The following is a 144,179-nucleotide window of genomic DNA, read 5'->3' as shown; positions in this document are numbered from 1 at the left end:
AATAAATGTATATTTAAAAATGTAATATTGTCCTAAGTCTCTTAAGATTTTATTTATTTTAAAGAGAGAGAGAACACAAGCAGGGACAGGCAGAGGGAGAGGGAGAAGTAGACTCCCCGCTGAACAAGGAGCCCAATGCAGGCCCAATGGGGGACTCGATCCCAGGACCCCAGGCTGATAACCTGAGCCAAAGGCAGACACTTAACCGACTGAGCCACCCAGGCACCCCTGTCTTAAGTCTCTTAAACCAAAGTCTTTGTGTAGACCAGTTCCACAAAGAGGACAAAGATGGAAAAGAGGGGCATCAATTATAACCAGGGCCTATGTCCATACAAATTCATACACTTACACCCTTTTCTCAGGTAAATTAAGGAAGGACACTGACAAATTCATTTACGACTTACTCTAGGCCTCTGCCCTTACTCTAGTAACTCCCCTTACTCTAGGCCAAATGGTTTTTGAAGTTATCACCCAGGCTGGAAAAATATGGACTTTTGACTGACCAAATGCCAAATGGACATTTCACAAAACAGAAATTTAATCTACACACACACACACCTGAAATTTAGAGACTTAGTGCCAGGAAGTTATATGCTGAAAAAATACTGGGATATAGAAATAGGAGTAGGCTGGCAGGAAGCGTAAACATGATGGAAACACTCCCCTCCCTACAAAGACCTTGGTGAGAAGAATCAGGAAGGAGCTTATGACTTTTCTCCTCTGGTACTCACACATTCAAACACACTTTTCGGAGTCCCTTATGATATGTTTTCAGGAGAAAAAGACCTAAGTAGTGCTGGAAACTGTCCTTTAGGACACACTGTCAGGTGTTCGCTCAGCTCACCCCTTCACTGTGTTCCCACCCACAAGGACACTCCCCTGGCTGCCATGTTTTCACTCTGTGCCCCCACCTAGTGGCCACAGCCACACAGACAAGGGTACCATGGCAAGACCTTTAAGAAAAGCCTGACCCACACTTGGAGGCCCTGAGATGACAGTTCACTTGGTCTGGTTTCTTGCAGCAGGGTGCGGACTTGCTTGCTGAGGAGAGGCACTCTGTAGTTGCCATGTGAGTGACAGCCATGCCTGCCCGCCCAGCTATGTGGTAGCAGTCTGGCAGGAATCAAGAACAGAAATGCAGAGTAAGTAAACATTTAGGAACCCTCAGAGCATTTTGACAGAGTAACTTTATGACTATGGAATCTAATAATAAACATGAGGACTCCTTTTTTTCATTTTGGTGGAATTCACTTTTTTTTTCTGTGTTTCAGCACATACAATTTGAGAAACACTGCATTTCAATGAGACAGAAGCAGATCAGCAAAGGTACATGCCAGGGTCCTTGGTTCCAGTCCACTCCTGAGGCCTGATAATATCCATGCCCTTAGGGTCCCAAAACCACTCCTGAATCCTTATAATGAGCGTGTTGGTTTTTTTCTTTAACCGAAGCTTGCTCAGGCAATTTTATGGGCCTTGAAAATAGTCCTAATGAATACATTCACATGAGTTTCTGAAGAGGCAAAAACCCCTACTGGTCTTCGTCTTCGTTTCCTCAGAAGTTCTCCTAACCCAAGATGTCATCAGAATAATCCAAAGCAAGTGTCACCTTTTTGCTCTCATCCTTGGCCGGACCCTTCACTCTGAAATAAAATCATTCTTTATGTGGGGCTCACGGAGAAGAGACAGAAGGGAAGTGACTGAAATGGGTGAGAGTGAGTCAGTTAGTATGCATGGAGAGCCTGCAGTCTGCACTCACTGAGCTCACCCATACGAGCGAGTACACCAGGGATTGCACATACAGATCCCCACCAGATGCAGCTTGCACCACAGTGGGAAGAGAGAGACACCCAACAATTCAACAAATCAATCAACAAACAAGGTAGTTTTAGAGAGCAAAAGGCAAGGAGGGAAATTGTACGCAACAAAGGAAACATACCAGCCACTCCAAACTACAGGCTAAGGCAAGGAAAAAGGTGAGCCAGAGAAAAGAGACAGATTCTTATAATAAATATCACTTACTAAATGCTAACTCTGTGTCAGACCTGCAAAATATTTTAAGTATCCTCATAACATCCCTAGGAGATGCCATCGTTATCCCTATTTTACAGATGGGAAAGAAAATTCAAAGGTGTTCCCTCGGTTGCCCAAGATAACAGCTGGTAAGACAAGAAGACATGAATCTTAAAAATCCTACCTCAAAACCCATACTCTTAACCACCCATGGAGAACAAAAAAGTGAGCCTCAACGCCACGCGTATTTTCTTGGTTACTCACAACAGTCCGGCTCAGCCATTCTCACTTCTCGGCAAAAAGAACCATGAAATCCCTTCAAATACACATTCCCTTCTGAAAATCAAATGCCAGGGCCTCCTGCTCAGTGAGGCTGGTCTGCATTGGTTAGGGGAAACCAACAGTAGCCAAGGGCTTTGGGTCACATAAAAGCTATTTTTTGCAGGAAGCACCTCACCAAATGGAACACAAAGAAGATTGGATCTTATGACATTATTTCCTCGAGCAATGACAGGGAATGGCTTTAAAATGTCTCATAAAATCCTGTCAAAAGTACAAATGGCACTGACCTTCAACAAGTCGAACAACACTGAGTGAGTCACTGAGTATCTGCGCTGGCTTGCCAACAGCCAGAGGAGCCTGGGGCTCAGATCCTTGTTTACAGGTACTAACCAATCCATCACAACCCTCTATTTGAGCCGGGCCCTCCTTCTCTCTAGGGCAAACCTTTCTCTCCCTCCCTCTCCTTCTCTTGATAAGTTAGTGCCCCTGTTTTCTAATAACGGTCTCAGATGACTGAAATCATCCATCTTTCTGGACCTTCCAGGTAGGCAGATTCTGAATTTAGGCCTCCATAACCAGCTCTAGGCTGTTTGCTTCACATCCAAGCAATGAACAAAGACGAATGCAAGAGTACTGGGTACCAGGAGATATCAGATACATTTATAGACTGGTGGCTCTCATGCAATTTAAAAAAATAAAACTTCCATCCCAACCCCACTATTGTAGAATTCACAGCAGTCTAAGATGATTTTTATTAACTTTACCTACATGCTACCTATAAAATCAAAGTACACTAAAGCAATTAATATTGTCAAGTACTTTAGTAGCTTTCAGCAAACATACCATGTGTTGTTCATCTAAGAGCTAGAGTTGACCAGATATAACTGATAAAAATATTGAGTGCTCAATAAACCTCAGTTATGTATCAGATCCCATCAGACTAAGGATCACCACAACTCTATCGTAAAGGTAGTATTATCCCCACATTAAAAGGATAAAATAAAATTGAGGCTTCAAAGTTAAGTATGTTTTCCAAGGGTTAAAAAAAAAAGAAGAGGAAGCATGATTCAAATTTGAACCCAGCACCTTCAAACTCAATCCTTCTGCTAGTGTGTCCAGGTACCTATTTTGTGAAACTATTAGCAACAGCTACTTGGAAGAAATCAAATATTTTCAAAACCACTTCAAAATCCACAGCAGACTTGTCTTCTCCTAGCCTGGAACAGAAGGAAAGTTTCCCTGTGGTTAATAGGCTTTGCCAGCCATGAATGTTCCAAGCCATATCTCACAATTCCCTCACAGAGCTCTGAAGTTCCTCTTAACAGTAACCACATCCTTTGTCTGTTATTCATTCTGATCAGCATCTCCATAGAGAGGATGGGATATCAGAAATTGATGGCCTAATAGGCCTAAGTCCCACCATAGCCACCAGCTGAGGAAGAACCTCCTTGTAATTCCCAAGGGTCATTTCTTCCCTCAGTGGTCCTGGGCCAGATGAGGCCCACCCTCAATGCAATCTTTGTACCAGGTTGGCCCCAGGGTCCCTGGGGCTATAGAGTTCACTGGCACCTCAGCCTCTGAGCCTTTCTGCTTTCTCCACAAACATCCCTTTCCCTGGGATGCACAGGCCATGCCATGGCCCCACATTTTAAAGATAATTCTTCAAGTACGGTGTTCCAGCCCCTGTAGGAAACAAACTCCAGGTTTTACTGATTAGGAGATACAGGGCCTCTGGTCAGGTTAAGTAAAGTCAAATTTTGGTATCTCAGGAAAAATGACACTGACCAAAGGATCTGTTCATCTCATGGATTCACTAGTGGACCAAAAACTGGAAGCTGAACAAACTCCTGAAAATAAAGCCTATGCAAATCTCCTTTACACACTCCTTTACATACTCAATCACACTCCTTTACTCTCTGTCACATACTCCCTCTTCCTCCCATTGGTCATGTTATCAAGCACAGGCCAGAGACAACTATAAATCTGTCAAACCACCAAGCAGATCCCAGGAGAATGGATCACCAGGCAGGGGTGCGGCAGAGAGGGTCCTAAGTAAGGTGGAGCCTTAAATGACATGATCTCTAAGGTCCCTTATATTATATAAGTTCTCAGTATTTGTTAGATGTTTTGCTAAAAACCCTTTGATATGCTCTCAATACTTCCAAACACATAAACACATGAGCAAGTCCCCAGGCACACACACAGCAAGCCATATCACCTACTGTCTTAGAGCTTTGAGCCTGGAGTTGGATAATCCCCACTTCTGCCACTTTACAGGTTGTGTGACCTTGAGCAAATCACTTAACCTTTCTGAGACTGCCCTCATCTGTCAAGTGGAAATATAATGGAACCTGAATCCTGGAGTTGTTGGGAGACTGAGGAAGAATAGTATACATTATGAACTTCAACACAGGAAGAATCTAATACACCATAATTACTGATAAGGCTGGTCTCCTTGTAGTCCCCAGACCTGCCATATTCCTTTCTAAATCTAAGTCTTTACCCAAATTATTCTCTTCTGAAAATTACATTGACATCCCTCATTATTTTCCCATACTACAAAGCCCAGTGCAAACAGGGATCATGTAGACCTAGGGAAAGAAATCTAACTCTAGTATATTCCTTGATTTTATCAAAACCTAGAATCTACATTCGCTTTGACCCATAAATTTTACTTTCATGAACATACCTGGATACATGAAGACATATGATTGAGGATATTAAAAACAGTACTGTTTTTAGTAGCTAAGGACTAGAAACAACCTAAGTGTTCATCAAAAGGGAACTGGAAGGTAAATTATGATACTTGCATACAATGCATATTCTCTGAATTTTAAATAGGTGGAGCAACTTTACCTGTGTGGATAGATAACCAGCAGTCAGACAAGAAGTGGTGGGAAAAATGAGTAATAATAAATGTACTATAGTAATGCTTAGGTTTTAAAAAGAGAAGAAGAAATCCTACATATATATGCTTTTATATGTTTATAATACCTCTGAGGCTAGCTACCTCTAGGAGAAAAAAACTGGGATACTGGGGTCCAAGAGAAGACGTTAATTAATTTTTTTACTGAATACCTATTTGTAGTATTTAAATTTTTACCATGTATTAGTTTTTCAGGTTTAAGGTTATTAGAAATAATTCTTTAGTTCAAGCATCTCCTTCTCAATGCAACAGTCCCAGTATACCCTCAGACCCTGGTGGTCTCTCCTTCTCTAAGCCTCTAGAGCCTTGCATGTGCCCTGATCTGCTCTCCTGAGGCCTTGACCAACCACCTGTGGATCACAGTCATGCCAACTGGATGACTGCTTGTTACAAGCCTAACACAAAATTACAATGTCATAGGGAAAATACTACAACATAAGTCCATGAATTTTTAAGTGTGCTTTCTGGAAAACTGGAAAGCTGAAAAGCCTTTGGATTAATCTAAGGTCCTTATATTTAAATTTTGTGTGCTCAAGCTCAAATACTTGACAGTCTCTCTAAGACTTTATGAAGCAAAAGTAAATGGTGCTTCTAAAGCTATCAGTTCCCTCTACCTTCCTTAATGGAACACTAGCTTCAAGGGCATTGGGATGAGCCCCTCTCACCTGCTCTCATTACTGACTCACAATATATCCGTGCACTGAGAAGAGAGTCACTAAATCTTAACACAGTAAGATGCATAGGAGTTCAAGCCTGAAATCTGAAAAAGGAAGTATTTCCCCCACACCAAGACCTCTCTTGGTGGTAAAGTAATGAGAAAGAACAAGGAGCCTTTCCTGGGATATCCGCCTCTTTCGCACTGCCACCCTGTGAAACAGAAACTCCAAGGGAAGTTATCGGAGAGCACAAGTAAGTAACACCCAATCTGCTAGATCATTATTACCAAACAGGTTTTTTTGTTTGTTTCTCAAATTACTCCATGAGTTTTGTTTTTAAAAAAGGAAATTCCATTTTTTTATCCTATTTCCAGAGGTTTTGTCTTAGTTGTCAGCTCCATCCAAACTTCCCCTTACCTCCCAACCACACACTGATTTAGAGGACAAAGTTCTCCAGGACCAGGGCAAGGAGAGGACAGGAAGGCTGCAGGATGAAGCTCAATTCATTTAGATCTGAAGTTCACCAATCAACCTTGTCAACCTTAAAAATAAAACAGCCAGTAATTTTATTAGCAAAATGAGTTTATTTGGCAGCAGAGGAATTGCAGTTTGAGACGTGGAAGCTATGGTGAAACCACAGGCAAGTCTGAAGAGACAAAGAGAGGTCAGATTTTGTTCGGTTTTAGGAGGATATTGGGGAGTGATGTCTTTAACAAAAGTGTTTGGAGATGAACAAGAGTTGGAGGTGGTGGTGGTTTCTCATTGGCTGCAAGCAGTGGTTAGTGTATAGTTACTGGGGCAGGGAGGGATCTGCCTTCTTTTTTCTTAAAAGCCAGAGATGAAATTCCTAAGTGAAAAATGTTCTTCCTTGTCAACTTAGGAATTACCTTCCCTCCTCCTGCTAGTTATGGAGACTACAAGGAGTGGTAAGTACATCAGAGCTCCCCATTCAGGGCTTGCTGGCTCCATTTTAAACAAGGTTTCTGGTATTTTCACAACCTACATGGGCAGATGGTGCTTCCTCATTTGTAAAAATTTCTGGATTCCCAATGGATTCCTTTTCCTAAAAGTCCCTGCTGTTCAGAGCTTGATGAGAGATATCATGTCCCTGGTAAGTACAGGCTTGAAGTCAGAGGGAACCCAGGTGCTGCTGAGGAAGGGGAGTAAAGATCCTCCAACACTAACTGCCTCTCTGCTCCAGCCTTTGGTCGGGAGAGGTTGCTGACATGTCTCCTTCTAGAAAATGTCTCAGGAAACCAAACCTGTTTCAAATATGGCTTCCTTTAGCTAAACTAGTGTCTCTAAGAATGTTCCAGGGAACGCATATTCTACAGGGTGGAATGGCCATGGACTAAAGATTCTTTAGTCAAAGCCATGAGAAATGCTGTAATAAACAAGGACTGGCAGATTTCTTTATTGTAAGACTCAAAGCCTTTATTATACAGTTTATGAATCTACAAGAAGGGAATCTCATATGCAGTATGTCTTGCTTACTGGACCAGAAAGTCTCTGAGCAGATCTTAGCATGGCTCCCATCACTCAAAACACCCTTTGAGAAGTATTCAGCCTCAAGAAATAGAAGGGACTTTTCAAATGTCTCTGTCTAGCTACATCAAGGGACTGGGGAAAATGTTCTCTAAAGTCCTTGTCATTTCTGATTCTATGGCCAGCTGAGCGTGGCAAAATATCAGAACCCACCATTTGATGTTTCATTTTAATGGGTCCAAGACTTTTTTATTTAAGTCAATAAAAACAGTAAGAACAACAGAGCAGTAACAAGCTAATTTACTTGTTATTGAGCATGAATCTGCCAGGTCCTATACAAGGTCTTCTAAAATCTTCCTCTGTGCCCCAGGAAGGAGATTTCCTGTTTTACAGATAGGGAAAGTGAACTTTCAAGATATGAAGATACAACCAAATGGTGGCAGAGCAAAGACAGCCTAGAGCACCTAACCACATGTGTTATACAGAACCAGGACTGTGTTAAAGGAAACACAGTCCCTTGAAAAAGTCCTGGGGGCAAAGAGGAGGGGGTGCTCTTCCAAGGAGCTATAGTACCATGGACACTAGCATAATAATGGCTTTGAAAACTCCTTCCACATTCCTATAGGGAAAAGCACAGATTTGGACACTTAGTACACAATGGATAAAAAGCTCTACATAATGTCACCTTTGTTTGAAAATATTCAGCCCTCAGAAAAGAGCAAATACAGAGAGAAAAGGAGAAAGCCAAGGAGAAGGAACAAAGGGGACAGGAGATCAGGGCCTATACATACACACAACCAGTGAGAAAATTCCCTAGGCAGGAAAAGACTGATCCATTTTGTGAGCCAGTGTCGCCATTTTTTCCTAGCTTTGGGGATAGCCACAACCTAAAACCTACAAAACACTTAGAAGCCATCCCCTCTCCCTTCTCCACCCTCATCACATTCAGTCCATCAGTAGAATCTCTCACTACACAGATGAGCCGGTACCAAATTCCAGGGCCACCAGAATAGCTTCTCAACCCATCCATGTCAGCTCGTCCAGGATTGGAGTAGAACCAGACCAGCTTCTCATCCCCTTGCTTTTCATGTCCCTTCCATGTAAACTAGGATGCCACTTCATCATGTCAGATAGCATGACTTTAACTCCAGGAAGGGGGCAAAGGAGGAAGGGGGTAATGGGGGAAGGAGAAAGGTCTATTTTTTAAAAATAAATAAAAGAAAACTAAGTAAATCAAGTAATTTTCAACTTCATATACAACATAGAAGTGCGCACTCCTCTAACACCAAGAGCTGAGAAACATGCAAATCATGCATCTTTAGGATCCCGGCTGTCCTGTGGCCTTCTAGGACTATTGTGGTGTACTCTGCTCCATCATTTGTCTCCTATATAATAAAAAGACATTTTTATTTCAAAAAGGAAGGAAGGAAGGAAGGAGAAGGAAGGGAGGGAGAAGAAGGAAGGAAGGAAGAAAGCAAGGAAGGAAGAAAGGAAGGAAGGAAGGAAGGAAGGAAGGGAGGAAGGGAGGGAGGGAGGAGAAGGAAGGAAGGGAGGGAGGGAGGAGAAGGAAGGGAGGGAGGGAGGGAGGGAGAAGGAAGGGAGGGAGGGAGGGAGAAGGAAGGAAGGAAGGGAGGGAGAAGGAAGGAAGGAAGGACGGGAGGGACAGACGGAGGGAGGGACGGAGGAAGGAAGGGAGAGAGGGAGGGAGGGAGGGAGAAATGGCAGAGAAATTCTGGGGGAGTCAGAATTATGTGAGTTAGGTTATCTAATTTACTCCTCACAACCACCCACTGGAGTTGGTATGATCCCTAAACTCACAAAATGAGGAAACAAAGGTTTAGAAAGTTTGAGTCCAGGCCTGGTGGCAGAATCCCTGCACTCCCACATTCTCTCTGTCCACTGCTCTATATGTTCGGTTGAGTCATATTTACCGGTAGCATTTGCCACCTTCTCAGACACCATTTTTGGTATCATCTAGGGGTAAAGCAAATGCTTCATTGAGGAGCCAACAGAGGGAAAAATCTCATTTTTCAGACATATCAAAGTCTTGGTGATGTCAGAATTCAGAGTAAGCTTAAGAGGTTTATGTTTACAGACTTATCCAGTTCTTCTCCTGTTATGGGAAGGTGCTTTTTTGCTGGTGGGATTTAAGCTGGAGACGAAATATCTCTAAAAGAAAGCCTAACCCTCCTGCATTCCAACAAGACCCCCCCCAGAGGAGCTGGCACTGAATTCCAGAGCTGCCAGAAACTATGCCGGGTAGGAATTTATAACCTTTAGTTTTCCTGGCTCCTCTTAATGTGATTTTTCCCTGCAATGATATCTCTGAGTGATGAATAATTGACATAATATTCAACATGTATGAAGATCGATGTGATCCTAAGGCTATCAATCTATCCATTTTAATGCTTCCTTTGCCCACATCCCTGATGGGCCCAGAGATGAATGGGGGAGGAGAAATCCTGCAAAGCCTGGGGGTGAAGGTGACAGAACAGGCTCAAATTTCAGTGTTCCCAGGATTGTTTGGGGGTGGGGAGAAGAACTTGGACTCAGCAGCACCTGGTTAAGACTCCCTGGGGAGCCACTAGTCAGGCAGAGAGGCAGACCCCAGTGATGAATGGACTTCTCATGCCCTTATTTCTTAGCGTCTTTTCTCTTCTGAGTCAGAAGATGACTGGAAAAGAATACAAATGCAGAAATACCATGCACAGGCATGCTTATGCGCACAAGCGTGCGTGCACACAAACACACACACAGAGGCTGGGCAAAATCCTGCTTAGGTTCAGAATCCCTGATAGACTCTTCACTGTTTAGGTTAAACCACAGGATGAGTTTTGTCTTTGGAGTAAGAAAGATAAGGAGAATCTGTCAAATTTGGGAAACATGCCGTTTTCAACAAATCTTGCATGAATAGAAATACATCTAAGCCTTCTTTTAATTCTCAGGAATCATGAGACCAATCCAAGAACAAGCATATGTTACACTATTAGGCAATTTATCAGCTTGCTTTTATGAATAGGATCCCATTTAACTTGTTTTACAATAATAATAAAAAGCTTCTTAGCCTTTAGAAGACCAACACGTATAAAGACAAGATGCTGAGGTTACTATTACTATAATTATTCTGTTCCATAAACTTTATTTAACATTTCTAGTATCCCTATAAAACCCATTTTCCCCAGGGGCCAATGGAACTCCAAGCACGTTTCTAACTATCCTTGTGCCATTTGGCAATCATGATTTTGAACTTCTCATCTCAAGGTTATTAGATCAGTTATCTTTTAAAATAATCATGAATATTTTTTTAAAAAATTTTATTTATTTACTTGAGAGAGAGAATGAGATAGAGAGAGAGCATGAGAGGGGGGAGGGTCAGAAGGAGAAGCAGACCCCCTGCTGAGCAGGGAGCCCGATGCGGGACCCGAGCCCGATGCGGGACCCGATCCCGGGACTCCAGGATCATGACCTGAGCCGAAGGCAGTCACTTAACCAACTGAGCCACCCAGGCGCCCCAATAATCATGAATATTATATTCATCTAATACAATCCCAAAATATTAAGAATCTCAGTCATTGGGGCAGAACTGACAGATAATAAATGATCTCTTATTCACACCAACATTGTGCTTCATTCATTACCTCATATAATCCTCACACCAACCCAGAAAGTACATTGTTATCGCTACTTTATAGATTTAAAAAAGGGAGGCTAACAAAGTATCAATTATCATGCACTAAGTAAGTAGCAGAACAGAGTTTGGATCTCACTCTCTTGTCCTCTGTCATTCTGACGTCAAGCTCATGCCCTTAACAACTATATTATTGCATATAATTTCTAAGTAGCCAAACACAAATGCATTATTTCAAAGGAAATGATGGAAGGAAATCATTTGTAAGCTTATACCTTCTAATCTGTGCCCCCAAAAAGTTGCCATCAGCTTTTTTATTTATGATAGTTCCTAAAGTAATAAAAATGATAGGCCTGGTGCTAACAATCCCAAGGGATAGACGACAACAGAACCCAGTCTTCCTTTATTCCCCAGCCAAGTCAGAGCTGACTGGTTGCTTCAAGAAATCTGGACCCATTAGCTTTAGGTAGTCTGTGAACCCCAACAACTTACCTGTACCTACATGGATTTTTCTGGGATAAAAGTCCACAGCTTTGACCAGTTTCTCAGAGGGTTCTATACACTAGACACAGACAGTATTCAGATCCTGAACCAAGAAAAGATACCTAGGGCGCCTGGGTGGCTCAGTTGGTTAAGCGACTGCCTTCGGCTCAGGTCATGATCCTGGAGTTCTGGGATCGAGTCCCACATCGGGCTCCCTGCTCGGCAGGGAGTCTGCTTCTCCCTCTGACCTTCCTCCCTCTCGTGCTCTCTGTCTCTCATTCTCTCTCTCTCAAATAAATAAAGAAAGAAAGAAAAAAAAAAAAAGATACCTAGAATTTCATCTTCCTCACAATGAAGGAGGTACCTACCAACAAAGCAACATTTTAAGGAATTAAAAAAGAAGTTATACGAAAGGTGCCGTGATTTTTAACTTAGTAATAACCGCATATCTGTATTGATGTAAACAGTATAGCTCTTCCTGAATCCCCTCAAGCAATGTTTGAGATTTAGCCTAGTTCATCAAGATTCTTCTGCATCACTTGGCCTTGGGCAGTCTTGTTGGCATTGAAGCAACACCAGCTTTCCCTAACCCAGTTATATTCTTGACCTCTTTGTTACTACTTTAGGAGTAGGAGTAAAATTTCAAAGTAAATCAAAGTATATTGTTAAGTGGGAAAAGCATATCCATCACCCAGCCACCCCATCCCTCCCACCCCTCACCACTCCAGCAACCTTCATTTGTCTCTTTTAAGGAAGAAGAAAAGGAGGAAGACCAGGGAGCAGCAAGGGAAGATAGACATTTTTTTTTAAAAGATTTTATTTATTTATTTGACAGAGAGAGAATGAGAGAGAGAACACATGAGAGGGGATAGGGTCAGAGGACAAAGCAGACTCCCCGCCGAGGAGGGAGTCCGACGCGGGACTCGATCCGGGGACTCCAGGATCATGACCTGAGCCAAAGGCAGTCGCTTAACCAACTGAGCCACCCAGGCGCCCCCATTTTCTTGTTTTTTGTATAGAACATCTCCTGAAGTTCACACACAAAAATGCTAACACTAGCCTCTCCCAAGGAAGACAAATGAAGAAGGACCTATTTTACTGTTTATTTTCAAAACTTGAATTTGAAATCATGTGTATGTGTAGCTTAAAAAGTACTTTCAAGGCAAATCAAAAAATAATAATGCTTATCTTCATTTTCCATTCAGTTAAACTCATCACTTATATTTTTCTTTCTTTTTTTTTTAAGATTTTATTTATTTATTTGGCAGAGACACAGTGGGAGAGGGAACACAAGCAGGGGGAGTGGGAAAGAGAGAAGCAGACCTCCCACTGAGCGGGGAGCCTGACGTGGGGCTTGATCCCAGGGCCCCGGGATCATGACCCAAGCTGAAGGCAGACACCCAACGACTGAGCCACCCAGGCACCCCATCACTTATATTTTTCTTAATTGAAATACATGCCATTGGAAGTTAAACAGCTTTTTACTAAAATCAGAGGAAGTCACATGAATCAGGCACATGAATTGTCACACTGACTTCTTTGAGCTTAAAAAACTATCAACTACTCCAAAGCATTTAGAAAGATCTGCCTTTAGGTGCAATGGGTGGCGATCTGTATGTACAATACCTTTTGTTTCAATGTTACAGTATAGTGTGATCTTTTTGAAGACATTTTGACCAATAATGAGATATCTACATTTTTATATATATACATTGGAATATTACACAACCATCAAAAAATGAAATCTTGCCATTTGCAATGACATGGCTGGAACTAGAGGGTATTATGCTAAGCAAAATAAGTCAATCAGAGAAAAATAATTATCATATGATCTCACTGATATGTGGAATTTAAGAAACAAGGCAGAGGCTCATCAAGGAAGAGAGGAAAAAATGAAACAAGATGAAACCAGAGAGGGAGACAAACCATAAGAGACTCTTAATCATAGGAAACAAACTGAAGGTTGCTGGAGGGGAGAAGGGGTGGAGGGATGGGGTAACTGGGTTATGGACATTGGAGAGGATATAGTTGTAATGAGCACTGGGTATTATCTAAGACTGATGAATCACAGACCTGTATCCCTGAAACAAATAATACATTATATGTTAATTAATTGAATTTAAATTTTTAAAAAAGGAAAAAAAGTTATCCACATTTAATTTAAATCTACCTAAAATGGTGCTACCAAACAAATCTCTCAGGCAAGCTTACAACTGAACAGATTCCTTCTGTGGACTCTAAGTTTGAATTTGACGAGTCAGAGACAACCTCTGATCTCTCCTTACTCATTCTTCTGCCTGGTAAATCTCTTTCTTTTGATATTAACCCATAAAAGTATCTCAGATTCAGAACTGTTAAAATGGAGGTGAAGAGAAGAACACAACACACCCACCAGAATAACACAATTTTAAAACACAGACAGTATCAAGTGTGGTCAAGGATACAGAGCAGCTGGAACCCTCACGTACATCCAGTGGGAATATAAAACAGTACCATCAATGTAAAAAACAGTTTTGTAGCTTCTAATGAAATTAAATAACACCCACTTACTGACCCAGAAATTTCACTCCTGAAATATTTCTAGGAGAAATGAGTGTATATGTTCACAAAACACATGTATATGAATGTCCATAGCATCACTATTCATAATAACCAAAGACAAGATGATTCAAATATCCACTAGCAAGAGAGTATATTAACTACAGTGTATCTTGACAACGGAACACTTCTTAACAATAGAAAAGGACTTCTACATGCAACTATTTGAGTATCAAAAACATTATATTGAAGATATCAGTCACCAGAAAAAGAACTGTAAGGTGCCTGGGTGGCTCAGTTGGTTAAGCGACTGCCTTCAGCTCAGGTCATGATCCTGGAGTCCCAGGATCGAGTCCCACATCGGGCTCCCTGCTCAGTGGGGAGTCTGCTTCTCCATCTCCCACTCCCCCCTCTTGTGCGCACTCTCTCTCTCTCATTCTCTCTCTCAAATAAATAAAATCTTAAAAAAAAAACTGTATACCATATATTTCTATTTATATGCAGTTCAAATCTAGACCAAAATATTCTCCAGTGATAGGTATCATAGTAGCAATTGCCTCTGGTGGGAAGGAGGGGGTGCCTGCAAAGGAAAACAGGCGAAGATCCTAAAGTGATGGAAAAGTCATGCATCTAAACCTGGGTGATGATTACTTAGATGTATGCATTTGTCAGAATTCATCAAGCTGTACATTTAAAATTTGTGCATTTTACTCTGAAAATTATTCTTCAATAAAGTATTGCTAGCATTTAAAAATGCAAAAAAAAAAAATCTACTTTACAATCAAGAGAATATGTTATATAGTTTGTGAATACCTAATCCTCCCAAAATGAGACTGAGAGAGAGAGATCTGAGCAATCCTAAAAGCAATGAAATAGGAATTCAGTAAATGTAAATAGCATCTGAGTTCAGAATTTACTTGACTCTGGCAATTTTCTTTCTTTTCTGTCTTTTGGAACAGCTGGACTGGATTAGTAGTTTTCTCTGGAGATCCTAATCTTTGAGAATCTGATTCACATGATGACCCAAACTCTAGAAAAATAACTATACACAAACCACTTTGCATAGGATCACAGAGGGTCATACATGATCTTATGGCCATCTACAGATGCCAAGGGAGACTAAAGAGAGATTCTTTTCTCACTTTTCAAAATTCAGAAGTTTCTTGTTAAAGCACTTATCTTCAAACCAAACCAATGGCCTCTAAAATGCAAATTGGTCCATTGAAGAATGGAAATACATATTAATTAAAAAATAAGCATTTATGTTTTGCTAATATTTAACCTATATGGAATCAGTAAGAGATATACAATTTATAAATAAATACATATAAGCTAGTGTTTCCTGCTCAAAATTTTCATATAAAAAAATATGGGGCCACCTGAGTGGTACAGTTGGTTGAGCAGCCAACTCTTGATTTCTGCTCAGGTCATGATCTCCTGGTCATGGGATTGAGCCCCACTTTGATGTGCAGTGTCTGCCTAAGTTTCTCTCTCCTCTCCCTCTGCTCCTCACCACTAGGTTCGAACTCTCTCTAAAATAAATAAATCTTAAAAAAAAATGTTTAAAAAAATATGATCTAAAAGTATGGATCTCAGGGCACCTGGGTGGCTCAGTAAGTTAAGCATCTGCCTTTGGCTCTGGTCATGATCCCAGGGTCTGGGATTGAGCCCCATATTGACCTCTCTGCTCAACAGGGAGCCTGCTTCTCCCTCTCCCTCTCTGCCTGACACTCCCCCGCTTGTGCTTGCACTCTCTCTCTCTGTCAAATAAACAAACAAAATCTTTTAAAAATAATAAAAAATGAAAATATAAGTATGGAACTCAATCTCCTCTTTTAGATCTTTGAATTTTTCAGACCTTTGAATTTCATGAATTGTACCCACCCAACCCCAAAATGGAGATCCACATATTTAGGGGATTTTTTGTTGTTGTTGTTGTTTTGCCTTTTTGTCTTAGTGGGGAAAAAAGAATAATACCTTACCTTTACTATCATTTTTTTAGAAAGATAACAAGGGGCATCTTGCTGGCTCAATCAATAGAGCATGTGACTCTTGATCTCAAGATCATGAGTTTGAGCCACACGTTGGGTTTAGAGATTATTAAAAAAATAAAAAATAAAAAAAGATTAAAAAATATAACAAAGGTAGGAAGGACATGGTCTCTGTAAAAAAACAAAACCAAAAAGAAAACTGAAACAAATTCAGCTTTATGAATAACAAGATATTCACTTGATACAGAGGAGCCTGAGAAGATGTCAAAATGGGAGGACCCTAAGCTCACCTCCTCCCATAGATACACCTAGATAACAGCCTCTAGAGTGCAACTAACCCAGAAAACTACACAACTGCCAAACGGAGTCTCCATAGTTAACTGTAGAGAGAAGGCCACACTGAAAATGGTAGGAGAGGTAGAGGCTGTATAGGGAACCAAACTCCCAGCAAAACTAACCAAAAGTGGGAGGGACACCACAAGCACAGAGAAGAGAGAAGAGACCACAACCAGGCACCCCAGACACGGGGGACCTGCACTGGGAAGATAAGTCCCCATAACATTTGGCTTTGAAAACCAGTGGGACTTAACTTCTTGAGTTTACACAACCAATGGAGTTTAATTCAAGGTACTTTAATTTTTTTATTATTTAAATTTTGTTAGTTAACATATAGTGCAATATTGGTTTCTGGGGTAAAGTCAGTGGCTCATCACTTACATACAACACCCAGTGCTCATCACAACCGCCCACTCGAATACCCATCACCCATCTAGCCCATCCCCCACCCACCTCCCTCCATCAACCCTCAGTTTGTTCTCTGTCATTAAGAGTCACTTATGTATGGCTTGTTTCCCTCTGTCCGTTTCTTCTTTTCCCCCTTCCCATATGCTCATCTGTTTTCTTTCTTAAATTCCACATACGTCCAGGTACTTTAAAAGTCAGCCGACTCAGCTCTGAGAGAGCCATAAGGAAATAGGAAACTGAGTCTTCACCCTTAAAAAAGGCAGCATAACAAACTACCCCACTAAGAGATCATAGAAGCAGCAGTGTGGAAAGCACCTGGAGTAGAAGGGAAAAATATTTACTAATCTCAGAACATGTGCAGGAGGGGCAAGGATCCTTAAGAAAACAAAAGAGTTGTCTGGTGCCATTTCTCCCCACCCCCATAACCTAGATAAGCTGACACCTGCAAAAACCAGCTGGAACACTCTCCACCTAGCTTGGTAAAGCTGCATCACACCCCTGTATTCTCCTGCAGATCCACCCCCTCTGGGCCCTCCAAAACAATGCCTCACATAACTCATTCTACAAGCAGACATGACAGTAACCAGTGCCCCAAAGTGACTCCTGCCCTGGGGAGAGGGGAAGATAACCACACACACCAACTCAACTGCAGCCCCAGCAGTGGGGTGGGGGCAGACATCTAGTCTGACGCAGGCCATACCCACCAAGAAAGCCTTTCAGGGGATAATGCAGGGGAGATCCCTGCAGTTCGGTGTGGTCACAGCCCCCACACATGGGCTAAGGGCAAGCACTTGGTCTGACCCAACTATAAACCCAAGGAGGCCCCAGACTTTTCCCTTGAGAGCACAGGGATCAAACCCCAACCACAATAGGCAAAGAGTTATTGTGGATAATTAGACCAAAGAAAAATGTGGCTCAGCCACAAGAATAGGGTGCATGCAACACACATAGGAGACACCCCTTAAGTGCCTGGTTTTGGTGAGTGGGGGTCATTGTCCTACAGGACACTAAAAGCCCCCTTCTTCATAAGGCCACTACTTTCAAGATCAGGAGATATAGCTGACATTTCTAACACAGAGAAACAAAAACAGAGTTAGACAAAATGAGGAGACTGAGGATTATGTCTCAAATGAAAGAACAGGACAAATCACAGCAAAAGAGCTAAATGAAATGAAGATAAGCAACATGCCTGATAGAGAATTCATGTAATAGTCATAATGATACCAGCTGGTCTTGAGAAAAGAGTGGAGGATGACAGTGAGAACTTCAACCAAGAGATAGAAAATATAAAATAGAACCAATCAGAGATTAAGAACTCTAATTCTGAAATTAAAAATACACTAGAGGGAATCAAGAGTAGATTAAAGGAAGCAGAAAAAAACAATCAACAAGTTGGAAGATAGAGTAATAGAAAGCAACCAAGCTAAACAGCAGAAAGAAAAACAAATAATAAAAAATGAGAATAGGTTGGAGCACCTGAGTGACTCAGTTGGTTGAGCATCTGACTCTTGATTTCAGCTCAGGTCATGATCTCAGGGTCGTGGGATCAAGCTCCATGTCAGGCTCTGTACTCAGCATGGAGTGTGCTTGTCCCTCTCATTCTGCTCCTCTCCCCACTTGTGCTCTCTCTCTCTCTCTGTCTCAAATAAAGAAATAAAATCTTTTTTTTTTTAATGAGACTAGGTTAAAGGAATTCAGTGACATCATCAAGGGTAATAACATTCATATTATAGGGATCCCAGAAGAAGAGAGAAAAAAGGGGGCACAAATTTAATTTGAAAAAATAATAGCTGAAAATGCCCCTAATCTGAAGAAGGAAACAGACATCCAAATCCAGGAGGCACAGAGAGCGCTCAACAAAATCAACCCAAGAAGGACCACATGAAGACATGTAATAAATAAAATGGCAAAGAGTAGTGATAAATAGAGAATTTTAAAAGCTGCAAGAGAAAAAACAGTAACATGCGAGAGAAACCCTATAAGACTATCAGCTGGTTTTTCAGCAGAAACTTTGCAAGCCAGAAAGTAGTGTCATGATAAATTCAAATTGCCAAAATGAAAAAAAAAAAAGTGCAACCAAGAATACTCAAGTCAGCAAAGCAATCGTTCAGAGTAGAGAGGTAGAGTTGCTCACATACAAGTTAGAGTTCATCTCTACTAAGCCATCCTTCCATGAAACATTAAAGTGAATTCTTTGAGTAGAAAAAAAAAAAAAAAAAGCCAAAATCAGGAATAAGAAAATAAGGAAAGGAAAATATTGCACAGTTGAATACTAACATAATAAAAGATGGGGCACCTGGCTGGCTCAGTGAGTAGAACATGCAACACTTGATCTCTGGGTCCTGACTTCAAGCCCCACATTGGGCATAGAGCTCACTTTTAAAAATAAAAATAAAAAAGGATGTCAAGTATGACACCATATAGGTAAAACCTGGGAGGAAGAGGTGGAGAGTAAAAATTTAGTGCTTTTTGAATGGGTTCAAACTTAAGCAATCATCAACTTAGTATAGACTGCTATATGTAAAGGATGTTACGTATAAACTTAATGGTTACCACAAATCAGAAACCTATAAAAGATATGAGAAAAAATTCAAGCATATCACTAAAAAAAAATCTATCAAACCACAAGGGAAGAGAGCATGAGAAAAAAAATAAAAGAACTACAAAACCAACTATAAGTAACAAAATGGCATACCTATCAATAAGTACATTAAATATAAATGAACTAAATGCTGCAATCCAAAGACAAAGGGTGACTATATGCTACCTACGTGAGATTCACTTCAGACAGACACATGAAAACTGAAACTGAAGGGATGGAAAAGAGGCTAAAATAAAGATAGGGAAGCAATACTTAGGTCAGACAAAATGACTTCAAATCAAAGACTATAACAAACTGAATCCAACAATACATTATAAAAATCATTCACCGTGATAAAGTGGGACTTATTCCAGGGATGCAAGAAAGATGCAAAATTCACTAATCAGGGGCATCTGGCTGGCTCAGTCAGTGGAGGTCTAACTCTTGATCTTGAGGTCATGATCTTTACACCCACAGTGGGTGTAAAGACTACTTAAAAATAAATATGTTTTTTTAAAGATTTTATTTATTTATTTGACAGAGAGAGACACAGCAAGAGAGAGAACACAAGCAAGGGGAGTGGGAGAGGAAGAAGCAGGCCTCCTGCAGAGCAGGGAGCCTGATGCAGGGCTCGATCCCAGGACCCTGGGACCATGACCTGAGCTGAAGGCAGACGCTCAACAACTGAGCCACCCAGGTGCCCCTAAATAAAATAAGTTTTAAAAGAACAAAATTCACAAATCAATTGTTTATATATGACATTAACAAAGCCAAGGATAAAAACATGATGACCTCATCACATGCATCAAAAGCTTTTGACAAAATACAACATCCATTCATGATTTAAAAAACTCTTAACAAAGTAGGTTTAGAGGGAACATATCAAAACATAATAAAGACCAAATAGGAAAAACCCACAGCTAACATCATACTCAAAGGTAAAAAACAGAGCTTTTCCCCTAAGATCAGGAATAAGAGAAGGATGTCCACTCTCACCATTTTTAACACAGTACTGGAAGTCCTAGCCACAGCAATCAGACAAGAAATAAAGTATCCAAATTGTTAAGGAAAAAGGAAAATTTTCACTATCTGCACATGACATAATACTATATATAGTAAATCCTAAAGACTCCACCAAAAAACCACTAGAACTGATCAATGAATTTAGTAAAGTTGCAGGATATAATAGCAATGTACAAAAATTCATTCCATTTCCAAACACTAATAATGAAGCAGCAGAAAGAGCAATTAAGAAAACAATCCCATTTACAATTGCACCAAGAATAATAAAATACCTAAATAAAAATAATAATACCTATAAACTTAACCAAGGAGGTGAAATACCATATTCAAAAAACTATACAACACTGATGAAGGAAATTGAAGATGATACAAACAAGTGGAAAGATATCCCATGTTCATGGATCAGGAGAATATTGTTAAACTGTCCATACTACCCAAAGCAATCTACAGATTACCTATTAAAATACCAACAGCATCAATTTAAAAAAAATGTAAAATAAAATACCGAGAGCATCTTTCATAGAACTAGAACTAGAGCAAATAATCTTACAATTTGTATGGAACCACAAAAGATCCTGAAGGCCAAAGTAATCTTGAGAAAGAACAACAAAGCTGGAGGTAAAACAATCTCAGATTTCAAGATATACTACAAGGCTGTAATAATCAAAACAGTATGGTACTGACACAAAAGTAGACAGAGATCAATAGAACAAAATATAGAGTCCAGAAATAAATGCACAATTATATGGTCAATTAATCTACAACAAAGAGGGCAAGAATATGCAATGGGAAAAAAAGAGTCTCTTCAGCAAATGGTGCCAGGAAAACTGGACAGCTACATGCAAAAGAATGAAACTGGACCACTTTCTTACACCATACACAAAAATAAACTCAAAATAGATAAAAGACCTAAATGTGAGGGGCCCCTGGGTGCCTCAACCAAGCATCCAACTCTTGGTTTCCACTCAGGTTGTAATCTCATGGGTCCTGAAATCGAGCCCAGTGTCAGGCTCTGCACTCAATGGGGAGTCTGCTTGAAGATTCTCTCCTTCTGTCCCCCACCCCTGCTCTTGCTTGCTCGCTTTCTCTCTTGCTCTCAAATGAATAAATAAATCTTTAAAAAAAACCCTAAATGTGAGACCTAAAACCATCAAATTCCTAGAAGAAAATATAGATAGTAATTTCTTTGACATCAACTGTAGAAACATTTTTGTAGGTATGTCTCTTCTGGCAAGAGAAACAAAAGCAAAATTAAACTACTGTGGGTATACCAAAAGAAAAAGCTTTCACCTACCATAGAAACCAGCAACAAACCATCAACAAAATGAAAAGGTAACAGAGTGAATGGGAGAAGATAAATGTAAATTATAATTCTGATTATAACCCTACATAGGTTGTAGGGTTCCATAACCCTACATCAAAAACTAATGATGTAATGTATGGTGATTAACATAAAAAAGACATCAAAATAAAAAGCTTCCACGCACAGTGAAGGAAACAACAAAACTAAAAGGCAACCTACAAAATGTGACAAGATATTTGCAAATGACATATCTGATAAAGGGTTAGTATCCAAAATATATAAAGAACTTATAAAACTCAACACCCAAAAAGAAAATCCAATTAAAAAATGGGCAGAAGATACAAATGGACATTTCTCCAAAGAAGACATCCAGATGGCCAACAGACACATGAAAAGTTGTTCAACATCACTCATCATCAGAGGAATGCAAATCAAAACCACAATGAGCTACCACCTCATACCTATCAGATTGGCTAAAATCAACAACCCAAGAAACAACAAGTGTTGGCAAGGATATGGAGAAAGAGGAATCCTCATGCACTGTTGGTGGGAATGCAAACTGGTGCAGCCACTGTGGAAAACAGAATGAAGATTCCTCAAAAAGTTAAAAATAGAACTACCCTATGCACTACCGGGTATTTACCCAAAGAATACAGAAATACAAATTCAAAGGGATTTATGCACCCTGATGTTTATAGAAGCATTATCTACAATAGCCAAATTACGGAAACTGCCCAAGTGTTCATTGACTGATGAATGGATAAAGAAGATGTGGCATATGTGTATACACACACACACACACACACAGGAATATTATTCAGCCATAAAAAAGAATGAAATCTTGCCATTTGCAACAACATGGATGGATCTAGAGAGTATTATGCTGTGAAGTAAGTGAAATCAGTCAGAGAAAGACAAATACCATATGATTTCCCTCTTACGTGGCATTTAAAGAACAAAACAAATGAACAAAGGGACAAAAAGAGACAAAACAAAAAAAAACCAGACTCTTAACTATATAGAACTGGTGGTTGCCAGAGGGGAGGCGGGTGAGGGGATGGGTGAAATAGGTGATGGGGATTAAAAGTACACTTACTTGATGAGCACTAGAAATGCATAGAATTGTTGAATCATTATATTGTACACCTAAAACAATATTACATTCTATGTTAATTATACTTGAATTTTTTACAAAGGTATTTGCCAGAATTTTTTCCAGACTTTACTAGAGAAAGAAAAACATCTGAAAGCAGCTCTAGTGCATAGTCTTAAATGGTGGTTCTTCTGGAAATCTCAATACTTTTAATTTGCCTCCAAGAAGCTCACATATATGGAAAAGAAAGAGCTCAATTTTTTTAATGTAAAATAATTTTTTTCTTGCAGAATAACAGGAATTTTACTTTGACTATAGTTAAGAGAGAAGGAGTAGATCCAAGGGTTCTTGCCTTCTTTCCACCTCCATGGCTATTTAGAAGACTAATTGGAAACCAAGAAAATACTTGGTGATTGATTAAAGAGCACTCCAGGACTTACAAAACAGAAAATTCATAAGCGTCTCCAACGTAATAATCTGGAGTGGCCACAAAAACCTGTTAAATACAAAACTGCTCATAGGTACTTGGGACTGAGAATCACTACCCATCAAACGCTGGAGCAATTGCTTCTCACCTGGACTGCCCTACTTCCCCTGCTAATGGTAGGATAGGAGATAAATATGGCAATGCCATTTACAACAACGTGGATGGAGCTAAAGTGTATTACACTAAGTGAAGTCAGTCAGTTGGACAAAGACAAATACCATATGATCTCACTCATGTGGAATTTAAGAAAGAAAACAAACACATGGGCAGGGTGGCAAAAGAGAGAGAGGGAAACAAGCTCTAAAACAATAGAGAAAAAACTGAGGGGTGATGGAGGGAGGTGGGTGAGGGATGGGCTAGATGGATGATAGGGATTAACGAGGGCACTTGCGATGAGCCCTGGGTGTTGTATATAAGTGATGAATCACCGAATTCTACTCCTGAAATGATGCACTGTATGTGAACTGCCTAAAATTTAAACAAACAAACAAACAAACAAACACATGGCAATGGGAGGGCTGGGAAATTTTTTGTTTTTAACCTGTAGACCAGGGGTTGGCCAAATGCAGCCTGCTGCCTGTTCTTGTATGATCTTCAAGCTGGGCCATGGTTTTTACATTTTTATCAGTTCAAGAAAATCAAAAGAATATTCCATGACACATGAAAGTTATGCAATTCAAATCCCATGTCCATGAATAAAGTTTTATTGGAAGGCAGCCATGCTCATTCATTTACAAATTGCCTCCTACTCTTTTACACTCTAACAGCAGAGTTGAATAGTGGCCACATGGCCCACAAAGCCTAAAACATTTACATATCCGGCTCTTTCCAGAAGTTTGCTGATCGTTGCGCTAGACTAGTACCAGAAAGACAAAAGACTACGTCCTTGTTGTCAGTATTTGGTTATTTTGCTGCCCAGCATCCATCTCTTCCTTCTGCAGGCCCACCCCAGTTCCTTTCAGAGGAAGGCCTTCCCTCTCAGCACAGTCCTTTGGGTGGGGCCCACCTCTGTAAGGCCAATCATTAAGCCAGTCCCCTTGGGCTCAACAGTGGGGTTGGAGGCACTTGTCTCAGTTGGTCCAGAGTGAATCCTGGGACTTTCAAGGGTTCTCTCACTTTTCCCAAGGACATGAACCTGAAATGTAGAATTGGAATCACTGGTTTCAGGTTTGAACTGAGCTAACACAGAGTGAAAAAAATGCAGGCATAGAAGCAGAGACACACACCAGATGCCTACTACATGGTTGGAGCCTGGATCACGCCACATCTGAAGCCAAATACACTCTTCAATTCAAGGCAGTTTTGCTCTTATTTGAATTTTATCTTCTGTCACATGAAATTAAAAAAAAAAAGGTAGTCTTCACCAATACAGTTCCATTTCCATTTGATTCCTGACAGCACCCAGGTCCATAGCATTAACACAGGAAGGCTCTGTAAATGCCCATGAATTGGGGATGACAGTTTGAACAGTTGAGAGCTAGGAAAAGGAATCCCTGCAGTCCTTTAGATATACAGATGTTAATAAACACAAAGAATGTAGAAGCCTCAAAGGCAAGTGAAGTTAAAAATAACAGCAGCAGGGGCGCCTGGGTGGCTCAGTTGGTTAAGCGTCTGTCTTTGGCTCAGGTCATGATCCCAGGGTCCTGGGATCGAGTCCCTCATCAGGCTCCCTGCTCAGCAGGGAGTCTGCTTCTCCCTCCCCCTTTGCCTGCCTCTCTGCCTACTTGTGCTCTCTCTGTCAAATAAATAAATAAAAATCTTTAAAAAAAAAAAGAAAATAACAGCAGCAGTATCAATGCCCATTGACTGTCAACATGGGCGCCACATTGTGGCACATATTGGTTCAATGTGATGTCTTACAACAACGTATTAAAACTCCATGGAACAGAGAAACAGATGCAGGGAGGTCTTATTTGTCACACAGTTAGAGGATGATATTGAAGCCAGGTCTGCCCAGTTTGAAAGACCAGCTCACAAATGCTTTGACTATTAGAGCTCCTCTTCCTCAGACACAGGTCCTGTGAGGTAAGGCAGCCTACCTAGGTGACCTATAAAATGGGGTCAAGGTGTACTGATTCCTCCCTATGTTACCTTCAGTAAGGGACATTTTCACATCCCCATTTCCTCACTTATAAAATAAGGTGGTCAACTGCCCATATCAAAAAGTTGCCTTGGGGCACCTGGGTGGCTCAGTCATTAAGCATCTGCCTTCGGCTCAGGTCATGATCCCAGGGTCCAGGGATCGAGCCCCGCATCGGGCTCACTGCTCTGCAGGGAGCCTGCTTCTCCCTCTCCCACTCCCCCTGCTTGTGCTCCCCCTCTCGCTGTGTCTCTCTCGGTCATATAAATAAATAAAAAAATCTTTAAAAAAAAAAAAAGTTGCCTTGAGGATTCAAAGACCAAAAAAAAACCACCCATAAAGCTCCTAGCACAGTAATTGACACATCCCAGGAACCTGAGAAGTACCCATCTTAGGTTCCCATGCCTGGGTTGGGTCAGGGTGGCCCTGTTGCCCTGAAGCCTCTTCACAACCACAGTCCAGCAGAATTCATTCCAAAGGAACATGCACATACTTAGCTGCTCTTGTGGGACCCACAGCAGGCACTAAATGCTGAGAGTATATCCTTCCCTGGCTCCTAATTGTGCTTTTAACCAGCCTGACACAGCCAAGCCCCAAGTTCCCAAGCTGAAGACCATTAGCATACACAGCCCCATTTACTGATAAATGCATGTGATTTGTTTCCAGCGTGTCACCATTTTATGGCTGCTTCCTGTCTTGGCGCTCAAGTGATGAAGTTTTATGCAGTTGTGGTTTTTTTTTTTCTTTTAATTGGAGCTTTAGATTTCAAGAAACAAAAAATGTGTGTTTAATTTGAAATCTCTCATGGGTTTGCAATCCTTTGGTGCATTTAAAGGGGAACAGGAAGAGGGAAAGGATGAGGGTGACATCTAATAGATCAACCTGGGTAAAGAAAATCAAGGCAGCTTATCTCATCAAATGAAGGAAACACCTTGTCATGTGTCCTTTGTGAAGACTAGGCCATTCTGTTGTCTTTCTGGGATGCTGTGACCATGCCTAATGGACTAGGGAAGCAGAGCTAAAGGGTCCCTTATCCTGGACAATGGATGGTCAATGGAAGCAACTTATTCTGATATCCATTGTCTGTGAGATACCCAGCCCTCAACATACTTGTACATGACCTTGGTCAATAATTTATGTAAGTTTCAGTTTCCTGTTCTGTGAAATAGGTATAAAAGTTCTCAGTTCATAGATATGACCAGATACTTGGCTGCAGTCAAGAAGAGCACATGAGAATCTCCAGAAGTATAGATGTGCACACATGGAAGATCAGCAGGAGCCCCCAGTGCTCTACCAACAGGGCAGTAAGTCTATCCAGAACGCTACTGACAGCAGCCCAAACAGATTTCATCATCCCCATCTTTGCCCTCTTGTCTCTTAGCTCATGCTCAAGTTCAGAGAAGCCGGCCTGAGTGTCTGCTTGGCTAACCTGCCTGCTGGAGGCAGAGAGAGAGGAAGTGTGACACCCCTGGAGGTGGGGCACTACCCCACACCACAGAGAGTCCCATGAAGATACGCACCAAGCCAACTCTCCCCAAGATGAGACATGTCCATGACAACAGGATGGTTCAAGAATAAACAACCTGACACACAGAAAGCCCTTAGCAACCGACTAAGACTGCAGCAGATGGCCAGTAAATGGCAGCTATTGTTATTGCTATAATTAGCATTATTTTTAGCAACTACCACTCTGGCCACCAGGGGTGAGACAGGCAGGTGATAAAAAGACTCATTTTTTATGAATTCATGACGAGGGATCATGCGGAGAGGATACAACTATAGACATTCAACATAGAGGCCAATGCCTCTGAGGAATAATACCTAAGAATACCAAGGCCACTCATGAACCATTCTAGGTATGTATCATAGTCCACCTGGACACTGGAGGACCATCTCCAGCTCCGCAGCAAGCCTGGTGCTGTTATGCCAGGGCCTTCCTTCCATTTTACAGATTCCACCACACCATGAGCAGGGTCCTCAGCTTTGCTCATGAAGTTTCTTCCATTTGAATGATTTGCCTCAAGTCCCAAGTGTAAGCAAGATAGATCTGAGGTCCTCTGAAGTTAACATGTGGGCTCAAACCTTATAATTTCAAAAGAATATGGGTATGCTTGCACACTGTTTGCATCAAAAATACAGAAGTCTCGATATTAGCTCAGTGTAACTAGGCAGAAAATGAAGGTTGACATGGCAATTAGTTCTTTGCATCTCTCTGCTGTGTACAATGGGGACTTTTTTTTCCTTTTTTTTTTTATTCTTATGTTAATCCCCATACATTACATCATTAGTTTTAGATGAAGTGTTCCATGATTCATTGTTTGTGCATAACACCCAGTGCTCCATGCAGAATGTGCCCTCCTCAATACCCACCACCAGACTAACCCATCCTCCCACCCCCCTCCCCTCTAGAACCCTCAGTTTGTTTTTCAGAGTCCATCGTCTCTCATGGTTCGTCTACCCCTCAATGGGGACTTTTTCTAAGGGCAAAAATTCTCACCATGGTTCAAGTCCTATTCATCAGTGGCTTTGAACTAAAATTAAAAGTGAAGTAATACCTTGGAAACTGGTCTTTGTAACATCCTGAAAGGGGATTATTCTCTTCAACGTGTGATTTGAGTTGCTTCTAGCAGTCCTAAGATAACTTTGTATTGCTTGGTTCTTCCACATAGCCAAGGTATATGATCATGTACTAATGATGAACCTGAGGGCTTAGAGGACTCAGAAGAGACATCACAGTCAAGAAAAAACAAAAACAAAACAAAACAAAAAACCAAAACCACCCACACATTCAGTGTTGGGTAAGATTTAGTGAAATTAATAAAAAATTAGCATTGTGTTTAAGGTTACTATAACCTAGAATATATAATTATTTAAAGATACTCCACTTCCCCACCATGCCAGATCTTTCACCCATCGTAATATGTTCAAAGCGTAATCCAAGTTATGATAGTGACAATGCAAATGATGGGGATTAATTAATCAAAATTTAGTTAAAAGTTAATATACTGGGTACTCATTCCTTCCTCTGAACAGTGGCTATTCAGTGCTTCCCATTTGCTGGGAGCAGTAATGTGTTCTGGGGATGCCATGAAGAGCAAAGGCAGTCAGGGAATGCTGGAAGTTTCCAGACTTTTGGAAGAAAAACACAGTGGTTATAGAAAGAAATGCAAAATATAGAAGTTATCACTGCTAACAGAAGGGTAAGCTCCCCAGGTAAGACAAATAAGTTTTCTCTAACCAAGTGTAGCAAACAAGCTGAGAAGCAAAGAATATGAATTCGTACCCAGGTCAAGAGTGGATGAGGTAGGTAGAGAGGAAAAGTTTTGTAAGGCCGTCATCTAACTTGCCTTATCCTCATTCCTTCCTAGGAAATTCCAGTCTCTGAACATCATTGTTAACTGGGAACTATTTATGTCCCTAGACCCATCCTTCGCATGCCAACCAACTGAAGGACAAAAATTCTCAAGTCCAGTGCTATTGTTTAAGCCTCTGTGAATAAGACAAAGAAGATTATACAGATGACAATAAGATGTGGTTCACCCCTGCCATCCATAAAACCCAATCTAGTTTTGAAAACATATCTATAAACAAAAATCTAACTATGTTAAAAATCTAACCCTAATACATTGCTGGAGAGAATGCAAAATGGTACAGCTACTTTGGAAGACAGTTTCTAAAGTTGCCAAAAAGGAAGTTTCTTTCGAAACTAAACATGTTCTTACCATATGAGCCAGCAATCACACACCTTGGTATTTACCCAAAGGTGCTGAAAACTTACCTACACACAAAATCTGCACTTGGATGTTCATAGCTGTTTTATTCATAATTGCAAACACTTGGAAATAAGCAAGACATCCTTGTAGGTGAGTAGATAAATACATTGGTACATCAAGACAATGAAATATTATCCTCTAAAAGAAAATGAGCTATCAAGCTGTGAAAAGACATGGAGGAAACTGAAATGTATAATTCTAAGTGAAAGAAGCCAATTTGAAAAGGCTACTTTTAAAAAATCATACTATATAATTCCCACTATCTAACATTCTTGAAAAAAAAAAAAAGGCAAAACTTGGAGACAATAAAAAGCTCAGTGGTTGCAGGGAGGCAGAGCATGTGAATAGGTGGAACACAAAGAAATTTTTAGAAAATTAAGAAAATACTCTGTATAGTATAACAATGGGTACGTGGCATTATACATTTATCCAAACCCATAAAATGTCCAACACCAAGAGTGAACCCTAGGCAAACTATGGACTTCAAGTGAGTATAATTAATGGAGGTATATTCTTGTAGTTATCTTTGCATTTCAAGGACAAAGTCTTGGCTAATTGCTAGTATGTCTAGCAATACACATTCTGTGAAATATACACATTCTGGTGGGGGTTGTTAATGGGGGAGGCTTACATATATGGATACAGTGCATATATGGGAAATCTATGTACCTTCCTCTTGATTTTGTTATAAACCTAAAACTGCCCTAAAAAAAAGAAGAAACATGGGGTTTTCTTTGGGTCTTCACAGGGAGTAGAAATTGATGAAAAACTGAAGAAATATCCCCAGGAAGATTTAATGGAGGAAATAAAGTCATAGATAAGAGACTGAATATCCAGTGTGATTGTAGCTGAGGAACTGATCAAGTTAGCCAACTTCTGCCTAATCTGTACCCAAGGCAGACAGTTGTGACTGATCTCCATTCTATTCTTTTCAGATTTCTAAAAATCTTTCTTTCCAGGCAACCAATCCTGAGAAGTTGAAATACAAAACTTACCCAGCAAAATGGTGGCACCACTAACAGAAACAAGGGAGAGAAGAAAGAGAGCTGAGCTTTGAGGGAAACAAAAAAGATAGTTAGTAAGGGTATGGCTGGAGCAAACTAGTAAAATTTAATCTGTTAGTAAGGGTATGGCTGGAGCAAACTAGTAAAATTCAGCAAGTCCTGTTAACCTGGCAACCAGCGTCAGAAAGGTGCTTCCAGATCAACATTCACTCTCAAGCCCTCTTTGCTATAGAAAAACTACAAACTACAAAACTTACAAACTTTGGATGGGGATGAATAAGCTCTTCACTGAAAAGGCTTCAGAGTTGTGGAGACCAGCAGAAGTATGCTAATGGACTGGATCAAGGTTTTTCAAACTTCATTCATTAACTATTCATCAGTGTGAAAGAGATAGTAAGAGACATACTAGCAATTAGCCAAGACTTTGTCCTTGAAATGCAAAGATAACTACAAGAATATACCTAGGTCAGTTAAAGTCTACCTATGTTCAGGCTGTGTGCTACAACAAAACCATCTATTGGATCATTTCTGTCTCATATTTTGTTAAACACTGGACAATGTATAATTGCGTAAAATTTACTGATCATGAACCAGCCCATTCTAAAAGATCTATGCTCAAAATAACTCTCTTATACAGAAAATATCTCCAGTTTATATATACATATGAAAATGAGACATAGAGAGGTTAAGAAATTCCCAAGGGTCACACTACTGGAAATGGTAGAGCTAAGATTGAAACCCCATCAACCTTGCTCCAGGGGCCACCACCCTCTAACTATCAGACTATGCTGGCTGGCCAGAGAGTGGAGCCCCTCTGTGGAGTGAGGTCATGGGAGCTTGAGCTGAGAGGGTTGCTAAAGGGGTCATGCACAAGAGGGGGGGGGGGGTCTCTGGAAATCCAGAGTTCTGATGGATGGTATATATGCCAAAGTTACACAAACATAAGAAACAGCATTTAACTAATGGAGACAGTTAAGGTGGGAACTTCACAGGTGAGAACATTATGGGATTAAGCATTTTCAAAGAATATAATTTAATATATAGTATATAACCTAATACAAATTCGAGATAGTATATCTGCATGGTGAGTATACAGAGTCGGGCGGCGGGGGGAACAAGTTGTAAGGTGGTATTTATTTACTGGTCAGTTTGGTACAGAAAACAAAAACCACTCTAGGTATCTTGAAAAGACTGGGATTTAATTCAGGGATTAGATGCTTACAAAAAAATCACTCCAAGAGTTAGCTAAGTGTAATTTAAAAGGCTGCCTCTAGGCATCTGTGGGGGTCTTAAGTCCTGCTCACCAAGGAGTTCAGCTCTCCACCTCTGAGACGACTTCCTTCCCCTTGGTGGTTAGTGAAACTTGTGACTAGCTCTGATCACTGATTTCTTAGAGTGAAGAGACATGCATCGCTTCCAGGTCAGAGCAGTGATTTCCAGGACAACATCCCTCCACCCCCTTCATCCCTCTGCCATGGCACCCAGCAAAGACTGAGCTGAAGGCTACTTCATCTGTCTCAAGATTAGAATGAGGAGACACAAAGCACAGCCCCTCGCCAATCCACATGGGGCAGAGAGCATAAACAAGAAATAAACTTTTGTTACGATAAACCACTTAAGATTTTGAGGTTGTTTGTTACCCAGCAGAACCTCACTTAGACGGACTCAAACAGGTTCTGCCTTGAAGATGATCAACTATCACAGCCACCATCCAGAGAGCAGGAACGACAATTGCCAGGGAGCTACCAAGCTGTAGTTGTTCCCATGGCTACCACCACAGCTGAAGCCAGACAACAAAAGTAAAGAACAAACAGTGAACATGCAGTCCAGCTGCTACCAACATTCACATTTATTGGCAGCACAAAAATCTCAGGGCAAACAAAAAAATGGTCTTTGCCTCCCTACTACCTTCAAATTCTCAAGGTCATCCGCTGCCCAGGACCTAAATTCCATCAAGAATCTGAATGGCCAGAGTGACAGGAGAATGTGGATTTTAGCTTCCTCATCCACATGAGGGAGGAGTATGGGGACAGAGAAGGTGATAGACATCAAGTGCCAAAACACAACATTCTCAAAGCTTCTCCAGGGACCCTCTGCCTCAGAACCACTGGGCGTGCCTACCACCAGATGCCAAAAATACATAGTCAGAATTCCGGGGGGGTGGGCACCTGCATTTTTACAAGGACCTTGAGTAATCCTCATACACACTGTAGCTGAGGTCCTCTTGACTATGGCCAAGAGGATTTGCCTATAAAAGAGACCAAAAAAAAAAAAAAAAATCCAAAGCAAAACGGCTCCTACATGAAAATTATTTTACTATTTTAATGACTCCTATAACTTCCATGTTTCTTACAGTTTTAAGTCATATTAAAGTTGGAGATCATGAAAATTTCATTTAGACCTCAAAAAAATAAAATAAAACCCAACTCTTTCATTTCACAAACAAGGATAATAAAGTAGAGACAGGTTAACAATTTTGCTTCAGATGAAGACTTGTAGTGAGACCAAATGATTGAAAACCAAATAAATTAGATTTATTCTCAGAAGTCAAGTCTATTCACCAGCCACCTGAGTATTACCTGCAGAGAAAACAGATCTTGGGAAACCGTTCATCCAAAGCTACAAACGGCTAGGCCTCAAGCCACAGACATATTATTTTTTTTTCTATTTATTTTTTTTTATGTAGTGTTCCATGATGACATATTCTTTTATTATATACTATGTACTCCTTTAACATTTGAGCTAACATCCAAATTTTGGGAGATTTCACATAAAAATCTGTATATCCAGTTGTTTTGTTTTGTTTTTAAAGATTTTATATAGGGGCGCCTGGGTGGCTCAGTCGTTAAGCGTCTGCCTTCGGCTCAGGTCATGATCCTGGAGTCTTGGGATTGAGCCCCACATCCGGCTCCCTGCTCAGCGGAGAGCCTGCTTCTCCCTCTCCATCTGCCTGCCACTCTGCCTATTTGTGCTCTCTCTCTCTGTCAAATAAGTAAATAAAATCTTTAAAAAAAAATAAAGATTTTATATATTTATTTGACAGAGAGAGAGAAACAGTGAGAAAGGAGGGAACACAAGCAGGGGGAGTGGGAGAGGGAGAAGCGGGCTTCCCGCGGAGCAGGGAGCCCGATGAGGGGCTCGATCCCAGGACCCTGGGATCATGACCTGAGCCGAAGGCAGACGCTTAACGACTGAGCCACCCAGGCGCCCCTCCAGCTGCTCTTGAAAAATTGAAAGAGCTGACCATTTGGGGCCCACATTCCCAACTGGCTCCTCTGGAAAGCAGCTGCCAAACCCCTGCCCCAGCTCCAACATTTGCTACAACTCCCACCAGACCCACTGTCACCTGGAATTTCAAACGGACAGTCGAGGTCCATTTATCGACATGCTTGTCTTTTTTACTATTAAGAAAGATTTCTTCTAGTTCTATGTCAATCAAAAGTATAGTAACAAATATAGACAATGATGCTGTGTGAGTAGACCTTCCCATTTCTTTCTCCCAACCCCATGCCTAGCCACTAGGGACAATTTGCCACCGTGGCTTGAGAGTATCTGGTGGCTTTTCCCACCTGAGGACAGATTTGCGGCATGCGGTCTGAACTCCAACTGAGGAGAGCCCCCACCTGGTCACCTGCAGAACAGCAGCCTGGGGAGCTCACTAATTCTGTCTTCTGGCAGGCAGGGCAGTTAGACGTGCTCCTCCATACAGAATACCACAGCGCTGTGTTTGAGGTAATTAGTCTGGCTCTAAAATTAGCAGTTAAATAAATGTTAATGAACAGCTGTTCCCAATAAACAGGATAAATTCAAATTAATAATTGCTGTATTCGGAGGGCGCCTGGGTGGCTCAGTCATTAAGCGTCTGCCTTCGGCTCAGGTCATGATCCCAGGGTCCGGGGATCGAGTCCCACATCGGGCTCCCTGCTCGGCAGGAAGCCTGCTTCTCCCTCTCCCACTCCCCCCTGCTTGTGTTCCCTCTCTCGCTGTGTCTCTCTCTGTCAAATAAATAAATAAAATCTTAAAAAGAAAAAAAAAAAAATAATAATAATAATTGCCGTATTCATTTAACAAATGAATTACCCACTTTTTAAATACACCGACATAACGTGTAATCTCCTGCCAAGCCAGGCCGGTCTAACAAAATTTATTTAGTGGCAAAATAGGGCAGACTTGGAACTTAGCAGGGCAGATACTGTGCCACCCACCCTAAAGATACCAAGAAAACAGAGGACTGCTTTGCTTGCATCTACTTTAAAGGTAAAAATAGCTGATTGACTAGGATCCAAACACGAGGGAGAAGAGAGTAATTGCTTTTTGCTGAAAGTAGGATAAAGTTGTGCCAGTGTTTCTCAAAGGGATTTGGTTCTGACACCCTCAGCCTTATTTTTTATTGAAGGCACTACTTGCTCAGGAATCTTCAAGGAACCCAACTGGATAGTGTCAAGGAAGTAGAAACCCTCTAGAAATCTTGAGTTTCCAAGCAGTGAGAAGGGCATGAGCTTGGGAGGGCCAGCTCTAGTCCCGACTATGCCCATTACCTCGGCTTCCCCATGTACCCGAGGGAAACAACAGGTTCCTCACGGGATTATGGTGAGCTTCACCTGAAATCATATAGGTCAAATAGCGCATTTATCTGCCACGCAGTAGTTGCTTATTACAGAATCATTTCCCCCTACACAGATTCCAAGGAACCAAGTTGCAGATAAACTACACCTTGATCTGCCTGAGCCTCTGCATTCATCATTCATACAACCACCTTTCACTGTGTCAGACTGTTCCAGGCAGGGATGCGAACGTGAACAAGGGCTCTGCGTGGAGCTGTTCACACACAGCTGTCCTCATGGGCCAGACACGCTGGTGAAGCATGAGGACTTGCAGGTGAGGACCCTCAAGGGAGGAGAGGGGGTCAGGGGGGGAGCGGCTGCATGGCTGTCACTGGGCTACCAGAACCTGGGGGAAACACCTCCCTGCAAGGAGCCCAGCCTGCCTTGAGAAGATCTCCGAGAAGGGCATTCCAGAGAAAGAGCAAATGTAAAGATCTTAAAATGAGAACATCTGGCATATTCCAGCAAGAAGACAAGTGTCATCAGAGTATAATGACACTGTATGATTCCCATTTTTGAAAGGCCACTCCGCACGAGACCAAAGCAACAGGAAGGAGAGGGGGTAGGAGGCTCTTGCATACAGTGGCTTCGATGCAGGTTCTCCAGAAATTGCCACGACCTACCTCCTCCCATGCAAAGGGGTCCTCACCACCCCAGGAACTCCCCTGGCACACAGCGTTGGCTACATGTTACAAGGTCAGTATTGCCAGAAGGTGTGACGGCGAGTACTAGCCGAGTCCTCCACTCTCGTCCCCACTAGCAGCTGGCCCTGAAGGCAATGACTGGGCTGTCTGCACAACCCTTAACCCTCCCATTCACTCCTCTGTCCCTCTCCCTACTCACAACATCCACAGCTCTCATTATCAGTGCTGTGCATATGGAGAGACTCAAAATGGTGGCGTGTAAAATATTAAATGGCCACAGGCATGTGGAGCGTTTCAGGTTGCATAAGAAATCTCAGCCAGCCTGGTTGGAATCCCAATGCTGCCACTCCTTCCTGGGAAACCCTGGCCAATTTATTTCCCCTCCTTGATGTATTGGTTTCCCCATCTTTGGAAGTGGGGAGGATGGTCCCTATCCACCAAGAAGGCCAATGATAACACGTAAGAAGATCTTTGGATATAAGCATGTCAAGCACATAGGAAATGCTAAATGTCAGCTGGTACTAATAGGCCCTCAGTACAGAGAGTTCTTCTCTGATTGACACAAATCCTGTTGCCCCGATGATGCAGATGTAGCTACGTAGGAGAGCTGCCTTCCAAACTAGAAGCGAAGTTAGTGGTAAAATTACTTAATAGACAAGAAGTTTGGAGTTATAAAAACCAATTTATAGATCTCCTGGCAAACTCTTTAATCTCAACAGGCATTTCTTTGAGGCCAGTATGAGGGGCCCCAAACTTTCCAGTAATGTAACATCCAGTGTAGGCAAAGTAAGTGAGCCAGAACTCTCACCCACAGATGGAGGAGGTATCCAATAGGATAGCCAGCTCAGAGACAAATTCGGCCTTACCTGATACCCTGTGAATGTGCATCAAATTCAACTCAGCAATTTCACTTCTCAGACCCTCTTCCTTCCGGAAGACACCTGATACCTTGTGAATGTTTAAGTCCTCCCCAAAATCGCATGTTGGAATCCTCCCACCCACTGTGATGGTGTTAGGTGGTGGGGACCTCGGGAGTCATCCGTGGTTAGGTCATGGAGGTAGAGCCCTCAGAAACAAGAGACCTCACGGAGCTCCCTAGCCCCGCCTACCACGTGAGGACCCAGCAAGTCAGCAGCCTGCAGCCCCAGAAGGGAGCCCTCACCAGAGGCAGACCGTGCTGGCACCCAAGCCTGCACTTCCAGCCTCCAGAAATGGGAGCAATAAGTCCCTTTCATTTGTAAGCCACCCAGGCTGTGGTATTTTGTTACGGCAGCCTGAATAGACTAAGAAAACACCCAAGTGGGCACAAGAAACCTCATCCAAAGGTGTTCATGGCCATACTCCTAATAGTGAAAAGCTGAAGATAACCTAAGTGATTTCCCCTGGAGAAATAGCTCAACCAATCACAGTATTTTGGCAAAGTGGAACACTACGCAACCATGAACAAAATACAAAATTGTGTGTCCTAACATGCGAAGATCTCTAAAACGTATTGTACTAAAAAAAAAAGATGAAAAATTCTGTGTGATAATGATCAATAAAAATAATGCTACTTACTTTTATCCACACACGTTTGCATGGCAGAATTGCCAGTTGCCTTCTCCGCTGTTTTCTCACAGCAGAATCGTGACTTTATTGCAGCAATGAATTTGCCTGAAAGACTACAGTTCCCAGGATCTCTTGCAAATAATGACTAAATTCTGGTCAATGAGCCGTACTCAGAAACAAGCGCAAGTAAGACCTCCTTCCTTCCTTCCCTGTCTGGCCTTGGACGTGCAGAGAAGGAATAATGCTCTTGCCACCATATTGGCCCAGGAGGTGACCCTGAGGATGGAGAAAATGGACAGAGGCTGGCTGACAGGTGCCTGGATCCCTGATGACACCTGCGAGCCTGGACCGCCTCCACCCAGACTTTCCTTATGTGACAAAGAAACTTCTAACTTACTTAGGCTATTTGTATTTGAGTTTCCCAATCATAGGCAGCCAAACCTAAATCCCCAGCAATACAGAAGCCAAATCCAGCAGTCTGCAGAGATACTTTCAGTTATCTGCAGTCACAGAGAAGGCCAAGGAAAATCCAGCTCTTTCCCATTTTGTTTTTTTTTAGAATTCATTCATGTATCTGTACATCTGAGAAATGATTTAAAATAAAAGGGCAGCATTCATGTTAAATGAAAATGAGGGCGCTTGGGTGGCTCAGTCGGTTAAGTGTCTGCCTTCGGCCCAGGTCATGGTCCCAGGGTCCTGGGATCGAGCCCCGCATCGGGCTCCTGGCTCAGCGTGGAGCCTGCTTCTCTCTCTGCTCCTCTCCCTGCTCGTGCTTGCTCGCTCTCTCTCAAATGGATCATTAAAATCTTTAAAAAAAAAAATGAAACAAGGGAACGAGGCAGAGCCTGAGGAAGCAGCACCTGGCAGGGCTCAGGGCCTCAGGTGCTCTGGAGCTGCTTCTCAGCGAGCTACCCCGCCGCAGCCACAGAAGGGCTGGGCCGTTTCAGCAACCGCCTCCGCAGGGAACTCTCACCCTCACTGTCAGCCGGGTAGCCCCTCACACACTGCACCTGCGGACTGACCACGAGAAACCCCCAGCAGGCAATGAGCCTGGTTCCTTCCAGAGAAATAGGAATCCCAGCTGAGATATTTGCAGGGCTTTGTCGTCACTGAATCATTAGGTCCCAGAAGGTGAGAGTTAGGTTCATTCACTTGCCCTCTCAGAAGCGTTTTGTCTTTCACCATCACTATTTCTTTTTTTTTTTTTAAGAATTTTTTTAAGATTTTTTTATTTGAGAGAGAGAGCAGAAATTGTGACAACATGAGTGAGGGTAGGGCAGAGGGAGAGGCCATGAGAGAAGCAGACTCCCTGCTGAGCAGGGAGCCGATTTGGGGCTCGATCCCAGGACCCTGGGATCATGACCTGAGCCGAAGGCAGACGCTCAACCGACTGAGCCACCCAGGTGCCCTTCACCATCACTATTTCTAAGTCAGAGGGAGGCATATGGATGTCACAAAGATGATGTCATGTCAGACCTCTCCTGTGCAGTAAGAGCGATGCCCTGCGATTCCATCCTGAGTCAGCCAAGGGCCTGGGAAGAAAGCGTGACCTACATATTCTGCTGCTCTTGTGGACCCCCACACCCCAACTGACAGAGATAAGGGAAGCAAACGGAGTATGTCACTAAGATTTCACATCCACAGTCAACTCACATTCACCAAGTTCAGATTACATATTAGCAAAATCAGCAAGAAGCCCCAGATGTCTCAACAACAGAGCAGAAATGAAGAGCAATTTTTCCTGATTTCAACATGTCTGACCTCTTTTGTTCCAGATTGGCAAAACCCCAAGCCTGAAGAGCCAACCATCAACGTCCTCTACACGCACACCTGGAAAGCTTCACCCGAGCAGACCAGAATCATAAGTCAGCATCCCCAATCTCAACTAGGCATTGGACCAGCTCCAGCAATTCTACTGTTTCAGAAGGACCACACCTTCACGCGTCCTAAGTCTCACATCTTCCATCTTCAGTCCCCCTGTTACTTGGCGGTCCCTATCAGAAAAACAGTGCTAGACAGCAACTCCCCCACCTGACACCGCAAACGGAAAACCTCCCTGCATCTATATCCATCTCCTGGTTCGGCACAGTCACACAAAGCAACTGCCACCTGTCTGGTGGGATTCATCTATCTTTTGCATCTCCACCATGCCTCCCATGCCAAACTTACACGTTTACTCCAGTGAAGTAGAAGGGCTGGTGTTGTTAAGAGGAGACGGGGTCTCCTAAGAAAGATCAGGCCAGTTTCCCAGAAGCAGCAATGCTTGAACAAAGATCTGAAGGATGAGGACAAGTTAGCTTGGGAAAGAAGGGGCAAGAATATTCCCGGCAGTGGGAATTCACAGGCCCGATGACAGAACAACGTGTTCACATAGGACTTTCAAATTCATCTATTAGAATCACCCATGTATTTTTACTTGCAAAAATAAAGAAGCAAAGTCTTCCTGGCACTTCAACAACCAAGTCATCTTCAGCTGGTAACTATCTTCATCTGTTCAGACTGTTGTAACAAAATACCACAGACTGGGAAGCTTGTAAACAGAAATTGATTTCTCACAGTTCTAGACCCTGCAGTCCATTATCAGGGCACCAACATGGTCAGATGAGGCCTCTCTTCCTGGTCATAGACTTCTTCTCACTGTAATGGGAATAATCACATTCAGGAGGGCTCCACCCTCATGACCTAATCACCTTCCCCCAAGGCCCCGCCCCCTAATACCAGCACCTTGGGAGTTAGGATTTCAACATGAGTTGGGGGAAGGGGGAGACACAAACATTCAGACCATAGCAGTAGCCAATACACACATGTGGCTAGTCTAGTTAAAATTAAAAAGTTTAATTAAATAATATAATTTAATTAAAATTAAAAGTTTAATTAAAAATTACAACTAAGTATTCAGTTCCTTAATTGCACTAGCCCATTTCGTATTGGGCACTGCAAAAGGAGAACATTCCCATCATCAAGGAAAGTACTATCGGGAGCTGCTGATCTAAACCACTGGGAGCAGAAGAGTGGATCTAAGATTTAAAAATAAAAACAAACGTTATTTTGAATGTATTGTCTGGGTTAATTATAGGAAGATTAGTTAACTCCTGCTCTTTGGTTTAGATCACAAATTTAGTGATCAATATTCTTCTACAAATGTGTTAACAAATGCTGTTTTCCTTACAAATTCAAGTAGTTTCCAAGATACAAATCCACAATCCTCAGAAGATAACTCTTTAAGCCAACCACTGAGTATTACAGAAAAGTTCTTTGCCCTTTTTAAATGAACACTTAGAAATTTACCTTTATGCTGATAAGATGATCAACAGAGATTTCACTCAAACTTTGTTTCCCATTGTCATTATCCTCTATCTTTTCCTTTATGTCTCTAAATAAAGGATAACGAATAAACCAAATTCAAAAATACTTGTGTTCGGGCACCTGGGTGGCTCAGGTCATGATCTCAGTGTTCCAGGATCAAGCCGAGCTTGCACCAGGCTCCCTGCTCAGTGGGGAGTCTGCTTCTCCCTCTGCCCCTCCCCCCACTAGTGCTCACACTCGCTCTAATAAATAAAATTTTTTTAAAAATTAAAAAAAACAAACGTGTCAATATCCCCTTTACTCAGCATTTCTCATCATGTGCCACAGGGCTTACAGCTTGTGGTTTCAACTCTACCTAAAGCTCTATTTCAGGGTTTAAAACAGTTTTGTTCCAAAGCTGTGAGAGGAAGAAAATGTGGTAAATACGTGGCCAGGTGGCTGGAGGGCAGAGCGGAGGACACGGTTATGATCAGTCGGGGGAGCAGGCATGGCCAGGCTATGGAGAGTTTTCGCTTTAACCTAAGGAGCAGTAAGAAGCCACTCAAGGGTTTCCAGGGTAAGAAGGAACACGGAAGCAGGGAAAACTTGACCACATTTGAGTTGCTGCGCAGAGACAGAGCAAAGAACCGTCTGGAGGAAGACCAGAGTAAATGCGGACAGACCTGTGGGGAGGCGGGTGCAGCAGGAGTTGAGGGCCCACACTGGGGCACCAGCCGGAGGGTCACCACGCTTCCCGCGTCAAGAAACCACAATGACACATGTGCAGTCGGGGGAAACCAGACAGAATATGTGAAAGACAAGCAGTCCCACAAACCTAGAGTGTGTGGTCATCCCCACAACAGGAGGCTTATCGGAAATATTGCCAAATATAAATACTGATGAATACTCAAAAAGGAATGTGTTGAAGGAGAATTCTTGACTAATAACTCAACTCCCATGTCAGGATTCCAAAACAAAAGTTTATTATCACCTGGAAATTTTAATCTCCGCAGGATTCAAGGCTGCATGACTTTCCCCTGAAATATTAAAACAACCCTACCTTTGTTTTCTATATGCCACTCTCCTCCCTTATAAAGAAAGACCAGGGTGATTTCCTTTTCTAAGAAGAGGCAGTAAGTCTGGGCCATTTATAATCCCAGGATTCTATAGGTCTTGGCAGACCACAAGGCAAATTCAATCCACAAACATGTCTTTTTTTGTCTGAATGATGCTTTAAAAGAAATTAAGAACTATTTTTCAATCAGAAAATTTCACAGAGAAATCTGGAATACTTTCTTCTCTTGAAAAAGCACATCTGACCAAAAATGGGGCTGTCTTCATACAAGGCAACCAGCAGCTAGCAACGAGTGCAAGCTGGTCCTTTGAAACCCAGAACCCCGCTCCAGTTCGCCGGGGTCTCCACTGCCCACACACGGTGTAGGTATTAGATTTCATACCCTTTACACAGCATTTCTGTCCTCGCCAGCAAGGGACTTTTGTCCCTCGCCCTCTGCTGGCAGATCCATGCAACTGCATAAAGCTACCACATTAGTCCAGCCGGCTCATTACCAGCCACAGTTAGGTCAAGCCTCTCAAAAACAAAATTCTTTTTAACCATATTCTTGAACTTCTCCTAGCATTTCATGATAGGTGTTCAAGAAATATAAACTGAATTTGACTTTAACAGACAGCCATTTAAGAAACGAATAGGCATGCCAAACTTACAAATTGCTCTCTTATTACGTTTAAGATTTGTGAAGAAAATTCAGAATTGCCATATTTGCATAACAAAGCCTTGTGGGTTTTTTCCCAAAATAGTCAGTTTGAAATAATTTCCCCCCATATTTCTGAATGTGATTAATACATATCAATTTGGTCCTCAAGTTTAATGAGCAACACTCCACTTAGCCACCCCAAAGACTGGAAGCTTACCTTCTTGTCCCAACATGGAGCTCAGAGGAGCTGTGTCACAGAAAAGGGGCCAAAACACAAGAGGCTCTTTGTCCCTGAACTCATGCCAAATGCAGCTCTCCAAGCAAGGCATATCACTACCTTACAAGGTCTTCCCAATCAGCATGCAAAGATTTTTATAGCCCACTCCAACTTAACACACTTTGACAACTCAATTTTGTTTTTAATTTTTATTTATTTATTATGTTTTTTAAGTAAAGTCTCTACCCAACGTGGGGCTTGAACTCACGGCCCCAAGATCAAGAGTCGCAGGCTCCACCGACTGAGCCCGCCAGGCTCCCCTGACAGTTCTATTTTGAAAGGCATATTTAATGAGAGGTTTCTGCTCTATTTTTACCACCCTTCTCTTCTCTCTAGAAGATAAAATATGACAGGAAAGCCAAGCAATGCTTTGATCCCACCCTGCAAGTTAATCACCACATTCCTAACTAGCAGCAGAACAGCCCAAGAATGTAAAATGCCAAATATTTTGCAGCTGAACTGGAAATCTAAAGGTAATTTGCCAAGTGCACCTAATCAAAGACTCCCGTGGAAATACGATAAACCCCACAGGTGTGTAAAACCAATCCGAATTAGCAAAGCTGAGAAGTCTAATGCTCACAGAGACCATTTCATGCATTACAAGTACAACTTGGGGTCCCAGCAGAGCCTTGGCCCATTAAGCAATTAATTAATCTCAAAGAATAGTTTTTGCCTTCAACTACATCTATTTGTTTACAAAGAATGTGTTCTCATCTTTTAAACCACCAGTTTCCTGGGAGTCCCTGAGACCCTTATAGGAGGCCCACGAGATCAAAACTCTTTTCTAATAATACTAAAATGTTATTTGCCTTTCTTACTCTCCTGCTTTCATGAGTGTACAATGGAGTTTTCTAGAGTCTACATGATGAATGATACTTCAACAGACTGAATGAGAAGCAGATAGGAGAATCCAGCTCTCTTCTATTGAACCAGGTATTAAGGAGATTTGCAAAAACATACACTACTCCACACTGCTCACTAGAATTTTTTTCTTAGAAAGTGTAGTTATTTCTTACAAAAAAAAAAAAAACCTATTACGTATATTAACATATCTTTAAATGAATTAATCTTTAAAATTTTTCTCAGCTTTTAGTTTCTAATAAGGTCAATATTGACAGATATAACCCACATCAACAAAAGCTCCGAGGGGGGCCTCAATAATTGTGAAGAGTGTCAAGGGATCTTCAGACCAAAAGGTTACAGAACCACTGTTAAACAGATATCCAGTTGTTTATTAGATTAAGCAAGCTTTCTGAAGACTGGTTTCATCTTAAATAATCTTTTTTGCATCACTAATGAAGAGGGGTCAAGTTTGAGAATTTGGCCCTCAAAGCTCCCCCGAGGCCACGGCCCCCGGCCCCCAGGTCCCACCTGCCAACCCTACAGTCTTTGTGTCTTCTGTTGAGGCATTTCCATTCCATCCGCCTGCTCAAAGACGGTACTGTAGGAGGATTACAATCATCACTGCCCAGCATTTTTTCCACTGGTGAGCGTTTACCATTTCCTAGACATGCAGCCTGCAAGATCTCATTAAGAAGAGCTCAGAATGGGATGCCTGGGTGGCTCAGATGGTTAAGCATCTGCCTTCGGCTCAGGTCACGATCCCAGGGTCCTGGGATCGAGTCCCGCATCGGGCTCCCTGCTAGGCGGGGAGCCTGCTTCTCCCTCTGCCGCTGCCTCTCTCTATCTCTCTCTCTGACTCTCATGAATAAATAAATTTAAAAAAAAAATTAAAAAAAAAAAAGAAGAAGCGCTCAGAACAGTGCCTGAAACATGTGAGCCCTCATTTGACGTTGGCAGTAACGGGGGTGATGGCTGCCTTACAGTAATCCAAATCCAACGTCTTCCTCACTTACGGGTAAGGAAGCCAAAGCACCTGTTACTTGCTCAAGGGCACACAGCTAAGGATCGGCAGAACCGGGATTCCAACCCAGCTCTATCTAAATCTCAAGTCCAAGAGCTCAACGCTTCTGCTGTTCACCAGCGTTTCTCACACTTCACAGTGCAGATGAATCATCTGAGGTTCTTAGTAAATGCAGATTCTGACTCCGTAACCATGGTGTAGGGCCTGGGATTCTGCATTTCAAACGAGCTCCCAAGAAGGCCAAACCTGCTGGTCCTCAATGCAGTTTAGAAGATTATACACCTGCCCTCTCATAAGAATCTTTAACTTTTTTTTTAAATCTCGGTGTTCATTTTCCTCTGTCTACAATGAGATGTCTTTATCCCAATTAAAAGTATTTTTCATCTTTGTCCCATTCAACAATAGTCCCTAGCCTTCATTCCACCCCTATTTTTGCCAGTTACTCACAGGCACTCAGCAACCACCTTTAGAACATCACACTGACTCTTTTCTCCATCAGCCGAACCGATACCTCCAGCTGTCGCCAGGGGGCACTGCCTGCTCATCAGTAGTTCAGGCTCGGCTGCAGTGTCTTGGTAGAGTTGAGTTACCACATTGTGTCATTAAATGAACTTCTATTAAAAATGGATGGGAACTGGAAAACTCAAATTGCAGGTGGTGACCAGAAGTATAGGTCTCAAGCATAGCACAAATGAAATAGCAAAAGACATCAGTAAGCACACCAAAATGTATTAAAAACTATCTGGCCTTGGTGGAGTGTAGGCTTTATGACCGTCAACTGTGTTTGTCCATGTAAGACAAAAAACAAGACCAAGAACTTACTTGATTCTGGGGCACCTGGCTGGTTCAGTTGGTAGAGCATTCGACTCTTCATCTCAGGGTTGTGAGTTCAAGCGCCACATCATGCACAGAATCTGCTTAAAAAAAAAAAAAAAACTTGTCTGATTCTAGGAAATATATCAATTACTAATTCTAAAGACAAGTTACTGGGTATTTTATAATATTTATTAATTGCACTTTGAGCAGAGCTCTGCCCCATTTTTCCATAGGTCACCTCCATTCACACTCCAGGCATAAAAGTCACTCATACCACTTTGTTACAGATATTACACAGCCAAAAACAAAGATTCATTCATGATGGAATCTACTAGGATCCCATTCACAACCGGATACATATATATAGGTTTATTTTTAAATATGCAGAAAGAAATATATATGGAAAGTCTTCACCAAACAAAGTGTTTTATAGTAAGCAGTACTGAGGTTGAAAGGAGACTCCAGTGAGAAAATGTCTAGATTCTAGTCATTATCACAGGAGAAATAACTAATTCATATCAAGCACAGAGACAGTGCCTAGTACACACACTTCTACCATTCCCCAGGAGCGGACCCCATAGCTCCCTTGATAATTCATTACTTAGAGTTACAGTTATTAGAAAGAAAATTTATTTTGGAGACACATTAATGTTTTGGAGCTCAAATGCCAAAGATAGACCACCTAGGATCAAATCCGAGGCCTATCACTTACTGACCACATGACTTTGAATTAGTTACTTCATGAAATGCAATGCTCAAGATTCAGCGGGCAAAGACCTCGTAATGGATAGTGTGAAGAACTCAAGAATTCAATATTCCATTGTCCAGGTAATCCCAGTACCCACATGATACAGGAAATGCAAATGACCGTAGCAAGATTTAAACCCAGTTCAATGATCTCCAGTGTCATGTGGCATTTATGGGCAAGAATGGCTCTTTAGTCATTGCTAAGTCTGGTTCTAAGTAAGGAATATACCCAAGTTTGCCGGGAATGGCCTGACTTCAATCGGTGACGTGAAATCCTAAAAAAATCCTTTCCTCCCAAACTTATACCCTGTTCTGTACAAACATGTGACAGAACACGCAGCATCCATTTTAAAGATGCTGATCAATTGTTCAAAGTTATTTATGACAGAATATGAAAAAGCAAATTTACAAAGACATCTAGTTTCATCTTTTCAAAATTAAATATGAAATATATTTGAAAATATGCATATAAAGTCATCTGGGAGGTGTCACATCTCTTTTCTCCCTTGCAGCCTCCCCTGAGAAACCCAGAAGCTCTCCTGCCTCTGAGCTTTTAACCTCTTTTCTAGATTCTGTCAGTGACGGATATACCCTGGAGTTTCCGAGACGTACCTCACAGGCCTCAATAGTAAGTGAAGGGGGCTCAGATAATAGGACCATGATTCACTCAACTGCTTCAAACAGAACAACTCTCATTTTATCTGTTACAGATATTGGGGTCCTGCCTAAGATTTCATCTGAAAAAAGGTTTTCCATAGCTAAATTAAGAGTCAGCACCATTGACCACAGTATTAACTTGGTTCTTACTTTGCATTTCTAATGGTATTGTTTTATGCAACACGACGGATGATCTTTCACCAAAGTACATACTGTCTCCCCAAAGAGACTAGCTTCAAAGACTCTACAAGACCTCAGTCCTACTGCCTTGATTTACCCACAGTTATATAGAACGGCTTCAGAGTCTTGAACAATTGAGAATATTTCCACTAGCACATTCATGTTTACAGGACACTGTCAGATAACCAACAACCAAGATAGGTGTATCAAAGCCTGGGACTCAATGGTCTACAGATCTCCACTGACTTTTCTCATGACGCCTGAAATCCTGTTTTACTGTCATCTTCCACCCCAAAGCACATCCTTTTCAGAAGGATTTGAGAGAGCCCGAGCGTGCATGAGTAGGGGGAGAGGGACAGGGGAGAGGGAGAGGCAGGCGCCCCACTGAGCAGGGAGTCTGATGCGGGGTTCGATCCCAGGACCCTGGGATCCTGACCTGAGCCAAAGGCAGAGGCCTAACGGACTGAGCCACCCAGTCACTATTATTACCCCCACCATGTGACTATTTCTATTTAAATAATTTAAATCAAATAAAATTTGCAATTCAGTCCCTCAGCTATCTTAACAGCATTTCAAGTGCTCAATTCCCACAGGTAGCTAGTGGCTACCATACTGGAAAGTGGAGAGAGAGAATATTCCCATCATCACAGAAAGTACTATTGGTTAACACTCCTATCAAGGCCACCAAGTTTATCATTTCATAAAGTGTTCTGAAGAACACTAGCCTGGTAAGATGCTATAATGCTGGCTAGGTTCATCTGGAAAATTCTGCATCCGCACCCCCTGCCTTACATATCAGAGTATTAACATCATGGAACCTCAAGACTCAAGCTCTAGCATCAGATAGATGGGAGTTTGAATTCTAGCTCCACCACTTAGAGCAGTGTGACCTTGAGCAAGTCATTTACCTTTGAACCTCAGTTTCTTCATTTGACGAATGAGAATAACTGAACTCCTTAGTGTCGTCACAATAATGAGATAACCCATGTAAAATTTAGCAAAGTGCTTCACAAATACAAAAGTTTCAACAAATATAAGCTCAGTTATTTTTTTTTAATTTTATTTATTTATTTGAGAGAGAGAATGAGATAGAGAGAGCATGAAAGGGGGGAGGGTCAGAGGGAGAAGCAGACTCCCTGCCGAGCAGGGAGCCCGATTTGGGGCTCGATCCCAGGACCCCGGGATCACGACCTGAGCCGAAGGCAGTCGCTTAACCAACTGAGCCACCCAGGCGCCCCATGCTCAGTTATTTTTTTAAGTCCTATTTAACTTTGTTTAGTCCAGCATTTCCCAAATTCACTACCACCGAACTTTTTTTTTTTTTAGAATACATGGAAGAGATAATAATACCCCTCCACCAAAGATGCCTCTGCCCTAGGAACCTGTGAATATTTACCTTACATGGCAAAAAGGACTTTCCAGATGTGAAGTAAGGCTTTTGAGATGAGAAGATGACCCTGGATTATCCGGTGGGCCTGATGTAATCACAGGGGTCCTTTCTATGAGGGAGGCAGTAGGCTCAGAGTCAGAGAAGGAGATGCCATAAGAAAAGCAGAAGTCAGAGGGGGGGTTGGAGGGAGATGCTGTGCTGCTGGCTTTGCAGATGGAGGACAGACCACAAATCAAGGAGTGCAGGCATCCTCTAGGAGCTGGAAAAAATGAGGAAATGGACTCTCCCCTATGGCTCCTGGAAGGAATGCAGCCCTGCTGACACTTCATTTTAGGACCTTTGGTCTCCAGGACTGTAAGATGGTTTGTACTGTTTCAAGGCGCTAGGTTCATGGTAATTTATTACAGCAGGAATAGGAAACCGATAGAGAATACCTGAAATCATCTGTCAAGGTACTGATGTCCCACTGAGAGGCTTACCTGGTAGGACGAGCTGGAACCAGAATCAGGAATCCACCGTCTAGCTTAGTCCCGCAGTTAACCCATTTTGTAACTACTATCAGGTCAAAATCTTCGGGGTGCTTCACTTTCTTCTACAAAGTGATGATATTGTCAACTCCTTTACCTAATTTAAAAAAATTTTATGACAGTGAAAATTAGAGACCTACTTCATGAGAGTAATTCCAACTTGCATATTTCAACTCTTGTCAATTACAAGTACTTAGCAGGGGGGTAAAATAATGCATAAAGTAGAAAAGTTTTAGAAGAATGTCCTGAACTTTCATCAAGGATTTATAATGAAGGGCTGAAAAAGATTTTTTGTTAACGCACTCAGCCTCAAAGCTACCCGACCCAACATTGTATACCCAGTTGAAATATTTGGAATCAACTCCTTGCCTTCCTTCCCCTCCATCCAAACATTTCAAAGATTTGCAGTATGATATTTAGTCATTAAGGATATTTAACAAATTTTTTTTAAACTTTCTTTCCCTGCCAGAGTCAACAGGAAGGACAAAACCTACAGATCACAAGAGCTGCCTCTCCCGTTTTTAAAAGAAAGACAAATCCCAGACTCAGGGATGGCAACGTCCTTTCTTCTTCCTTAACCTGCTGCGGAAACCAGGTGACCACCACACCTCTGAACACTGCACGTTCCTTCCCCAGCTCATCCTGTGCTGGGAGGTTTGTGACAATGCCAAGCGCCACCTGCTGGATTTGTCGGTCATGGAAACAGCTTTAGTCAGTGCCGAGGAAATCATCCCATCAGGATGGGCACCCAGGTGCCAAGAGTAAATACGAAAAACCACTGAATTGTACACTTGGAGCTGCTCGTATGGCATGTGAATCATAGTTCAATCAAGTTCTTTTTAAAAAAAGAAGGTCGAAGAAATGGACATGGCAAAGGAATTGTTTCTTTTTTTTTTTAATTAGATTTTCCTCTAAATGATGGGACCTGTCATTCCTTAAGGTCCAGCCACAAATGATTATCCTAACAAAACAAAAGAGCTGGAGCCAGGGATGGGCTGTGTCCAAAGCAGAATTTTAACCATTCTGGGCCCAAAGAAATATTTCAGTCTTTTACTTGCTGAAAAGATTCTGTCCTCCTTAGACAATGTGCGCCAACAAAAACCGACTTTGTCTTCACTGTGGTGACATCAATCCCTGAGAAGCCATGGTCTTTTTGACTGGGCCTCTCATTACATTATAACAAAGATCATAGCTACAATTATCATTTGCATTTTAACAACAGAAAAAGCAAACAAACTCTCATTTAAAAAAAGATCAAAGACAATACATCACGATATCGACCACAGCTGTGTTTCAATGGGACTAGGAGTGATTTTTTTCAAGTTCTGCCTAAGCGGGCAAGATGCATCCACGTCCTTATATTCTTACCATCCTCATGCTTTCCAAAGAGCCTTCACATCCATGTCCAAATTTTATCGTCCATAAAAATCAAAACATGAATTATTCACAAAGACAAAAATCCCTAGCAGGACAAAGTGCAAGGCGATGGAAAGAACAAGAAGCCATTTGGCTTCACGGATCCCAGCCTGTGCCCTGCTAGCCAGGAGCCAGTCGCCTTAACAGGACAAGTCACGTCCACGGTCAGAGCATCTGTCTTCACAGCTGGACAATGAAGCTTTGACCCACACAACGCAGAGGGGCCCCTTTCAGATATAACAGTCTCGTTTGTTCAGGGCAGGGTTCCAATGTCCAGACTCGCAGTCTGTGGAATTTGAAATCTACAGGATAGTCATCCAGACAGTGGACTTAAGAGGCACATAACCAAGAGCAGAAACAGGAGGAGGGGTGCTGTTTTGTAGGAGTGGCCACCTAGACCCAGCCAGACACTTACCTTAGAGACAGATTTTCACTCAGCCTGCACCTGCAGCCTGAAACAACCCTCCACGACCCTAAACCTGCAGTAATGGGATATGCCGGTCAGGAAGACCCCCAGCCAAAGTGACTCCACACCAACAAGATAACTGTGGTCCAAAAAATGGCATGACCAGGGCACTGGGGAAAGGAAACCTCAACACAGCAATGCTGTCAGCAAAGAAGGGAACACCAACAGTGCATTGTGACCCCTCTTCAAAAGTAGGAGGGGGGGCGCCTGGGTGGCTCAGTTGGTTAAGCGACTGCCTTCGGCTCAGGTCATGATCCCGGAGTCCCGGAATCGAGTCCCACATCGGGCTCCCTGCTCAGCGGGGAGCCTGCTTCTCCCTCTGACCCTCCCCCCTCTCATGTGCTCTCTGTCTCTCTCATTCTCTCTGTCTCAAATAAATAAATAAAATCTTTAAAAAAAAAAAAAAAAGTGGGAGGGGGAGTGAGGGGACGGCAAGGAATTTGGATCGCTGAGGGCTAACTTACAGAGAGCCCGCACAGCCGGAGCAGAGCATGCTCAGCAAGCTCCCCAGCTGCAGCTGACCAGCAAAGCCCAGCCCGATCAGCTCTGCGCCTCCAGGAGCTGCACCTGCCATGTTCAGAGCCTACACCTACAGGCAGAGGGAGACTTTAACTCTCGGAGACCTGATGTCAACCATGCGAACTTCTCTGATAAGAAAGAGCTGTTTTCTGCTGGGTGTCATACAGGGATACCGAATACACAGCACGCATGAACTCCACAAAGGCTCTAGCCGAGACGCGCAGGGAAGGGCAGGGCTGAGGTCCCGGCTTAGATTTCACGTCTGCAGGAGGCCTTTGCCAGACGCTCACCACCGACTCTTGGTTTGCTCCAGGTGCCCCCACTCAGGCCCCCCACGACAGCAAGCCTCTTACAGCCCTGTCTCCGAACTTTCCTGTAGGTTCGTGCCTCTACCTGGATCGCAGCTCCTTAAGAAAAGGGACTCTTCCACCACCTGGGGGGGCGGCCAGGGTCTAGCACAGATGTTTAGTGTTCGGCACAGAGGAGTGGCTTGGTAAATATTCACTGAAAGGAAAATACACAAGCTTTATATTCCCAGAGCCAATGGGCTCAATACCTGTTGTTGAACTGAACTCTACCAGCTTCAGAATCGTGATGAACTGGAAGTATCCCACAGCTAATTCTTTAGGAGGGCAGGATAGCACACTGTTTGTGGACACCACCTCTGGGTCCCTAACTCTGGGTCCTGATGCCAACTCTGTCATCTGTTGGCTGTGAGCTCTACAGACCCACAGGCAAATAATTTCGGGTCTCTGTGCCTCAGAGTCCCCATCTGTAAGAAGGCGGTTGGAGCAGTCCCCCTCTCCAAGAGCCGTCCTGAGGATTCCGTGGGTAGAACGTGGAGCATCAAGGTGGCACTGAGGACCCCCCCAGTAAATGATTGTTAGTATCACTCACCATCCCCTGGACCTGAGCTATGGGGTAAACTTGGTCCAGCCCCGGAAGAGGGCCCACTCAGCTCTGCTTTTATCAAAAGCCACTTAAGCACACCTGAAACTAGGGTAACACTGCAGGTTAACAACACTGGAATTAAAATTTTTTTAAAAGCCACTTAAAAACATGGCCACTAGTTTGCTTTGTCTGGGTTCTTTTGAAGTTTAAGCTGGTTGAGGTCCTTTACAACTTGAAATTTTTTAAAAGATTTTATTTAGTTATTAGAGAGAGAGCACAAGTGGTGGGGAGGGGCAGAGAGAGAAGCAGACACCCCGCTGAGCATGGAGCCTGACTCGGGACTCAATCCCAGGACCCCGGGATCAGGACCTGAGCCGAAGACAGACACTTAACCGACTGAGCCACCCAGGCACCTCTACAAATTGAATTTTTTTTTTTAATGTCTATGCCTTAGATTATCTGTTGTTTTATTAATGCCGCTCCATTACCAGGGGCTTCCCCTTAGCATCATTGCTATAGGTGGTATCCCTGTCAGGAAAAACAGCCTGGCGCCCGCGGAGACTTTTCCTGGGAAGAAGGTGTAGCAGCACTGTTTCTGGGGCCTCACATGAGTGTGGAGTAGAGGGAAAAGACTTTGTTGGGAGTCCATTTCCAAGCTGGGAACCAGCACCAGAGATGGCAAATTCTGAGACCTCTCCCTTTCTCTCTGCTGCCTCTTATAATCCTCCTTCCCTGCCCAGGACTGTATTTTGGTTTGGTCCTTCTAAACTGCAATCCCTCTCCCTGGCTCTATCACTTGTTTTTGTAAATCACAGTCTAGGATTAGAATATCCCCTCTACTGGAGTCTCCTGAGCATTCTAAGAGCAGGACATATCTGCTCTTTACCTTTACTCCATCCCAAATAACTCTTAAAAAAAAAAAAAAGGCTTTATCGAGGTATAATTTACATACCATAATATCCATTCATTTTGAGTGTACAAGTCAAGATTTTTAGCACATTTACAGAATTGTGTAACCATCCAATTTAACACACTTCCATCACCCCCCAAAAAGATCCTTTGTGCCCATTTGCACTCACTCCCTTTCCCACCCCTGGCCCCAGGAACCACTATCTGCTTTCTGTCTCCATATATTTGCCTTTTCTGGACATTTCATAGAAAAGGAATTTCACAACTTGTGGTCTTTGTGTCTGGCTTCTTTCACTTAGCATAGTATTTTTGAGGTTCACCTATATTGTAGTATGTGTCATTCTTTTATACTGCTGGATAGTATTCCCTTGTACCAATGCAACCATTTGTCTATCCATTCACCAATGTGGGCATTTGGGTTGTTTCCAGCACTTTGGGGGTGGGGAGGCTACTTCTGCTTTTCATCCCACATAACTAACTCTCCTTTTTATTTCTGTATTGTATTGCTCAGTCGACCTCCCCCACATAATTTCTCCCCATGATCCCGTCTATCCAAACAGGAAAGGGGTTCAAATACTAGATAACTCCCCAAAATAAATAAAAACGGAAACCTGACAAATGTCCATTATGCATACAACTTAATCCTGTATTAAAGTAAATATGTTATCAACAAAGATCAACTTACAAATAAGAAACATGCATATAGTGGTTTTTTTTTTCCTTTAGGTTTGCTAAATTACATTTAGCCTTTAAATGGAAATGATATTAAAATGCAGGAAAAGTGGACACAAGCTACAGATCACACCTGTCAGTACCTAGGGGCACAAGTGCTGATAGATCAAAAGAAAAACAGAAATCGGGACTTGGTACTGGGGCTTGCCAAAGGAGAGAATTTCTTTTTGCTACAAGCATGTAGTCTCATTTTGATTTCTATGGTTAACGATGATTCAGGAAGAACACTCAAAAACTCATTTCTAGTTCTCAGAGGGTTCAGAAAGTAATAATATGTATGTGCATCTATACACATATGGGCACATATATATGAGAGAGAGAGAGCAAGTGTACCTAAATGTTAATAACCGGTGAATCTGGATGAGGTGTATATGAATTGCATAAGGTCTTGCATTTTTTTCTCTAAGTCTGCAATTTTTTCAAAATATAAAGTTAAAATGCATTACCTCCAAAAACTGTGGAAAACTCAGCCTTCCCATCCTTCAGGACAAACATTTGGTCTCTAGCTGGAGCACCGGGGGATCCTTCCCCGAGTCCATTTTAATAGTCTGGGGAAGAACCACATGACTGATGGGCCTTTGTTTCCCTAGTTGTCTTTTAAAGATCAGACTTGTGTGACGTTAAAGCCTTCTGGAACTCATTTAGAGGTCTGTCACATGTCTTCGGGAGCCTGGAGCGTCCTAAGCTTTAAGCCATGATGTCAAGGAGTCTCTGTCTCTGGTCCTGAACGGATGTCCTCCACATACACGAGGTAGTCTCTAATTCACACCATGTCCATCTGCTCCAAGTAGTGCTCAAGAAGTTTCTCTACACGCCCCCTGCCCCTGTTTTCCTCCTTAGAAGATGGCGTGGCCTCTTTACCCCCACAAGGGGTGCTTTGGGGTGTGCACATATTATTTCCCCGGCCATAGGGCAAACTGAGGGTTATGGCAGTTGCTGGGACAAGGCACTGAGCCCATTTCTGTTTCTGAAGTACCCTGACTTTCCAGAGGGAGAGGGGAGGCAGACAGACACAAAGAAACCCAGCGCCACAGACAGACTTCCCAAAAATCAGGAGCTGTTTATTCCATCCGTTCTTATCGGGTGAGGTTGGGGCTTTGAGGAATTCTGAAGTGTCATCCCCTTACTTTCCAGAGGCAAACTGGTGAAAGCAGAGCTAGTACCAGAACCCAAAGGTCGGACTCCCAGCCCAGCACATTCTCAGTGCCCGATACCAAGCATTTCTTTCTCTCTTTCTTTCTTTAAGATTTTATTTATTTATTTGAGAGGGAGAGAATGAAAGAGAGCACATGAGAGGGGTTAGGGTCAGAGGGAGAAGCAGACTCTCTGCCAAGCAGGGAGCCCGACTCGGGACTCAATCCCGGGACTCCAGGATCATGACCTGAGCCGAAGGCAGTCGCTTAACCAACTGAGCCACCCAGGTGCCCCCGATACTAAGCATTTCTGGTTCGGCTACACTCCAAGCAGGACGCATCTTCACGGCAATCCCACAAACCCCTTGCCCTGAACAATTCCGGCTCCTCTGATTCCTCCAGAGCATCTTTCCACTGCCTACCATAAAGTGTCAAGACTAGCACTAGGATAATTTTTTTTTCCAAGAACTTCCTCGTTTTCCAACGTTAACATGTAACTTTCTTTGAAACACCTTAAATGCCTTCCACATAGAAATTGTTTTTCTTCTATTCCTCGTTTCGGTAAATTCTCTAGGATTTCTCTCTGCAAAGCAGCCTAACTCATCACTTGTTTTGCCTTCATCATCATCACCACCTGTTGAAATCATATTCCACATAGTCTAAGTCAGAGTCTAAAATCACTTCTAAAAAACTCACAACAGTTGGATAAACTACAGACTAAACCCATCTGTGATTAGATTTTTACATAGGCCTTCTTCGCAGTTTTCGTTTTCTTTATCCAGCTCTGTGCGCTTGACCTCAAGTGGCTGCTGGTGGGTAGGCTGGATCAAGGCAGGAGCTCCTCTGTGCAGGCGGAAAAGCAGCGTTCGTTCTTGCTTTAAAACAGGGCAGTGCCCCGCCCCCCACACACACACCTCCGCCCAACCCGCCATGTCCACATCTGCCGGGAACTTGTTGGAAATGCACATTCTTGGGCCTTCCTCCTGACCCACTGGATCAGGTATGCAGGTGATTCTGGGGCAGGCTGGAGTGCACGAGTCACTTCTCCGCAGCAGTGTTTGCTGATTTACAGACTGCAGTCAAGATTTCAGAAACAGCTGGTTGAAAATAATTGCCTCACTGGCTCGTGACCCCCCAGGAATACATCCCACTTACATGTGTGTTGTCCTCATTTATCATTTATGAGTCTATGGGGTTTTAGCGCCACAGGGCTGGCGATGTGACACAAGGCTTGCTAATGAGCAGCCCCCAAGCGTCCCCGCTGCCGCCGTTCAGTGCAGCGGTGGTGTCTCGCATGCGACAGAGCAGAGGTGAGCAACCAACCTTCTTCCACATTCGGCTCTCAGGAAACAAGCAAGGGGAGGGCCCAGGGTGTCACTGGACACTGATGACAGCACATTTATTTCCCACACCGAAGAGCCGAGGCAGAAAGACAAAAAGGAGCGGACTTCTGTAAGGACGAGCTGCGTGGGAAAGCTGATGCCGGCAACTGCCTTTGCAGGCTCCAACTCCAGCACCATGAACACGTCTGCTCATCTCCACTTTGCCGGAGGATACCTGCCCTCTGACTCTAAGGACTGGAGGACCATCGTCCCGGCTCTCTTGGTGGCCGTCTGCCTGGTGGGCTTCATGGGGAACGTTTGCGTGATGGGCGTCCTCCTTCACAGCGCCTGGAAAGGAAAGCCATCCATGATCCACTCCCTGATTCTGAATCTCAGCCTGGCCGATCTCTCTCTCCTGCTCTTTTCTGCACCTGTCCGAGCTACAGCATACTTCAAAAGTGTTTGGGACCTCGGCTGGTTTGTCTGCAAGTCCTCTGACTGGTTCATCCACACGTGCATGGCAGCCAAGAGCCTGACGATCGTTGCAGTGGCCAAAGTATGCTTCATGTATGCAAGTGACCCAGCCAAGCAAGTAAGTATCCACAACTGCACCATCTGGTCAGTGCTGGTGGCCATCTGGGCTGTGGCTAGCCTGCTACCCCTGCCCGAATGGTTCTTTAGCACCACCAGGCTTCATGCGGGTGTGGAAATGTGCCTCATGGATGTACCCCCTGTGGCAGAAGAGTTCATGGCCATGTTTGGTAAGCTCTACCCTCTCCTGGCATTTTGCCTTCCGTCACTCCTTGCCAGTTTTTATTTCTGGAGAGCTTATGGCCAGTGTAAAAAACGAGGAACTAAGACTCAAAATCTTAGAAACCAGATGCGCTCCAAGCAACTCACGGTGATGTTGCTGAGCATTGCTGTCACCTCGGCTGTCCTCTGGCTCCCTGAATGGGTAGCCTGGCTGTGGATATGGCACGTGAAGGCCGGAGGCCCGGCCCCACCACAAGGTTTTATAGCCCTGTCTCAAGTCCTCATGTTTTCCATCTCTTCGGCAAATCCTCTCATTTTTCTAGTGATGTCAGAGGAGTTCAAGGAAGACTTGAAAGGCTTATGGAAATGGATAACCAAAAAGCACCCGACTGCCTCAGAGTCTCAGAAGACACCAGCTGGTGACTCAGAGGTCCCTCCCGACAATGACCCATCTCCCGAGTCCCCAACATCCACCCCAGAGAAAGAGAAAACCGGCTCTCCCTCCTCTGGCATAGAGAGAAGTGAGAAGGCACAGATCCCCATCCTCCCTGATGTAGAGCAGTTTTGGCATGAGAGGGACACAGTCCCTTGTGTACAAGACAATGACCCTATCCCCTGGGAACATGAAGATCAGGAGATGGGAGATTGTGACAAATAGATTCAGTTTCAAAGCAAACAAATTGTGATTATTGTATTGACTCGTCCCACTGCTTGTCAACACTACAGCCTTTACCATATACAACACAATACAATGACTAGCGCTAGAATTACAAAAATGCTTCCCAGTATGCATTTTCAAAATGTGCAATTTGGGAAGTAGAACACCATGGTAGTGATGATGATTGTGTTTCAGAATTATATCCTGGCTAAGTGTTGTGAAGATGCTTCCGGCACACGCGCTAGAAATTCCAGGTATTTTGTCCCTTGTTCACAATCGGTTTTACTGGGTACTCCTTAGGACCACCCTGTCTGTACCTGGTGGAGCAGAGCCCATCTTTGCCAAAAGCTAAACTCCTTTCCTTTTACTTTCTTCCTGAGCCTGCTAGCCTTAACGTTCCTTATCAAACTTTCATATAACCAAAACTCAAAAACTACTTCCACTTAAGAGATTTTAAAAACATTAATGTATGTTAAGGAGTTATCTTCGTTTGCTTAATCCATGTAGAATTTCCATGACTGAAGGTTACAAAATAAGGACCACCACCTTAATGTGGACTGATTTCAAACCATGGCTTATTTTTGGCTAAGTTTAAGTAAATCCACACTTTGCCTTATCCTAAATAACCTGCTTCACTCGTCTTTGTAAAGCAAATTGTCTTCAGTTTCTGAGAATTCTAGCAGCTTAGCATGACATTCTAAATTCTGATATGGAGAGAGCACTTTTAAAACCGCCCTTCTATCTCTTCCCAATTACCTGTTCCTCCCAGTATCTTTCAGTCAAGATAAATAGAAGCTAAAGTTAATGATAAAGGTAGCAACTGCTGAAGGCAACCCTCAAGTATGAAGGAATAGGGATGGTCGTCTTTCTTGTTAAATGGTACTAAATGTCTCCTAAACACTCAACTTGAACCCTGCCCAAATACCTAAGGGTCTTTGTTATAAAGATGATCAAGAGTAACAAGAAAAGTGTATATATTAAAAAAAAAAAAAAATTAGTAGGAAAAGAAAAACTCCATGGATACAAGACAGAATTTGGCTAAGAACAGAAAAGAAACAGCACAAGGGTGATGCAGAAAGAAAAGCAGTGCTATTCAATTTTGTGTTCCCAAACATATTACCAGTATAATTCGAGTAAAAGGCTATAACTATTCATTTTACAGCAAGGTAAATCATACCCAATAAACATAATGATTTTGATACCTTTCCCTGTTGGATATAAGGACACTTATCCACGATTCTTGATTACTTTGTAATGGAACTCTGGGGTATTTGCACTGAGGGGTTCCCTCAGAAAAAAACTGCCTTTAGGCCAAGCCATGGAGAACTTAAAATATAAAAATATGCCGTGGATGGAACTTTTATCTTTAAAAAAATGTTCAGTCTGTGGGCTTTTTGGTTTGTTGTCTTTACAAATGGTTGTGGTTTGCTTTTTCAACACAGAAGATGGGGCTGTTTTCATTTTACTTAGTTCATTACAAATTTTATTTTAAGGCTCACAAGATCACAAAGTACAATTTAACCCAAATATCCAAATACTGTTTTGTGAGACAATAGTTATACAAAGGGAGTACCTTTAAAATTGTCTGTGATGAACTATTTGATTTAAAGACTGTTCATTATATATAGTAAATGTTGGATGTAAGCTTCCAGTGTTTGACATTTTAACTTGTAAACAAATAAAAACAATTGCTTTATTTCAGATAGTTTTGGAGACTTAAAAAGCTGTCTTTGTCTTGAATGCTCCTTTCAAAATCATTATTTGGCACAATGGGGCTTTATGGGGAGGTCAGACCTTAACACTGATATAGGTCTCAGGGTAAACTGAATCAAGTATTTTTAAGGAGCTTGCTGGTAAGCGCCAAGTCAAGATGGACATTTTGAGACACAGTGTAATTACAATGACCTTTTCATTAAGAACCTAATACACAGTCCTGACTTGATCTTTTAAAGAAATCTGCATAGTGAAGTCTGATTTGCACCTTAAATGAACAATCAATCCCAAATACAACAGAAGTAGGAAATTAGAATAGGTATCACCAAACCATTTTTTTTTCACACTCTGCAACTGTGAAAAACAGAAAGTAGTGAGTGGGCAAACAATACTAGGTGGAATTCAGAAAAATATAACATTCTAAAAAGTTCACTTTTGTAGGTTATATTCCTATAATAGTTGTGTTCCTTTTGGCAAACATTGCAGTTTCATTCCTCACGGAACTTAAAAGCCACTCAGTGGAATTATAAAAATGACCTTCGAAAAAAGGGAGAAAAATATCTTGTTAATTTTCAGTTGTAGAGGTTAAGACCTTAGTCAGGTAATTTCAGTTTCCTATACATAATTTCTGTGGCACTTAATATGCTTAAGCTAAGTACTAAGTAACGTGTGAACGAGTCTGTGTATGCATGTGATGTGTGTCTGTGTGCACATGACCTACAAATACAGATCTATTGGTTCTTCCTCATTTTATGTTTTGTTGCAATCACAGCTGGTGTGACACAACAGGGAAAACAAATTATCCAATTTAACGTATTTTCCTTAAGCATTTATGTGGTACTCTGAAATGAGAAATCTATGAAGGAAGGAGACAGAGGAGTCTTTAAACTGGGGAGGTACAGCTAGAAAGAGCAAGTGGGGGTCAAAGGTGGGCGTCATGGTATGATGTGTAGGACCCACTGAAAGGATGCCAAGAAGGCAGCAATCAGCCACATGTAACATAAAAAGACAAAAACAAGAGAACAACAAATCCGCATCTTCTTGCTATGAAGCAATAAGATATTGCTAAGAGACTGAGCACCAAAGTGGTTCTTTACATTCCTTCCCTTTTATACAGCAAATAATTTATTATATTCAAGCCTTTAAAAACTACGTGATACTTAAGATGTAAAGTCAACTTTCTTTGTGCCAAATTACATTTGCTACTGCTTTTAAGAACAGGTTTAAAAGAAGTTTTTTTAAAAAATTCTTTAACAATAATCATATACAATCCACATATATAAAAAGGGTTGGTTTATTGTAGTTCAAATACATAAACTGAACATTCAAACATCTTAAAATTAAACTTTAGAAACAAAAGTTTAACATTCAAACAGGAGTATAGTTTACAGGGAACACCCAAGAAAGGTAATTTGTTGTCTAATCCAGAATATTGATAAAGATCACTTAATGGTAAATAAAATGTGTTTAACCAGCAGTCCTATTCTGGCCAATATGTTAGTTATGACCATGGTTCCATACCTGAGAAGAAATTACTAAATAAATCTTCTCTTAGGCTAAACAACAAGACTTGGCCTCTAATTCTGAGGGGATAATCAAAGCACATAAGTGAACAAACAAAACTAAAGTGTTCTTTAGAGACAAAGGTAAAAGTATGTCCATTATAATCTTAGCCTCTGGAAGATAAGAATTCAATTTTCAGTGTTTTCTCTTTTACCCGCTTTAAAAAACAAAATCAAAACAGAACAACCCCCAACTTAGGTTTTCTTGGAGTATGTGGTATTTGCATCTTATAAGTTCAAACCACAAATGCTCTTACGTCTTGCATGTTTAACACTGCTAGAAAGAACGTCACCAAAAGTCACTGACTTCCACACCTCGTAAAAGGATGATTTTTAGCTTCGAGATTTTAGATTTACTAGAGACAGCCTATATTTGAGTATGTATGTCAGTCATGCCACACAAAGAAAAGCATAAATTATTTCCAAAGTGTTCTCTGTTCAGAAACGGTTCACGAATGCTTCTCCTTCTGTTCGTCAGATGGTTCTGCAATAGTTTGACTAATGCACATACATGTAAAAACCTGAAAATTGGCTCATGCAAGCGTTTCGAATGAAGATCCCCCTGTGGAAGAGTACTGAGAATTATTTTGTTGATCGTCTCGTGGGCTCTGATGCTGTGGGAGGCGGGGGTGGACCCCGGCGGTCCAGGTCGTCCACATATGCCACAATCAGTTTACGCCTCTCCTCGGGCACACAGTCTAGTACTAGATACCGTTTGTCGTTCTGCAAGATTTTTTCTACATCTTTCAGGTGCTGATCAGATTCCTGGATTAGCTTTTTGGATCTGAAATAAGAAAAGAAGTCCAAGAATTACTGACTGCTGTTCCTAGGTCTTTCAGAAATGAGCTGGAAATGTCCATCTAGTTCCTAATCGTGTTTCCATTTTATTTATTTATTTTTTTAAGAAAAATTTCACTGCAGTGGTCACCTTTGTAAGTCGCCTCAGCAAAGACTCCAAGGAGTGAAAGGGCCTCAGAAGCTGAATTACCCTCCCACCCCTACTGGTGGTCCCTCCAGATCAGGGCTGAGGGTGGGTGGGTAAATCTTGCCCGTGCTGTACCTGTTCTGTGGATGAACAGAGGACTTCAGTCTGCGGGGCTGCCAATCCCAGCATCTCTCACAAGCTTTCACTTTCACATCTTTCACTAAATTAACTATAAAAATGTAGAAAGAAGTCTTACTTCACATCTAATTTAAAAGCCCAAGCTGATGCAAAACATTAAGGATCCTGACCAAAAAAATCCAATGACAAAATACCTAAAAACCACACCCTCAGCACTATCTATCCTCCCGTGCACATACCCTTCATTAAGATGTTTCCAATTTTTCTCTTAAAGGAAGAAAAGCTGGAGCATGAAACAAAACTGTTTCCTGTGCACTGACTGCTAAGCAACGTTAACTTGTTTTCCTGATGGTAAACTGTTGGGAATGTGGAACTACTGGGCATGTTACAGAGAAATCTTGTTTCAAAACTCTGACTTTATCATTTAAAATTTTTAAAGTATCCAGCAAACTGCTATCATCTGAAAAAAGAAAATGTTTTTGCTGAGCTTAAATAAGATGATTTCAAGCTTTCAAACTGTTTCACAACACTGAATAGTCTCCACAGGAAGCAAAGATAATGGATAGTGAAGGATTATTTTAAAAGTCTCTTCACGAATACAATTCTTAAATAGTTAGGGGTACTCCTAAAAAAGCAGTGAAGTAAAAACAAAAGTGTGTTTAAAAAACTGGATGGGTGGGTAACACAAAATAAGAATTGACATCTGGGCCCTTTCTTTGAAAAAAAAAAAAAAAAAAAAAAGGTAACGTAGATATGGGCTGTATTTGGCCTTTGATAAAAGTTGGCTTCTTCTTTTCCTAAAAATTAATAATGTCAACATGTGTGTGAATGCAAAGAATGCTTTGGCCATTAGAGTAAGAACTAGTAAAGACAATGACTGCTGATATGAAACATTTCATTGCACACACCTATAGGTTATAAATTTGGTCTCTTTCAAAAGCGTCCTGAAGTCAGCTTTGGCTGTGATGTATTTGTCTCTGATGTATTCCTCAAATTCTCTTTGTTTTTTCTGCAAAAAGACATTAAGATTAGGGAAAAAAAAAAAAAAGTCAAAATTAGAATCAATTATTTATTAAACCAGTTACTTATAATATAAATATAAATTATTTATAAACCATTATAAATAATTCAAAAGAAAAAGGCACTAAGGTGCATTTTTGTTCATGTAACATTTACTAAAATGCAAAATGCGCAATGTACATTTTTAAGGCCAAAAGAAACCACGAACAAGGTCCCATACACTGTATTAGCAGTAGCTAAGACTCAAGGGGCTTGCTCGGTGCGACACTGCTGAGGGTTTGATGAGGCTATCTCCTTTCATGTTCCTAACAACCTCAAGTGGTAGACACTCTTAAAAATAAGAGATTAAGGGGTAAACACGCCTTTCCTACAGACTGTATTTATCTCTTCCAGCACCAAGACAATAATGTGGTATGACTTTTGGAGAACCCCAACTAACAGTCATAACTTTACTAAGTGATACTAAGCATTTAGCTCTTCTAGTAAGGGAACAGGAATGATGGGTATAAACTCTTTGGACAAAAAAGTAAATAAAATTAAATAAAATTTAAAAAGACCTTATTGTCAATTGTAAACGATCAGTGAAGTTAGAAACTGAGACTGGACCTGTCAGCTCTCTTTCCCAGTCTACCACTCTTTCCCAGCCGTATGTACTTTGTGGTCTGCACATCTATAACCCAACTTACTAAAGTAAATCTATGAGGCTGTGCACTCTAGACTCGGAGAAACCAACCAGGCAAAGAGAATGATGGGGACAGGAACAAATGAAAGGCAAAGGGCTAAAATAAGACAGCAGCCAGCTACGTTTCCCTTGGCCTCATTCACTATTTCAGAAGCCAGCTGAATTCGCTTCCCACAGAGGAGGCAGAGTGCACCAGAACGAAGCTCGGCTTCTAAAACTTCACTCGTCTGACGTTTCTCTACTCCAGTTTCTGGAGCATACAGGAACAAGAGGCGGTGTTGCGGCCTTCTGCTAGCATGGTTCAGGGGCTCTGACAGTCTGGTACCAGCATTAATGTTATCTACCTAGTGGGACCTGACTATACAATGAATAAAAACTACGGCTTCATTAAAGCTCTAACATCCCCAAACACAGGCTTGACCCCAAGGATTAAATTTTTAAGTTTCTCCTGTGCTTTCTTGTTTATGTATCGTGCAAAACAGAAAATATGAATTTAAACTTCAGATTTATTTCTCATACACTTAAAAGTTATTCACTTAAAACCATCAATTTCATTTTGGTCAAGATCCTAGACATACTGATTGAACACCCAATTAATATTTATAAACTGACAGTAGTAAATCTCAGACAAAATCCTCTTACCCTGTCACTGGAGGAGAACTTAATGCACCGAGGATCTTCTTTAATGATTTTTTTTACTTCTTTCCATGTGGATGTTAAGGTAATCTTTGAAAGGCAAGTGAATAAAAAACATAAATACAACTCCCTTTTATTGAGAGGGTCAAATGGCAGCACATATGGTATGTGATATCACACACTGACCTGCCATCTCTTGTAATGCCCAAAAGTTAACTGGACAGGGAAGCAGCTTTAATGCAATTTCTTTTTGGCTTGCCACAAGAGTTATTTTCATGGCCACATTTCAATGTGGCCTGAGACTATCACCTGCAAACCCTGTGTCTCCATAGGTAACACCATAACTTCTAAAGAAACCATCACCCAAAAGAGATTACATAATCAGGAGAAAACCTGAACAACAGAGGGTACAAACTGCCAAAGGAGGGAGCCATGGTGCCAAACTGAAAATGGAGCGAAAGATGGAATCTATTAAATATCTCATCAGGAGGGATCGATGATTACACAGCTTGGGACATTACGAACTACCACAGGAGCAGATACGAATGTTGAAACTGCAGAAGGAAGTAATCTCTACATAGTAAGAATGCCACGAACATTTTACTTTAAAAAGGAAAAATAAAATCAAAGAAGAAAGTGTCATAAAACTCATGAATTCTAGTAACGGATCTAAAGACCATGACGCTAATAATCACATCAATGTTTTAACTTTTGGAATTATTCATGAAGGCCCATCTAGATTAAAACAGGGAAAATAAGGGACTTACTGCAGAAGTTTCATCCAGAAGTTGCCTAAAGTGCTCCCTCTTCTTTTTGGTAAGTGCTTCAATGTGTTCATTAAAAAGCTTCTCTTTCTCCTCTCTTTCCAACAAGGATCCAGATTCCCAACGGTGATCTTTCCGCAGAGTCCTCCGAGTATCAGACCATGACACATCTGAAGAACGTACCTAAAAACGTACCAAAAAATTGTATCACCAGAGACTTATCTTCTCATATTTCAACAATAAAAGGCTTATTTACTTAATTTAGGAATCATACATTTAATAATAAAAGCAGCTTCTAGTGATTCCACCTTAAGCAGTCACTGAAAATCTTTTTTAAAGCCAGAAAGCCCACCACTCAGAGCTTCCCTAAGCTATCAAGTATGGATTTAGAGGTGGAGAAGGATGAAGAGAAGAACTTCTATTTAACATCTTACCAACTTTCAGTAGGAGAAATTCCTATTCTATTCCAAATAGAACAGGAAATATCTTACTGTAGTACTAAAGAGGTCACAGGAAAAAAAAAACACTCAACAAATCTTGAGCTCCAATGTGTACTTATCAACTACATATGGGAAGTGGCACTTCCGAGTATAAGCAAGAAATTAACACGGCTAACGAGAGAAGACATGGCGGATCAGGCTGGCTCAACAACCAGCAGAAAGGTACGCTTCATGGCTTCAAATGGCATCACCAGTTATTGCTAGTCACACTGCTGCCAATGCTAAAGAAATATGGAAGGCTGAAAAGACAGGTAAGAAAAAAGAAAAATACGAAAACATTTATTTAACCAACATTTATCAAGCATCGATCAATGTGTCAGCTGAACACGGAGCTTGATACTGGAAAAAATTAAGACACTATCCCTTCCTTCAAAGGACTCACTTTTTTAAGGGGAAAGAGGTGTATAAGCAAGTAATTGCAACTGCATGTAGTAAGGGCTGCAGAGGTGTATGCTGACCACAGGGTGGCCAAGGGGAACAGGAAAAACAAATCCGCCTTAGATGGGTCAAGATCAACCTCACAAAAGAGATCTGAGTGTGATCTTGAACAATGAGTTTCTAACTGCAGCGGGAAGCATCCTAGCTGGAGGGATTGGCCTGAGCAATGACAGGATTCATTAATGTAAGTGTGGTTCATTAGAGGTAAGTTCAGAAAGGCTGGAGCATAGGGGGCAAGAGAGGAACCAAAGAGGGTAACATAATATGAAGGTGGGGGAGTCAAGAAATGAACAGCCTTATATATTATGCTAAGACAGAGTTTTAAACGTAGGCGACCACTAGAAGCACAGAGAACCTTCTCTCTGCAAGCCACAGGGAAAGTGACAAAATCATTTGGTTTTTATGATGACTTCTATGACTGCGATAAAGAGGATGAACTCGGGGGAAGTAAAAGCAAGGAGAACAATCAGGAAACGACTGTAACTGTCCAGAGAACAAAAAGAGGAAAATGAAAACAGATCATCAGAAGAAAGGGAAGAAATCGAAGACGTGACAGTAGTAATGAAAAGGGCCCTTACAAACGAAGAGAAGAGAAACAGCAGGAGAGACGGTGACAGGGAGAAGGGACGAAAAAAGTAGAACAGCAGAGCAGCCTTGGGCACTCACTGTACAGAGAAAACCCTACACACCTCAACAACCCTGGGTGATGCAGAAAGGTTTGTCAAGAAAATTCCAGGGTATCTCCTGAGGTCAGTACACCTCCAGTCCTAGATCTCACACCATCCACATGTACAATAATTCATCATCACAGTGATGACCCGAAATCATTAAGAAAAAGGTTTAATTACGTTCAGCACATTTTGTTTATTACTATGGCATGTCAGTGTGTGATAATTTAAGATGACTTCCATCAAGAATAAATTATCTTTGAGACTAAAAGATTATAAATTTTTATATATACAGAACATCTAACCTCTGAAAATGTTAAATAACTAGGGTTTTCCTATTCTAATGGTGCTAATGCCAAGAACTCCATTTTAAAACACCTTATAAAACAAATTAGCAAATTATATCTCTGAGTCAATTTAAATATGAAAATTTTCACTAACGAGGTAATATAACAGATCTCTCATGTCCAGTACTATAAAGGGGTGAGGGGGAAAGCAAGAGTAATATATACCATGTCAGACAAAAGAGCCTTGAAATTCTGGATAGCTTCTTCTCGTTTGTGTTGCTCTCTCTCTCGATCTATTTCTTTTGTTTGTTCTGAACGAGCCTTCTGTACCTCTCTTTCTCGTTCTCGAAGGCTTGCCTCAATGCGGGCTTGCCTTTCAAGCTCCTTTTCTTTTTCTGAGTCTAAATTCTGTAAAGGTAAAATTACAGGATCAAAACAGGTTTCCACAGAATAACTAGTATGCCAAACAGAAAATTTCAAACCTGGTTTTTACCAAGAAAATTCCTAAACACTATACCTCGTTTCCATACCAACTACTAGAGATCTTATATTAAGAATACCAACAAGAAAAATTCCAAATCCCAAACAGGAGTGAATACCTTTATAATATAGCAATTAAGAATTTTATTATTCCATGCTTTCAGTACAAGTAAACACGATGGTTACCTTGGCTATTTTTTCAATATACTGTTTGAAAAGGTCTTCTCTCATTGATGAACTGTCCACTGCTTTGTAACGTGGATCACTTTCTACTTTGTCTTTCACTTTGCTCCATCGAGACTGACTGTCCAAGTGATGATTTGATAACAATTCAAAGAAATCCGATTTAATCTGTATTTCAAAACATGGAGTGGGATGGGGGGGAAATGTGCCATAAGAAATTCCTCCTATGCAAACGTTTGTAACCAGAAAAAACTATTCACTTACCTTAAGGATGGGAATAGTAATAACTTTTAAATGCATTTATTTAGAGTGGAATAATTTTTAGAATCGCTCTTTTAGGAAAAATGTAAAGGACAACACACATATAAGCTCTCATTTAAAATCTACCAAGTTCAAGATAAATCATTTTCTCCAGTGAAATTATTCAAATGCAGAAAAAAATCTTAGGTTGTTTTTAACTTTTGCATTTCAGAACTGCCATTTTTTAATAAGAAATAAGAACTCACATTTATTTTTAGGTAAGATTCAGGCTTATGAACTGACAGTAAACTATACTTTAACATCAAGACACTAAGAATGACTTATTTTAAAAAGTACATGAGTAATATTTTTTGTTTGTTACAAAAAGGGGAATTTAGAGCTGAGCACAAATAAGTCTCATTCATTCGAAACTTGAAACCATACTGTCAAATGTCTAAAAACAGGTAAAAAACGGTAAATTTTTGTATTTTAGTTTAAAAAAAGCAATGTTGGGGCGCCTGGGTGGCTCAGTTGGTTAAGCGACTGCCTTCGGCTCAGGTCATGATCCTGGAGTCCTGGGATCGAGTCCCGCATCAGGCTCCCTGCTCGGCAGGGAGTCTGCTTCTCCCTCTGACCCTCCTCCCTCTCATGCTCTCTGTCTCTCATTGTCTCTCTCGCAAATAAAGTCTTAAAAAATAATAATAATAAATAAATAAATAAATAAATAAAAAAATAATAAAAAAAGCAATGTTTGCACCCTTACATATAAATTACAGAATTTCTATGGTCATAATCAAGCATTACATAAACTATATTTAGATTTTTTGTATTTAGCCATTAAATATGTATGCCTTTACCATTATACAACTCAAAATAAAAGTGTTAATGAATTTAACATTCTTAACCAATCAAGTACCAAGTTAGTAACATTATACCAAGGGTATGAAATGGTATTAATCCTTTAGTGCCAACATATACAATACTTAGAATCCCTCTCCCAAACTGTAATTCTCATTTTTTAAATAGGGAAGAAAGGGATAAAGAAGGCATTTATTTTTATGCACCTTTGAGGACCTGTTTTAAAATTCAGTCTCATTTAAATTATCTTGTACTCCTACCAGGGGAGATACCTGAGGTAGCAGTCAATTCAAGAGGATTCTGGCCATGTCAAGAACCTCTCCTCCCCATAGGGGTTAAACATGCTGGCTTCCCACCTGACCAAGGGAAGGAGAAATTAGGAATGGAATCATTCCTTTGCCTATTCCAACCCTCATTTCCCCTATGAGAGGATTAAAAGGGAGGATGATGCCCTTTCTGGAAAACATGGTAAGGTTGTAAAAAAGAGTTACCCTATTAGAGATTTTTTTTTAAAAAAGACAAGAGCTAACCAACTGTGGATTTCTTTACTACTGAACTTAGCTCTTGCCTTTGTTTGGAATAGTAAGAAATACTCATAAACCCAGTATTTCTAGACAGTGAAAAAGAAACTACTTGATATAGTGATTTAACAATTTTTCTGTTCATCTTGTCTACTTTGTATCTGACATGATGAACACCCAATTCCTAGATGCATATAACTACAAAGCAAAATTGACAAAATTTGTATTAAATAAAGCATGCAAGCTGTATCAAATAGGAATCTTTCCAAGCCACAGGAATTTATATTGATTGAAGACAATTTTCACATATTAGACACGAAACCTAGAAAGGATTATCATACAGGTTTTAAAAAATGTGTGATGTATAAACAAAGTGAACTTTAAATGAAGTTAAACTTCCTTTCACTATGGATACTACCATGGCTAATACATGGCTTACCAAAGCTGCTATTTGTATGGGAATTATTTAACAACTGAGTAAATGTCAAAAAAAAAAAAAAAAATGTAAGTTACCACTAGCAGCAATTCAAGGCCCTGTATCCCCTATTTTCTTCTGTCTCCAAATGGAAGTACCTTACCATCTAGGCTGTTCAGTTTAATAGGGAAAAATAGTCTCCCTAGACTAATAATGTACTGTAACAAAAATATTTAATTTGTTCAAAATGAAATTTAAGGGAGGGTAGAGAGAAAAATGCCAACTTTATGAGAGGATTAACTCTATTATATGCAACTTCAAATGTGTTGTTCCAAAAGGTATGTTACTTGAACCAGAATTTTATAAAAACTGGTTATAATAAAAAATTGTAATTAAATAAACAAAAATTTGAGGGTAGCTATTTTGGCAAGCAAAACAGCCCAGTAAAGTAAGCAGAGTTTTAGGGACATTTTTTTATAAAACTGAAAATAACCAGTAAAACCTCCATGAAAATGATTTTACCCTTTAGCTTAAAAATGTCTACTGAAGGAAAAAAGCAACTTTACCAAAAATCAGTGTCCTTCATAGGTTTCTGACTCAGTAAGTAATTACCTTTAAACCTTTACTATTCAGCTATTAATTGCATTACCTCAATGCTACAAACAGCAGCTAGAGAATCACAAGAACAAAGAAAGAAACTCCAATATACCAGCACCATGCTACTAATACTAATCCTACCATTCAATTAGTTAAAATGTGATTTTTAAAAAACGGTATAGACAATATACTTCATAAAAATAAATATTTACTGTACAGTAAAAGTCATGAAGAAAGTGGTAAAACTTCATTAACCAGCTACTTCTCTGAATGTGAATATAAAATATACTATATTTAAACCCTTACTTTAAAGATTTTTGTTTCCATGGCCTACCTAGTAATTTTGCATTCTTTAAACTGGCTGAGAAAGTTTCACTTTAGTAATTTCCGGCCTCTTTTTAAAAAATTAAGTAATGATACAAAACCAAACCTGTAATTTAGAGATTTTTATAATCAAAAGAAAATAAAGCTGAATATATTAGGTTTATTTAGATGTAATGTCTATTTAATTTATTTCAATTAACACATTGTGGGCACAACTCTCATCACTTCATAAGGAAAAAGACTAAAAAAATGTAAAGTACCGGAACTGTGGGAGGCTAAAGTCACCACAGAGAGATACCAATTCTTTCCTCACTAGGGAATCCCATAATACTTTGCGTATCAGTGATTGACAGCTGTCAGACTGAACTGATTGAAAGGCAGCACAGCACAAAACTGTAAAGTCTATCCACTTGTTATAAAACAGAATACACAAAAATAGTGACAAAAAAGTGTTTAGAAAAAGAACATTAGTTACAAATGCAAAGACAAAAACATCCAATTTGTATAAAAGCAATCACACAGTAGCATTCATTTATTTACTTGGTTTTCTTTAATCAAATAGGTTATTACTAAAAGTCAAAAGGAGCAAACAATTCACTAACATGACTCTAATTGAACACTCAATTTTGCACATTTCCTGAGAAGCATAATCATTTGAAAAAGAAAAAAGTTGAGAAAAATTCTGGAAGGATCTACACAGAAGCCCAATGTAGCATATAATCAGGAAGTTTCAGGTATTTTTGACAAAAGTCATTTCACCCAATACTATTACTATTTACAGTGAAAAAGGCTTCTCGGTAAGAGCGGTATTATTTCCCTAATAACATTTCTTAAAAGAAGTTGTGATGTTTTAACTTTCTGGAATAATGGGCCATTTTAAATGTCAAAAATGATTAGGCTTCAGAGGTTCTTTTTCTCCATTCACAAAGCACACAGGGACACTAAGAGTGGCTGCATGTTCTGATGGTTCACGCACCACCGGTGCCAACTCCACCAGTCTGCTTCTCCAGTGGGGGGCTCCCCTCCATTCCTGACAGTGCTATCAAATGACCTTTGGAATTCATTAATCTTTAATAGCCGACCTTTATTTCTGATAAGCAATAATTTATATGTAAGATATGTTTACTAAAAGATTAGAAAGTCACTAAAATGCTATCTTTTAGAAGGCAAAAAAGATAAAAAACCTTTTTGAAATTTAAAGGTTACTGCTTATTAAGAATCTTGAAATCTTAGCAGGCACCAGTGAATAAACAGACCTAGTAAGTCAGTTCTGGGTTTACTGGGCATCTCAGTATTAATAAATTGTAAATGTAAAATAAAATATAAAGCAAATCTAGGTAGTTTAGTGAAGTTATTAAAATAAACATCATGGGGCACCTGGGTGGCTCAGTTGGTTAAGTGTCTGCCTTCAGCTCAGGTCATGACTTCTCCCTCTCCCTCTTCCCCTCCCCTTACTTGTGCACGCTCTCCTCTCTCAAATAAATAAATAAATTCTTTAAAAATGAAAAATAAACATCATGGAAATAAAGGGACAATTCACACGTATAAACGAATATAAAAGTTAACTTATAAAGCTAAACAGTAAATGTGAGTCCTGTAATTTATGCCCATGAACAAGATCAGCAACACAGCCCCACATTAGTCCCCTCCTATTCACACTCCCATCAATCACACCACCGGAACTAAAACCATCTTACCTTCTCACCTCTGGTCTTCGAATCTTCTTTCTCTTTCTTCCTTGCAGCTGCCACAAATTCATTAAACAAGGCTTCTCGATCTTTCATCTTTTCAATTGCTTTGAATCTTGAATCTTTAGCATGCTTGGCTGCAAATTCACTAAAAGTAGCTCTGTAACAAAATGGCAAGTGTGCTAACTTTGGTAGAGCTATTTCTGCTTGTAGAAAGGTATAGCAGAAGATACCGTTTTTCCAGCAAGAGTATGTGCCAAAGAGCCACTGAGCCCCAACATCTGCCCAAACAGTAAACAATGAGCTACAGAAAAGAGTAAAAAAGGGCTAGAGGGTGAAAATGTGGTTAGCGATTTGTATACTATCAGCATACTGTGCGATAACACATCAGAGAGCAAAAAATGTATGTGTTCCAAGAGACTTGAGAGCTCATCTATTTTCACACTAAGAAAAGGCTCAGTCTTGCTTCCAGCCGTGGAGGAGTAACTTTACTGAATTAGCTCTCCTTCCAGGAGCAACTATGAAACAGGACAAAATACATGAAGCAACTGATTTCAAAACAGGAGACAACAGGGAGAGTACTAAGACCGAGGAAAGCCCCACTGCCCTCTGCGTCAGGACAATTTCCGAAGAAACTGTACTCCAAGCAGAGTACAGTGGCCTCAAAAGTCAGAAGCAGTGAAGATCAGAGCTTGGGTGCTAAAATGGCAGAGGAAAAAGCTATAGGAAGAAAGTACCCCGTAAGTACACCAAAAAGCAATTCCCCGTGAGTGTATGGCCAAGGCTGGACTGCAACAGCGCGCCCCCACCAAAGTGCTACATGGTTAAGAGCAAAACACAGATCTTAGAAGTTGATAGTACAGAAAAAGAACAGCATGAGGACAATAAAGTCCACAAAAGATGAACAAGGGAGACAAAGCTGGACCGCTGAAAAGCACCTTCCACCTTCTGAGATCCACACTAACAAAGCCTTAAATCAAAACTAAATTAACATAATCAGCCTGTAATAAAGTGAACTGCCTGTGAAAACAAAAATCCAGAATTTCCAATATTCAATCAGAAAACACTAAACACACCAAGAATGCATAATCCATACCAAAAAAATTTTAAATCAACAGAAACTAAACCCAAAATGTCCAGATGTTGCTCTAGGCAGAGACAAATCCTTTAAAATTATTATAATTATACCGAAAGGATTAAAGAAAAATAGGTTCAAAGAACTAAAAACAAGGTCTTAATGAATGAACAAAAAAAGGGAGTTTCAGCAGAGATACAGAAAATAGAAAAAAAGAACCTAAAGCTAACTGAAAGGAAAAATTCACTGCATGGGCTTAAAAAAGGAAGAGACATAGAATAAAGAGCCAGTGACTCCAAGTTAGATCCGTAACAGTTATCTAATCAAAAGAGTGCACAGAAAAAAAATAGGGGGAGGAGGAGAATAGTCTCAGAGACATGTGAGATAATACCAAACACTTTAAAATAGGTGTAATTAGAATTCTAAAAGAGAAAAGAATGAATCAGAGAGGAAAAAATGCTGATCAAAAATTTTCCAGATTCGATGAAAACATCAATGTACAGATATGCAAAAAGCACAGCAAACTGCCAAGCAGGCTATATAAAAAGATGAGGCCTATGAGGGCTAATGAGGCTCAGCATAAAAAAAATGTTTCTTCACAAATAAAAGGCATTTATATAGCCTTCATACGTTTGAATATACCTCAATATTTGAAGCTTTCCCCTTACATAATGATAATTTGCTCTTATAATAAATACTCCCACATTTAGCATGTTTTTAGAGGGGAAAAATAAATCTTACTTTCTCCTTTTAAGAACTATTTAACTATTTCAACGCACACATAAAACACATCTTCTCAGGTGTTAAAGGTTCTACTACAACTTTCATTAATAAAGAAAAAATTGGTTAACTTCGGAATTTAGAATTTAAAACATCAACTGAAAACTAGGAGTACCACTCATAGCTAACATTTGCTATTTTTATGCTCCGGCAACCAAACCCAGATTATAAAAATCTTTTACATGCAACTGTTATTACTTAGAATACCTAATTTCATTCATTCAACATTTTTAACAACAGGATATATTGTAAATCTGGTCTGAATAATGGAAATGTAACTTTAATAAAATTTTGAAGTAAAAATTGCATGTCCCAGAAAAGGGATCACATGTAGCCCATCAAATGTTTCTTTTCATGATAAATTAAGCACCTTGCATTATAGTTTTAAGAAAGAAGAGCAATTACTACTATGATAAAAGAATAAACCTTTTTTTAAAATGTAAAATCAACTTATAAAAGTGAGAATTAAATAATTATTATTTTTCACCAGAAAAGACCAAGATGAAGTTTTAGCATTAGATTCAGATAGATTTTTTATATGACTCCAAAAAGCACTGCTTGGTAACAGACATGTTACCCTTTTTTCTCAGGGAGAGCTGAGGGTGGACATTAGCAGTAGGAGACCAGTAAGAGTAGAGTGACCAGGAGTTGACCCTAGGAGGAATTGCCTTAAGATTTCCATCAAAATAGAAAAGAGACAGAGAATGGGTACTAAGGTAATTCTCCCCAGTCATTCTTTCCCTTAGAATAAACTCCAGGGCTTTTTATCTATAAATTCTATTAAAAAGCTTTGTTGATAGTAGTCTTTTTCCATTACAAAGTGGACTTAAGTTAATGGGCACTATTTTCTCCATTTTAAGTTTTTCCTCATTTTCTGCCACTCACTAAAATTGGTCCTAATCTCTATGCTAGTGTTGAATGTATTAATATAACAATACAGCACAATGTCCCCAGTGCCAAGACTTCTAGTTATGTACCTCATGGCTTTATTTTCTGACGTAACCTGCAAAGTACAGATCTCTCCAACAATTCTATGAGCCCCAAAAGAACACCAACAGGATACTGTGACACAGCAAGACTTTGTCAAATCCACAAAATGGAAATCTCTTCAGAGTCTCAGTTACTGCCAGGTTCATACTGGTTTTAATAAATAGATGTATTTTGCCGAATCACTTCAAAACAAGCTGCAGACATGCAGACATCATGAGACTTCATCTATAAATATTTCGGCATGTATCTCCCTCGGAGTAAACCTTTTCCCCTCCACAACCACAATACCCCAAAAGACTATGAATTCTCTAATATGTGGTAACAAACCATGTTCAAATTTACTCAACTGCATCCCAGTTGCAAGTATCTGACCCAAGAACTCACCCTTCTGATTAACCAACAGAAAGGCCCAAGACCCCTCAGAGTCTGAAACTCAATTACCCCCTGACAAATATTACATTCTTCAGAGCCACAAATACTGTTAGCTTTACTGTCTGATATGTGTATTAATGCCATAGGTTTCTCTTCATGTTTCAAACATAAAATCGTAATACCAGATACACTTTCTCAAACAACATCACTCTTACCTCCAATGACAAAAGTAACTGCTTAAACAAGATGGATTTTTATAAAAACTACCATTTAACCCAGATGCTCCGCGATTCTACCCTATAGTTTTGGAAATTCTCCATATTATGAGGTGTTCACAGCAGCCTAAAAACACAACTGTTAAAACTAAGCCACAAATAAGAAAGTAATTCTCCCTTGCCTAATCTGTGCTTAGCACCGAAATCTAATTGAAATCCCACATGCACTTGCACAAGTTACCCAATTTACTCTTACTTTCCTTATCTAGAAAACAGGTATGAGAGGAGTCCATTAATCATGCGTGTAAGTTTGTACATATATCTTTAAGTGCACATAAAATATCCACGAAATGATGCCATTATTGTTATGATGCTAGTCACGTAAGTTTAAAGTCTCATCTTCTTCAGCCCATTACACGTACTCACTACCCATTAACAATCAATTGAAAATGTCAGACAAAAACATAATCTAGACAGAGAGGTCCTTCATCACTCCAATTCCATCAAAATAATGTCCCTGTGCTGCAAGTTATTAGGTGTAAAACTTTAAAATGGAGACAGATTTTTTTTTTTTTTAATCATTTACCAGTTTCTAGAGAAGGAAATTTATTCCCACAGGGAAGCTCTTAAAACAAAGGTACCCTTCTTGAAAACCAATGCCTCTCACAGGGCACAAGAGATTCCTCTAAAGGAAATATATTAAGAATGAAGATCAGAAATGCAGCCACCAATAATCAAATAATCCAATTATCCAAAAGATACGTATTCTCTTAGCTGATCTTAGGAGAAAGCACATAAATATTTTGAAATGTTACAATAATGAACCATATACCTTGGATTAAATTTTGCTTCTTCCATCATTTTCTTGAAATCTTCCTTGGCTTGCATTATTTTGTTTTTCTTTTCCCTGCGTTCTTCCTCAGCCCTCGTCTTTACATACTGATCAAATACCTATCACAAAAATAAACCAATTTGACAAGTTAGTCTTTCATATAAATAATTTAATTACCAAACTACGGAATCTGTAAGAAAATACTAAGTCAATATCTTTGTCCAGAATGTAATAGAAAAATACACTAACTATAGATATCTCAATTATATGCAGACTATCTATAGCAAGTCTCAGAAGCCCTCTGTTTAGATTTCCAGAACAGAGTTAAAAGCCCCTGTAATTTTCATTTTCCCTGATTACAAATTGAATACATGTTTACTAAAAAAATTTCAGGCAATATAAAATGTATAAAAAATTACAGTCCTTCCAAATCTTTCTAGAAAAAAACATCAGCAGTATGGGTTTAAATTTATTTCTGTGGTTCTCTTTAAGGCATAACTATTTTCACCAAAATGTAATGCTTTACAGTTTAAATTTATTTCTGTGGTTCTCTTTAAGGCATAACTATTTTCACCAAAACGTGATGCTTTACATCTATCCTATAGTATTTTCCCACTTAATAACATATAGACAAGATAATAAACTGAACACGCACACCTATTTCCTGTTTTCTTCAAATGCCAAAAATGCCAACAGAGGATTTTTTTTTTTTTTTTTTTTTAAATCACAAACCAACAAGAACAGGCCAATGGGAAAAAGAGAGCAACTCTCGATGGTGAAAAGCACATGGATAAGTAGTAAAGGACTTGGAGGACATGAGAAAGCAGACCCTAATTTAGCAGTCAAGAAAACAAAGAAACCAATTCTTTTTTTTAATTAGAGAATCCTCAAACAGCTCCACAGGCGACAGCACCAGATATCCACAGAAGTGAGGGTAGAGTATAGCTATAATAAGGTTCTTTAAGAATGAGTCAATCAGTAGATCCCCCTTGCCAACTTCATGTACCGGAGGGCACTGTCACTCCTGAACCTAAGTAAAAGGCAGGTGATTAGTCTCTAGAACAAGGGATGGCAACTCACAATCTGCCGGCCAAATCTGGCCTGCTGCCTATTTTTGCACAGCCCAAAAAAGTTTTAACATTTTTAAACGGTTAGGAAAAAACAGACTAGAACATTTCATGACATTTCATGACACATGACAATTAAATGAAATCCAAATTTTAGGGTCCTTAACTAAAGCTTTATTTGAACAGTCATATTCACTCCTTTACATCTATCTATGGGTCCTCCTACACTAGAGCTGCAGAATTATACTATAGTGACAGGGACCAGATGGCCCCTCAAGTTACAATATTTATTATCTGACACTTTATGTTAAAATTTTGCTGATTCTTGCTCTAAAAGGTAACGCGGTATCTCTGGCCTGAGTTGGGGGGGGGGGGCGGGGGAGGGACAACATGAATTAGAAATGGGGCATACCAGAGAAAACAGTGAATTAACCAGTTACATACCAAACGTAAGACACAGTTCTCCCAGAACAAAAGCAGTAAGGACTGTGTCCTCTCATCAGGACACGAAAGGTTCTTATCAAGAATGTGACCAGCCTAAAAATTACCTGCACCAGGAGATCCTCAACAAACTGGCTTAAATCACCCTACAGCAGGGTTTTTCAACCTCAGCACTTATGGCACTTGGGCCAGATAATGTTTAGCAGCATCCGTGGACACCGGATGCCAACAGCACCCCCTCAGTTGTGACAACCAAAAATGTCTCCTGGGGCAAAACTGTCCCTGACTGAGAAGCAAGGCTTTACAGTAAAGCCAAGTCATGGGAGCCCAATTAGATGCTCAAAGTGCCCAAAGAGCATTTCAGTGCTTCATTCCTAATCATGAGAAGTCCAGGTCTCTTTAAAGACATCTAAGGAAACTCTCCAGCATGAAAAATAGAAACCAAAATAGAAAACAGAAACTGTGCATGAAAATGAAAATTTAAAAGAAAAAAATCCTCAACAATCTCATAAAACTAAGATACTATAACCATAAAACAAGAAAAAGAAAAAAGAAATCCTAGAAATTATGACAGAAGAAATGGAAAATTAAAGGATCAGACTATAAAAATGAGAAAGTCACCCAAAATGTTTTTTTAAAAAAGGGCAGAGGTAGAAAACAAGAGAAAAAAAACTTTAAGGACAAGCCCACAAGGGCAAATTTAAACAGGTGGAAACAAATCAAAAAAGCAATACAAGAAAATCTCCCAGAACTGAAAGATACAAATTCACATACTTAGAAGGGCCACCAAGGGCCCAGCACATGGTTAATCACCATGAGATTTCAGAACTCCATACACTAAAAGAAAGATCCTACATGCCTATGAAGGAAAACTAAACACGTCCATAAAGAAAGGAACAAGTAAAGATGGATTCAAAAACAATGAAAACTAGAAAAAGCAACATCTTCAAAATCCTGAAAAAGATTTCCAATTTCAAATATCTTAAACCAAACAATTCCAAATTAAGGATATACAATAAAGGTGTTTTCAAATATGCCAGGCTTCAGAAATTTATTTCCCATGCATGTTCTCCCAAGAAGCTATTACAGGGATGAAATGCATCAAAACGGAGTAAACCAAGAAAGAAAAGACTTATGATGGAGGAAACAGGTGAACCCTCCCCCCCTCACACCCCCGGCCCACCAAAAAGAGAAATGAGGGAAATCCCAGGATGATAGTAAAGACTGGTCATCCTCAAAAATGACAGCAATACATCAGGTGTAGAGGGCAACCAGTCCAGAATGAAGCAAATCAGAAGGCTCTGGAAGAAATGTCTTCAGAAAGATAAAACTGGGGCAGCACTCTAATATTTTTCCTAGCATATCTTATAGAACTATTTGACTCTTTAAATGTGTGCATGCACATCTTCAGAAAAAGTCAAGCAAAAAATGTTTTCTTTAAAAAACTTCAAACTTCTTTCCAGGTCAGGCCATATATATCTACTAACCTTTAATAGCTAAAGAGAATTATCTACAGTTATCTCACCAGTCTCCTGCTAGGCATGTAGGTCATTTTCAGTACCCTCTAAATATAGCACTGCAATAAATCCTGAAAGCATTTGCATGCTGATGGAAATGGGAAAGAGGGCTCTTTTCAACCCCTCTCTCCTTTCTTGGTACATACTTTCTTTTTCTTTTTTTCTTTTAAAAGATTTATCCATTTCAGAGAGAGTACACGGGAGAGGGGTAGAGGGGGAGGGGAAGCCGACTCCCCACTGAGCAGGGAGACAAGGAGGGTCGAGGGCCCCAGCCAAATGAGCCACCCAGGCACCCCCTTGGTATATACTTTCTTATTTGTAAAAGTAATAAATTAGAAATAAAACCCAAGTGAATTTATGTTAACTTTCTTTTCAGAAGCTCGAGAAAACTTCACATCCCCTCCTCTGGGATATCTCACACCAAGGTTAGGATTTAGGAGTTCTGTTATGCTTCCAAGTTTCTCCTAATTATTTGTGTCGTGCCTCCCAATACACTTGGGCTTTATGTTCCTACTTTAAGCAGTTATTTTCTTACAACATCAACTTGTGAACAAAATGTTGTAATTAACACCATGAAAGTTAGTAAGTTTTTAAAAACTTCCTAGTTGACTTTTATAGGTATAATCAAAACCATCCAAAATAAAGGGCTATACTGTCTAAGCCAAAGCAGCTTCTAGGGTGCTGGTAATATTCCATTTTTTTGTTTTTACATCACTTTATTGATGTATGATTGACATACAAAAAGCTATACACATTTAATGTATACAATTTGATAAGTTTGGAGATAAATAGACATCTGGGAAACCACCACAGTCTATGCCAAAAACATATCCATCATCTCCAAAACGTTCCTCCAGCCCTTTTATTCTTATTTTATATGTGGTATTAAGAATACTTAAGATTTATCTTCTTAGCAAAACGTTGAGCATCCAATACAGTACCACTAGCTATAGGCACTATGCAATACAAACCTCTAGGACTTAGCTGTCTTGCATAACTATTTATGCGCACTTTGTGAAACTTGGGATTTTTAGACTCTATGTATATTCTTCTTCAAAATATAAATTTGTGAAAAGTATGGGTGTGATATTGTGTTGTAAGAAAACATAATAAAAGTAAAAAAAAGAACAGAGAAGCAAAAAAAAGAAAAAAAATATATATATATTTGATAAAGAATGAAATATTGCCATTTGTAACAACACAGATGGAGCTAGAGAGTATTATGCTAAGCAAAATAAGTCAAGAGAAAGACAAATATCATATGATTTCACTCATACGTGGAATTTAAGAAACAAAACAAATGAGCAAAGGGAAGAAAGAGTGAGAGACAAACCAAGAAATAGACTCTTAACTATAGAGAACATGCTGATGGTTACCAGAGGTGGGGGAGGGGGAATGGGTAAAATGGGTGATGGTGATTAAGGAGGGCACTTGGGATGAGCACCAGGTGTTGTATGGAAGTATATATTGTGTACCAGGGACTAGTATTATACTATACGCAACCTAATTGGAATTTAAATAAAAAAGAAAATATATGTATTTGGTCTTCATCCTGGCTCATGGCCAGAGTTCCTAAAACCCTTATAATTTCCTAAGTGTTAAGAACAATTTGATGTTATTCATAACGAGGCCCTTTCACCTATACCTAAGATAGTGTCAGTGAAATGATTCTGGAAAGCTTCTAGATAATCACAGGATGGCAGACAGTCGCCAGTGGAACCAACCGTGTCATTTGAGCATTGGAACTTCCAAGGGCTGTGACTGAGTCCAATCACCAATGGTCAATGACTTAATTGATCACTCCTATGTCATGCTGCCTCCATAAAAATCGTAACCAAAGGGGTTCAGAGAGCTCCTGGCTTGGTAAACATTTCCATGTGCCAGGAGAATGGCACACTCCCAACTCCACAGGGACAGAAGCTCCAGCATCCAGGACCCTTCCAGATCTCACCCTATGTACGTCATCTGCTGTTCAATTGTATCCTTTACCACATCCTTTCTTATATTATAAACCAGTAAACATTAGTGTTTTCCAAAGTTCTGTGAGCCATTATAGCAAATTATTAAACCTGAGGAGGGTACTATGGGAAACCCTGATTAGTAGCCAAACTCAACAAAAGGGTGCAGAACCTGGGAACCTACTACTTGTGATTGGCATTCAAAGAGAGGGCAGATCTTGTGAGACTAAGCCCTTAATCTGTGGGATCTGACCCTAATTCCATGCAGACAGTGTCAGAATTCAACTTAATGGTGGGTCAGCCAGCTACTGTCAGAGAACTGATTGATGTGGAAAAACACCTACACATTTGATGTCCAAGTATTCAATGTGTAGAGGAAGTTTTTCCTTTTCAACAGGTCTCTATTATTTGATTCTCACTTCAATTTAATTCAATTTATAATTTGATACTGACTCAGTAAACAGTGGCCAAGACGGCCAGTTGACAGTCACTAACTATCCTGGTAATGTATTACCATATTCTCACACTATCAATCTTAAAAAGCTCTCAATAACACATAACTATATTAAAATGTTTATTTTTGAAATAAGGTAACAGACAATTTATTTTAAAGTGTTAGCCTAACTGGTCTCTACATCAGAGCCTAAAATCCTGCATGGAAAAGCTATGATGCTGTTGAAAAATGTTATTCACTTTTAAACTTGTCAAAACAGGGGTGCCTGGGTGGCTCAGTCATTAAGCATCTGCCTTCGGCTCAGGTCATGATCCCAGGGTCCTGGGATGGAGCCCCGCATCAGGCTCCCTGCTCTGCAGGAAGCTTGCTTCTCCCTCTCCCACTCCCCCTGCTTATGTACCCTCTCTCACTGTGTCTCTCTGTCAAATAAATAAATAAAATCTTTTAAAAAAATAAATAAAATAAACTTGTCAAAACAAATACAACAAAAATATTTGACTCCTTAAGTGATCTTTTATCAAAAACAAGATTAAAGAAAATCTTAAGTTAAAATTTACGGTTACAATTATATAAAATACTGCTTTTATAATGATGTAAGATAGACATAAATCCAAACAAAACTAGAAAAGGACAGAAGTGAAAGATGTACTTTTAGGTTATGAGACATTTTCAATGAAATCGCTAGTTTTTTTTTTTAAATCAAAACACGTATTTCAGAAATGAAGTTACAAAGTGCAAATATGTAACCTAGCACTTAACTGGTTTCTCCCTGATTTTATACTCTTATGCAAATAATAAAACTAAGTACTGAAAAAGTACATGGATTAATGCCAAATGTTAGCTTTCCCTTTCATTTTTTACACTGCAGTTGGAAGAATTCCACTCAAACAGCATGAGAACCTTTAAGTAAAATTTTTATTTAAATAAAATAATGCTTGGTATTTTTCCTCTTTTTAACTATTACTCCTATAGGAGTAATAGGAGTGTAACACCATCAGCTTACAAAATGCCTCCTAAATTGGGAAAGAATTTTAGTTCTCAATACAAGCTTGTAATTTAACTCAGTAAGAAACTATAAATAACACTCAGTAGCATAACGAGAAAGTCTCAAAAATTTTAAAGTACACCTCCAGAGATATTTAGGTTAAGCATTGTTCCAGGCATTACACATACAACAATGAACAAAACAAAGTTCCAGCACTCAGAATTTATATTCTGCAGTAGGAGGAGACAGAAGATAAGATAATTTTAGATAATCAGAGCTATGAGTGCTATAAAGGAAAGAAGGCAAAGAGATACATTGATCAGAAGACATTTGCACAAGCACCTGAATAAAATGATAGAGCATACACAGACACCTGGGGGAAGAACATTCCAGACAGAGAGAAGTACCAGAATGTGCCTTACTTGTTCAAGGCATAACAAAGGAAGTGTGGCCAGAATGAATAAATCTAAGAAAAGAGCTTCAAGAAGTATGCAGTTAAGAGTGTTAACCATAAAGAATTTCAATTTTATCCTAATGAAATGGGAAGCCCTGGACATTTTTTAAGCAAGGGAACAGTAACAATACCTTAATCTGTCACTTAAACTTTAAAATTAGTGTGGCTGCCATGTGGAAAAAGAACTTGACTATAGAGAAAGCAAGAACAGAAGGAAGCAAAGATATCAGTCAGAGGGCGCCTGGGTGGCTCAGTTGGTTAAGCAACTGCCTTCGGCTCAGGTCATGATCCTGGAGTCTCGGGATCGAGTCCCGCATCGGGCTCCCTGCTCAGCAGGGGGTCTGCTTCTCCCTCTGACCCTCTTCCTTCTCGTGCTCTCTGTCTCTCATTCTCTCTCTCTCAAATAAATAAATAAAATCTTAAAAAAAAAAAAAAAGATATCAGTCAGAGGCTACAAGGCTCTACATGCTGAGAAATGATCATGGTGCCTCGAAATACAGTAATACTGGGAGAAATGGTGAATAAGAAGTTGTATTTACAAGCTTTTAGAGGCAGATTTTGCTGACAGACTTGAAATGTGCAATGGGGAGAAGTAAAGAATCAAGGCTGATTTATACTTCTCGATAGGGCCATCAACCCAGGAGAGAATGAGACCATCACACAGTTTAAAACAAACAAAACCAAAAAACCCTACTATGCTTGAAATGCAGATGCAAATATATCTGGAAGTCATGCTTTTCTATTACACATACAAAATACATGTCTGGCACACTATAAATGTCCTCTCATCATAAAAAGTTTGTGATGAGACCTACATGCATAATGGCACAAGCAGTGCAGAGAATTATTCCAACTGTTCAATTGTCAATATAAAGGACAGACTACCAAATGAAATCCTGTAACTCAACAGCCCTATAGCAAGTGGTTCAACATACTCACCATTCTAAAGAGATCACTGTCTGGGTGGTCCAGGTAACTCAGAAACTATGTAAGTTGAAAGTGTGCAATGCTTTAGAGGAAGAAGCAATCATTGTGAGATGATACATATTGCTGAGTCACCATGGGAATCAATGGCAACTCAGTAAGAGGCGACTCTAATTCATGTTAACTCTAGTTCAGCAGACACCCTCAAGTATCTATCAACTCTTTAAGTGTATAACGAAAAGATATTTAACAGTTGCCACTTAGATGTAGAATGTACCCATGAAACGTAAACAGGTCTTTGAATGTTGTCTATCTACAAAACACACACTCCCATACATATATATTGGCACTAACAGGAAGGTCAGAACACCAGTATCCAATCATGGTCCCATCAGTTGGGTAAGATTGTCGGTGTTTCTTTTTCCTTTCCATTCATCTGTACTTTTCTTTTTCTACTCTAAATTTGCAGCATTTGCCCAAGAAAAAGTAAATTAATAAGCACAATGAAATGCATTTTGAAAACTTTAGATAAAACCTCAGCATGTATGAGGCATAAAGACAAAACGCTGATTAAGCAACAGCCACATCCATAATAAAGGCAAAACTAACTATTTAAATGTCCACATAGTCGGTAACTGTTTCTAAGATATAAGACTATGTTTTTAAAGTACTGTGTTACCGGGTGGAGGAAAGGATGGTATTTTATTCCTTACATTTTAAAAATTATGCTGCTAAGGGATATACATTTCTTAAATAATTATTTTCCTTTTACCTGTTTTCTCTCTTTAGGATTGAGAAGTAAGTACCGAGGATCAAAAACTATCTTGTGCAACTCCTTCTCCCATGTTGAAAAAGCAGACACCTTTAAAATAAAAATGTATTGCCTCATAATTAAGTTGGCTCTAAAAACATAAAGGTCATATAATTTTCCTTGAAATCTACAGGACATCTGCTTAAAAAGGAGACATAATAAAAACCATACTGAAGTTTCCATCACTAATAAATGACAAGCAGTGGGAGGCTAGCAACAGCAAATTTCCACACTAATTGGCTCTGAACATTTCTATATTACATAGAAATAACACACACTTAATTAGTCATTAAAATAACCACTACTGTGTGACATTTTAAAAATCAGTACATCAAAAAAAGCCTTGAAGATTTGCATTTTGATTTCCCAGGCTTTCTCCAATCTTGTGAACAATGTTGTGATTTTAAATTGAACAAATATACTTATTCAAATGAATATGTGAATATGTGAACCAAAAGGCTGAAACCCCCTCTCAATTAAGCTTTATTAATAATATCATAAAGTACCAGTTCTCCTTTAACCAAAACCATTCTGGGAAGTATTAAAGAATTATATATGCCTTACCTATCCCACGTAGTCCGCCATTCTGTAATGTTAATACTCTGTTAATACTCATCTTATATTACTCACCAAAATGTAATGACCCAATAAATGTTAAATGTTATTTGTATTTAAAAGGATAGTAAAATGGCATTTAGTTAAACATGATAGGATGGGCCAAGAAAAAGGCTGTTTGAGAGAGTACAGTAATTTGATAGGCTTCCCTTATCCCCCCCCCGACAACATGAGCACTAACCTTAGACTTGACCTTTTAGCAAGACATATTTATATTACTTATACAAAACAGAAATATCTCCCCCAAAGATTGTTTTCTGACCCCTCTCTCTAGCAGCATGTCCTTGAACTGCTTCATTCTGGCCTCCAGAGGGACAATGGCCCTTTCTCGGGCAGCTTTAATTTCAGCTTCCATCGCAGCTTCTTTCTCTGAATCAATGTCTTTATTATCGTCTCTCCTATAGAAAAAATAAAATATAAGGCATCAACTGACAAAATATTAATAAGGAATCTTACTAAAATCTTTACATCAATGGAATATTCAAGACTCACTACTGAGCAGCATATTTTTGGCAAAAAAAATTATATTGAGGGTTTCAAATGAACTCTAAGGGATAAGCAACTTCCATTATAATAATAATAATAAAGTTACAATGAGCTTCTAATGATGTTACAATGGCTATATTGTTGTGCTGTCTCTCCCCGATACACAGAATAAACTACCTTACTTTCAAAAACAAAAACAAAAAACTAACATTGCAGTAAAACTCTATGGGTTAGAAACAAACAGCACAAAATGTAATTTTTAGTTCTTGAAATGATACAGTATTTTCCAAAATGTTTTACATTATAGATGCATAAAATATTTCTTAATCTAATAAAAATTGGATAAGTCTTAGTAATCTCAAATATTCATTTTGAAAATAAAATGAAAATATCTGCAAACTTGGCCATTTGGGTATGTGAGATATATACCTTACCTACCTGACATCTTTTTTACTCACTTTCTGGGTGGTAAGTTGAGATTTAAGTTGAAGGACAGGTCCCAGAGAGCAACATAGGCCCAGGAGTAGTTAGATGGAATTACAACTGTTCACCAATGACTAAACTACTTCTTTTTCCTCAAAAAATGCACCTCAGGGCTAAGGACAACGTTGCTGTTGCTCTCACTCAAGTGAGATTGTAAACATGAAATCGAGTCACCTCTCAAACATCTGCACTATGAAGAAGGCCCGTTCATGTGAATAATCCAAAACAGTAAGTAATTCAATAATATTCGGGTGTGTCTGAGCAGATCTTCCTTCTTAAATATGATCTGCTAAGTATAAAAATAAAATTGGTTCATATTCCCTACACAAACTTAAGGGAATCAGGAAAACAAAACATCATCAATTTCAAAAGCATGCTATATAGGGAAGTGAAGGTAGCCCAGCAGATTTAAATGGAACTAAGGCTAACCCACATATACATGTTAAGTGAGAGGTAATTAGCAACTTAGAGAATGAATCAAAAGAAATAGAAGACATAGTCCGTGACCTGCAGGAACTTAGCGAGATAGTCTGTGACCTAAGATATGCACAAAACAAACAGGTAAAAGTAATTTGCCAAACAATATACCCTCTTATAATAATTTATTTAAGAACTATTTAAATAATTAAGACATCCAAGAAATATAACTAATGAAAACAAATAACCTTTACAGAATTACACTAAATGGAAATGTCACAATACAAACTATCACTATCTATCTCAATAAAAGAAATAAAGAAAAACTAAGCCAGGAAAAATAGGCTTTTAACTTTGTACCTAAATAGAGAAGCTCGGGCAATCCACATAAAGGACTTCTTTGACATTCTCCTGATAAAAGCAGTTAAAAACCTTACAGAGTTGTCTATAAGAACAAACAATTAAAAACAACCTAAAAGTTTAACATTGTAGGAACATCCAAAATTATGGTTATATAAACAGAATGAATACAGTCATTTATAACTATTAAGAAAACAAATGTCTTATTCTACATTTTACTTAAGGACTCAAAATCAGTTGATTACAACTAATATTTACATATTTGGTCAAGAACTAAAAAGTCAACTGCAAAAATGAAAACAGCTATGTTACTTCGGTTGATTATGAGTGACTCTCTTTAATATCTTAATTTAACATTGTTGTTAACGATTTTTTAAAAAGAACCACCCTTCCAAGGGGCTGTCTTCCTGATTTCTTTGCCATAATTTGGCTGCATTCAATCTGTCCTTTTTAGATAAGGACTACGGTTCATCCAGTTCCTAATAATGTCGTCAAACTTTCCTTTTTGCTGCTAAATAATGGTCCCATTCCTCCCCCACCCACACACAAATACCATCTACCCAAGCCTTTCATCCCCCATAATTAGAAACATTCATATTTTACCCAATTACAGAGCACTGGCCAACCTAATGCTCCTGCTTATGGCAATCTCTTTCTCCCAAAGCATTTTCTAAGCTCACAGGTTCCCTCTTCACCAGGTAGTAATGACACAGACTCAAGGACTGGCTAAGTGACAAGTACATAAAAACAGAGAGAAGTCTGTGTGTCTATATTTATGAAATTTCTGGAATGGTGTCTGTTGGGGTCTACATTAAGGAGGACATTCATTTTTTTATAAAATTCAGGCTTAATGAATGTCTGAAAATAATTTATCATCTAATTCCTAAAATGTCACTTGGCTTTATAATACTTTTTAAGTAATCAAGTATTGAAGTAATCAAGTATTCTGCACATCTAGCAACAGAAGGGACACCATTTCTACATCTAAAGAAAAGCTTTCTAATATTAGGCCTTAGCAAATCAAGACTTCTGTCTCCTAAAATACACATTACCTGTCCCGACCACAAACTGACTGGGACCTAATAACTTTTAAAATAGTATTATAATCTACCTGAATTACATGAACTATAAGTATTACTTACTTCCGTTTTTTGGCTTTAACAGGTTCATCTTCATTAAGTTCTTCCATTAATTCTTGTTCTTCTTTAACTGTAAGATCAAATTTAAAAACCTTGTCAGAATAAAATTCAGCAAGCAACAATTTAAACATTTAAGTCTGAATCCTTCTAGCAACTACCAGAACACTTGCTTTAATAGTATTAAAAAGTAGCTACATGGGCGCCTGGGTGGCTCAGTCAGTAGTTAAGCATCTGCCTTCGGCTCAGGTCATGATCCCAGGGTCCTGGGAATGAGTCCCGCACTGGGCTCCCTGCTCAGTGGGGTGCCTGCTTTTCCCTCTCCTCCCCACTCATGCTATCTCTCCCTCTCTCCCAAATAAATAAATAAAATCTTAAAAAAAAAAAGGTAACTACAATCTATAGTTTACTCACTTGCACTCATAGAGAATTGCCATTTTTGGATGGACAGCATTGTGGGGGTCGGGTGTCCTGGCAAAAATACATCAAATATTATTATGAATAGTTACATGCACATATTACACAATATTTTCTTTTTTAAAAAGTTACTGTTTATATAAAATACCCATCCCATAATACTCTCTCCTTTATAAAATATTAAACAATTCTAAACTTCCTAAATTAATCTTCCCTTTAAATTTCTAATTCACTTTGAAATGTTTATTCATGAGACATGTATTTATCAAATAACTGAATTGAATATTTGAAAACAGTCATAAAAACAAAAGCAAATCTCATACCTCCTTGGTATAATTCAACACTAGGATTATAAAGTATCATCAATATCACAGCTATAAAACAGATACTGCTGAAGGGAAAAATGGTGCCTAGTGACTTTACCACTAGGCAGGCAAAGTTTCACTGATTTGCAAATGACTTACAAGCAAAAAATGTAGCACCACATATATATAACCCATAAAGATTGCTCAATTATTAGGACATATATTTGGATTCATTTCATTGGAAGTATTAGGTGATTCATTTATGCTGCTACAGCACACGGGGGGGGGTTCTATAAAAACACAATCATGTCAATATGACGGCAAATTACCAATAAAAAATATGCAATAAAAATTATATAACAATATCTGTCCATTATATCTACTGAAATGCTGTCTGAACACAAGGTACCTTAAAAGATAATCTTTTTTTTTTTTTTAAAGATTTTATTTATTCACTCGAGACACAGGGATAGAGAGAGAGAGAGAGAGCGAGCGCGAGCACGAGCCGGGGGAGAGGCAGAGAAAGCAGCAGGCTCCCCGCTGAGCCAGGAGCCGGACGTGGGGCTCGATCCCAGGACCCTGGGATCACGATCCGAGCCGAAGGCAGATGCGCTTAACCATCTGAGCCACCCAGGTACCCCAAAAGATAATCTCTTAATATTAAGTTTGTCTCTCTATTGTCAGGAATAAGGCTTTTATTCCCTAAATTTCATCTACTTGAAAAGAGTAAGCTTTTGGGGCGACCGGGTGGCACAGTCAGTTAAGTGTCCAACTCTTGATTTCAGCTCAGGTCATGATCTTGGGGTCATGAGATTGAGCCCTGTGTTGGGCTCTGCACTCAATAGGGAATCTGCTTGGGATTCTCTTTCTCCTCTCTCTGCCCCTCCCACACACCCCCCCCCCACCGTACTGCATACACACTCTCTCTGTCTCTAATATAAATAAATCTTTAAAAGAGTAAGCTTTTATAACTTTACAAAATTTTGTATTTTATAAAAATTTAGTAAACAATATTTTTAAAATACTCTGTACAGTTCTGATTATTCAAAAAATATATTACTAGTTATAAAAAGTGCTGAGAGACTCACTGAGGAGTGTGTTAATATTTTAAGTAAGCACAGAGCAAATGTTAAGCAGAACCAACATAACCTGGACTAACTAAAAATCTTGACAAGGACAGTAAGTTAAAAAAAATATACATGTAAATATTTTACAAAGAAGTAATTGCCCAAACTTTCTAATTTTTAGTATCTCTACTACTGAACTCAAGCTAGCATAACGGTCTATTTCCCATTTCTCAATTTCTTATATTCCTTGAAAACAGCAAGTTTTCTTCCTAAGTGGCCTCAAATTTTCTGTAAAAATATTAAAAGAATAATAAAATTAGAGGATAAATTCCTAATTTAAAACTTACTTAGTTTCTTCACTTCTTCCATTCCTTTTTTATGAGGAGGCTCCTGAATAATTTTGTCAACATCTGCCCTTCCAATCAGATCATCAGGTCGGTCCCACATAGAAAGACGGGTGGTAGGATTATAAAAGAAGACCCGCTCATCACCAGTCCAAACAACACACCTACGAATTGATTCAAGTATCAGTTTCTTCTGTTATGGAACATATTTGATAGGTAAGTCTTTTACTGACATCCTGCCTAAAGGAGAGGTGGAGGGGTGGTGAGGACACCTTTGTATTTAATAATAGTTACAGAGCCAAATACAATTTCTGGAGGAGAGCTGAGTGGCTAAGATTAGAACAGCAGTTCAATATTTTAATGGAGAAAAACCAAGAAAAGCAAAGTAATTCATAATCAGTGGTTAGAGTGCTCAAGAACTTGGTGTAGCTGGCTCAGTCTGAGAGTGTTATATTTTAAGCTATCACAAAGGATGAATTCAATGGCAACAAATAAGAATGCTATTTAGCAGTTCTAAAACTAAAGAAAAGACCACAGCACAATACCTATTATGTAATACTTCTTAGTATTTCTTACCAAATCAGAATTTTACATACTCAAATGCAACCTGCTATGAAGTCTTTAATATCTTACTATATCTGGTATAAAAAGTAAGAACTATTGATTGCACTATGACACCAGAGCCCACTAGAGCTCATTGTTCCTGTTCATTACAAGAAATTCAGACAAAATAGAAAAAACAAGAATGTAAGGACTGTGTACAGGTTTTAAAAAATAAATATAAGTATGGAAGAGAGTTAATATTTACAGCAGCAATTGCAAGGGTGTAAATTTCCCATTTTTCCTCCCATACACCTCTGCCCTAAGGGCCCCCAGTCACACAGTACATGATGGTGGCAGCACAGGCAGTGAAAACTCCCAATAGAAACCAGGTACTTATGGCAAGATAATGACAAGTTCATCAACAGCTGCCAAGCCAAGCTGATCTAGATGTTGAAAATATCAGATAAAACCTCTATTGTTGAGAAAATCGAAGACTTTCAGGCAGCAATTATAACTAGAGTTCATGAGACGAAGAAAAAAAACCTTGAAATGAAAACACAGTTCTCATTAGAGAAACAGAAACTGCAAAAAAACAAAACCAAAAACTTTAGATGAAAAACACACAACTGAAGCAAAGGAAAAAGAAAAAAAAAAAAGGAGACAAGCCAAGAAACGACTCTTAACTACAGAGAGCAAACTGGTGGTTACCAGAGGGGAGGTGGGTAGGGGGATCGGGATTAAGGAGTACATTTGTCGCAAGCACCGGGTAATGTATGGACGTGCTGAATCACTATATTGTACACCTGAAACAATATCATACATTAAAATAAAATTAAGGGGCGCCTGGATGGTTCAGTCGTTAAGCGTCTGCCTTCGGCTCAGGTCATGATCCCAGGGTCCTGGGATCGAGCTCCGCTTCAGGCTTCCTGCTCAGCGGGAAGCCTGCTTCTCCCTCTCCCACTCCCCCTGCTTGTGTTCCTTCTCTCGCTGTGTGTCTCTCTCTGTCAAATAAATAAATAAAACCTTTAAAAAAATTAAAAATTAAAAATTAAATTAAATTAAAAAATTAAAAAGAGAAGAAGAAAAATACACAACTGAAATTAAATTTCTTTAGATTGGCTCAAGAACAGAATGGAGATGACAGGGAATTATCAGTGAACTAAAAGTACATCAGTAATTATCCCACCTGAAGAATAAAGAGAGGAAAAAAAGAATCAATAGGCTTTCAGGAAACCTAAGGGACTATATCAAAATGCCTTACATAAATGCCACTTACGTAGATATTTAACTTTACTTAAAAAAAAAAAACCTACCCTAAATTTTCTACGCCCGTTTCTAAATATGTCACACCACAAACAGGGGAACAAGTCCAATGACGTTGGATTTCTTACCAGAAACCATAGAGGCAAGAACAAAGTAAAACAACATTCTTAAAGTTCTGGGGCGTGGGGGGAAAAGGGGGGGGAATGGGAATGAAAATGGCTAATGAAAATGTTCTAAAACTGAATATGGTAATGGCTGCACAACTCTGTGAATATATTAAAAATTATGGAATTGTACACTTTAAATGAGTGAACTGTATGGGATGTGAATCATCTCAATATACTTGTCATATTTTTAAAAAGCAGCTAGACAAAAAAAGTATACATGATTCTTGACATAACATTCTAGAAAATATAAAGTAATCTAAAATAACAGAAAACAGAAGGATCCTTAGGGATGGGATTAGAAGGAGGGATGCATAACAAAGGGACACAAGAAAACTTTGAGGGTTACCGGAAATGTTTATTTTGATTGTGGAAATGAAGTTCAAGTATTTCTGCTCATCGTACTTCAATTTTACTTAAGTAACACAAAAAAATGAGAAAATGGGGGCTCCTGTCTGGCTCAGTCGGAAAAGCATGCAACTCTTGATCTCGGGGTTCTAAGTTTGAGCCCTACACTGGGTGTAGATATTACTTAAAAATAAAATCTTTTTTTAAAAGTGAGAAAATGTATAATGTACTACTAAATCAAAATCTTTTATGGAAATGGGACTAGATGCATTTTTTTTGTCATGGAATCCAACAAAAAACCAAGGCTCAGTGATCGTCGGGAAAACAAAACACTTCTACTTTTGACCTCTCTTTACAATTAATTTTAAGCGCAGGTGTGGGGGCCCCTGGGTGGCACAGTCAGTTAAGTGTCCTGACTCTTAGATTCAGCTCAGGTCATGATCTCAGGGTGGTGAGATCGAGCCCCATGTCCAGCACGGAGTCGGCTAGGGAATCTCTCTCCCTCTCCCATTGCCCCTGTTGCTCATGCTCATGCACTCTCTCTCTCACTCTCAAATAAATACATCTTTATAAACATAAATAAATAAAAGCAGGTGTGGGGTAAGCATATGTTATATACTATGTTCCATCAGAATAATCCTGAGAGGGGCACATGGCTGGCTCAGTCGGGAGAGCATGTGACTCTTGATCTTGGCGTTGTGAGTTCAAGCCTCACATTGGGTGTAGAGATTAAAAATAAAATCTTAAAAAAAAAATTAAAAAAAGAACAATCCTGAGATACTTAAGCCATCTTGACACATGTTTAACTTTGCGGGGGGGGGGGGGGGAACGACCCTAAATTTTCTATGCCAGTTTCTAAAACACTATTTAATTATTAACAACACTAACTACTTTAGGAAAGAGATGCCATTTTACTAATTCATGCAGGCTTCAAAACACCAAAGTGTGCTAATATACTCCATCAGTCCTAACGATAAATGTGGAGACGCTGTCAGAACATTTCAGAACTAACAGAAAAATTATGAACAAAGAATTCTTGTACCAAAAAACTGCCCTGTGCTGGGGCACCTGGGTGGCTCAGTCCATTGAGTATCTGACTCTTGATTTCAGTTCAGGTCATGATTTCACGCGTCATGGGATCGAGCCCTACATCGGGCTCCACGCTCAGCAGAGCCTGCGTGTCCCATTCCCTCTCTACTCACTCTCTCTCACTCTCTAATAAATAAATAAAGTCTTAAAAAAAAAAAAAACTGCCTGTGCTAATATGCATGTACGCATGAGAAAATGTTTAGGGATGAAGTGTACTAATATGTGCAACTTTTAACCTATCAAAAAAATGATTGGCAGATGCAATGAGAGATGGTAAATAAATAATAACGCAAATAGAATAAAATGTTAATTGTAGAAGCTAGGTCAGTATATGGTGCTCACTGTTCTACAAACATTCTTTCAACATTTCTATAGGTTTCAACTTTTTCATAATAAAATACCGGAGCAAAAAGCTCTGGAAACAACAAAAACCTACAGAAACACGAGAGCTAATTAACTAGTGGCCCTGTGCCATTCTCAGTATATGAAAAAGTGAGTAAAACTTGAAAGATCAATTTTCCTAAGTTAAAACCCAATACAGAGAATACACAAGGAAAGCACGGCAAATACAGGCAGCCCTCACCGTGCACTCTGCAGGACACTGTACAAGTAACTGCAAGCTAAAGCTCTAGGATGCAATCTCAGTGAGCAATGGAAAAACCACAATTAGTCCATAACCTTTATTTTTTAAAAAGATTTAATTTATTTATTTGTCAAAGAGAGAGAGAGCACAAGCAGGGGGAACAGCAGGCTCCCACTGAGCGGGGAGCCTGATGCGGGACTCGATCCCACGGCCCCAGGATCATGACCTGAACTGAAGGCAGACGTTTAACCGACTGAGCCACCAGGCGTCCCAGTCCATAACCTTTAAAAACTTTTGTCAAAACATTAAAAACTCTCTTAGACAAGAAACTGAAGTTTACTGATCCTAAGGAATAAAAAATGCTTCTAATTTTGATCTCTCTTTATTTTAAAGAGTCAAACTAATGCTGTAAAATACCAGGAAAAAAAAAAAATCCCAATACTGGTAAGGAAAATATGAAACTTCATGTTTTACACTTAGCTTCTTAACTCTAAAGAAACAGTTACTTCAAGAACAACATTTAAAGCTATGAGGAGATAGAAACACTAATAAAAATCTGACTATCCAAATGAAGTGGCACAGCCTGCTTATTAGCTAAGAAATTTGTTGTGTCTCCTTTCTTTTTTTTTCTAAGTAATCTCTACACCCAACATGGGGCTGAAACTTATAACCCCAAGATCTAGAGTCACATGCTCCACCGAATGTACCAGCCAGCCACCCCGAGTAATTTGTTTTGCTTAAAGTTAGCATTTACCCATTTTACGAGAAATAGAAAAAAATTAAGGAATTAAAGTTCTACTGACAACACATTTTTCTCTGACAGAACCTGGAAAATAATTTACACAAGCAGTTATCTTACATGTATTCACATGGACTATAAAAGCACCAGGAACATATAGTTGCACTGGGGGGTGAGGGACAGTCCCTAAGAAATACCTAGAACCTAGAAGCTATAAATAAAAGATCAATAAATTTGATCTCATTGAAATACAAAATTTATGTGCGACAAGACATCAAAACAATAATCAACAGGTAGGGAAAAAGTATAATGTATGTAATAAATCAAAGGGGTTAATAGCATGCATAAAAAGGTCTCTTCTGTGGTATCTGGGTGGCTCAGTAGGTTAAGCACCTAAATTCAGCTCAAATCATGTTCTCAAGGTCGTGGGATCGAGCCCTGCACCTGGCTCCACACTCAAGAGGGAGTCTACTTATCCCTCTCCCTACCCCCTCCCCGAGCTATCTCGCTCTCAAATAAATAAAATCTTAAAAAAAAAAAACTCTCTCCTATCATTAAGAAAAAGACAAGTCCATAAAAAAGATGAGGGAAACTGTGAAGGAAGCAATCCACAGCCAATGAACATGAAATAAATTGAATTACACCAGCATTCTGAAAACACGTAATGGGAATCTTTTTCTCAAAAGGTTACCAAGGATTTAAATAGAATATGCCACACTGGTAAGAGGGAGAGAAAACTGGTACTGAGGCTACTGCTGGGAATATTAACTGGCACAGTCCAGCCTGCCCTGCCCCGCCCCACCCCGCACCAAAACCTTTCTGAGGTCAACCTAGCATTATCTACGGAAATATTAAATAACAGTATCACTTGATTCAATTTCACCTCTAGGAATTAATCCAACAGAAATACTTGCATGTGTTCACAAAGAAATATGTACAAGGATGTTCTAAACCGCAAAAGCAACTTTTGTTAATGTGGGGGGGATGGGAGGACAACCTCATCATCCACTTATAGAAAAACTCTGCATTTACAGAAAACTATGCTATCACACAGATTTATATTTACAAAAAATAGCAAAATTTGAGACATATTTAGTAAAAACCACTGACGAATACAGTTTTTGAGACACTTTAAGATGCATGCACACCACACATACAACTCTGTACACGTGTCCACAAAACAACAAAGGGTCCAGAAGGCATATGTAACCAAACTTTCATTAATGAGGCTTGGGGAAAGTGGAATTCTTTAATTTTTTCCTCCATATAATTCTTTCATATTATATGTTTCTATGGATTCACATATTCTTTTCTAATAATATCAGATTAGTGAGAAAATAAATGAAAGCAGGACACAAAAACCATAGATATAAAACATACAGAAAGAGAGGTTTAGAGGGTGATAAATATAAGAGACTTGACATGCAAATAACAAATGTTCCAGAAAAGGAAAAACAAACAGATAAAGAGAAGCAATAATTAAACAAATTCCAAAAGAAATTCCACTAATCTGGGGACAGACTCAAACCTGAAAACTGATGAGGGTCCACAAAGCTTCAGACTGGTGGGGTTCGGAGGTAATTACTGGCTTTTCATGTACAAAACTCAAACTCAGAAACCACAACCTAGGAACATATTCTTTAAATAGACTGTTTCCATAACTTTGATTTTGGATCCAGGTAAATATTTTGCTTACTAATTTTTTAAAATGAGGCTATGTATCAAGTTGGTGGAATGAAATATACAGAATACAATTATTCCAAATGCCTTTAAAACTTAGTATTTGACTACAAATCCCTGGAGTGACATACCTTGAAAATAAAAAAAAAAACAACGGGGGGGTGGGGTGGGGTGAGGATAACAAAGGTTAAAAAGTGTCTTCAGTATCACACTGTTAGTGACAGTGCTGGTACTATAATTCTGTGACTTGTGTGTGAGAAAAGCAAATGAGTAATTATGTTGCTATCACTCAGCAAAAGATTTTGAGCAGGAAAGGGGATGCTGAATTAAAATAGATAATGAGATTCAGTAAAAACCTTGTAAATCTGAACTGCAAGTAATATGAACACATGATGTATCTTTAAATGTGTGCATCTTCAATCTGTGTCTACCAAAGAGGTCTAAAAATAATGACTTAATTCAGTAATAACAACTATCCCTAGATCCTATAAATGCCACGTCCCACAAAAAGCAAAATGGCCAAATCTAGGTCTGAGACAGGAAATACATGAGAAAGCCAGGAACATCTTTATCAGAGTAGAAAACAAGAAAGGTATCAAAGACAGGGTTGCAACAAAAAACCCCAGTCAACCTTAAGAGGCTTCACCCAGCCCAAGATGAAACAATTGAACTTCAGTAATAATAATAACAGATGGAAGCAAAGAAAATGTATTTAAATCTATGAATTTGTATTACTCAAACCAACTCATTCTTGTGAAAACCTCAGCACTACTGACATTTTGGGCCAAATAATTAATTCTTATAGGGAGCTCTCCTGTACCTGGTAGGATATTTAGGAGCATCCCTGCCCTCTAACAACTAGAGGCTACACGCTATTAATCCCTTCCAAGTTATGACAACCAAAAATGTCTCCAGACACTGCCATCCACTTCTGAACTAGTCTTGCCAAAAAGATCACATGTGAATCTGATCAGGTCTCTACATATACTTGCTAGTTTGCAAGAAGTTCAGGAACAGGAGACTGAAACAGTACCAAGGGGATGCAACAATAACATTTAGACGGAGTCTCCATGTAACATATTTATTTTTTAAATAACAAAAACAGAAAGGAAAAAGCAATGAAAACACAATGAAGGGAAACCAACAGATCACAAGATGTAAGGAAGAACTCCCTGCAATATGTGGACTGTATACGGATTACAAGGGCTGGAGCAGGAACAGGAAAGAGCGCTGACACAGGGAGAAGAAGAAAAGGGAAAACCAAACCAAAGAAGAAAAGAAATAAATTAAGTAAATGAAGACTTAATAAAAAAATTAAACTTAAATACAGACTATACGGTTCTATAAATATAATCATGTATGTGGGCATATGTACAAAATCAACTTTTAAAATTTCAATAAAAAGGAGATTCAGGATCTCACAGCAGTTCAAGTCTATAATTATGTACAATAAACATTAATGGACAGTACCATGAAAGGAGAAAGACAATGTAGCAATTGAGTTTTAAGAAATACAAACCAAAATACTCACTCATTAGATAAAAACGTCTACTTGGCATGTATTTTTTTAAAGCACCTTTTCTTTCTAATATGATAAACCATGTAACAACCAAATATGGCAATAAATAAGCAAACAAGAATGAAATAAAGTAACTTACTAACTGAGCCAAGTACATACCATGGAGTACCAGGAATAGGGGTAGTAGCTACTGGCTTTGCCTTCTGGGCAGCCTTTTCTTCTTCAGTCATCTCCTCCTCTTTGGGCTCCTATGGGAAATGATGTTACTCCCATTTCATTAGTATCATAACACTATACCTGAATCTTACACAAATACAAGTAAAACTGTGAACACCTCAAAGTGCAACCAACATAAGGTCTGTTACTAGCATAGTGAGGACACTGAGTAGGAATTGCTAAGAAAGTTCTAAATCCTTGCTCCCTAGACAGAGCTGAATTCTACAAGAGCAGACCCCAGCAACAGCAGATGGTCCTATCTTACAGACTCACTAACCATCTGCTTAGGAGCAGAAATGGAGAACTTAAGATAGAAAATCAGATGAGACCTCTTCATTTAAGGTTACTTCCTTCTCCTGCTAACTTCCTTACTAATAAAACATGACTACCATTAGTCCCTCACTGAATAAAGAAAGCTTCCAAAAAGCAGAGCTCTTTTAGTGCTCTATAGAGATCATTCCATGCCAGGAGAAGACAGATAAAACATCCCCCAAATATAAATCTGTACTTATAATTTTTACCATGTGCCAGTCTATAAATCAGGAGGTTGGGATTGGGGTCGATGCCCTGGTCCAAGGCCTTTTCTTTCTAGGGGCCTTGGTTTACTGTAAGAAGTAATTTAATGAAACTTGCACAGGAAAAACTGAATTACAAACTTCAAAGAACCCCAAAATTTCAGAAATCAGACTAAGGACAATTATCTAAAACTGTATCAGATGGGTTTTCAATTACAAGTAAACTGTACCCAGCAATTAATGCTGGCTCCCAGGTTAACAGGTCATGGCCCTTTACCTCCTTTATCTCCTTTATTGGCTCTTCTTTAGGGTCCTCCTCCTCCGTCTCCATTGGAAGAGGTTCTTCAGAAGGTTCTTTAATTGGCTCTTTAATCTTCTCCTCTAATTTTTCTATTACAAAGTTAAGACAATGTCACTCAGTGGTCTTTGGTGTAATTTTCCAAGAACTTTCAAATACTAAGCAATTAAGACATTCCGTAACTAGAAGTTACTAACCACAAAGATAAAATGTTCTTCTTTGTATCATCAATTTCAATATAATGTACTGGTCAACTTCAAATACCCTGCTATACCAGCAGAAAACTGTCACTAGAAAAGAAATCACTGACTGCAGAGGGACACAGTCTTTCAAGTCACTCACGTATCCTTTGTAGCAATGATTCATTTTGCTCAAAGGGACAAGATACTAAGATACTAAGAAACAGGAACTTGTGATACAGAAAATTATATGAGTTTTCTTCATCCAAGACTCCAAGGGCCTACATTTCTTTCTTTAGAACAGATGCAATACAGACATCTCTTCCTGAGAGTACTATCAATCTCAGTAATTACACAGGAGAATAATTATGCAATTCCTAACACAGAAATATATGTGTACAGATGTGTAATTTAATTTCTCCAGATGGAAAAATCATGGACAAATATGTAAGTGGAACTAGCTTTTTAAATACATATTTATCAATTTGATACAAATAATCCAACAACTATAGAATTAGTAAATCCTTCAAATGTGTTAAAAAAGGAATTAACTCAGAATTTCAAATAGCATTCTATTTATTGTATCATAGCTTTTACTACGTCTCAACAAGTCATTAAAATTATACCTTTTTCCTTTAGCTCTTGGGGTTTTTCCCAGGTTGATTCTAATGTTCTATTATTATAGTAATACGTCTTTCCATCCGCTGTTTTATACTCAGTCCACTCAGAAACTGCCGTCGCTCCAGCTAAGGTAGCAGGGGAAGCTGCAATAGCAACCTGGGGGTGTATCATAGGTACGATAGGAGGGGCCATGCCTGGCAACACACCTAAAAGAAGAATAATACAAAGTTAGGTCCAAGTATCAAATTGTATAGCAAAATGAAACTTTAAAATATGAGCTACATCTTTCTATTAAATATTAATAAAAGAATGAGCCAGTTGGAACAAAAACAACTTATTTAAATGTGATTTAATTAATTAACCCTATTTCCCTGGTTTAGTTCTAAGATCTAAATTCAATTAGATTCAGAAATTCAACCCAAGAAGTACCTTAAGAACAGTCAAAAATTTGGATTGAAGTTATGATGAAGTCCTAACAATAATTATAAAAATCATGACACATTCTGTACGTGACGAGAAATATATTTTTATAAAGAATTTCTCAAATTCTAATGAAATCAAGACAACAAACATATTTCCTGAGCATATTTCCTGAGGCAAATTACTTTCTAGTTCTAAGGTACCTAAAAGGGTATGAATAAAATTCTCAGTTTTAAAGTAAATGACTGAGTTTATTATCAAATCCACGTTAATATACTAAGTGATTAAGTTAGATGTCCCTGTTAACTGTCAGTTTAGTCTTTTCCTTAAAAAAAAAAAAAAAAGGCAGTTTCTTCTGTTTTTTAAAAGGTAAGTCAAAATTATTTTTTTTTTTTTTTACAAGACAGCTACACAAGCTGACATTACACAAAAATAATTAAGGATATACGAATCCAAATTGAAAAAAAAAAAAAAAACCCTCATATCCTATTCCAAAATTTAAGTTTCAGGTAGCTATCTTCAGTAAGTTTCAAATGTAAATTTATACTATATACACAAATATTCACACACATATACTCACTAGCATGCAAGCATAATCACATCACTTTACACATGGAAATGATTTTTTTATATTTAACTTAAAAACACACATCAAAAATAAAATTAAATGTTATGAACATGAGAATGAAGTTGTTTACACTTATTACAAAAATTAAGATATAAAGTGATCTGACCTTATTTGCTTTTGTGAACCAAAGAAGCTAATACTACAGGCAATTGGGAAAATTAAGTGTTGGCCAAATATGACAACTGCATTTATACTGCTCATTAAAAAGAAAAATATAAAAAAATCCACTCACTTGGGCAAAAATAAATAAATAAAAGGATAAACAACAACATTCACTACCATGCCAACTTACAGACAAAACAAACTAAGATGGTTTTAAAAATTACCGGTCTTGGTGGTAGCGACTGTCTTTACATACGGGCAGCTGACTATTTGCATCATTGCTACACCTGTAAAATGGATAAGCAAGCATACGTTGGAAAGCTGCCATGGTATGTCGGCTACCACTGGGATTCAGGGAAGTAATTTACCACTACAATTTAGAATGCTATTTCCAATGAAAAAGACCAGGAATGGAGTAGAATTTCTTTTTGTCTGACATTTTGTGGGAAGTGGTGCCAAATCCAATGATAACTAATTCTACATTATAGCATCAATTACCTTTTTATCAAACCAGCTCTGATAGTATTTGAAGGAGTCTTGAGAGTTTAAATTCAATGAAGGGAGCCCCTTCATTACAAATGTATAACAAGTTCTCGTGTGGGACATTTCCCCACAGGACATCAAACCCATGCTGCTGTTGCTTAGACACCAGTGAAAGGCAGATGCAGCATGACACTGACAAGACGTCTTCTCTGTGCTGCTGCTAAGTGGGAACTACATGCAGAAGCTGAGGCATGGAGCATAACCATGCAGAAGGAGAAAAAGAATACAACAGGACAAAGAGGGGTACAAGGGAAAGGAAGGAAGGAAGGTATGAGATGGATTCAAAATTCCAACGCAAATACTTTAAATAAAAGGGCTGAGATGAAAAGAAGGGTAGCATCCAACTAATGACAAAATATCCACGTTTAGGACCTGCTCTGTGGAATGTCACAGGCCTGAAACAGTGTGCAAGCAGGCTAACATGTGAAGAAAAATAAAGCCCCTTTAGTAGCACTAATGACTACATGGGCTGATTGTTCAGAAACCTCTATCATTTAAGCCAACTACAGAAGCAGCACTTGTATCAAAGAATGGAAATTACGTACAGTTCTTAGAAGAATGAAGACTCATCATGATGCATTACAATGGTGATAAAAAGGGAATGAAAGGAAAAGCTGGAAAACTAAGACTGATTAATGGAAGAAATCCAAAATTAAGTGTGAATTAGAAAAAAATTTTTAAAGGAAAAGGCTGAAGGCTGAACGCAGGAAGAAAAGGAGTTGGGGGACTTAGTTTTAATTTCTATTTGTTTGGCTGAAAAAACTAAACCTAGTTTAGTACCAATGAAAATTTAAAATAATATACTATTTTCCCCACTAAAGTATAGGAAAAGAAATTTCTCTTAGAGTTGAAAACTGAAATTAAACCCCTGGGTTTGTAAATAATGTACCTAAGTTCACGCACACACACACAAAAATACTGCCAATTTTTGAAAAATGCCTTTAATTTCTTATTTACTATTTTAAGTAAAGAATATTAGAGCTAAAATTTCTATTACCTTTGAAACTAAAACAAAGGCACTGGATCATAAAAGCATGCTGAGTTAAGTCATATGTATGGTTCTGTCTTCCTTAATGTTAAAAGAAAGCAATGGAAAAATTCATTTGGTTAAAGAAGTTACACCACATATTAGGTTTAAATTAGTATAAATACTGCCATCTGCAGGACCACTGAACCTAGTAAGTCAGGCCTGGAAATTCAATTCTTAGAATACATGAACTTTTTTTCCCTCAAACAATGTTCTCCAAAACCACCCGCCAAAAGGTAATTTTAACTATTCAACTTAAACAGAAGAAAATCAAATCTATTCATATTTAGGCCTAAGTGCCATTGTTAAGGATCAACTGGGCCAACACAGAACTCCTGTATTTGACTGACAACAAAGAGACCATACTGAAAGGTCATATGTGTTTCTTCTCAAGCTAAAAAGATAAACTTAAGGTTTTCTTTGAGGGTAACTACATACATAAGACTCACAAAACTGCCACACATCTAAATTTTTAAACCTCTATTTAAAGGGAGCATCTAGGACGTCTGGGTGCCTTAGCTGGTTAAGCATCCAACTCTCAATTTTGGCTCAGGTCATGATCTCGGAGTCGTGAGATGGAGCCCCATGTCAGGCTCCATACTCAGCAGGGAGTCTGCTTGAGAATTCTCTATCTCCCTCCCTCTCCCTCTGCTCGTGCTGGCTCTTGCTCTAATAAACAAATTTAAAAAATAAAATTTAAAAAAATCCAAAGGGAGCATCTATTCAATCTTCCTGTAACTTTATTCTCAAGTTATGTTCTACTAGGAAATTAGAAAATTCCATTTAGCATTCTGAATAGTTCTGATGTCAGTAAGTTTCTTAAAATTCCAAGTAAGATTTTATAGTCTTAGACTTAATTCTTCCACTCTTTTCCTTCATCTTATTTGATTATCCTTTCCTTAATCATCCTCATTAGAGCCATACACTGCTATTACAGAGAGAACTTAAAGCTCCAGGATAAATCACATCCAAATCTTTCCTGTTTACCTTACTGCCAAATTGATAAAGAGAAACAAAAAGAGCTGTGTATAAAAGATTTGGGGAAGAGAAAAACAAGTTGTCTTTTCCCTTTTTTTCTCCCACTAAAGCACCTTGGAAAACTGAGTTAAAAGGGAAAATGAGAAAATGAATTCATAATATCAAAGATGCCTTACCATATAAACAAATATTATTATTTTCTATAAGACATTAACTCTTCAAGGAATCTTGGCATCTTGGACAAAATTTTACAGATTATCTAACTCAAGCTCTCTTCCAAATGACCTACAAAATGACATTAGTGACTGTCATTTATTAAATGCCTTTTACTACTAAACTTCGTAAGTACCACCTCGCTTGATCAAATGGTCACCACCATCTGTTTTAAAACTTAAAGATGGGGTGAGGGTCAGAGAAGACCATATCAAAACAGACCTATAAGTAAAGGGATTTTATTGTGATAAAATTCAACAGTCTATAGAAATGAATTTTGCTACTCTGTACTTTTCACCCACTGGTCCCTATTAAGAACCTCCAAAGCAAAACAAAAGTCCATTTACAAAACCTCTCAAATACTTCGGTAACATCACCATGCTATGCCTCAATCTTCTCTCTACAGAATTCACAACCCCAGCTCCTTCAGATGATTCAGAATCCAGTATATGGTCTGAATACTGTCCTTGATCCCAAAGCAGAGCAAGACTGTGAGAGCTTATGACCAGTGTCAACCTAGTCCCCATGTATCACCTGGTTTTCTACCAAAAGTATATCCAGAGGCAATTATCCAGCAGTTTGTCTTAAAATTTAATTTAGAAAAAGGATAATCCCTAGTACGAGGAAACATTTTTGGTTTTCTTCTTACTTTTAAATGATTTGAGTTTCTTAAACATCACATATTGGGTATTTAATTATCTAACACTACATCAACAATATGCGAAAGGTTTTCCTTAGGGGAAAAAACCTCCCTAATTCTTAAAATTTTTGGTTTCTTTCTTGCTAAGGTGCAATACCTAAGTGGCTGCTTCTTTTCCAAGCAGTCACAAGGAAAAAGACAATTAGAACAATAGCGATATTTAAAATATGTACAAATCTAAGAAACAGCTGTACTACAACCCTATTCTTACATAAAAACTAGTACAATAAAACAGCAATAATAGATAGCATGAGGAATATGAAACTGGGAGACAAGAGGCCTACATTCTATCCATCCTTGCTATACACTAGACCTGTGACTTGAGCTAAGGTATGAAAGCTTCAAACTGTAATACTAGGAGAAGAGACCATGGATTAAGGGTTAAATGTGTTTGCCAAAAGCATTCAAATTAGGATGCCCGACACTATCACTGTTTAATCCCTACAGGAAAAATTCTACGCCACAATCTCACTATACCTATTTAAATGTTTAAATGATGCAAATTATACTTCACTTCACTTCATGTTACAAGGAAAAGTTCTGGTTTTGCTTTAGATGAATTTCTTACAGTTAAGTGATTCACATTTTCTTCCCAGTATAGCACAGTTATTAAGAGCATGGTATTCGGGTCTGGAGTGCTCAGCTCATATCCCAACATCATCACTTATCAGCTATGTGACCATGGGCAAGTCATTTAATCTGTCTGTGTACCTACCTCATACGATGGTTGCAAAAATTAAACTGAGTTATTACATGTAAGGTGCTTAGAACAGGGCACAATATATAAAATCACTCAATTTGTATTAGCTAGTAATGACTTGTAAGTTCTCAACTTCACAGACTCAATCCTTTAAAGATATTGCATTTGAACATAGTTACATGAAAAGATGATCATTTTTAACTCACTGAGGCCATTATCCAAAAATGAGTGTAACTTCAAATGTGGCTCTAATTTTAAGACATGTAAACAACAACAAAAAAAGGACAGTTACCAAAACTGAAGAGAAAATATTGCAGTTAGCCATGAATCTTTCAAAAAACATTTCAAACAGGTGAGATTCAAGGCAAATTTCAAATGCAACAGACACATGAGAACAAACTAACTGACAATATGAAAACATAGCTGGAAAGGACTATTAGAATCTATTGGTTTACCTGGAAGTGGAATTGGCATGCCAGGAAGGGGAACACGAAACGGAGGTACCATTACTGGTGGAAAAGCAGGTATTGCTGCTGCTGGCTGAGGTACTGAATGAGGAACAGCAGGAGGTAACGTCTGGGGATGCGGCTGGGGAACAGTTTGCACAGGTGTGGCTGTAGGAGCAGGAGTTGAAACACTAACTGTAGGCGTGGCAACTGAAACAGCAGAACTTGGGGTCTGATCTTGTGTTGTGGGTGCTGATAAAAGATAAAACAAAAATATGTATCACTCCTTCATAAACCATTTCGCTATATTCATTCATCATTCACTCATTCAGTATTTAAGGGCCCATTCCATGCACTGCAAGAAATTTGTAACAAGGTCTCTGTCTTCAAGAAGCTTGAAAATAGTCGGTTAAATGAAATACAAAAAATAACTAAAATACAAAGTGAAATGGGATAAATGTACAGGAGTGTAAATCAAGACGCAAAGACCATTTCTAACTGTGAGAGGGTACAGAAAATTGTATACTGTGATGACAGGCCTTGAAAGATTAGGATTTCAACAAGGACAATGACAAAGTAGGAGGAGAAAATAAGCAAGTAGTGGGAAAAGTGAGTAAAAGCAAAGAGGAGATAACAACAAGGAATTATTTAGAAAATACAAAGCAAGCAGTCAACTAGTAAAACACTAGGCATATCAAAAGAACCAGTGAGTTATGGCTGGAAAGGCAGGCCAGGGGCATAAAGTACAAGGCTCTGGCAGAAGACTAGGGTTTCGGCACTTTACTGGGTAGTGAAAGGGAAGAACTAAGGTAAATGTACAAATCTGACCTAACAGAATGCACACCAAAATGTAGGTACTACATCTGTGTATGCCTTTCACATTTTGCTACATATCGTTCATTAGAGCTTAAATTTTTTTAAGAATGCATTCATGTGTTATTCGTGTCACTTTGTGAGCATAAAAGAGGTCTAGGGGAGGCAAAATGAAGGTTTCTGTATGGAAGAGAATTAAGCAGTGTTCATTTGATGAATTAATCTGACAGATGAATGGGAAGAAAAGGAAGAACAGAGGTGGGAAAATCAATTTCAACCTATCTGGAACTATCCAAGCAAGGAAGAACAGTGAGAAAAAGATATGCAATAACTGATGACTGAGTATGAACAAATGGAGTAAAAAACAAGTTGCGTTTCTCTACAATTATTTCAAAATAAAAAGGTAAAAAAAGAAAAAATAAAAATAACTCATGTTTCCAGTGTGAGAGACCAGGAGAATATGAAATTTGGGATAATCTGATTCTAATACATTATTTTTAAGTACCAAAAATAAAACATTTCATCTCTATTTATCACATTTAAAATCAAATTGTGACCCAAAAAATAAAATCTGTATTTTATACTTTGTAAAAAGTTTCAGTTCTCAAGTATTATAAAACATTTTTGTTATTTATTTATAACCCACTTAGTTCCAAAACAAAATTCATTTTGGTAACTCACTGGTAACAAATACTTCATTTTTAAACTACCTATACTGGACTAAGAATGAATTTATCAAATTAAATGAAAAGAACAGTGCATTCCCAATCTTTATGCCAATTTTATTCTAAGGGAAAGCACGCTATTGAATACAAGCCACCCAATAATCCACCTGACAAAATTTGTTATCTTTTTTCAGCTCCTAATAATGAAAAACTCACTTAGGCTGGGAAGATGTGAGCAATTTCATACTTGTTAATGAGGGACTCACCTTGGCTAAATAGACAGCAGGGCCAAACAAGTATCTTCAGGGGCCCAGGAATGAATTGTTGGTCTAGCATAGACCTAGCCTTAGGGTACAGTATCATATTAATATAATTTTATAACAGTGTGAAAAATACAAATCACATGCAACATTTGCCCAGTCCCATAAATATACCACTTAGCATCTGTAATCTACTGTAATGGCTGAAAATATGTCTAGTTATTCTTCCCAACTTCCCTGAGAAGGAGGATTTCATCAGCATTTTTCACAAACTTGCACAGGATAAAATGAGTTTATGCTGAACTGGGGCTAAAATATAAATTTCTTAATTTTTATTTCCATTTACCCACAGGACTATACTGCAGTTCATACAATTACATTTTTTTTAAATGTTATGGTAATAATATTTAGATATAATCAGAAGTACGATAAAAAGTACTATACTCAGGAAAAGAATAGGAGTTACAAAATCATCAAATTTCAAATGGAAAGGAACACCCGTGGAGATGGCAAAAAGTTATTCACTCAACCCACTCCTCCTGCTGACACAGGATTTTCTAAATCTGATTAGTGGCCATGAGTCATGAGAGGAAAGACATAAAGGCAATGAAAGAATTCAATGGGAAGCTGGGAGAATGGGAGCTAGAACTTAATGGTCACTAAACTCCTACTAACACCTTTTGCTAAAATAACTAGTGAAAGGCTAGACCCCAAATATACTTCTAATCCAGCCTCAGATCTTAATTAAAAAAGACAAGTTACTACAACAGATGGAGAAATACTAAGACTGTAGTATGACAACACTTCAGGATACTGAATCAAGTGAAATAAAAACAGGCATCAGGAATACTCAGAAAGAACATCAAAAGTGATGTTTAAGGGCAGTAAAAAGAACATGTTTTTGCTACTCTGTTCTTAGAATAAGGGCCTCCCAATCAGTGAACAGCAGTGCAAAAAATGACAAACCAGAGTTCTGAATAGAATAGTTCATAGCAGCAAGACAGCTATGGACCTCTGGACAGACCACTCTGATACAGAAACGGAATACATATACGACAGTTAAAGTATTCTGCTACCAACCTTCTTTAAAACAAAGTACTACTACTTCTCCTTCCTAAGAAGGAAGGGAACAAAAGCATAAGCAACACAGAGCCTCCACACAGAACTGCAATGCTTTTATTAATTTCCTTCTGTCATTACCAGCACAGGTACCCCATAAAAACTGGTAGTTTCCTGCCTTACCACACAGGTTTTTAGAAACACTAGCCTATGAGAAGGGAAACCCCTCAGCCAGCTAGTAACTGTCAGTTATATTTCCATATCAGAATCCACCTTAGCTAATCAAGATGTAAAGCATTATTTACATCTTCCTACTAAGTGCATTTTCCCCCAACCTATCTAAACTATATCAAGCACAGCTGTTAAAAAACTGTCTCTGTATTAGGTGTACCTTACTTCTTCAGTTACTCCAATCCAATCTGAATCTGTTATGATTTAATCTCTCTCACATATTTCTTATAGGATAAAAGACATTAATAACTCCCAAGTCCCTGAAGCCATCTTTTCTTATTCTCATCTATTATCCAGGTAGCAAAATAATCCAACTTCTAATCACCTATAGGGTTAACTATGTATCTTCATACCAGTATCAAAACAAAATAATCAAATCAATAAAATCCTTATTTAAATATTTTGGGGCTCAACCTCAGCCTAAAGATTAAGCAGTACCATATATATAAAAATACAAACAAAAACCTCCCAAAACTAGTAGTGTTAATATTAATGACAATCTTTTAAGCAAATTAATAATTCTCTTCTCATTCCTAAAATCTGCTATAATCCCCTCTCATCTTTTTAGGAAAGGTCTAACCCTGGGGCCTCTGTGACGTTATACATGAAAATTCTCTTTCATTTCTGACTGCTTCTATCTCTGCTCCTCATACATCTGCCTGTATCCCATTCTAGGACCTACCTACCTCTACACGAAATTACTAAAAAGTTCCTAATAACTTTCCTTATTTCAATAACTACCCCCCCCCCAAAAAAAAGAACGCCAGAAAAATGTTCCAGAACACTGCACTTATACTGGACCCCTGGAACCTACCTGCCTCACCCATATGGCTAGTTCTTAAAACTCTTCGTAACCTGGTCTCACTCTGAATAAATGTGTTTACCAATATAAACCACCCCCCACCTCAAAAGACTTTCTTAACAATCCCATAAATTGCATTTATCCTCACCTCCTGACCTTTGTTTATGCTGTTCCCCCTACCAGAAAGATCTCTTTACTTTGAAATCTACTCAAATCCCACCACACATCCTTCATGATCAATCTCAATACCCACATAGTCTGTCCACCCATTACTCATCTCTCCCTTTTCTTAAATTCCTACCACCTTCTATTTTCACTGTATAACTGGGCACACTACTCCCTAATTGTTCCACATACATTATTCTTGCCTCAATTAGAAAAACTGAAAGTCCTGTAAGGCAGGAACAAAGACTTACGCTTATTTTACAAACCCCACAGCACCCAGCATTACTGTTGGCTGAGATGGAATAGCTACCTCTGCACTTCCCAGTTTAGCTTCATGAACGCCAACAGGACAAATAATTTCTTCTACTAATTTAAATTCCTGTTCTTTTTTTAACCCAGAAGTCTTAGTGTCAAAAATGTATTTTAAGTAACATCAAGGATCACACCTGAAACACTAGCATCATTTTGCAATGCAGTCCCTACTTGTCCATTTCTCTAGCCCCTAAATGAAAACACATGCTGGCTGGTACTCACTTGATACTGTCTGCGAAACCGAAGAGGCAGTTGTTGTGGTAGAAGTGGTAGAGGATGGGGTGGATGATGATGTTGAAGTGGACACTGCAGGTGCTGGGCTACTGGTTGTAGGGGTGGAAGCTCCTACTGCTTGTGCTTGTACTTGCGCCTGCACCTGGGCCTGCGCTTGGGCCTGCGCCTGAGCCTGTGCTTGTGCCTGAGCCTGGGCCTGCGCCTGGGCCTGCGCTTGAGCTTGTGCTTGTGCCTGCGCCTGCGCCTGCGCCTGGGCCTGGGCCTGGGCCTGGGCTTGGGCCTGAACCTGAGCCTGGGCTGCAAGCATAGGTGTCAGTTCTGACTGCTGAATAACCTTAACTCCATCTGGTTTGGTCCATGCAGATTCACGTGTCCGAGCATTATAATAATAAACCTGCAGAGGAAGCAGAATCGTTGGTATCCCAGAATCTGTCAACTATCATTAAAAAAACACTAATGCAACTACATCCTGTCTTAAAAGGTATTAAAAAAAAAAAAAACTTAGAAAAGAGAAGTACATGGAAATTGGCTGTTGGTGTACTGATACTAGAGGTAATTTTCCCCTCCTTTCTCCCCTTCCCCTAATTTTCTATAATGAGCGCTCTGTATTTTTAACACAAAAAGGAAAACCAAGGTTGTATTTTGTGCACAAACTTAACTGAGAAGGCCTCAGACTGCTCTCCTTAGAAAGCCTTGCTTGCAGAGTTGGCCCTGACTGGCATTTGGACACCTGAATTTTAGAAGGGCTCCCACAATTCCCTGGAAACCCTCAACTCCTTGGCTCAGGCAAGCTTCCTTGGTAGACAACACTTCACAGGTATTCTCACAATTCCATGCTGGAGGAATTAAATTGTTCAATGTGATTCCACTGAGTGGACTCTGGGAAGCTTATGCTTGGTTTCCTCCAGTCTTTGCCCCATACACCTTTTTTTCTTTGCTGGTTTTGCTTTGGATCCCTTCACTGCAATTAGTCTTAGCTGTGAGTACTACTATATGCTGAGTTCTGTGAGTTGTCCTAGCGAACACCAAACCTCACTGACACTATTTAAAATACAAGCTTCCAGAATCACAGGTAAACATACGTAAGCACTCCAGGCAACCTTATGTCCGTGCAGAAATCCAATCCAGTGAGCCTTTCTTGGAGTTCTACCCTATCCGGTGCTTGTCTGAGACTCATTTTCATTGGCAAGGATACTGTAACTTATCTCCATTTGCCAGAACTCTTAACTTTTACTCTCTTGTCACTACCAAGATAACGACCTAAATACATTTTATAATTTACCTTCCCATCTGGAGTTTTATTTTCAACCCATATCTCCTCAGTAGGAGGCAATGCTGGAGTACCAGGAGCAGTCACAGGAGGCATTCCTGGTGGAAACATCATACCCGGAGGAGGAGGCATGGTTCCCATGGGTGGAGGCATAAAAGGTGGTCTCTGTCAATTAATAAAAACAATAATGGTCACTTGTATTTATCTTTTTTTTTTCCCCTTCAAATGACTAAATTCTACCCAAAAGTAAAGTACTATAAGAGAAACTAGTTTTATAGCCCATTCAAATATATTCACCTACATTGTATAAGACAAGTTTCTCTTTAACAAAAATGATACTCAAACAGACTAGAAAGGAATACATCAAAACACTAACAGAAGTTCTCTCTGTGTTACGGCATCATGGATGAATCAATCTTGCTTTTTCTTTATACTTTAACAGCATTATTTCATACACTGGGCACTGGATTATTTTCAAAAGGAAAAAACTGATTTATATATCTTGCTCAACACCAAGCACACCAATGCCTCCATACCTCACCTACAACAGGAACCAACCATAAAAGAAACATTATTTTATAAATAAAACAGCAATAACTGAAAAACCAGCTATACATAACCCTTTATTCTCTTTTCCCATTAAGTAACTATAATGCAGGAAAATATTCATCATTTCCTTTTTTTTCAAGTAATACTAATAATGTAGCTCAAACATACAAACATCAGGAAGTTTAAAAGACACGGTAAAAGAGTTGTCCATTTTACTTTTAGTGAAAATAAAAATTTTAATGGTATGTATTACAATTTTTAAACAAATTTCCTGGAACCATTACTGATCTAATCCTCTCTCTGATCATTACTGTCATTCTTCAAAGATTGCTGACACAAGACCCCGAACCAAACAATTTAAGTGAAACTGCTATATCTTACTTACTAAAGCCGAAATGTGGTCTGACATTTTAAAAACAGATTCTGAACAGGAATTAAAAAGATTTCCTCTATAATCTGTAAGTTACTTTAAAATTCAATTATCCAAAGCACCTTAATCTGTATAATGGAAGGGACACTATGCTAATAATACGAAATTGCATTTCCTTTTCCTAAAACTGTCTTCTTCCCATATTCCAGGTTTTTCTGGATTCAGTTTAGTCTTTCCAGCAACAGCACACAGACCCTCATTCTGTGAAATAACTACTCCAAATATGTCTCATGCACCATTAGGTGGAAAAAATTTGGATTTAAAGTAAAACTACACACTTTATCCATCAAGACCAAGAAAAGTATCAAAACATTAGAAAATATCACATTACAACAACTGATTTATTTCCATTCGAGGGTCACATTAGTCTGTTAACATTTTATAATATTCTACAAGTAGATTTAACTCTTAAAGGCACAAGTTAGAATAAATCCACCTATTATTACAAGTTATACCAGAATCAGTAGGTCAAAAACCTATTTCTTATTCTAATCTTCAAGGAAATATAAAACCATTTAACACTTTGTTGGGGGGGTAGGAACTATCCATTACTTGGAAGACAATATAATTATTAAGCAAAATATTAAAACTTTGTGTCTCTTCCATAAATATAACCCTGTCTAAACTGAGTTAACTTCACTTAAATACTACCTCATTACCCTTTTCTATTTTTAGTAAGTTCATTCTTGATTAAGCTAATGGAGGGCAGATGACAGCACTATATTTATTTGGTTTCAGAGGTATGCAGGCTGGATAAACATGAGAACAGATACATACTCAAACAAAAAGAAAGAAAACAATCTCAAAAGTAGACATTTGAGAGTTAATACCTTCATGACACCATTTCAGACAATAACTGAGTCTACATAAGCGAAAGAGGAATATTATGCCTCAGGTTAAAATACCAGAAAAGTATTTATTTAAAGAAATCCCACAATAATTCCATTTCTAAAATTTTAAGATAACCCTTTTTTTTCCCCTCAGGGAGGGAAAATCCAAGTATTATACTTATGTCTTTTTTGTCACTTTCTAGATTCTATCCTAAGCATCACTTCTGGGGAGAATTGCTCAGAAATATATATACATATATTTACATTTATTGGCAACATATATCCCTGAAAATAAATTTCACCCACTCTATATATTAAGATTTCAAATTTCATATCCCATAAAGACAGATTACTAAATTCTCAAGAGATAAAGGCATGTAAGAAATACCTTGCTGAATCCTAATTTTATATGTATGGTTTTCTATCACCATCTAAATTCCCATTCTGAATTTCTATACTAATTATGTTTCCACTGCTTTTGGACAAACACATTAACAGAAGGATGTTCTCTTCAGCTCCCATTTTCCTAAACAGTGAAACGAAGAACTAGTTTTTAAGCAAAACTCATATAATACTGATACTAACACTGACAAACAGCAACCTCTACATTCTTTACCTGGAGGTGCGGAGGGCCCATAGGTGGAGGAATCCCTCCTGGAGGAGGCATTGGCGGCATATTAGGATCAAAAGGAGGACGTCCAAAAGGGGGCCGAGGTGGTGGTGGAGGGCCTCGCATCATACCAAAAGGTGGAGGAGGTCGCATAAGAGGTGGTGGGCCTCGCATCACTGCATTTGGTGGGGGAGCCGGGCCTCGGAACCTCAAGGCCTGCTGTTGAGCCATCCTGTGTGGGAAAGCAATGTATAAATTTTTCCTTCTCAAAATTACAAAATGTAGCTATTGATCTCTAATTAAAATCAAATTTAAAACGCCCTTAAGAGCAAGTGGAGTTGGAAAGTCATCATTTTGCAAGCATCATGATAAAAAGTGCATTGGTAAGAACGATAATTGGTCACCCAGGAGGAAATTTGGATGAGGATGATTATTTGGATGGTCTTAAAATGTCTCCCCACATGCTATTTACAATTGCAGGGTAGGATGAAGAACTACTAACTACATATTAAGGAAATTGGGCAACAGCCTGACCAAGTGATCAAAATTACTATCATCTCTAAAAAGGATAAATGGGTATCATGTGACGGAGAGGGACACAGTATCACCTATTCCGGGTAAGAATGTATAACCTCAATCTAATAATGAGGAAATATTAGACCAACACAAACTGAGGAATGTTCCATTTTTAAAAAGGGAGAAGAAAGGAGGGGTGCCTGGGTGGCACTGTCAGTTAAGCGTCCGACTCTTGATTTTGGCTCAGGTCATGATCTCAGGGTCGTGAGATGGAGACCCACACTGGGCTCCAAGCTCAACAGAGTCTGCTTCAGATTCTCTCTCCCTCTCCCTCTGCCCTTCCTCCTCATGCATGTGCTCGCTCTAAAATAAAATAAATAAATCTTAAAAGAAAAAAAGGAGGAAAGGGAGTGTATTCTTTACGAATGTCAATGTTATACATAAAAGACGAAGGAAGGCTGTGGAAATGTTCTAGCTTTTAAAGGAAGCTAAAGAGATGACAACACAATACTAACTCCAGACTGGATTCTGTACTAAAGAGAAGAAATGTTATACAGGACATTTTGAATTAATGGACAACACTTGTGATATGGAGAATAAGTACTGTGTCAGTGTAAATTTATGAAGTTGATAACTGTGTTGTAGTTAAGTATCTCCATTCTTAGAAAATAGACACTTAAGTATTTAGGGGTGAAGGGCCATGGTGTATATATGTTACCCTCAAATGGTTCAGAGTAACAGAGAGCATGCATGTGTACAAATAATAAGGAGATAAAATATTAACACTAGGTGTATTACCTTCACTTCTGCACCTTTTTGAAATTACTTCCAAATACAAAATTTTTACGGGAGAGGTAGGTAGCAGCTTAAGTGATCACAAGTATTCTTTAATTAAAGGAAAAGCCTTTTGCCACATTGCGCCCCACCCCATCCCTCAATCTCTAAACACCCTGGTTTGTTTTCTCCATGGCACTTAAACAGATAGGTTGTATCACCTAAGATGGTATTATCTATCTCCTCTCACAAGTGTTTTTTAAAAAAATTATTAACTCTGCTTACTATGTGTCAGGCAAGCTCTTTTTAAGTCATTTAACCACCATAACAACCCTATGAGATAGATGCTATAGTTGACCCTTGAGCAATACAGGTTTGAACTGCACAGGTCCACTTACAGGCGAATTTTCTTCAATAAATTCAGTACAATATTAACTTATGTTCTCTTCCTTATGATTTTCTTAACATTTTCTTTTCTTTAGTTTACTTTATTGTAAGAATACAATATATAATACATATAACATACAAAATATGTGTTAATCAATTACTTAGGTTATGGGTAAGGCTTCCAGACAAGAGCAGGCTATTTTTTTTTTTAAGATTTTATTTATTTATTTGAGAGAGAGAATGAGAGACAGAGAGCACGAGAGGGAAGAGGGTCAGAGGGAGAAGCAGACCCCCCGCTGAGCAGGGAGCCCGATGTGAGACTCGATCCCGGGACTCCAGGATCATGACCTGAGCCGAAGGCAGCCGCTTAACCAACTGAGCCACCCAGGCGCCCAAGAGCAGGCTATTAACGTTTAGTTTTGGGGGACTCAAAAGTTATATTCGAATTTTCAAATCACGGGGGGTTTGGGGGTCAGCATCCCTAATCCCCACAGTGTTCAAGGGTCAATTGTATGATCAACCTCATTTTAAAGATGAGGACAGACGAGATCGGGTATGTTCAGGGTGGTATGATCGTAGACTTAAAGATGAGGACATTAAGGCACAGGAAAGTTAAGTATCACTTGCCCAAGACCTCACAGCTGGTTCAGTAGTAAAACCAGGATTTGAACACAGGCAACTGGCTCTTAAACACTACATCATACTGTCTATATAAGGCCCTTTAGAGCAGGAATTCTGTCTGTCCTGCTCTCCTGTATATTTCCAGCACAGAGTTAGGTCTGCACACAGTAGGTCTCAGTATGTGTGGAATCAACCAATAAATACCTAGGTGATATCGTACCTAAGCTACCTTACAAGTAGGGTATGTAGAATATTATAAAGATTATTTTTAATATAATTTGCCTTAGTCTTCCCAGTAGCTACTTCAACTCTCTATTTTATATATGAAATTTACATTTCTGTGCTCACAAGATTAATAGTTATATTCCTTATATATATTTGAAAATAATCATTTTTATACTCTCCTCACCAAGCTCTTCCAACTTTCCTACATTTTCAACCCTCTGCTTAAGGTTTTCCTTTGAATTTTCTCTCAATTTTCCACAATGTAGTTCAACTGTCACAAAAAATCCTAAGAACCAAGATGGCTTCCATGAGAACACTAGGATTATAAACACATCCAAGAACTACTATACCAAGTGTATTTAACCAAATTTGCAAATGATCCTGCACTCAAAGTTACAAAGTATGATGTAAAAATGGTGACTACAAAAAAAAGGATTTTATCAGAATGATCAGTCTTCAAGTTATATGCACTCCCCAAAGACAGATAGCCACTGTTACTGAAGGAAATCTTAACCTTTGAGCAGAAAAAAAGTTAAGCACCAAGGAAAAATACTCTGTTTCAGCACTGAGTTAATAATGTGCCTTCATCTTCTGATTTCCTTGGAGTCTGCCTCTCCCTTTTTGAAAAATTTACAGTAATTCTTTCTTTAGAATTTCACTTCCTAGTTATAGCTTGAAGTTAAGCATTTAGGCTCTAGAATGACAGAACAGTCAAATCAGGGCTCTGCCTCTTGTTGTAGGCTAGTTACATTTTTTCTGAGCCTGAGTATACTCAGATATAAATTAGCAGGGGAAGAGAAATAAAACTTATCTCCTATCTCTCTGTTCAATGAGATAATGCCTGTGAAATATTTAGGATAGTTATCTGGTACACACTAAACTACTTTATCATTACTTTCCTTCCCCCACAAAACCTAGCACAGTGCTCTACTTGAAAAGGCACTTCACTGTCAATTTGACTCAAGAGCTTAGCTATGAAGTCTGCCACTAAAAATGGTGACAAAATTCACAGAATTTCTTCCATCAACAGCCTAAAGTTGCCATCTTCTGATGTCAGATCTGTATGGCACACGTGCTGAGCTCTCTATACCACTCTTTCATTCCAACAGCCTTACTAGAAACTGCAAGGTGGAATATATGAGCTAATAAAGCACTTGGAACAGCACCTACCACTTAAGTCCTCTGTTAAGTATTAGCTATTGTAACTGTGGCTATAACGTCAGTATAGTAAGGTTAGTAAGTGTTAAATGGCATTAATATTAGAAAGTTAGCTATACTATAGTGTTAGCTATATTATTATAATTACTATTATCAGACTCCCTATAACCTTACCCCTCTATATTCGACCTCTCTATAGACTCCAGTCTTCTTTTTTGATCAAATAATTCAAAAGTTCATTACCTTGAAGCCTCTGCCTGGCATGCTTTTCCCAATATGTTTACATAACTGGCTCCTCATTATTCAGCCTCAGTTCAAATGTTACCTCAAACTCTTTTCCCATCCCAAACCTCTCCTAGCCCCTCTCTGGCTCATTACGCAGTTTGAATTTTCAATTATGATAAATGCTATGAAGAAATTTCTCACTTGTTTACTTTTGCATTACCTCTACCCACTAGTACGTAATTTCCCCTTAGTATACTGCTGCAACCCAGTGTTGATAACTGCTCAAGCATTAGTCTTTTAATAATGATATTATTATGAAATGAAAACTGGATACTTTTTACATACCAGGCAAGTTATATGGACAGTATTTGTACTAACTCTTATATTCTCACCACAAACCAATAAGGTTAAGTTTGGCACCATTTTTACCAATTTTTTTAAGGCAGCTGGCCAGTGGTAGGACCACTGTATTCTTATTCACATTTTACAGTTGAGAAAATTGAGATTACAAGTACCTTGTCATAAGACATAAAGCATTAATAGGTAAGTAAACAAAGGCCTTGGATAAAGGATCTATACAAATATGACTCTATAAAAGTTTTCTTAATGGTCCCAACCATTAAGGGATGGATGGCATTTGGATCTCTGAATAAATTCTGTCTATTGTGGGTTATTTGTACCCCTATCACTTTCAACCTTTTTGGAAAAGAGAAGGCTACTTACATGAATAGAAAAGCAATTTTTTTTTTTTACAAGAACAAATGTACTTCCCTACAAGTATTCTATCCAGATATACAATGTCCCCAGTGGTGAAGACAATGCTGCAATTCCTTTAATAGGAGCAAAAATAGGGAGATGCTACTGATGGGAGTCAAATTAAGTAGTAAGACTGTGAGGAGACCTAGACCCTGCCGATTACTCAATGACCGTACATAAGTCTCTTCACACTTGCAGGCTGATCATCTGATGAGGTTAGTTTAATTAGGATTTAGATCAATCTTAATTAGCATGGAAGCTCCTTGAGGACAAAGGTTTCTGGTCTGCTTCAAGGCTCTACAGTACCTGCCAGCAGGTACAGAGGTCAATGACCGTCACAAAGCACACACTAAATATAGGTCCAAAAAGGAAACCATCTCTCAATCTCCTTTATTCATTTATTTACCATATAACCACTGAACACCTCATTTGCCAGGGACTATGACAGACACACCGTGATACCAATACAAAAACTAAGCCTCAATTTCTACCATCAAAGAAGCCATAGAAACAGGTAATTTCTCTTAAACCCTGAGAAATACTGAAATCAATTATTTAAGTGAAATAGTTTTTACAGTACACTCTGGAAGCAAAACTTCCAACCCAAGAGGCCAAGGTATAAAATATGTGCAACAGAACACCTAATTAAAAACCCTATTCAAATCAGTTTTGCAACAATGTCTAGCTATTATTAATAAAGTCTAAAAGGCGACTCATTGTAAAGCTCTAAAATGCAAAGTAATGTTCCCAATATGACTAGCTAAGTAACTAAGTAACTCGAGATCACAATCAGGAATAAACTTTCCATCACTAATATTGAACCACCCTGACAATGCACTTTGATCGCTCATTACTAAAGTGTACATATGGGGTTTAAAGGATTTGAAATTCATTTCTGAAAGAAAACAAGATTTTATTCCTGTCAAATAAGGATTTCTGTGTGTGACAATTCAGAATTTAGAAGACATTTTTCCTGAAAACTTGGGTAACAATACCCATTTCTTTACACAATTTCATCTTGAGCTCCAGACAATACTAAAGAGTCCTCATAACCTACACTGCTCTTTTTCATGTTCAAATGCTGACAATGGCACAATTCAGAATGAGAGCTGAACATCTGAAATGACATTTTTCCCATGCGCGGGGTGGGGGGGGGGGGACCAAATATACATAAAGCTCGGGACCTCTTGTCCCCAAATATCACTGACTAAAGAATTTTACTTTATCAAGACACTTTTACTGTACCAAATCTTAATTACAAATTCCATAGGCACTGAGATACCAGGGGAAGAAAGGTCACTGCACTCTTCAGGGCAATGGCGTAAGCAGAAGAATGGAAGAGCGATCCAGACTGCAGGCTCTGGAGCCTGACCGCCTTGGTTCAAGCCACTTCCTGGAGCCACAACTCCACCAATGCGACCTTGCCCCACGTCCTCAACCTCTACGGGGTTCAGTTTCCTCACCTGTAAGATGGGCAAGTAACTTAACTGAGGAGGGGCCTGCAAAATGACAATAGCAACTACTCCAAAGGCACAGAGAAGCACGTAACGAACGGCTGTGGCTACTGCTGTTATTCACAAACGCGGCACGAGGAATAAAATGAGAGAAAGGAAGGAAACACACAGGAAGTTCAAAAAAGCAAGCGATGTGGGGATGAAGGCACAGGGCAGACGTGGAGACCCCCGAGGGCCGCGGAGGGCGTGGGGAATGCTGAACCAGAAGTGGCGAGGGGTCCCCGGGAGTTCAGCGCGGAGCGGAAGGGGTCGATGAGGAGCACCGGCCCCGCGGCGACGCAAAGCCCAGAGGAAGCTGAGCGGGGCCGAGGCGGAGGCGGCACGCGGCTGAGGCGGGGCCCCAAGGCGGGAACGCCGGACCCCGCCCGCAGGCCGCAGGCCGCGAGGGCCGCTGGGGACCCGCGGAAACCGCAGGGAGCACCCGGACAAGGCGCAGGCGGCCGCGGCCCAGCCCCGGCCGGCTCTCTCATTCAAGCCACCTTCCCCTTCCCCCTTCGCCAACCCCATGCGGTCCCGGCCCCGAGCCGCCGCGGCTCCTCCGTCCACCTCCCACCGCGGATCTCCGCGCCACAGGCCTACCCCCTGGGACTCCACTGTGCTGAAATGTAAGGGAAGGCAGCGCCCCTTACCTGAGCTCCCCCGGGTTGAATCGCTCACCGTCCCCCCCGTCCCCGCCACGCTCCGCCATTACAGAGGGCCGCGTTCATCCACCCGCCGACTGAGCGTCCCCTATTGGCCGGACGGAGCGTCAATCCCGCGCGAGCGGGGCGGAGATCGCGGAGATCTATGAGATGATTGGTGAAGCTTTCCATCAATCCTCAGGCTGGGGGCGGTATCTGCCTTACGATTGGTGAAAGGGCCCGCCGACTTTGAAAGCGGTATCGAGACAGCCAGCTGATTGGTCACTCGGAGGCTTTATGGGAAATGAGACTTGAGCACCGAGGAACCGCCGGCGCCCTCTCGCGGTAGGGAAAACTAGGTCCTCCCACGTCGTCCGGGCTGCGGTAGCCACGTGTCCGCCGGCTTCCAGGAAAGCCAATTGTGGAGCCATGTTGGCCCCATATTGGCAATACTGGCTCAGGCAGAGTCCCTTTCCGTGCGAGAGCCAATCAGAAAATCGACCTGGGTCGCGCCTAAGCCAATCGCAGAGTGGCTGTGGAAATAAGCTATTTCCCAGCTTTTCAAACTCGAGTCTTAAGCGATCACGCGATTATAGCCGCGTTATTAATAACAGATTACTAACTACAAAAGTACCTCCTAAATTGTATTGCCGGCTGATGAGTGTGATAAGTTGCTGTATTAAGACAAGTTGGGGGCGCCTGGGTGGCTCAGATGGTTAAGCGTCTGCCTTCGGCTCGGGTCATGATCCCAGCGTCCTGGGATCGAGTCCCGCATCGGGCTCCCTGCTCCTTGGGAGCCTGCTTCTCCCTCTGCCTCTCTCTCTCTCTCTCTGTCATGAATAAATAAAATCTTAAAAAAAAAAAAAAAAAAAAGACAAGTTGGAGGTGGCAAGCCTCTGCTCAGTTTACAGCATATAAAGCATCTGTCCTTCAGTTTGAAATAGGCTTGTCTGAAATCAGCACACCCTGATACCCCGAAGGAATTCTGTTTATTTCTCTTTTTTATTAAAGGGAAAAATCAAAAATAAACCTTTAGACTCAGATATCACAGGCATAATGAAGATGAACCCTATCATTAAGGAACTCAAAATATTAAAATAATGGATAATTTTTATTCACACCCAACAACACGTACCAGGTACGGTCCTAAGTACTTTACATGTATTAGCTCTTTCAAGTCTCAGAAACACTGAGAGGTGGGTACTATGAATACCCACAGTTTATAGATGAAACTGAGGTACAGAGAAGTAACTTCACAGAACTAGTAAATGGCAGAGCGTGACCAAGGCAGTGAGGCAGCAAAGCCCCATTCTTAAGCACCATCTCCAAGAAAATTGAAAACATACTCGCACACAAAAACTTAATACAAAGTGTTGATAGCGGCATTATCCATAATAGCCAAAAAGTAAAATCACCCAAATGTCCAATCAAGTAATGAATGTATAAAAAAAGTGCTATATCTAATCTATACACAGGAATATTAGTCAGTCATTAAAAGGAAGTACTGATACATGCTACAACATAGATGAACCTTGAAAACATTTAGCTAAGTGAAAAAAACCAGACAGAAAATGCTACATAGTGTATGACTCCATTTATATTAACTGCCTGGAATAAATCCAATACAGACAGAAAGTAGATTAAGGATTTCCAGGGGGTGATGGGAGTGACTGCTAATTGGTATGGGATTACTTTTTGGATGATGAATATGTTCTGGAATTAGATAGTGATGATTGCACAATTTGGTAGTATACTAAAATGCATTGAAATGTACACTTCTAAAGGGTGAGGTTTATTCGATGTGAATTATATTGCAATAAATACCTGTCATATTGAACCCCAGCAAAATATTCAAGATCAATTATGATAAAATGTAATCAAGACTGAACCCAGTTCCGAGGGGATCAACTGGTGAAGGAAAGAATGGTTAAAATTTGGGCGCCTGGGTGGCTCAGTTGGTTAAGCGACTGCCTTCGGCTCAGGTCATGATCCTGGAGTCCCGGGATCGAGTCCCGCATCAGGCTCCCTGCTCGGCAGGGAGTCTGCTTCTCCCTCTGACCCTCCTCCCTCTCATGCTCTCTGTATCTCATTCTCTCTGTCTCAAATAAATAAATAAAATCTTAAAAAAAAATGGTTAAAATTTCACTAAATATGTAACATTCAAACAAACTGGAGTCTAAGAGTGAGTGGTCAGGTCCCTTTTTCAACGTCAGCCTGCATCCCCAAATCCTGGCAAACTATTCTGAGAATAACACTGGTATAGATGGCTGAGGACAAACTAATCCCCACTGCTGCGGGAGAAATAAAACACCTCAAAATAGTTACAGAAAGCAAATTACTGGCATGTATAAAAAGTGAAAACAAACTATCACCTTGAATGAATGGAAGAAACTCTTTGCAGTTGTAATGAAAGTTTTGTCATTTGAGACTTTTATTACTTGTCTATATACACATTAAGATATTTATATCTTACTGGATTATCCTCTTTTTAGATATTTAGAGTGGGCATACATGCAGATGTATATGTATCATATGTACATGATTATTCATATATATATTCATATATAATCATTTCATTGTTTCATTGCCACAGCTTATTCAAATGAACATGAGCTTGAAATTCGGTTATTTTGCGCTCAATAGTTACACAAATCATACTGCAAATATCTGATCTGAGCCGAAACCACAGTGAACCATTTTATTGAATCAATGTGAAATAATTAAAGGGACTCATTGCATCTTTCAAGAGACAAAATGTACTTTCCTGTAGTCAAAGCTTGGTAACTCAGGATACTGAAAATGTACAATAGCTACACAGAACAGAAAAATAAATACCACCCTTGCCCAATTGGCAGCAGTTGAATTATAGACCCTAAAACTTACTATATCAAAGTGAGGTAAAGAGACAGTGTTTGTTTAAGACTAATTAATATCATCAGGGCTTTAAGTTTTAGCTATGAAGTCACTCTTCAGAAGTGACTCTTAAAAAGTGGTTCCAGGGCGCCTGGGTGGCTCAGTTGGTTAAGCGACTGCCTTCGGCTCAGGTCATGATCCTGGAGTCCCGGGATCGAGTCCCACATCGGGCTCCCTGCTCAGCAGGGAGTCTGCTTCTCTCTCTGACCCTCCCCCCTCTCATGCTCTATCTCATTCTCTCTCTCAAATAAATAAATAAAATCTTAAAAAAAAAAAAAAGTGGTTCCAGTGCAGAATCAGGCTTTTCTTTTTAATAACTACCGTTTTGGAACACCCGTCTTAAACCTATGGTAGGTACTTTGCATATACTATCTTTAATCCCCTCAGCAGCCCTGCAAGGCAGACCTATTGTCACCATTTTACATATGGAGAAACTGAGGCTCACAGAGAGTACAGAACTGGCTCAGAGTGACATTCACACAGCTGACAAGAGGTTAAGCTAGGATTCAAGCACAGATGTATGCCACACCAAAGCCAATTGGGGACTGCTAAATCCCACATCTCACCCAAAGCAGAAAGATAGCAGAGCTAATAAACAATTTCTTCCTCTCTCCTCTAGACTGAAATACTTTGAAAGGACTCTGTTTTCTTCACCGAATCCCCAAGTCCTAGTAGAGTATTCATTCCGCTATAAGGTCAGTGACATCTACTGTGCTGACAGCTATATTATTCCTTATTGGAAATACTGCTCTTGGAAACACTGAAAGAGAACTCAGAAATGGAGATACAGATTCTGAGTACCTACGAGGCCACATGGATAGCAGTTGCTAACAGGGTTCTCATCCTGGCTCTAATAGCTACTGGCTGTGTAATCCTGGGCAAATTACGTGACTTCCCATAGCTTCAGCTTCTTTTTTTGGGAAAGGAAGAGTTGCTGTGAGGTATTATAAGTAACCATTCACCATGGCCTAGGCAGCAACTAACAGGCCTCAATAAATACTGGTTAACTGAGTTGCTCTGGGGTATTTTCCTAGCTAATGCTTTACCTAAATGGTTAAAATCAAGAGTCTTCAGCTTTTTTGCACCCATACATGTGAAGACGTTGAGCTCTCAGCCAAGAACTAGAACAATATTAGTCTACGAATAGTAAATATCATACTAAATCAACATAAGGATCAGAGCAGAAAATAATCATAGTAGGTTACCTCTGCCTTTTTCCAGGCAGGTAACTCTTTCTTACCTGTATTAGTTATCTATTTCTGGGTATAACAAATTGTTCCACAATTTAACAGCTCAAGGCAACAAAATTTATTATTTCACGGTTTTCACAGGTCAGGAATCCAGGCGCAGCCTCTGGCTGCAGAACTCTCATGTGAGGAGAATGTCAGGCTGTCAGCCAAGGGAGAAGACTCACCTGAAGTTCAAGGATCTGCTTCTAAGTGTTCTCATCTGGTGGTTGGCATGTGTCACTTCCTTGTACATTCTTAACAGCTGAGAACACACCCATGGGTCTCTCCATGGGGCCGATGACAACGTGGCAGTTTGCTTCTCCTAGCATAAGCAATCTAAGGGAGAGAGAAAGAGAAATGGAGAGAAAGGGGGGCGGGGAGGGAGAGAGACAAAGAGGGAGGGTGAGAGAGAGAATGCCCAAAACAGAAGCCACAGACTTTTTGTAGCTTAATGTTGGCAGTGAAATTTCATCACTGCTGCCCATATCCTGTTCATTAGAAGCAGGTCAGTAAGTCAATCCAGCTCACCCTCAAGGGGAGATTACCCAAGAGTTGAATACCAGCAGGCAGGGAGCCCCAGGGGCCATCTTACCTGCCACACTATCTTTTTCAGGTCTCAGCTTCCACGTTACTTCCTCCAGAAAGCATTCTTCAGAGAGAAAATCGGACCTCCTGCTATGCCCATCTTGGTAATTTCCCCTATTCACCCTTCATGTCTCTTAACATTCCGACCACTCGTTACTACATATTGTAATACTGAGCATTATGTATATGACATGTTTTACATATATTGTCTTATTTCTTTTCCTGTCAACTTTTTTGTTTCTAATGCTGTGGTACTGTAAATGATGAACATCCTAACATTCCACAACGAAATATATCAGTATGTCTCTCTCAAAACAAAAAAATCCAGTTTTCTACATATCAAGAATGACATTTTCACACTTAACAAAACTAACAGTAATGCCAAATCCATATTCACATTTCCCCCAGCTGTCCCTAAGATGTCATTTTCAGCTGATTTGTCCAAATTACGATCCAATTCAGAACCATGCAATGCATCTGGTTGCCATGTTGCTTACGTCACTTTTAACCTAGAAGAGTTCCTTTGGTCAGGACACTGACTTGCTGAAGATCCCAGGCCAGTTCCACCTCCTGGATCTGCTTGATCGCTCCCTCTTACCCTGGTATTTCTGTAAGATGGAAATTAGATCTGAAGAGTTGGTTAGATAGAAATTGAACATTTTTATGAAGAGAACTTCAGAAGTCGTGCTGTTTATTTCTGTTATAACACACCAAGAAGTACACGCGTACATGATGATCCCATCCTTAATGATGCTGAGATTGACACTGGGTTACAGTAATGACAGCTCTATCCTTCCACTGCAATCAGAATACTATCTGCAGTATGAATAGTTACAACTGGACTAGAGTCCGAAACCAGGACTATTTCTGGCAAAATTGGATGAATGCCTATCAACCATTAACTTAAATGGTTTAATGGTTTTGTCTTTTCCTGAATCAGTATTCTCCTTAGGGGGTGGCAAAATAATGAGTTTCTAATTATATGTTACCTTCTACATTTACTAGCTAACAATTCTGTAAATTAGAGATTTCCCTGAACAATAGTGGCTATTTAGTTACCCCAAAATATAGTTTCTATTTTAAAAGGTAGATAAATGCTTAATGCTTTCCCTTTATTTATCAGCTTTCAAAATAAAAAGGTGGTTTGATAGCCATCTCAACTAGAGACAAATTAATTTTTTTCCCCTGACTCCTTTCTTTAAGTATTAGCATGGACTTGCAGGTTTTCAATAGATTGAATCCATTTCAATTAACTAAAATCAATAATCATTTTCGATGCTTGAATTTCCATAAATTATCCATTTGTTCTTCACAAGGATCTTTTAAGTAAGGTATCATTACTATCCCCTTTTACATACCAAGAAACTGGGCCAAAGAGAAGTTAAGTAACTAAGAAGTGAAGTAACTAAGGTGGCTCGGATAGTAACTTCAGTGTGCAATTGAATCTAGACTCCAAGAGAGCAGGGAATGAATTCATGTTTTTTTCTATTCATTTCTCTTGAATGTAACTCAATGCCAGTCAATAAATAAGTTGATGAGCAAATTAATTAATTGATTATCATTTCTAGTTGACACCAGAAAACATTCTAATACCTACTGAAGACTTTCAGATTAAATAATGTAATACCTGGGATTAGGTTCAAAATAAACAAGAGTAGGAAGCTGCAAGGCAGAGGAGAGGGTTACAGATGAAACAAGGTTGACTGTACGTTGAGAAATGTTGAAGCTGGATCATAGGTACATGAGAGTTTATGATACTATCCTTTCTACTTTTTAATATTCGAAATTTTCCATTAACAAAGAAAATATTCTAAGTCTTTGAAACATTGAAATGTAGGGAACTACATAAAAGTATTTAAACTGATACACAGCAAAATGTATCTGCTTACATTTTTAGTCTGTAGTCTAACAAAAGGTAAGAAAGTAAAGTGAACAGGGTGCCTGGGTGTCTCAGTCAGTTAAGCATCAGACTCTTGATTTCAGATTAGGTCATGATCTCAGGATTGTGAGATCGAGCCCTGCATCCTGCTCTGCACTCAACGGGGAGTCTGCTTGAGATTCTTTCTCTCCCTCTCCCTCTTTCCCTCCCCCCCCACTCATGTTCGCTCTCTCTTTCTAAAATAAATAAATAAATCTTTAAATAAAGAAAGAAAGTAAAGTGAACTGATGATACCAGCTATCCCAACACAAGCTAAATTAGATATGCAAAGAGTAAGATGCTCCTTAAAGTCATAGATGGTAACTACACTTACCGTAACGAACATTGCATAATGTATAGAATTGTCAAATCACTATATTGTGCACCTGAACTAATGTAACATTATATGTCAACTATACTTAATAAAAAAATTTTTTAAGAGTAAGAGCATCCTATAAAACAGATTAAGATAACAGAAATCTCATGTTTGACTTTTTTGTTGGAAAGCTGACAACAATGGTATGTGTAATATTGTTTAAATGCCAAGACTTAGAGAAAATCTGATCACTACAAGAGGAATGGGGAAAGAAACCTGTGAATCTCTCGTCTAGAAGAAAAGATCTCAAGACAAGGACTTATCCCTGGTGACCAAGTTCAGAAGCCAGATAAAAAGATGCCAGGTCACAAAACACTCTGGGGTACAAATAGATATCCATTAAAAATATTGTTTCTAAGAAACATAGAAAGAATGAGAAAAATAAAATTACCATTAGAATACCACAGTAATTATGCTCTAGGCAGGTTCGTCTGAGGCATGCTAAAATTAGTAAATGAAACTGTAAAGAGAAACAGGATATTGTATAGGCTCAAAATATCTCCACCCAAAAGTTATAAAATAGTGTGGTGGTTTTAAGATACACCAATGAATTTGTTGATACTCCTCCCTCCAAAAGATGGAGCTCAATGTCCCTCTCCTTGAGTGGAGGTTGACGTTAGCAACTCTACCTAACAGCATTTACACTTACAGTGGAGAAATCTGGCACACACCATTTCAACCAAGTGCTGGGTTAATATCTTCAGTGACGGCATGCACTCCTGATACCACGTGACAAGAAGGGCTCTTCCCCAAAATCCATAACATCAGTCTAAACCCGAGGAAACATTAAACAAATACAAATTGGGGGACCTTCTACAAAATACCTGATCAATATTCTTCAAAAGTGTGTAATAAGTCATCAAAGAAAGGTGAGGACTGAGAAACTGTCACCAATTTAAGGCAACAAAGGAAATGTGACAACTAAATGCCACGTGGTATCTTGGATTGCATCCTGGAGCAGGAAAAGGATACTAGTGGGAAAAACTGAGGAAATCTGAATAAAGCTTGTAGTTCAGTTAGTATTGTACCTCTTAGTTTTGATAAATGCACTATGGTTATGTAATATGTTAACATTAGGGGAAGCTGGATGCAGAGTATCTCTGTACTTTGTGTTTCTTGTGTAAATCTGAAATTATTTCAAAATAAAAAAATTTTCAAAATATATCATAAACTTGCAGATAGCTAGCTCTCAGTGATGCCAACTAAGTGCAGAACATAAAACCACAGTCATTTTGTGATGTATGCCTTAGTTTGTCCATCTACGAAATGAGAGGACTGGACAAGATGCTTACCCACTGATAAGGACAAGCAGTGCAAAATGTCCCTAGAAAAGCCTCAGCTCTGTGAGTGCCAAGTGATCTCCCAAGGTACCCTTGACCTTGGGAAATACTTGTGGTTAAGGATGGTATTCCCAGCTTTACAGTCTCCCAAATAGATTTCCTTGGCAGAAGAAGACCAAAACTGAAGTCAATAACACTCACTTTAAACTGAGCACCCAAAGATCCATCTCCATAAACCAGAATGCCAATTTATTTACAGAGAATTACAGTAGTCAAGTGAGCAAGATGTCCCTGTCCTCTCTGTGGGCAAATTTACAGAGCTAGCAAAATTATCAGAAAACAGCTCAATGAGACCGGATGCAGAACAAGGGCAGTAAGTTGATTTGAATTTTTAATAACATTGGGTCATGACAGCCTGATAATTCACTGTTCCAAATAGAGAAATACCTTCCATTTAGACCATCTGTGTCTGCCCTTGCACTGGGGACCTCTCTGCCCTACCCAAGAACCTCTTCTTCCCATGTATACCTAAGCTTACTTCCCTAGCTAGAAGGACATTTTAAAAAGAGATGTGTTCTTTTCTATTCTGCTCTATAGGAAACAAACAGAAAGGAAGTCATTTTTATCATTAACATCATTGGTTGATTCAGTCAGCAGACAATAAATAGTTAATGAGCTCATGAATTTGTAGACCCTTAAGATAATTCCATGGACCACCTGGGATCTGTGAGCCACAGAGTGGAGTAAACTGCTTTAAGACAACCATCTACGTTTTGTTTCCACAATTTTTCCCCAGTAAGATACCATGTGATTACTTAGGCCTCCACTCATTAAGTGATAATCACATTCCCTAAGATTACCCTAATTTGGATTTGTCCTGGAATAGCCACCCACTCATGTGTGAGCTTTTGGTTTATAACCCAGATGACTAGATCTAAGTCCACTATGTATATGCACTGTACTAGTTTAACTCTCAGAACCTTTGGATTTGTCCTCAAATACTCAATGACACATTTACAATACCTTGGTTATTAATGCAAATAGTTCGTCAAACCCATTGTGTAAAGTAAACATTATTTCTTTTACTGGATTGGTGGGAGGGAGCCTTTCTCTTTCCTTTATGAACAACAATCATGTCTTTTATGGCTCATTCCAGCTCCAAAATCATACTATCAAAATTTTTGTGTTTCTCAAAATTAAAGTGACATCATATCAGAAATCATTGAAAGATAATATTTAAGACTCTATTGTATTGCATTTGTTTTATATACTACCTGTCATATGCAATTTCCCCAATTACTACTTTGACAAGTTACAAAAGAAGTTGATTGGAGAGCTGAAAGGAATCTCTGATATCATCTGGCCCAACATTCTTTGTCTACAGAAGGAAACAGAGACCCTGGCACATAACTTTCTCATGGTCACATATCCAGTTAGTGGCAGAGATAGGGCTAGAACCCAGGTCTCCATGACCTTATGCTTCCTTAGTTAAATCTGACCAAAAGCTCTGTCTCTTAGAATTTATGAAACTCAACATCTGCAGTGTGTCATTAAGCAGCCCACCAGTCTCAGGACAGAGTGAAGTAATAACTCACCATTTTAGAAATTACTTGAACTCTTCTCCATTACACGAAATGTATCAGATCAAATGATTCAGAAGATAATCAACTTGTCCATTTGGCAAATCCATTCATTTGTCCATTGAGCAAACATTTAATGCACATTCATTTTGTGAGAGAAATTATCTTAGTTGCTAAAGATGCAAGAGTCATTGTACACAGTCATGGAGTACACAGTCTAGAAGAGGAGGTAGATTAACCAAATCTCAGCCAAGACAACGACTAGTATTTACAAAGGGATTACTATATGCAAGCATTTTACGTGGAACTTCTCATGGAACTCCTCATAACAATCAGACATAGCAGCTACTTATTATCCCCACTTCACAGATGAGAATTAGAAAGGTTAACTGAATTGCCCAAATGCCTATGGTGTAAGTGGGCCATTCAGGCAATTCCACACATCTGCATTTGCTCCAAATGTCTATGCCATACTGCTTGGAACTCAGGCAGAAACACAGAAGGGGGGGTACTATATTTGGAGGGAGACTCCACTGTGGACACAGAAACTGAAGCCGCAAAAGAACTAGGAAAGGATGCATTTAGGGACAGTGTTTTGGAAGTAATTTTAGGAACTCCATGATGAAAGGACCAATGTGCAGGGGAGTGGCAGGATCAGATTTGCTTGGTAAAATGATCACTTGGACTACAGGGATAATAAGGAGTTAAAACAGCAAGACTGAAGTTAGGGAGACAGTAAAAAGCTTTTGTTATTCACCATGATGAGACTTTAAGCTAAGACAATGACTGCTAGATGGAGAAGAGGGGACAGGCTCAAGAACCATTTAAAAGATAGAATCAGGGCACCTGGGTGGCTCAGTAGATCAAGCATCTGACTCTTGATTATGGCTCAGGTCATGATCTCAGGGTTGTGAGATCGAGCCCCATGTCCAGCTCCAGGCTGAGCATTGAGCCTGCTTGGGATTTTCTCTCTCTCCCCCTCCATCTGTCCTTCCCCCCCCACCCCCCGCAGAAAAGGATAGAATCAACAAAACTAGGTGATGGATTGGATTGCAGTGTGGGACAGGTGGGGAGTTTTAGGCAAAGTTAGGATTTCTGACTTGGGCTGCCTGGGTAATACATAGGGATAACTTCTCCAACGTTATAGATCAAATATAGAGTACAGTATGTATGTATCTACACACATGCATATATATACACGCAGTGCAGTACAGATATATATTCTAAATAGACTTGTTCTGGTTTTAGACTTTAATTTACTCTATTACATTCAAATTCCCTTGCTAATGAAATCTGTTATTACCAGATACCCATAGGATTTTTAGAACAAAACAGAAAACAGTGGAAATTAAATAATTTCCCCCAGCCCAGTCACTTGCACCACAACATCAAAACTTCATGAGCTTTTAGTTAGGAAGTTTCCAGAACTGCCATGACAGGTCACAGGCCCCTTTATGCAGAAGAACTTGTCAGGCCAAAGTAATAACACTAAAAAGTAAATAATAAAGCAAATCACTATTAGTGGAATTCACTATTAGTGAAATGACATATTCATTCATTCAGGAAATTTCATAGCCTTTCTAATAATCTGTACCAGTCTGACACTAGGACTTGGGAAAAGATATAATGAAACCCAACTCCTGCCCTTAAGGAGCTTGTGGTCTAAGGAGGAAGATGAAGAAGCAAAAATTGCAAAATAGATGATAAGATCTCCAGCAAGGATTAGCTCAGATTCTGGGAAGCCCAACAGAAGGGCAGAGCCCCAGCCCTCTCCTGTGGGCAGTGGGCCCCTCCTCCTCCGGGCCAGGCCAGCTCCTCCACAGGAAGCATATGATTGCATTAGGTACAGACGGTGTGGGAGGGCATTTCAGGTTGCAGAAAAGCATGGTGTGAAAGAAGGACATTTTGACTCATGTCACCATTTTGTTCCAGAGGACGTTTTGATGCTGCAATACTGAGAAGACCCTTGTAGCTTCTCTGTCACAGACTGCCTAGGTTTGAATCCTGCATCTGCCCTCTAACTGCTGTGTGTTTGGGGACAATTGATTTCCAGTCTTTGTGCCAAAGCTTCCCCATCTTAAAATGGAAATAATAATTATATATCTGCAAAGAGTTATTGTGAGGGTTAAATAAATGTAAGCCCATTTAAAGTATTTAGAACAGGGCAGCTAGTAAGTGCTCAATCAACAGTAGCTATTACCATTACTGTCATTTTATTCTTTTTGCTTGATCTCAGCTTGTTTTATTTATGTCTCCATGTCTGGATCTTTCTCTCTGTTTTACCTCACTCTCTTGGTTGCATAAAATGCTCTCAACTTTCTCAGGGGTGACTAAGAAATAAATATAAACTATTAGTCTGGTGTCCAATACATAGTGGATATTTCTGGTAAAAATAACCAATACGAATTAAAACCAAAAATGACTATGACTGCATGTGGTAAGATGTGGTTGCTGACTAAGAACTGACTGAAGATCAGCGCGCCTGGGTGGCTCAGTCAGTTAAGCATCAGACTGTTGGTTTTGGCTCAGTTCATGATCTCAGGGTCGTAATCTCAGGGTCATGGGATCCAGCCCCACGTTGGGCTCTGTGCTCAGCAGAGAGTCTGTTTCTCTCCCTCTCCCTTGCCACCCCCCTCCTGCTGAAATAAACAAATTAATAAATCTTTTTTAAAAATTGGCTGAAGATCAAATCTTCCAGTGCATATTTGCAGAATTTGTCTCAGGAGAGTTGGATCTGGTAGAAACAACAGTCACTGAAGAACCCTCACAAAAACAATATAAAAATTGGTAAAATCTGATGCAAGCAAAGCTGCAGGATGATACAAATCTTCACTCTGCAATTTAAAGGAACACTTAATTCTGTCAGAAAGACAGAATTTACTATTATTATTTATTATCATTACCTTAGTAAATTAAAAAAGTATAGCAAAAATTGTAAAAAATATTTTATAATATAGAAAATTGATCCATAAATTTGTTGATGTTTTGGGAGGGTTTATTATTTGTTGGAGTTTATTGGAAGTTATTGGGGCTATTGGTGTTTGCTCCTGAAAAACTTTTCTCAATGAACCTGTAATAATGTTGGTATAATTTTGATTCAATGTCAAAATGCACTAGGGTCCAAGAGTTGGGATGGGCATATAGATCAAGGTGTGTGTGTGTGCATGTGTGTGTGCGTGTGTGCATGCACATGCAGATGTGTAGAAGAATTAGGAAAAAAACAAAGGCAGCGTGGGACACCTGGGTGGCTCAGTCGGTTGAACGTCCAACTCTTGCTTTCTGCTCAGGTCGTGATCTCAGGGCTGTGAGAACTGAGCCCTGATTCTGGTTCTGCACTCAGCAGGAAGTCTACTTGAGAGTCTCTCTCTCCCTCTCTCCTAACCCCCCCAAATAAATAAATAAATCTCTAAAAAAAAAAAAAAAAAAGGCAGCATGGCTTCAGAGCTGGAGCAGCATGCCGAATATCCCCCATGCCATTAGGAATCTCCTGTCATCCCAACTGATGGGCCAGAGACAAAGCAGTGCACAGGCTTCAAGATCAGGCCAAATTGCACAGAGAAAGGGTTCCAGCACTCACCAACTCTTACCCTGCAATAGTCACCACCTCCCCAAACCTCCGCTTCCTCATATGAAAAGGAAAATAGCAATTGTACTCGCCTCCTCAGGTTATTCTGATGCCCCCCTGAGATAAGGCCCTTGGGCAGATGCCTGGCGCGCAGTTGGGCCTCAGTCCGGACGTTGACCACCATTATTCTGATCCGACTTTCTCGGTGTGTATGTGCTCCCCGAAGTTACTCAGTGGGCAGTCAGCTCGATGACTACTTCCTTCTGAGCAGGGCCTTCAGATCATATTGCAGGCCCCTCAGCCCAGTTTCCAGGACCTCAGCACAATGCCATGCTTATCATATGATCCCGGGGATGTTGAGCCGTATGTTGAACTCATAGTAAAGACAGAGAAATAAAAGGGGGGAAATAAAGGGCATTGGGGTCGCGGCTGTTCGACATATGGGGTCCATCAAAGGGATGTCAGGCAGATGGTGAGCAGGGGAGCGGCTCAGGGCAGGAAAAACACCTGGGTAACGTGTACTAATTAGCTGACAGGTGGGTCGAGGACTGGAGGAGGTGGGAAGCAGTATGTTGTTTATTCCCCAGAATCAGAGGCTGCCCGAGGCCAGATTCCCCTAATACCCCTCCTCCTCCTGGCTGAGTTAGTAAGAACAGTTACAAAGAACCGCTAGGAAGATTAACTCTGCCTTCAGACTCATCAGTTAAAAGTAAGAACAAGTTAAGAATGTGTTCTACTTCACCTTGAAGAAGCCCCGGGCCAGGTGCACGGAGGCTTTGCTGACAGGTTTGATAACTGGGCCTTTCAAGAGAGCCTGGGAGCTACTCTGGCCTCAGCCAGCACTCCACGGCCTCTGGTCATATCTTCCCCAAAACTAAAATACAGCTTGCAAAGACAGCTCAGTGCCCTCACAGTCGCTGTGGCTTCCTCAAGCCACGACACGCTCTCTCTTTTATGAGGCTGCGGGGCTATAATTCTCATCCCCTGACATTTATGGGAGGCTTCATATTAGCAAAAGGCTTTCCAGCCATTTTTATGAGGAATGCCTCCCTGAGACCTGCCAGGTATAATCACCCGGACTGAGCCGAAGGAAAGAGAGCAAAGCACATGAGGGAATGGCCCTCACCTGCTGGCCCACAAGGGGTGAAGGGCGGAGGCTTGCAAATGCCACTTCTCTTCAATCACATGTCAGAGCTGACTTTTTTGCCCTCGTAGCCTTGGCCGCTCTCTCTCTCTCACCCTCTTCCACCTGCGACCCATCCCCAGGTCCTGCAGGTGCAACTCCCAAAGGCACCTTGGGTCCATCTGTTTCTGTCCACCTCCACGGCATCGCTCTGGCCCAGCCTGACTCCCACATAGCCCCATCCGGCTCCTCATCCTTGTCTTGTCCCCAGCCCTACCTTCCGTTATCCGCACAGGAGACAAAGTATGTTTGCTCATTAGATATTCACTTATTTACTTAACGTATACACCTTTGTAAACTTTCTGATACTTCTGGAAACATCTTTATTGATATCCCATAGTAAATATGTTGCATCAAAAAGAATAATCTTTTAGGGGCACCTGGGTGGCTCAGTTGTTTAAGCGTCTGACTCCTGATTTCAGCTCAGGTCTTGATCTCAGGGTCATGGGCTCAAGCCCCGTGTTGGGCTCCACGCTGGGCATGGAGCCTACTTTAAACAAAACTAAACAAAAGAATAATCTTTTAAAAACAAAAATAGCAACCTTCAATAGCTTCCTCTACTGAGTAAGATTGATTCAGAATAAAACCCAAGTTCCTTTGCAGACTGCAGGGTCCCATTATGACCTGGCCTTCCCTCCACTTTGTCCCCTGCTCCACGCTGGGTTCAGGACCCACCAAGCTCTTTCCTGCATCCTGAGTTTACAGCCACTTCTTGATCTTCCTGGAAAGCCTTGGGTCCTGTTCTCAGCACTACTGGCTTTGTCTCACCCTTCCATCCTCAGCTCCTGTGTCCCCTCCCGACCCGTCCAATCTTAAATTGTCCCCTCTTCCCCAATTACCCTGTTCATTACTTTCAGAGCATTTTGAACAACCTTAAAATATTTCTTATTTCTTGACTAACAGTCTATCACCTTTGCTAGAATGTACATCCCATGAGAACAGGGACTTAGTGTGTATTTCTCACGACTGTATTTAATGCCTAGCCCAGCATCTGCGCAGAGTATAAGCTCAGTAAATACGTGCTGAAAAAAATTCAATGAAGGGATGCAGCACTCTGCTGAAAAGCCTCTCTCCTTCCCTGAACCCCCTGCTAGTCTTCATTACTATCAGTAGAGGGCAGCAAAGACCCTGAGTTATCTACCTTCTGCCGTTTATGCTGGAAAAACTCCAGAGAGCGTATCTCCCTTTGCCAGATAGTAGACGTGGTTTTATCAGGAATTTCAGGAAAATGTCCAGCCTTACAAACTCTTTCTTCTCCTTGTTCGTGAAGCCTTCTCCACTCTGTACCATTTATAGAATTTTTTTTTTTTTTTTTTTTTTTAAGATTTCGGGCTGACAACACTCCCCAGGAAAGGAAAGCAGATGTTATACCGACTAAGCCAAAAAGAAACCCAGTGGCCTGGAGCCTCTCCCTTTCTGCCTGACAAGTTAGTGTTAGCTGTTGGGACTTAAGGATTTCCAGCTCTCCCTTATGGTGTGTGGGGCGGAGCAGGTATCAGCTAGGCAGCTGCTGTTTGTGTTTGGAGCACCTGTAAGAGCCAAGTGTGTGGGTTTATACTTCTGTCTTCTGCTGGTATGTTTCTGCTTATTCCAGCTCCCTTTTTTATTGAACAGTCCCCCCACCCAGGGCAAGAACCTCACGGTCTCTTGCCTTTGTGGGCTCCTGCACCAAGAGTGCCCACTGAACCCAGGTAATCAGCCGCAGAATCAGCAGCCAAACACATTCCAAGGAATGGTGTTTTCATTCACTCTCTGCCCCACAAATACTGCCTGAGCCCTATGACCTACCAGGCCTGGGTCTGTCCTTCGTGGGTACAGATACTCCGCTTGATTAAAAGAATAGTTGCTAGAATCAAAAGGGAGGCAGAGGTTCTCAATCTCGGCAATACTGACACTTTGGACTAGACAGTTCTTTGTTGTGGGAGCATCCTAGGATGTTTCACAGCATCCCTGGCCTCAGCCCATGAGATGCAGGTAACACCGACCCCCTAAGTTGTGATAACCAAAGATGTTTCCAGACATTGCTAAAAGTCCCCCTGGGGGGTGTCCCAATTTCCACCCAAAGCTTGAAAACCACCAATCATGATGGATAACTTTGGGGATATGTTTCCAGCCTGGGTCAATGACCCCTTTCTCCTAGCACTGTCCCATGCCCGGCTGCTGTGACCTGAAGCCCATGGACTTGGTACATTGGTCATCTGACCCAACTTAGGACTCTCAGCTTCTCTCCTGTGGGAATTTGAAACTAGGGCCTAGGGACTGACTACCACCTGTGTTCTTTCGGGGTCAAGACTTGAACGCAAATTTAGAAGAGTGGAAGAACGTAGGCTACCATCGGGCCAGCAAGCAGAGATATCCTACTGCAGAGATAAGAATGAAATAACTTCAGAGAAACACAGAGGAAGAGGCAGAAAGGAGTCACCTAGTTCTAGCATTTTCCAGACAGGCCAAACTTCCTGCCTTTGGGTCATTTAAGATATGCCTGGACAATTATAACTAATTGCTCTTTCATGCTAGGGCAGTTTCTTGTTTGTTTGTTTGTTCTGTAACTGGCAAATGAGTCCCAACTGGTATGTTCTCTGTGGCCTGGATCTGAAATCATAACCAGGAAACAAGGGATCTAGGCATTTGAGGGACAGTTTCCAGCCCTCAAGGCAGCCCCACCCTTCTTGGCATAAGTGCTATGTTCTTCTTTCCCTACCAAATGACTTCCTCACCCTCTCTGTAGAGTTTTCTCTCGTCCTAACCTTGGTCTGTACACAGCCTGGCATGCCATGGCCTAGACCCAGCTTCTTGTCCATTCACCAAGAGCATGAATGCTAACACCAAACCCAGGCCAGGTTTCTTGGCTCAGATTCCTGGCCAAGTGAGTCTGACTGGCTCGTGCGGCAAACATGGTTGGCTGCCCATCCAACAACCATCCCTCCCAGTCAGTTTTGTTCAGGAGAACAACCCCAAATGGTGAACTAAATTGGTTTGGAAGGGCAAAGAGGTGTAAGAGGAATCTTCAGGAAGGGTGGGGAGGTTTAGGGGAAAACATTTTATACTTGATCCCGGAGGGCAAAGCCTATGGAAGGGTCAGTCCGAGCGCTTCCTGCCGGCTTTGGACATGTCATGTGAGGACGTGATACTTGAAGCTGTGGGTAGCCATTTTGCAACCATGAAGTAAAGCCAAGAGAACTAGAGAGGAACTGACAGAGGGCTATAACATCCTTGAGCTGACGAATTGACCAACCCTGTAGCCATTTACTTTTAGACTTCTTGTTACATGAGATAATTAGATGTCCTTACAGTTTTAGCAACTTTGACTCAGGTATCCTGTTACCTGAAGCCCAAAGGATCCCAGCAGATACAGTACAGCTCATCTTTTCAGGCCAGGTCACTCAGGTCCTAGGTGACTAGCTGGCTACCCTGCAGATTTATTGCCTTGGAGTCATGCATCTATACCTCCAGTCCATAGGTTTATCCCCCACCCCAACCTCTTATTATGAAAACTTAAAAACCTACAGAAAAGTTGAGAGAATAATACAATGAATGCTTACATAGGATTCATTCATCAGTGGTTAACATTTAGCTACATACACTACATACGTTGTACATATTCCCCTATATAAGGACTTTTTTTTTTTTTTTTACTGAATCATTTCAAAGTTAGAGACTTAATGAAGCTTCACCCCAAAGAACTTCAGGATATACCTCCTAAAAAACAAGGACTTTTTTTTTTAAAAAGATTTTATTTATTTGACAGAGAGACACAGCGAGAGAGGGAACACAGGCAGGGGGAGTGGGAGAGGGTGAAGCAGGCTCCCTGCAGAGCAGGGAGCCTGATTCGGGGCTCAATCCCAGGACCCTGGGATCATGACCTGAGCCGAAAGCAGACGCTTAACGACTGAGCCACCCGGGCACCCCAACAAGGACATTCTTCTAAATAACCAGTAATATCCTTTGGAGCTTTTCTGGGTTTGTCTTTTGTTCTTATCCAGGATTCATCAAGAATTAGATGCTGTTTTAAAGTCATCCTACAGTCTCTCCTTTATTCCAAAACAATTCTCCTGGTTTTGTTTTTGTTTTTTGTTTTTTGTTTTTTGTCTTTCCTGTCATTGACTTTCAGGGCCAGTTGTTTATTTATTTATTCATTTTTTTTAAAAGATTTATCTATTTATTTTAGAGAGAGAGAGTGCAGCAGGGAGGGACAGAGAGAGAGAGGGAGAGAGAGTCTTAAGTAGACTCCCCACTCAGTGCAGAGCCCGATGTGGGGCTCAATCTCACAACCCCAAGATCTTGACCTGAGCTGAAACTAAGAGTCAGATGCTTATCGAACTGAGCACCCAAGTGCCCCAGTCCAGTGTTTTTATAGAATGTCCACAATTTGGGTTGTCTGGTTGTTTCTTCATTATATCCAATTAAAGATTTTCGGCAAAAACTCTGCAGAGGTGAGGTTGGGTCCTTCTCAGTGCATCACAACAAAAGGCACACGATGCCATTGTGTTCTTTCATTGGTCACGCTAAGTTTGATCAGTTGATTGGGGTGCTGTCTGGTAGAACTCTCCGTCGTAAAGGCATCTCTTTCTCCTTTGGATTAATAAGTAACCTGAGGGATTGTACTTTGAGAATATGGGAATATCTCATGCCCCCACAACTTTCAGCCACTGTTTTAATTAATAAGGCTTGCCTGAATCAACTATTATATTAGTGACTGCAAAAATCACAATTTTAAAAAATTCTATCATTTTTTTTCTACATCCATTACCTGGCACTCCACTGTTTAACAAAGTTTTCTCTTCCCTCACACACACTTTTGCAATTTTCTTGAATATCATGATGAACTCAGAATATTCATTACCACTTTCTTTTTGATTTTCAGTTTGTCCCGAATTTGTCCCCTTCAAAGCGGGAGCCCTTTAGAATTGGTTTCTGTATCCTTCTGACACATCCCTATCTGTTTTTGAGCACTTCTTTGCTCTTCTAGCAAAGGAAGTCCCAAGCTCATCTTGTACTTTCCTTGACCCAGACCTGGGATCAGACCTGGTTCTTTTCAGTGAGAAACAGTTGTTAGAAACCAAGAACTGAGTGATAAGGGTGCTCATGGCAAATGGGGTGTCACTGGTTCTAAGCCCTTTTAGGGGACAGAGCCAGGAAGTGTATTTTATTTTATTTTATAGATTTATTTATTTGACAGAGAGAGAGAGTGCACAAGCAGGGGGAGCTATAGGGAGAGAGGGAGAAGCAGGTTTCCCGATGAGCAAGGAGCCCAACGTTGGGATCTATCCCAGGACAAGGGGGATCATGACCTGAGCTGAAGGCAGACACTTAACCAACTGAGCCACCCAGGCATCCCGCCTCTGTCTGTCACCAACATTAGTATATTTGCTCATTTACTGCTCTCTACAATACACTGAATAGTATCAGAATTACTATGTCTATACCACAACAAACTTACTGATAAAGTACAAGATTATTTATAGTTTTTATTTTATCCTGAGAATATAGCTCACTAAAGGTAATGGTGTGTCTAAAAGCCTCTAAACCTTGAAATAAGTTCATTTGTTTCTCTTCACATTAGGGTTTTCCTCTCCATGTTGATTTTTTTTTCTTTGTGGTAGTGGGCTTTTTATTATTTTTATTTTTTTTTATTTTATTATTTTTACTTTTTTTTCCAATTTTATTGAGGTATAGTTCACACTGTGTTAGTTTCAGGTGAACAACATAATGATTTGATATATGTATATATTGCAAAATGATTACGACAATAAGTTTAGTTAACATCCATCATGAAAATATGGAACACCTCATGAAGTTACATATCATGTTTGTACAAGGACCACGCTATTCTTCTTCTCTGTATCATTCCACTGTTAGTATATGTGCTGCTGAAGGGAGTGCTAGTATGTTTTTTAATATGTAAAACAGTACCATAATTCAAAAGTCAAAATCATACGAAAAGGTAACTCAGGGAAGTTTTCTTCAATCCCCATACATAACAAATTTTATTAGTTTCTGGTTTATCCTTTCTTATTTGCAAAAATAAGCAAATACATATATATGCATATACATACATATGTCCTTATTTTGCCTTCTTTTTTATTCAAATGGTAGTGTATGGTATATACTTCTTTGCACGGTATTCTTTTCATTTCCTATTGTTCTATATTACATATATGCAAGTCTTTCATAGCACTAATTTTTCTCTGTGTGATCTATTTTATTTGCTTTCTCAAATATATTTGTACTTACTTTATTTTAATGATGAGTTTGTTGTTGTTGTTGTTGTTGTTAAATAGATTCCACATCCAGCCTGGAGCCCAACACAGGGCCTGAACTCACAAGCCTGAGATCAAGACCTGAGCTGAGATCAAGTGTTAGATACTTCAACCAACTGAGCCACCCAAGTATGCCTTTAATGGTTAGTTTTGTATTAAAGCTAAAATAACCTTAGTTTCTCCCCACACACACACCATCTTATTTTTGTTATTATCTATTGGTTCCCCAACAATATTTAATTAGTTAATAATTTCTCTCCTGTCATCCCAATTTACCAGCTTCTCACTTGAATAAATATCGTTTTACCCCATCAGTAACTATAAAACAATCAACAAGTATATTCTGTTTTTCAAGTGGACTGGGCATGTACTTTTCTTATAACCATCATAGTTTTATGGGTAATTACATATTTATGCTCATCAATAGTCCTTTAGTCAATGTCTTTCCCTTTTGGTTGCCTAAAAAACGTTTCCTTACGGGGCGCCTGGGTGGCTCAGTCGGTTAAGCGACTGCCTTCGGCTCAGGTCATGATCCTGGAGACCCGGGATCGAGTTCCGCATCGGGCTCCCTGCTGAGCAGGGAGTCTGCTTCTCCCTCTGACCCTCCTCCCTCTCGTGCTCTCTGTCTCTCATTCTCTCTCGCAAATAAATAAATAAAATCTTTAAAAAAAAAAAAAGTTTCCTTACGAAAGGCACATGGGAGCTATGTTCTCTGATTCTCTCATGTTCATAACTTTTAACATGTCTAGATATAAAATCTTTGCCTTATGTTTCCCTTCTTTGAATATTTTCAATATGTTGCTCTATTTATTCTGGAATAAAGTCCAAAGACAATCACTTAAGTCATGATATTTTGACTAAATGCCCAAATGATTTTTTTTTTTTTTGTAAACTCCAGATGTCTTTTAGGATATATCTTGACAATGATCATTCAGTACTGATTTCCTAGGTACTAGTTTCAAATCTCTATTTTTCAGGAAAGTTTTCTTAAATGTTACCTTTTTAAAATTTAAATTACTTTTTAAGTTTCCATTACTTTTTATTTTCTTCTTTGTAGGTCTTCTAATAGGTGATTATTCAACCTATGTGTATGTGTGTTGATATTCTTTGCTCACCTTCTATATCTACCACTTTCTCTTAAATCTCTTTGATTTGTTGAAATTCACTCCTTTCACCTCCTATTTATTTTAAGTCATTATCTCCTATATTTATTCACCTTTAGATTCCATTTTAGTCTCCATTTCTCAAATAATATTAATTCTGAGTTCTCCCACCTCATTCCTGAGATTTTCTAATTTTGATTATAGTCCTTTCTTATTTAATGTTTTACTAGTTTTTAAGCTCATCTTGAAATAATAAGTTACATTTTTCAGCTGTTTTATAAGCATGTCTTTCTGTTATGTTTTCATTGCTGGGCTGTTCTGTATTTTTTTTTTCTATGATAAATTAGTGTTAGATTTTTTTTTACCAGTTTGAGATACAATTGACCTATAATATGGTGTAAATTTAGGGTATACAATTCAATGATTTTATGCATGTATATATTATAAAATGTAAAAATAATGTAAATGTAAAAAAATTTACAAAAAACTTGTAAAATGTAAAAAGTTAACACAACCAGCTTCATGTTGGGGGATTTGAACACAATCTAATGCTATTGTTTCTTTTTATATGAATTCAGTTTTTCTTTATGAACAAGGGGTGAGTCAGGACAACTTTTCTGGCTTCAGTGCTCTAGGTCTTCCTCTTACAGCATCCTCTTTTTCAATGGCCTTACGCTTTCTGACATGTGGTTCCTCTGCTCTTTCATTTAGACTTCCTTTTTCCTTTCTTCTACCCTGTCCTTCCCCAATTGGACTCTACTCTCAGAACTCTCCCCTTGGTGTGAGACTTTCTCCTGAAAAGGAGCTTTGTAATTTTGAAAGTTCACAGAGCCAAGACTATACTAGCTCCTTCAGATCTTATCTTGGACCCCACCCAGCCACAGCTTTGTTGGGAGTGTGCAAAACTCCTCCTCATTCCAGTTGTTCTCAAATTGCTTCACTCTGCGTTTCATTGAGTCCTGTTGTCAGTTTTAGTAGTTCTCAGCTACCCCGCTGCTTCCTCCTGCGACATGGATAGACACTGTGTCCTTAGTTATTGGTAGTTTTCCTTCACCTGCTCATATTTTGCGGTTCATGAAGATACCGTGTTCATCTAGATTTTTTAAGATGTTGACATTGGGCCTTGGATTTTGCCATTAGAGTTTATGTCTTTTTTTTAAAGGGGATTTCGGAAGATTTAAAAACCTCACTGTCCCTGCTACCATCTTCCCATCATTTCCATTGATTTATTTGTTCATTCATTTATTCAACAAATAAGTTTGAGCCCTGAATTGTAACCTTATGCCTCTTCCTATTCTCTTGGTGCCATTAACTTCAGGATCCTGCTGCTTGTAATTACCTGATTCCACTTAAGCCCAGAGGT

The 144,179-nt window shown here is 39.7% G+C and overlaps 2 protein-coding genes and 1 non-coding gene across 8 annotated transcripts; 1 reads left to right on the top strand and 2 right to left on the bottom strand.

Annotated features, from left to right (window-relative positions):
• The first annotated feature begins 55,629 nt into the window (after window positions 1-55,629).
• GPR151 (G protein-coupled receptor 151) lies at window positions 55,630-57,140 on the top strand. The gene has a single exon (XM_035013879.1). The coding sequence runs from the start codon at window positions 55,887-55,889 to the stop codon at window positions 57,138-57,140; it is 1,254 nt and encodes a 417-aa protein (XP_034869770.1). The 5' UTR covers window positions 55,630-55,886.
• Window positions 57,141-58,610: 1,470 nt separating this feature from the next.
• TCERG1 (transcription elongation regulator 1) lies at window positions 58,611-120,922 on the bottom strand. Of its 6 annotated transcripts, XR_004680906.1 has the most exons (24): window positions 120,834-120,922; window positions 114,035-114,260; window positions 111,622-111,774; window positions 110,328-110,733; window positions 105,808-106,050; window positions 101,416-101,478; window positions 100,047-100,247; window positions 99,221-99,333; window positions 98,372-98,460; window positions 90,288-90,448; window positions 88,566-88,622; window positions 88,158-88,224; window positions 87,016-87,066; window positions 85,532-85,667; window positions 84,616-84,705; window positions 76,044-76,162; window positions 71,789-71,939; window positions 67,140-67,304; window positions 66,699-66,881; window positions 64,584-64,763; window positions 63,823-63,906; window positions 62,387-62,487; window positions 61,476-61,569; window positions 58,611-61,199 (listed from the first exon to the last, which is right to left on the bottom strand). XR_004680906.1 is itself a non-coding variant. In XM_035014400.1 (23 exons), the coding sequence occupies exons 1-23, from the start codon at window positions 120,890-120,892 to the stop codon at window positions 60,998-61,000; spliced, it is 3,300 nt and encodes a 1,099-aa protein (XP_034870291.1). In that variant the 5' UTR covers window positions 120,893-120,922; the 3' UTR covers window positions 58,611-60,997. The 6 variants fall into 6 exon arrangements, 5 of the variants coding, with proteins under 5 accessions (XP_034870291.1, XP_034870292.1, XP_034870293.1 ...); XM_035014400.1 differs by lacking the exon at window positions 61,476-61,569; XM_035014401.1 differs by lacking the exons at window positions 61,476-61,569; window positions 87,016-87,066.
• Window positions 120,923-141,226: 20,304 nt separating this feature from the next.
• On the bottom strand, window positions 141,227-141,336 carry LOC118017208. The gene has a single exon (XR_004681075.1). It is a non-coding gene; the product is annotated as a U6 spliceosomal RNA (small nuclear RNA).
• Window positions 141,337-144,179: the final 2,843 nt, after the last annotated feature.

This window comes from Mirounga leonina, unplaced genomic scaffold (assembly GCF_011800145.1).
Source record: "Mirounga leonina isolate KUSES-001 unplaced genomic scaffold, KU_Mleo_1.0 Mir_168, whole genome shotgun sequence".
In the NCBI taxonomy this organism is placed as follows: domain Eukaryota; kingdom Metazoa; phylum Chordata; class Mammalia; order Carnivora; family Phocidae; genus Mirounga; species Mirounga leonina.
This window is presented reverse-complemented; position numbering and strand designations above follow the sequence as displayed.

Bases quoted from the DNA above. Each gene is read 5' to 3' on its own strand.
- TCERG1 (XM_035014400.1), bottom strand. From the start codon at position 120,892: ATGGCGGAGCGTGGCGGGGACGGGGGGGACGGTGAGCGATTCAACCCG. The intron at 84,706-85,531 runs GTCAGAAAACAA...TTTATTTTAAAG, and splicing joins ACATGCTGCTAGAGAGAGGG to GTGTCTGCTTTTTCAACATG. The intron at 64,764-66,698 runs GTATATATTACT...GTACGTTTTTAG, and splicing joins AGGCTCTTTTGTCTGACATG to GTACGTTCTTCAGATGTGTC.
- GPR151 (XM_035013879.1), top strand. From the start codon at position 55,887: ATGCCGGCAACTGCCTTTGCAGGCTCCAACTCCAGCACCATGAACACG.